The 144,179-nt window shown below is 44.8% G+C and overlaps 3 protein-coding genes across 6 annotated transcripts in view; 2 read left to right on the top strand and 1 right to left on the bottom strand.

The window, feature by feature from the left end:
- bean1 (brain expressed, associated with NEDD4, 1) overlaps positions 1 to 51,118 on the top strand; it is a 58,998-nt gene extending 7,880 nt beyond the window's left edge. For 2 of the 3 annotated variants that reach the window (XM_069902043.1, XM_069902042.1), the window contains 4 exons: positions 5,155 to 5,289; positions 27,420 to 27,629; positions 33,754 to 33,895; positions 50,030 to 51,118. In XM_069902043.1, the coding sequence (XP_069758144.1) occupies positions 5,155 to 5,289; positions 27,420 to 27,629; positions 33,754 to 33,895; positions 50,030 to 50,360 (818 nt within the window). In that variant the 3' untranslated portion in view covers positions 50,361 to 51,118. Of the gene's footprint in view, positions 1 to 5,154; positions 5,596 to 27,419; positions 27,630 to 33,753; positions 33,896 to 50,029 lie in introns of those variants that run through there. The other variant, XM_069902044.1, reaches the window with a different exon arrangement.
- Positions 51,119 to 61,015: 9,897 nt separating this feature from the next.
- On the top strand, positions 61,016 to 135,534 carry cmtm3 (CKLF-like MARVEL transmembrane domain containing 3). 2 transcript variants are annotated; one of them, XM_069902041.1, is made up of 8 exons: positions 61,016 to 61,463; positions 97,697 to 97,909; positions 101,003 to 101,161; positions 102,208 to 102,303; positions 127,959 to 128,114; positions 128,770 to 128,862; positions 129,576 to 129,699; positions 134,993 to 135,534. In XM_069902041.1, exons 1-8 carry the CDS (start codon positions 61,140 to 61,142, stop codon positions 135,028 to 135,030), a joined length of 1,203 nt encoding a protein of 400 aa, XP_069758142.1. In that variant the 5' UTR covers positions 61,016 to 61,139; the 3' UTR covers positions 135,031 to 135,534. The 2 variants fall into 2 exon arrangements, with proteins under 2 accessions (XP_069758142.1, XP_069758141.1); XM_069902040.1 differs by lacking the exon at positions 134,993 to 135,534 and adding an exon at positions 134,148 to 134,985.
- Positions 67,475 to 94,690, bottom strand: tk2 (thymidine kinase 2). The gene is made up of 10 exons (XM_069902045.1): positions 94,427 to 94,690; positions 88,258 to 88,301; positions 87,429 to 87,503; positions 85,330 to 85,383; positions 83,915 to 84,004; positions 82,082 to 82,155; positions 78,662 to 78,750; positions 73,371 to 73,450; positions 70,938 to 71,018; positions 67,475 to 70,065 (listed from the first exon to the last, which is right to left on the bottom strand). Exons 1-10 carry the CDS (start codon positions 94,509 to 94,511, stop codon positions 69,949 to 69,951), a joined length of 789 nt encoding a protein of 262 aa, XP_069758146.1. The 5' UTR covers positions 94,512 to 94,690; the 3' UTR covers positions 67,475 to 69,948.
- Positions 135,535 to 144,179: the final 8,645 nt, after the last annotated feature.

Raw genomic sequence — 144,179 nt, 5'->3', positions numbered from 1 at the left:
TTAAACTAAGATAAAATGGACATAATTACATCCATGAAGAGGAAAGAAGCTGGGGAGAGATGGCCTCATGTCAGGTCAATGCATCACCCTCAAAGAAGTTTCACTTCAGGGTGACGATGGGGCAGTCATTCTGTGCAGAGCAAGAGCCCATAAATATGTTTATTTTTAATTGTTTATATTGTAAGTTATCAGAAAGTAAGTATAGATTGGATCAGTAAAAACAAAATGCTGGAGAAACTCAGCAGGTCAAACAGTGTACACACAGCATGGCTAATGTTTCAGGCTTGAGCCCTTCATCGAGGTATGAAAAAATATTGACTGGTGCCTCAACAAAATGGTAGGGGGAGGAGCATGGTCCCAAAGGCAGGAGGTAATAGGTGGATGGGGGGGGGGCACACCAGCAAGTAGGGGAGGAGGGCTGGCTCTGTGAATGGAGAGGGAAGACGGTGGAGATCTGGAGAAAAGGGAAAGGGGAGAGAGGGAGAACAGAGAGCAGGCTAGCAGAAACCAAAGAAGTCCAATTGGAGAGTGCCCAGATGGAAAATCAAGTGTGGTTCTCTCCAACTTCTGGGTGGTCTAGGTGGGATAGTACATGAGGGCAAGGATAAACTTGTGAGCATGGGAGTGGGGCATGGAACTGAAATGGTTGGCCACTGGCAGATCCCTGTCACTAATACAGACAGAGTGAAGGTACTCAGCGAAATGATCTCCTAGTCTGCACCCTATCTCTCCAGTGAGGAGAAGGCCACAAGGGGAGCCTCAAATGCAGAAGGTAACTCAAAGTGTTGGTTCACTTTCAAGGATTGTTTGGGGCCTCAAATGGCGGTGAGGGAGGAGGTGTGGGAAGTGGTCTTCCCGTGACCATTTTTTTGTGCCAGGAGGGCGATTGGTGGGGAGAGATGAATGGATGAGGGAATCACGGAGGGAGCAGTTCCCTACTGAAGGTGGAAAGGGGAGGAGAGGGGAAGAGGTGTCTAATGGTGGGACCCTGTTGAAGGTGGTGGATATTATGGGGGATAATGTGTTGAATATGGAGGCTAGTGAGGTAGTAGGTAGGGACAAGGGGAATCCTGCATTTGATTATAACACACAAAATATTATTATTCTCGGCAGCTCATATATTTGATTCTATTTAATTCCATAAAAAGCAGCACTGGAGTTGTGCATCTGAAGGGCAAAGACTATTGATCAGGAGAATGCAATTATTGCTTATTGGAAATTTCTAATGGTGTTGGATTACTTGGCCACTCTTTAATTTCCTTTGCAGGGTAATGAAAGGAAAGCTTTCTGTGTACCTTGTAAACCCAACAACAAATCAAAATTTAAATTTAAATCCCACCACGGCATCTGAGGCACTTAAGTTCAATCAATGAAAAAGGTTCAAAACAAAAGCCCATCCCTGACCTTGACTCATACATTCAATGTGTCTGGTGTAGCCAAGCACAGATTGGGTAATCACTTTCCCAAGCGCCTATGCTCTGTGCATAAGTGCAAATAGAAACCCCGCAACCAATCATTTCAACTCCCCTCACTAGTCACACACAGACATGTCTGTAGTCGGCCTCGTCCATTGTCCAGATGAGGCCAGAAGTAAACTTGAACAACACACATTAAATTCCTTCTGGCCAGCCTTAACCCCAATGGCACAGACATTGAGTTTTCTGATTTTAGTTAACCCCTACCTCCATCTGTTTCCATCTCTTCTTTACCCTCACCCATTCTTACTTTACCCTCTATCCTTCCCTCCCCCCAACCCCCATCTACCTTCCTGTCTCTGCACCCATCCCAATGGTCTCTCCATCTCTCTGTCCATTACACTCTCACCTTGTAGCCCCTTCCCAGCTTCCCCAAAATGTGTTTTACTTTGCCCTATTGATAAATTTGATGTCACCCCTTCCTACTTTATTCTGGGACCCCTGTGCTTTGTGATTTTTAAAAATGACCTAGATGAGAAGGATGGGTCAGAAAGTTTGTACTTGATACCATGATTGGAGGAGTTGTGGATATTGTTGAAGGTTGTCATAGATTACAAAGGATATAGACAGGAAGAAGAGTTCGACAGAAAAGTGGGAGATGGAGTTTAATCCAGATCCAGCGGTGATGAATTTTGCGAGGTCAAACCTGAAGGCTGAATGCAGGGTTAATGGTTGGATTCTTAACAGTATGGAAGAACAGAGGGAGAGTCCAAATCCATACATGTCTCAAGGTTGCCGTGCAAGTTGATTGGATAGTTAAGTATGCTGGACTTTATTAGTTGGGGGATTGAGTTCAAGAATCGAGAGATCATGTTGCAACTCTACAAACCTCTGGTGAGACCACAATTACAATATTGTGTTCAATTCTGGTCACCTCATTATAGGATAGATGTGGAAGCTATGGAGAGGGTGCAGAGGAGATTTACCAGGATGTTGCCTGGATTGGAAATGAGTCTTGTGAGGCAAGGTTAGCAGAGCTAGGACTTTTCTCTTTGGGGCAAAGAAAGTCACTTAATAGAGGTCTACAAAACTCTGATAGGGTGGACAGCCAGCACTTTTTTCCCAGGGCCAGAATAGCAAACAGCAGATGACATCTGTACAAAGCAAAGGGAGGAAAGTTCAGGTGAGACACCAGGGGAAAGCTTTTTACACAAAGAGTTGTGGGTGCCTGGAATGCCTTGCCTGGGGTAGTGGTGGAAGCTGAAATATTAGGGACCTTTAAGAGTCTCTTAAACAGACACATTGATGAATGAAAAATAGAAGGTTATGAGGTAGAAAGGGCTTAGCTTTTTATTGGGGTGGGGTAAGAACATATAGGTCGGCACAACATATGGCCTGTAATGTGCTATAGTGTTTTATATTCTATACAGGAAGTCAACCCGAAGTATTGACTGACCATCTCTCTCCATGGATGCTGCCTGACGCACTGAGTCCCTCCTCTTTCTCATAGTTTGGAGCACTTGTATTTTTACAGTTTCTCTAAAAGGTCACTCTGTCTCCCTCCGACATCAATGCACGTTTTGAACCAGCCTCCTGTGCTGTTCTGCCGCCATGCATCGACATTAACCCGATTTTGTGGTGGGGGGGGGGGGGGTTTAAAAAAAAAACCTTCTGAATCAGCATTTTGGTTAAAGTTGGAATTAAAATTATGGAAAACTTCATAATGTAATCAAAAGCCTCACTTAGAAACAAGAGGAGACCATTTGATCCCTTGTGTGTATGACAATAAACTCTCCTACTTCTACCTTTTGGTTAATGGTAATATATAAACCTCACATTTAAAACAAAAACTAATATAACTGCTGGAGGAACTCCCCAAAATAAAATAACCATAATAATAAATACTAGTCCTGCCACCAATTTTATATACATCCTCCAGTTCAGAAACAAAAGCAGGAAATTGCAAAGTACATGAACAGCGTAAGCTAGGCCCTGCAGCCCATCCGACCCATTTTGGCATGTTTGCTCCATACAAGCCTTTAATTTTAATGATATTGCATGGTAGAAGGCTCTTCTGGCCCATGAAACCTGTGCCACCCAATTAACCTACCATCCCTGAGAGTTGTACTCACTTTGGACATGGCATCATTCAGAGACCAGAGTACAAACACCAAACACCAAAGCAGGTGATTTTCTCAGCAATCTTCTCATCTGATGTAGGTGCATTCTCATATGCTGGCTTCTGTGTTCATTTCTTGGTTCCAAATCTAGCGTTTGTCATTAGAGAGCACAAAGGGCACAACAGAACCAACAATTTATTTGCTCTCGTGCTCTTTTCGATATTCTCCTTGCTTCCTCATTTGCCTTGAGATGTGCCACTTCAATCCAAAGTAACTCAGACAAGATACACAATGGCTTAACAGGAGGTATGGAAACTTGATACACTCTCCAATAGCATTGTGTGTGGAGCATGTTTCATGTAAGATTGGACGGATCTATCAAGTGAAGTCATGCTTCACTTGATAGATTTTAGGTTAGTGTACATGCATGACATTGCATTTCACCCTGAGGTTCTTTTTTCCTGTGGGTGAGGCAGAATTACCACTTATTGATAGTGCAAAAATCTCATGTAAATAAATAAAGAATTGTAAACGTAAGGAATGTAAACTAACTGAGCGATACAGAGAAAATAAAAAAATCAATAAAGTATATAAATGAGTCCCTGAATGAGTTTGTCATTGAGGTGGAGGGGTAGCAGCTGTTCCTGAACCTGGTGGGGTGAGTCTTGTGGCACCTACACCTCTTTCCTGATGGCAGCAGCAAGAACAGAGCGTGTGCTGGGTGGTGTGGATCCTTGATGTTTGGTGCTGGTCTCTGACAGCAGCGTTCCCTGTAGATGTTCTCAATAGTGGGAGGGTTTTGCCTGTGATGCCTGGGTGTGTTCACTACCTTTTGGAGGGCTTTACACTCGGGGAATTTTGGAGTACCCGTACCAGACTATGATGCAGCCGGTCAGCACATGTATAGAAATTTGCCAAGGTCTCTGGTGTCATACTAAATCTCCACAAACTCCCGAGGGGGTAGGTGTGCTGACATGCTTTCTTCGTGATGCCATTATTATATTAGGTCCAGGAAAGATCCTTTGAGATACGACTCCCAAGAACTTATATTTGTTCATCCTCTCCACAGTTTAGTATCACTAACTGTAAACACATACAAAAGTCTTCTTATATAAAATATTTCGGTGGCCTATGACATTAAGTGTTGAAAAACATGAATGAATGATCTGTTTTTATTGCATCAATAATTCCATACAATTTTGTGCACTGGAAATGAATTGGAATGGATTTGATTCCATTGGGATTAGAAACAAAGAGAGGACCTGGGAAAGGAATTTAGTTCCATTGGGATTCTATACAAAGTGATACATGGGGGTGGGTTTGGTTCACTGGGATTCTGTGTAATAGGAATGAATGGGAAGGGATTTGGTTTCAATTGGAATTCTATACAAAGAGAGAACCTGGGGATGAGTTAGGTTCCATTAGGATTCTTTGTAATGGGAATGGGCATGCTTTTGATTTTGTTGGGATTCTGTACAAAGAGAGTACAGGGATTGCTTCATGTGGGATTCCATGCAATGGGAGTAGATGGAAGAGCATGTCCACATCTGTCATTCTATATTGATCAAGAATTCATGCCTTGCTCTGTAACCGATGTCTCCCTCCTCTAATTTCATCAGATGAACAAAACAAACTGCCCTGCAAGAAGGATGAGCTGCATTGTGGGAATGGTCTGTGTCTTCTCAACTGGCTGCGTTGTCACTACAGGAAGGACTGTGGACGAGAGTACACCTCTATCAAGTTAATCTGTTCAAGTAGGTTCTGCCTTGGAAACAACATCATACTGTGTGCACCGGTTTAAAAACACTGGGGCTGGACAATTGCATTGACCCCTCCCATCACCAGGGTTCTAGTAGATGCCCCAAGCAGCAGGCATCTCGGTGCATACACTCCTCTGTAGCCTGACACGTTGAAATCCTTGTCTGAGTCCTCTGCAGTGAGCTAGCACCAGTGCCGCCCTTGCTTCATGCCCAGTGTCTCGTCGTGTGCAGACCCCGCCTCAATGCTGTCTGCTAAATTCCACACAGAGTCAGTGTCTGATTTGGTGGTCGCAAGTGACGGTGAGTGACTCATCACTGTCTTCTTACTGTTCTGCCAGTGGTGGGCTCATGCTCTTGAATGGATTAGGGGGGAGGGTAAGTTGTGCTGAGGGAGTAGTGAGACAACACATTGGCAAATGTTACCTGTAACTTCCCCTTAAGGGGAATGGGTGTGAGGAAGATTAAGTGTGAGTGTGTTCTCATTTTTGCTTCCAATACATAAAAGCAGCTACCAACTATACTCACGCATTGAAGTTTATTGTCATATGTACCGAGGTATAGTGAAAAGGTTCATTTTGTGCGCTATCCAGCAAATCAATGCATTCATAATGCCACAAATAAAGCACAGAGCAGAGGTAAAACTACAACGAGAGATCAGTTAAAATAGAGCAAATGTAACATTATTTTACCAGTGTGAGGATCATTCAGGAGTCTGATAACAGCAGGAAAGAAACTCCTTGAATCTGCTGGTGAGAGATCTCACACTCGGGAATCTTCTTCCAAAATTGACCTACAGCCACCGTACGTTTTGAAAGGTTGGAGGAAACTGGAGCACCTGGAGGAAACCCAGGCAGACATGGAGAGAGCATACAAATTCCTTACAGACAGCGCTGGATTCAAACCCAGGTCACTATAACAGTGTTGCATGAACCACTACACTAACCACGCCGCCCATCCTTCGGTGCCTTTGGATTTTCTCAAATACTTTCCCTGCTATTGATTTAAGACTCACCACTCTGTGGTTAACTGGCTTATCCTTGCTGCCCATCTTCAATAAAAGGAACAACATTCACTCGCTCTCAGCCTTCAGGCACTTCACCTGTGGCTAATATAAATGCAAACATTTCTGTCCAGATCTCCTTCCTTGCTTCCCATTGCAACCGGTGGTAGATCTCATGCAGCCCTGAAGATAGATCAACCTCTGGGTGTTCCATCTAACACCTCCTCCTTCTCAATCCTCAGGTGCCCCAGATTATTCATGTTTACAGCCTAAACTCATTATCCTCATTGTCTTTTTCCTTGGTCAATACAATGATTTCATGATCGAACCTTCAATCTCCTTTGTCATTCAAGGTTATAGTCACAGATTGGTAAAAACCCACAGCATTGAAACCGACCCTTCAGCCCAACTTGCCCAAGCTGACCAAAATGTCTCACCCAAACTAGTCCCATCTATCTGTGTTTGGTCTGTATCCCTCTAAACCCTTTGTATCGGTCCAAATATCTTTTAAACATTGCAATAGAACCTGGCTCAACCACCTCCTCCAGTGACCCATTCCTTACACCCGTCGTCCTCTGTGTAAAGATGCTTTTCATCTTTACTGGAACACACTGTCCTGATTTCAGAAGGAACGCCATTTGGTCCTTCATCTGTGCCATCTCTCAGAGGTATCCCATCAGTTCTGTTATCCCACATTTTTCCCCGTACCCATTCCCTCTCATGTACCCAACCACCCACACACTCTGCCACCCATCTGTACTAGGGATGATTCAAGTGGCCATTTCAAGTTTATTATCATTGTTCATCTACAATTCAATCATGGTGCTCACACAGAAATACACAATATACACTACATAATGATCACATAAATAATCAAAATATATATGTATCAATACTTGGGAAGATTTACATGGGTATAGGATACTGTTCATCAATCTCACAGCTTGCAGGAAGAAGCTATTTCTCAGCCGGGCAGTCCTGATGTAGTGGGTTAAAGATACTGCGTGCTGGATGGAAAGGGTCTTCTATCTTTGAGCCATTTTCAGACAACACTCCTAGTAAATGTCATCTATATAGGAAAGGGAGACCCCAGTGATCCTCTCGGCAGTTTTAATGATCGTCTCTATAGACTTCCAGTCTGATGCTTTGCAGCTACCATCTCACACAATGATTCAGCCAGACAGGACACTCTCAACTTGCATTCCACTTACCGGCATGTCTCTGGGATGTGGAAGGAAACCGGAGCAAACACCCGCGGGGGAAACCCAGACAGTCACGGGGAGATCATGCAAACTCCACGCAGAGAGCGCCGGAAGGTGGGATTGAACATGGGTCTCTGGATGTGTGTGGTATTGGCACTACCCATTCTGCCACTTTTTGATCCTTTGCTTGTGGGCAGAATGTTCTGTTTTAAACCTTCCCATGTACTCAATATCCTTTCTGAAATATGGAATGCAAAACAATGTCCCTTGCACATGAGGAGTGAAACAAAGTTCAACACAAAGGGAGCTTCATGACTTTTCAATTCTGAGCCTTAGGAACAAGATCTTGATGCTTGCAAATTTTTTGGCTTATCTAAAGTTGTCGGTCTGTTCCCGTTAACAAATGAAACATTTGTGCCTTTTCAAGGGATGAATAGTGGTGTCAAGGTGGGATGAATTTCCAATTATCATCTGAACAATGTACTGTGTATAAGTCAATGCCCTCAGGCTCCAGGGAAATTGTCGGCAGATATAGAGAGAAATGAAAACTGAATGTCAAGATATTCAAAAGCACGTGGAGGGAGAAATGGAGTTATCACTTTAAATCAGTGACCCTGTGTCCTCCCAGAGAGCTCCCCATGAAACCAAATCTGTTCTGCATCTTGAGGAAGAAGAATCTGCTCAGCAGCATCTGTAGGGAATAGGAATTGTCAACCATTCAGGTCGCAATGTGACCAAGGGTTTCGAAATGCCTATTGTACCGCTTCTACCACTTCCTCTGGCAACTCGTTCCACAACCGCACCCAGGGCTGGCACTACCATTAGTCCAAATAGGCAGCTGCCTAGGCCGCAGACCTCAGAGGGGTACTGTTGAAGAGAGATTCCAACAGCTTCGGCACCTCTGCATCATGAATGACGTGGTTCTGACTAACCTTCTATAAGCGCGTGCATTAGTCTGGTGAGGCGGAGAGAGGAAGTGATGCGACGCATGTTGAACACCACATCAGGTATTGCAGCCATTATTCAGACCTACAGAAGGGCATCCCTCCCACCACCCCCCTCCCCTGCCCTGGTCAGCCTAATCAGCACCTCCTCCGCGCTAAGCTAGGACGCAAAATAGTCTGGCACCGGTTCTGGCCACACCACCCTCTGGTTGAAGAAAGTGCCCCTCAGATCCCCTTTAAATCTCTCCCCTCTCTCCTTAACTCAAAGGCCTTTAGTTTTTTATTTCCCCTACCTGGGTAAAAGACTGATTGTTTATCTTATCTCTGCCCTTGGCCTCCTACTCTCCAGGGAGAAAAGTACCAGCCTATTCAGCCTCTCCTTACAATTCACCCCCCACTCCCAGTTCAGTAACTCAGAGGGTGAAAAATGCTTGTGATCCTACAACTTCTGAAGCCCTCCGCCAAGTCTCTTAACCCCGACCATCATGCAATCCTCTGATCTTTGATGTTACCTCCCCACCCCCCACCATTCCCACCCCTGCCTGTGGGCTAACCATAGACTAGAGATTAAATTGGTTGACAAGAACTCACGTCACCCTAAAATGACTGATGCATGCGTCTTTAATCCTCCATCACTCTCATCCATCTACTCTTGGCCGCCTACATTGCTGTCACTGTTGCAGAGATCCAAGAGAAGCCTGAGGAACACTTGAACATCCACCTGGCCATGTTGCAGCCTTTCCACCTTCATATTGAACTCACTTCTTAATTTTTTTAAATTTAGGCATGCACCAGAGTAATGGGCTCTTCCTGCCCTATAGCCCAGGCCACCAAAATACCCCACTTAACCAACAAACCCCATAAGTTTTTAAGGGTGGGAGAAACCGCAGCACCCAGATGAAATACGGGGAGAATGTATAAATTCCTTACGAATGGTGCCGGATTTGAACCCGTGTCACTGGCATTGTAATCTTCTTTCTTCTCTTTGGCTTGGCTTCGCGGACGAAGATTTATGGAGGGGTAATGTCCACGTCAGCTGCAGGCTCGTTTGTGGCTGACAAGTCCGATGCGGGACAGGCGGACATGGTTGCAGCTGTTGCAGGGGAAAATTGGTGGGTTGGGGTTGGATGTTGGGTTTTTCCTCCTCTGCGACCTTCTTCAAAGTCTTCAAATTGTAATAGTGTTGCACTAACCGTTGTGTTAACCTTAACCTTGTCACCACTTGGGATGCATCAGAACCAACGCTGTCAGTGATCTGTGCATAATGTTAGAGGAAAATACAACAGAATTCAGTCTTTTATCTGCCCAACTCTACACTAACCATCAAGCACCCATTTCTCACACCGAACTGTGAGGCGCCAAGATGCACGGTTGGAGGCGAGATCAGCCCACTGGCGGTGGTCAATGGGGCAGGCACCAAGAGATTTCTTTAGGCAGTCCTTGTACCTCTTCTTTGGTGCACCTCTATCACGGTGGCCAGTGGAGAGCTCGCCATATAACACGATCTTGGGAAGGCGATGGTCCTCCATTCTGGAGACGTGACCTACCCAGCGCAGTTGGATCTTCAGCAGTTGGATTCAATGCTGTCGGCCTCTCCATCTCGAGTACTTCGATGTTAGGGATGAAGTCGCTCCAATGAATGTTGAGGATGGAGCGGAGACAACGCTGGTGGAAGCGTTCTAGGAGCCGTAGGTGATGTCGGTAGAGGACCCATGATTTGGAGCCGAACAGGAGTGTGGGTATGACAACGGCTCTGTATACGCTAATCTTTGTGAGGTTTTTCAGTTGGTTGTTTTTCCAGACTCTTTTGTGTAGTCTTCCAAAGGCGCTATTTGCCTTGGCGAGTCTGTTGTCTATCTCGTTGTCGATCCTTGCATCCGATGTTTGGCCTGGAAGTCAGCCTGAAGAAAACTGAGGTCCTCCATCAGCCAGCCCCCCACCATGACTACCAGCCCCCCCACATCTCCATTGGGCACACAAAACTCAAAACGGTCAACCAGTTTACCTATCTCGGTGGCATTGTAATAGTGTTGCACTAACCGTTGTGTTAACCTTAACCTTGTCACCACTTGGGATGCATCAGAACCAACGCTGTCAGTGATCTGTGCATAATGTTAGAGGAAAATACAACAGAATTCAGTCTTTTATCTGCCCAACTCTACACTAACCATCAAGCACCCATTTCTCACACTAATCCAGCCATATTCCATTTTATTCTTCCCCGTTCCCATCAGCTCCTCCTGATATTCTACTACTGACCTGCACACTATTGTTGATGTTCAATGGCCAATGGGCAGTGAATCTCCACAATGCTCTGCCCCCGAAGTTGGAGGAGCTCAGATCAATGGATGTATTGTAGGTGGAGATGGATGTGTTTGAAAGATTGAGGGATATGGCGAACTGGCCCAGATGAGGCCAGCATTGGTCAGCCATGAGGGCTATGGGGAACTGGCCTAGATGAGGCCAGCGTTGGTCAGCCATGAGGGATATGGTGAACCGGCCCAGACGAGGCCAGTGTTGGTCAGCCGTGAGGGATATGGGGAACTGGCCTAGATGAGGTCAGCATTGGTCAGCCATGAGGGATATGGGGAACTGGCCCAGACAAGGCCAGCATTGGTCAGCTGTGAGGGATATGGGGAACCGGCCCAGACGAGGCCAGCGTTGGTCAGCCATGATCAGGTTGAATGGTGGGGCAGGCTCAAGGGCTGAGAGACCTTCTCCTGGTACCAAGTTGCATGTGGGAAGCGATCATGGGTAGAATGTGCAACCAGGTCGTTGCAGTTGAGAGGCCGCAGACCCAGCAGTTGTGCCAGCCCTATTGGCTCAGCTTTTTATTTCTTCTCTATTAAGAGCCCTCCCCCACGAAACTCTGGCCCCACCCTATCACAGATATTCTCTTTTTCCTATCCATCCCCTCTCTACAACTTTATTTTCCTTTCTCTCTCTCTCTAACGTCCAATGATGAGGACTTCAGCTTGAATCATTAACTCTCCATGGAAACTGTCCGATCTTTTGAGCGTTTCTGACTTTGTTTCAGATTCTTGGCCTCTGCATTTTTTAATTTCCATTGTTTTAGTTGAGATATGATAACAGAAGAGGAAAGAGAAACTTCCCTAAAAACATTCCATGGTTTTGTGGATGGATTCAGTCACATTGTGGGACAGAGTTAGACATGCCGACCAAGGTACTCCCTGAGTGAGTCCCATTTGCCTGTGTTTGGCCTGTATCCCTCTAACCCTTTCCTATCCATTTACCTGTCCAAATCTCATATAACAGTCTGGCTGTACCACTTCCTCTGACAGCTCGTTCCATGTACTTACCACCCTCTGTGTCCATTTAAAATCTTTTCCCTCTCTTAAACCTCTGCCTGCTAGTTTTAAGCTCTTCTATCCTGCGAGAGAGACTGTAACCATTCACTTTTTCTTTGGCCCTCATGATTTAATAAAACTCTATTAGGTTCCCCCTAAGCTCCAGGAGGAAAATCCCCAGCCAATCGAGCCTCGCCTATCAGTCCCGACAACAGTTTTATGAATCTTCTCTGCATCCTTTTCATCTTTTTACTGCTGGGTGACTAAAACTGCACACAACACTCAAGTGTCCTGTGCAATCTTAACCATGTGCTGTACAGTTATAATGTGACATTCCTACTGCTATACTCAGTGCCCTGACTGAATAAGTGTGCCAGATGCCGCCTTCATCACCCTGTCAACCTGCGTTGGTGTTTTCATGGGATGATGTCCCTCTATCCCTAAGTTTACAGAGAGAGCTTTTGCTCCCTCCAAGCCAGGGGCAGATTAACCATTAGGCTGAGAAGACTGAAACCTAGGAGTCCGGAAGGTAAGGGGGCCCATCACAACCACTGGTACACCAATATAAGTATTTGTCAACATGGGCTCACGTTAGTCCTGGGTCCACCCGTCAATCAAAGTTCCAAAATGCCAAACCAGATTCAGGAAACCTGGGGCTCTTGGTCTGTTAAAAGTGACTGAGGTAAACATCACAGACCATTAAACAGCATAGCGGCCAGTTTTATGGCCATCAGAAATACCCAGAAACCCCATGGCGAGAATGCACCTCATCTCCACTGAAGAAGCCAAGGGCTCAGTTGCGACTCAGAAGTGATTTAAGGTGTTCTCCAACACCCCGACTGGCAGCAGTGGGAGCGGAGCTGCATGGTAGGAGGGTAGTGCTGGTCTCATCAGTGCAGGGGTGGGGATCCGCATCCTGAAGAGCAGCCGCCAGCTTGGGGAGGGGGGTGTAGTGGGTCGAGGAACCGGGGTACGCTCCGGGGAATTCCATGGGCGGCTGCATGGGGCTATGCCCTGCCCTTCGCCCGTGCAAATCTTTGTGCCAAAGGCTTAGTGGGCGGGTGCATGGGGGGGGGCACAATAACCCATTTTGGGAGGGGCCTGCAAATCCTCCCCCTCCACCATTACATCAGCCATGAACTGGTGTATTCCCAGCACATACCCGCCAGATAAATTTAGTATATACGATGGCATCATGGCGAAAGGTGAATAAATGGAACAATTTCACTTTATTCTATTCAATGAAGGATGGGAGCCATGGGGCAGGGGGGCAAGGTCAGGGGGGCCTTACTAAAGCTCAGCCTAGGGCCCAGATGGTAGTTAATCTGCCACTGCTCCCAGCTGATCTCTTTCTGAAACACAGAGCTACTGTACTATGTTCTTATTTGCTAAACGGTGTATGAGATGCTTATTGGTCTGATCGCAAAACAACCCCTACCACTGCATCTTGATGCGTGTCATAATAAATTTGAAATTGCACTGTTGCTTTGAAGTTGAGAAATAACACCAGTGTCGTGTATCAGGTTATCTATCTCATTGTTCCTTAAACGCTCCAGTACATTAGTGTACGGATATTAAGCAAATTAATTTTAGATTCTTTAATCCTCCTTTGTGCAATAGGTGAGGCCCTGCACATTTCATTAGCTCACTCCCGTGGGTAGTTCATCCAACAAGACAATAAATCTCTTGGATGATTTTTCTTAAAAAAAACAGCTCAGCCAATATGCAGCTGGAATTAAGCTGTCCATTTTGTGTTACATTTATTGACAGGTAACGTGAAATCCGCTCTCTCACCAAGCAGCTTGTATGTCATTCAAATAAATTTCAGTCCATTTATTCCTTTCCTTCTCAGAAATAACCTGCTTCTTCCTCTGGTTTCCTGCTTCCCGGATCTTTGAGGTTTAGACCAGAAAGAGTCCTGCTTCATATCCAGGACTAATAATCAGTGAATTTGGACCTTTGTGCTGGAGCTTTGCTTTCAGGAACAGCTGCGTAGTTTAAATTGAAGTACCTCTCTGGAATTAGAAGGCTCTGTGAATAATAATGTCTGTGAAACCTGCTTCAGGGAAGGGAGCCCATTGCTTTTACTCAGTGCCTGTCTGTCTGTGGCTCCTTCGGGGGTTTTTTGTATGCTGCTTCTTTTCTGGGTGGAAGTGTGCATTTCTGGTTGAGCTAGCACCGATTGTGCATCCCTTACTGCCCTGACCTTCCTCAGGACACTTCAAAATTGACCTCTTTGTTCATGGAAAGCAGAAGGAAAATCTGCAATAGCTGGAAATCTTGAAATTAAAGCAGAAAATTCTGGAGACACAAAACCGCTGGGGTGGCGGTGGGGGGGGGGGGGGTTGTGGTGTGGTGGGCATAGAGTTAACATTTCAGACCCGTGATCTTCTGGGGCCCATTGAGATTTTGGCACCCTGTGAATGAGTCAGTTCACTGTTCTCCCTAATCTCCTGTCCAACATCATCTCAGCATTAACGTGACTGTTGTCATTGATGGAATGGCAGGGCAGACTCAATGTGCTGAATGGCCTCACTCCTATCCTACATGGTGGGTGATTGGGTAACACAACCAAACATTCCCCAGCAGAATCTTTACAATGAAGTCATTAGATTAAAGGCAGAAAGTGAGACAGTGCGTGCTAACATGCAGAAGATGTCAGATGCAGGAACGGATACTACTCTTGCTTCTGGTCCAGTGCTGCAATGGATCCCAGAGATATAAGGTGCAATTCTCAGGGAGTTAAGCTCATTTATGGTCACACTGATACAGTTAGAAGGATTCTTCCGTGAGCAGCCAAGCAGGTCATTTCTTACATTCATACAGCTGTATAAAGCAGGACAAGAGCATGGTTACAGAGTATAGGATTACAATGACAAAAGGTAAATTAGCACCAAGCAAAGGCAATATGAGAGCACTGTTGTGGGGTTCATTCAGGAGTCTGATGCCTGCAGTTGTTAAGCCTGTGGGTATGCATTTTCACACTCTTGAGCCTTCTCCCTGATGGGAGGAGGGAGAAGAGAGTGTGTCCGGGGTGTACTTCAGTACATTGGCTGCCTTTCCTAGACAGTGAGAGGGGAGGGAAGTTGGTGTGGAGTTCTGAGCTGCATTCGCCACTTTCTGTAGCTTGCTCCGATCTTGAGCAGAGCAGCTCTTGTCCCACACAGTGATACATCTAGTAAGTCTGCTTTCAATGGTGCTCCTGTGGTAGGTGTTGAGGAACATGAAGGGCATTTCCATAGTCTTTAAAGAAAGTAGAAGTGTTGTCGTGCTTTCTTGATCTAGGCCAGGTTATGGGAAGCATTTACTCAACAGGAATTTGCAGGTGCCTACAGTGTTGCAGTGTGAAGGATATCACTGTTCTGCTAAGTCACAGTACCACCTGCCATCTCAAGTGGACTTAACAAGTCCATGGCGTAAGAACCAAGAAACCAGTCCTTGTATCCTGGCCAAACTAGGACCGCTGTTGCATCATTGCTCTTTGTGGCATTGAACTCTGTTTGCATTAGTGACTGGGTTACACAGCAAGCACTCTTCAGAAGCCTTTAATTGGCTGTAACCCAGAATTGGCCAGTTCCTTTTATCTGTTTTACCAGTTTGGCTTTGTTACACTGAGTTTGAAGCAAGAGTCTTATCTGAAATATGGAGCCGCCTGCTTGGAAAATAGCCTGGCAAAGGTTCTATGGTGTTAAGATGTTGTTGACTTTCAGAATTTTAATTGAGCCTCTTCAAGTAACCAATAGCCCTGGCCTATAGCAACACACCAGCAGGAGGGAAAAGATTGCAACAATGCTCAAAGTCTCTTGAAAGACAAGGCCTTGGCACTTCTGAACAATTAGAAGTGTCGCAGGTGGCCGGTGCAGACGCCAGATGTCACTTACATTCTCCCCACACTCTTCAACTCTCTTTCCAATTAGCAGGCCTCTCTGTTAACGATGCTTTTAATAATCCTCCGTGTGTGGATGTTGATCCTCTGTGTGGGACCGCTGAGCCCTTCATTAGCATAGGGTGAAATACTTTTGCTGGCATTAATCCCACCATTTCCATTTCCCCTCGTTTGATTTCTCACTGTTTTAGTTTCATCTTCGCCCACTTCTGTCCTTATCAGAAAGCCGTCACCATCTCTAACCCCTCCTGGTGCTGTGTTTAATTAAGCAGGATGGGCAGTGGGGAAAAGAAAGATGCATCCATCTTCCTCAGAGGAAGTAAATTAAATAAGTTACTTGTTTGATCTTAAACTATGATCCCCTACGCAGGAGAAGACATTAAATATTTATTCTCAATGTGTTGCTTCTGTTTTAAGTGAGGATTTAGTAAATTTAAAATCAGGGCAAATGGCACTTATTCAATGATCTTTGCAGAATGTTACTAAAAGCATAGTTGCATGGAAGTTCCTTAGGAATTGTGGGTGAAAGGTACAGCAGTAAAAGGAGATTGATAATGGTACTGATAACGAGTTGATTGTCTGATACATTGTACAATGTGCCTCTGCACCAAAATTCTAACTTGCTGCAGCTGAATAGGTACTTTGGAAAAAAAAACCAATAGGATATATAAAGAGACATAAATCCCCATTCTGTCACACTTCACAATCAAGGGTAGGCATATTTAGCATAGCAGTTGGTTTAATGCTGTTACCGTGCCAGCGAGCTGGGATCAAATCCAGCACTGCCATTAAGGACTTTCTCCCCATTGCCGCTTGGTTTACTCCTCCCACATTCCAAAAATGTATGGGGTTCATTGGTTAATTGGTCACACGAGTGCATTTGAGCAGCTTGGGTTCGTGGACCGGAAGGGCCCTGTTACTGTGCCTTACCTCTAAAATTAAGAAAACAAATGGGAAGTATTTCCGGTAAAATAGTATAGGATTTGTGGGACTGATCTGTACTCAGCAAGATCCCACATACCACGATCTGGTAGTAAGCCGCTGACCTGTTTTATTTTTGGTGATGCTTAGTTCAAGGATAGATGTTAACACAGAAACCTGCCCTGCTCTTCAGAAAGGTGCATCAGGATCAGTACATCTGGCTGAGAGGGCAGCAAGCAAGCAATTCAATGTTACACCAGAACGGAAGCGCGTATGACAGGGTGGCACTCCCTCAGCACTGCCCTTAGTAAAGTTGGATGTCAGCCCCTCCAGTAGAACTTGAATGCACCATCCTTTGGAGTGTGTCATTCTGCCGTTTGGGTGCCATTCTGTTTGAGGTGTTTGTTTTTGTTTTGATTGAATTAAACTTAATTGAATGACTTCTTGTCACATGAACTGAGAGGTCCAGTGGAGAAACTTTGGTTTACATGCTATACATGCAAGTCAATCTCTATGGAGCACAACAGGCGATTCAACAATAATAACGTGGTGTCACAATGAGACAAGGGTACAGGGAGTAGTGATCCTGACATGGATGTATGAATGTACTGCCAAGTAATACAGCAGGTAGTGCAAGAATAAAGTATACGAGATAGTATTAAAGAGAAAGAAAAAGTTAAATAGTGTGAGGCTCAACTTTATCAATGTGAGGTTCACCTTTATCAATGTGAGATCCATACAAGAGTCTGATAACAGCAGGACAAAGGTCAGATGATTCACCATGTATTAAGAGTGGTCACTCCAAAGTTCTGTGCTTTCAAATTTTCTGCTGATTTCTGCCACAGATACAAGATGCTTCTCATTAAGTGTCAGAGGTGAACAAGTAGTCCTTCCATTCCTGCCTTTACTGTGAGTCATTTTTTAGGTATTAATGTGGTTTGAAGGAGCATAACCTCCCAACAGCAAGCTCTCAGCTACAGGCAAGAGGATAGTGAGAGGACTGAGAGGTCCTTGACATCTTCATGGAGCTTCAAAATGAGAAAGAGAAGCAAAAAGGAGCAACCTCTGAGACACCTAGGTCTGTGGATTCTGCCATCTCTCCCTCAGATGCGGCCAACCTCCTGTGCCTCTAGACTCCCTGTAGCTGCATGGCCTCCTGTCCGATCCAGCGGTGACCCCGAACTCCAGGCGTCTGGGCCTCCTTCCTTGGCCGCTGGTTCCCAGCCCCCGACATGATCAGGAAGCTGTCAGCGCCTAAGGCTCTTCGGGAGCCCTGCTCACCAGCAGAACCCTCACAAATCCCGGTCTCAATGCCTCGAAACCATGATGCTGGTCTCCAGCAGCCCACAGCCTGGTGTGAGATCTGCAGTCTCCGAGCCCCTTGCTGGTCCGCTGCCGTGATCTCCCGCACTGTAGGATCCGAAGACCTCGAACACTGATTTCAGAGGCTTGAGTTTGATCACCCACGCCGTAGTTGGGGAATTCAAATTCAAGATATTTAAGGAATTTTGGAATTTAAAATTCTATTTGATGGTGAGAATGGTATGTGTATATAAAAAAAACAGCTGGTTTCGGGAAGAAATCTGCCATCCCTTTCCTTGCATGAATGAGATGGACTATAGATCCAGCAATGTGGTTGTCCCTTAACCACCTCAGTTCATCAGTGAATATAGATCTACAACAAATGTTGGCAACGTATGTGTCTTGTGAAGAAATTACTGGTTTTATTTAAAGCATTAGTTGTTTTGGAATGTACCTTTGGTGTGCTTGACTGGGTCTAGTTATTGCTTGGGCTGGCTGTGCTTTACATCCTTTATTACTCTCCTGCAGTAGTTCAGGCCTGTCAGTTTTAGTGCTGTGTATGAAGGTCATGTTGATTTAATGGGAGTGATGTCACATTGGTAAGAGGTCCAGGATCTGTCCAGTGTTTGAGACTTTCACGTCTACTGCCAGATGGGCATTTCCTGCATTCTCTCCATAACTCAGCTGTGAGTCCCTGCTCTTTCTCCAATTCAGTCATTTGAAGGGCATCGTATTAATGAAATCAATCTCTGGCAGTTTGCTGTAATATTTCCTCTCCTCATCATCCCCCCCCCCTCTCTCTCTCTCCACTCTCCTTCCTCTCCATCTTCCCTCTCTCTTTTCCTGTACTCTCTCCCTGTCCAACTCTTCCCTCTCTCCCTCTCTCTCCCCATCCTCATACACACTCTCTCTCTCTCTTCTCTCTCTCTCTTCTCTTCTCTCTCTCTCTCTCTCTCTCTCTCTCTCTCTCTCTCTCTCTCTCTCTCTCTCTCTCACTCTCACTCTCATGGTTTCAGTTGTAGAAGATTGTTGGTTCAATTCCCACCAAAGACCATAAGAACATAAAAGCTGAGTTTTTGGAAGCCATCACTCACCTAGACATAAATCTCCTAGTATTCTTTCTGACAACCTGTATTTATTTCATCAAGGAGATATTTTTTAAGTCTTCAATATTCGGGACTGGCCTGAAGTGGAATGACACCAGCACCGCAGGATCAGGTCCTATTCTACCCACCTTCAATACTTTTGGACACAAATTATTCTTTACCTGTGTCACTTGTGACTTTGCCAGTAATACTGTCACATCTGGGTCAGGAGGTTGTGAGTTCAGGTCCCACTCCAGAAGACTGGATGCAGATGTCTCCATTGATCCAGTTGTGATATGGTGACCAGGCGACAAAGTAGAATCTTGCTACAGCAGTGACAGTGAGTTCATTATCCAGGCAGTCAGTAATAAGTCCAAACAATATGGGAGCAGATTTAGGCCATTCAGCCCATCAAGTCTGCTCCAGTTGAATCGTGGCTGATGTATTTTTCTTTTCAACCCCATTCTCCTGCCTTCTCCCCATAACCCTTGACACTCCCACCCAGCAAAAACCTATGATGTGCACAGCTGAAGGTTTATGGAATGGACAGGATGGTGCTCCTCAGCGCTGCTCTTCACAGCTTCAGTGACCCAGGTACCATCCTGAACTCAGGCACTCTCTGTGTGGGGTTTGAAAATATCCCAGGTTACTTCCCCATAGTGTTCTGGATTCCTCCCACAAGGTTTGATAGACAAATCAAAATGGGAGAGGAAAATTGGGGGGGGGGGGGGGGAACAGATAGATGAGGGAGAAGAGAAATAAGGCAATGGAGATTGGGACTGATGGGTTGTTTGCTAGAACCTTAAGTAGACAATGACCAGCTGGAGGGACTCAGTGAGTCAGGGTGGTATGCCTGGGCCAGGACCTTTTATACTGACTGTCCTCCAGCAGCTCATTGATTGCTGGTGGGATTGCTTTGTAAGGAAACAGCATGGATCTAGATGGGCTGAATGGACCAATGTAATGGTAAATAAGGAAGACTTGTACATTTTTTGCCTGCTCGGCTCTAATATTAGTTGAGCAGAAGCACGGGCATCCAGAAAGAGCAGGATTGATATCAAAATTGGTGCCTCTGGCAATACCACACTCCATCGATGTTGTACATCATTGGATCTGATGCAGAGGTTAACGGGATGAAGCATGAATAAAATAAACTTGCTGTCCTCTCACAGGATGCAAATAAATTATTGATTGTGCAGGGAAACAGACAAGCAGTCCATCAAACAGGAGATTGGCTGGAGTAAGTCTGTATTCATTGGCTGCCACCGTCTGTAACTGAACAGCAAAGACAAATTACAGGCTTGGATTGATTAAATTAGAAAAAATAGACTTTATCTGAGAAAAGCTCTTTGCACTGTAGTTTGTGAATTCTACAGGCTTGGGAATGATTCCTGCGGATTGAGTGGTGCAAATGTGTGACCCACAGTTTGACAGAAAAAAGTTAAAGGGAGAATGGAAGCACTGAACAACCATCGAACAACACAGAAAGTGCAAAACTTGTCCCTACATCTCCTCCCTCACCTCCATCCGAGGCCAGAATGGACCTTCCAGGTGAGGCAGAGCTTTACAAGGACAATGTCCCACCTGATCTCCTGCGTTCGGGGTGACCTCCTCTACATCGGTGAGACCAAATGCGGATCGGGATCTGCTTCTCCGAGCACCTATGTTCAGGGCAGAGAGGAAGTCGGTAGGAAAGTTGACAAGATTTGATGAATTTGAGTAGATTTGTTTCACCCTGTGGGTGCTTGAGGCTTTTATGCAGGATTAGCCCCTCAATGTCATGGACGGAAGGTCCTTAGCCAGCAGTTCTTCCTCACAAAGCCTTTGCACCTTGGCTGCACCAAGATTCAGGTGAGTCCCTCTGCATCCTAAAGGTAGCATTCCCCTAAGGACATCTCATTGTACTGGAAGACCAACAGGTTTTGGGCAGGCCAGAATGGGTCTTTCAACAAGCTAAAGTCTTCCAGCAGTAATTGGTGTTTGTCTCGGTATGAGCCACAGTTTGCCATCTTCATGCTGGTTAGTGGTGCTAGCTCGTGCTATGCCAGATGCACACAGTTCCCCTTTAAGTTTCTGACTGTTTCTCTGTTGACCACAGCAGCCAATTTACCGGTGCCAGATAACAGGGCTTGGTACTAATGGATCTGTAATAGCTTCTGGTAGAAATCAGTGTTTCTAAAAGGTCTCTGCATCATGCTAATAGCTCATTAGAGTACGCTGATTTGCCTAAAGAAACTCTGTTATTCTTTTCTCGATTATGATGTCATTTTTATCAGGTTTTAATAGGTTTTTCGTTGGTACTGCTTTAACTCTTGGTTTGCCAGACCTCAGTTGTAAACCATAGAAGGCTACAACACAGAAAATAGGCTATTCAGTCCCTCTAGTCTGTGCGACCATCATCTCGCTAGTCCCACTGACCTTCTCCCATTCCACAACCCTTCAGGCCTCTCCTATCCATGCTCCTATCCATGCACCTATCCAATGTATTCTTAAAACACACAATCGAGCCTGCATTCACCACATCAGATGGCAGCTCATTCCACACTCCCACCACTCTCTGATTGAAGATGTTCCCCCAAACCTTTCCCCTTTCAGCTTAAAACTATGACCTCTCGTATTTATCTCCCCCAGTCAAAGTGGGAAAAGCGTACTCACATCCGCTCTGTCTATACCTCTCATAATCCTGTAAACCTCTGTCAAATCTCCCCTCATTCTTCTTCGGTCCAGGGAATAAAGTCCTAACCTGTTTAATCTTTCCCTGTATCTCAACTCCTGAAGAACTGGCAACATCCTAGTAAATCGTCTCTGTACTCTTTCAATGTTATTGATATCCTTCCTGTAATTAGGTGCCCAGAACTGTACACAATACTCCAAATATGGCCTCACCAATGTCTTAAACAACTTCAACATAACATTCCAACTCCTTTCTCAATACTTCGATTTATAAAGGTTAAGATGCCAAAAACATTCTTTACATCCCTTTCCACATACGACACCACCTTCAGGGAACAATGTATCTGTATTTCCAGATCTCTCTGCTCCTCCGCACTCCTCAGTACCCTATCATTTACTGTCCTACTTTTTTTACCCTTCCAAAATGCATCACCTCAGACTTGTCTGCATTAAACTCCATTCTCCCAATTGGTCCAGATCCCTCTGCAAGCTTTGAAAATCTTCCTTGCTATCCACAACGCCTCCTATCTTTGAGCAGCAAACTTGTACTGTTGAGATCCTCGGCATTGGACAATGGAGTGGTTGAGGTCACTTCCTCTGTGCCATTTTTCATTGTCTGGCTTCTGAATGAATCGGAACGAGTGAAGGGATGTGCCTCTTGGAGATTTAACAGGAAGTGCCCTGGACACCGAATCTGTTTCAGATGTTTAGATTCCTTCACCACGTGGAGGAGACGGCATCGCAGACTTGGCGAAGTGAGGTCTTGGTGCCTTGCCAAGGAAACCAGGCCAAATGGAGACCAGAGGTGAAAAAACAATCTGGAGGATCTCAGCAGGTCAGGCAGCATCTATGGAAGGAACAGGACAGCAGATGTTTCAGGTCAAAACTCTGGCTTAGGACTGAGAGAGAAGAGAGAAGACAGAATAAACAGGAAACAAACAACCGCCAAGACCTTAAGCTCTGGAATTTTGCCCATGACCTGCTGAATTTCTCCAATACATTTGTGTTCTGCACTCAACCCTAGAATCTGAAAATTTTCTTATCGAACTCCATTTGGCCACTCCAGTGCATGGTCTCTTTGAAGGATGCCCACCCTGAAGAAGTTCCACCCTCTTCAATGGGAGTTCTGTGAGAGTCTCTGCTCTCCTCTGTTCTTCCCACTGCTCTCGTGCTTACCTCTTACCTATCAACCTGTGCTCCTCCCCGTTCTGATCCCCCTTTCCTCCTCCCCCCACCCTTTTTTATGTAGGTGTCTGCCTGATTTTCGGTACTCCTGATTAAGGGCTCAGGCCCGAAACATCGACTGCCTTTTGCTTCCTGCTGAGTGGTTCTCCAGCATGTTGGTGCACTACACTCGACCCAAGCATCCTCTGATATTTTTCCAGCTTTTTAGATCAGAGAGTGAGAAACAAAAGAAGGAGGAGTCTATTCAGCTCATTGTACCTGTTCCACCATTCAGAGTGATCAGAGCAGATCTTTTATCTCAACACCACTTCCCTGCACTCTCCCTGTGAGCCCTGACTACTCAACAATCTTTGGATCGTAATTCACCCAGCAAGTGCCTTCCAACATCAACATCTCTGAGGATCCATGTTGTTACAATCACCAGCCGCTTGAGGAAGTTTGGTGTGACACTGAAGACTCTCGGAAACTTCTACAGGTGGACTGTGGAGAGCATTTTGGCTGGTAGCATCACTGCCTGGTATGGAGTCATCATCTCTCAGGATAAGAATAAACTCCAGAGGGTTGTTAAGTCGGCCTGCGACATTACAGGCACCAGACTTTCACTCCATCGAGGACATCTACATGTGGCGGTGTCTTAAAAAAGCAGCCTCTATCCTCAAAGACCCCCACCACCCAGGTCATGTCCTCTTCACTCTGCAACCATCGGGGAAAGGTACAGGAGTCTAAAGACGAGCACTCAGCGGCACAAGGTCAGCTTCTTCCCCGCTGCCATCAGATTCCTGAATGATCAATGAACCACAGACACTACCTTATTTTTTTTGTGCACGATTTTATTTTTTAGTTATTGTTGTAAAAGTGGTTTTATACAAATGTTTTCCCTAATGACGCTGCCACAAAACACTGAATTTCATGACTTGTACATGACAAAATTCTGATTCTGATTCAGAAATGCTGGAGGAACTCAGCCAGTCTCACAGTGTTCTATAAGAGGTAAAGATATATCACCAACGTTTCGGGCATGAGCCCTTCTTCAAGGGACTAGCAAAGAACAGGAAGGTGTCAGAATATAGACTGAAGAATGGCAGGGGGTGGAGTCCAGACCAATGGACAAAAGGTGTTAATTGGATATGATAAGAGGAGAGGTGAGAATCAATTCTGTGAAAGGAGACAGGGAAAAAGGGAGAGAGGGGGAGAGAGCTAGGGGAAGGCAACGGAGGAAAGAAGAATGGGGGAATAGGGGTGAGGAGGGGGGAGGGTTTAACAGAAACTGTTCCTCCAATTTGTGGGTGGTCTCAGTTTGGCAGTGCATGAGACCATGGGCAGACACGTCAGCAAGGGATTGGGACGGGGAATTGAAATGGGTGGCCTCCAGCAGATTGTTTGCTGATTAAGTATACTGGGACTTGATGGGTTTTTTGTTTTGCTTTTGGTGGGAATGTTTATTTCATCTCGTCAAACTTGCAACCTTATTTTGCTTGTTCATCAACCAGTAACATTTACCAACTCCGCAATTACCACAGTGCAGAGAGCACAGGCTGAGAAACACTATTCAAGTGTCTAAAACCTTACTGGTCTTTGACTTGAATATATCAGTCAGTGACAAAGTCTCCACAGCCTCCTTTATCTGAGAATACCCAAGAGTCACTGGTCTTTAGTGAAGAAATGCCCCTTATCTCTTTCCTGAATGACCAACCACTTATTTTGAGAGCCTGACTCCAGATACCACGTCTTCCCTGCATTTCCCCTTCAAACCCCATGGAGAATTCGGTACATTTAAATGAGACCATCTCTCATCCTTCTCAGCTCTAGTAAGGATAACCCCAGTATGACTCATTTCTTATCAAGGCCCACAACATTGGTCATTCCTCAAGAAAAATGCGCCCTTCTCTGTGCAGTTTATTGGAAGAGGATGTGATGTCATTGAATGGCGTGACATTCCGAGAGGTTTAGACAGCAGTTGATGTTGAATGAATGTTTCTTATCATGGGTCAATTTACAGCAGGATAAAGGTTCACCCAATCTCAAACTGAATCATTTAAACCACAATACAATCAGGTGTCCTCAGCCCCCTATTCCTGCATTTTCTCCATAACCCTTAATCCCTTTAGCCACAAGGGTTTCATCCTACTCCCATTTGAATGTATCTAATGAACTGACCTCAGCATCATTCTGTGACAGGGAGTTTCACGAGTTCACAACTCCCTGAGTGAAGAGGTTTCTCTTCATCTCAATCCTAAATTACTTCCCTGTTAACTTGAGATGGTGCACCCTCGTTCTGGACTTCCTCAACATCAGTAATGTTCTTTCTGCATCTAACCTGCCTTAAGATGATGACACAGGGAGAGCTTCAAGAGATTATCAGAAGGCACAGGGGAGGAGAAGGAGTGGGGGAAAGGGCAAAAGAGAAATGGGGTGAGGGAGAGGGAGGCAGAAGGGAGAGAAAAGGGGTAATTGGAAGAAGGGGAGGAGAGAAAAAGAAAGGGAGGGAAAAGTGTGGAAAGGACAGAAAGATGGAAGGTAAGAAGGAGACAGAAAGCGTAAAAAGTAAGGAGAAGGAAAAATGATTCCCACAGTCTGAAAATGTATCTGTATAAAATTCCTATTTTAACTCCCATGCCCTCCAATGCCTGAATGAAGGATGGTTGGGCACATTAAGTTACAGCGGTTCCACTATTCCAATCCTCTGTGGTGTGCTGGTAATGAGACAGCTCTCACAATGTAGTTGGCAGTGATCCTGAACACAACACCACCCTCATGCTCCCACCAGCAGGTATGATTGTCACAGCTCCGAGTATTGCCAAGAGGTTCCTCTTGTGCATCCTGTGATGTGGCAGTTGCAGTCGAGAAGAAAAATCCAAGGAGTATCTTCTGTGTTCTGCTGATGTAACTTGTGAATGTTAACATTGAAAAACAAACATTTGAACTACTTGGCACCCATCCACCCAGACCAGGGCAGCAGCAACCAGGTGTGGAATACTGTCTCCTCCATACCCTGGGGCATTTTCTTTGTCTCAAGGTGACCCAGCCACAACGGCTCACAATCGTGTTGAGAACCAACAAACATCTGCCGATGGTAGACGTCTCTAGACCCACTGCCTCCTCCAGCCATTTCTTCAAGTCTCAATTAGGTTATTATTATTAATTGTGCTTAATAATGATCAATTATTGAGCATGTTAGTTTCTTCCAGCAAGAAATGTTGATGCATTGATGTGCAGAAGGATCTGGCTATCCTTATGCCCAGTCACAGATAGCCACCTGCAAATGCACAAAGCATTTCAATGGGATGCTGACCTCTCTAACATGGAGAGAAGGAAGTTCACCTACAGTTATCATTCAATTATTGTCACATGTAACAAGATGCAGTGATAAATGTTGTTTAACAAGCAGATCAGCCAGACATCTCATACATAGTACAAGAATAAGGCACAATATGGATGTCCAGAGAGAGATTACTTGGTAAGAAATACACATATGTGCTGAATATCCACACATTACTTCTTACCTGTTAACCTCTCCCTGCCCCTTCCTCCCTCCTCGCCCTTCCACTCAGCCTTTTTTCATTCAGGCGCCTGCCTGCTTTTGTTTTTTTATTCCTGAGATGTTTCTCCAGCATGTTATTGTACTCAAGCCTAACATCTACAGATACAGCAAAGTGTTTAGACGGACACAAGACCATGCAGGAAATGGAGGGGTAAGGACCACCTGTGAGCAGAGGGGGTTAGTTAGATCAGCATAGACATGATGGGCTGAAAGGTCTATTCCTGTGCTGCACTGTTCTGTGTTTAACCAGGTGGTGCATTTGTACATGACAAAAATAGACATGCTCCAAAGAAGAGGGTGCAAACATTACATGGAAGATTGAACAGTACGGCATAGGAACAGGCCATTTGGCCCACATCTCTGTGCTGAATATGATGTCTAAATCAAACTTGATCAATATCCCTCCATTCCCTCCATATTCATGTGTCTATCTAATAGCCTCGTAAACACAATTATTTTATGTTCCTACCACTACCCCCAGCAGCCCTTTCCAGACACCCACCCACTCTCCGTAAAATACTCCCCCCGTGCATCTCCCTTAAACTTCTTCCCCCACATGTCCTCTAGCATGGCAACGCTTTTACCCTGAGGAAAGATTCTGACTGCCTCTCATGATTGTATAAACTTGTATCAGGTCTTCCCTCTGCCCCCGGTTCTCCAGTGAAAACAGCCCAAGTTTGTGCAGTCTCTCCCCTTAACTCATAACCTCTAAACCAGGCAACGCCCTGGTAAACCTGCTGGAGAAACTCATCAGGACTTGCAGCATCCACAGAAGTGAAGGGTGACAGACATTTTGTGCCTGGGCCCTTTGTCAAGGTAAACTTCTTCTGAACCCTTCAAGACAGAATTAGGTTGTGAAGGATCTGCCCATCAATATTACCCAAATCCATCAGTGTTGCTGCTGGGAATTTCAACTGATTTTGCTGTGTTTTTATTTGTTTCCCCTTAGACAGAATTCCAAGGTAAATCAAAGCATAGAGAGGCAGCGGGAGCCTCATTGGGAGTGCTCTTCACCGGCTGTGAAATCTCTCTCACTGACAAAAGCTCATGGCCAACCTTCTGTCCTGTCCTGTTCAGAGCTGCTGTCGAACCAGAGTGGAGGGAGCCATGGGTACCCGCACTACAACCAGAACATCAGTGACACCAACCTGCTGGTGTCACCTTTGGTGGTGGCTGGAATCGTGATTGGACTGGTCCTCTTGCTCTCCTGTATGACCATCATCGTCGGCAGCTTCCGGAAGGACAGCCGGCTGAGGGATTCCAACGTCAGGGCGGAAGCCAGTTACGGTGAGCCCCTTGAACACTTGGCACGGCGCAGCAAAGGGGGCATCTCCACTGTCTTCCTGGTCTCGGCATGTCACCGGGAACAGTGCTGGCTCGAGCACCAGCCACAGATCGGAGCGACCTGGGTCCTACTGATGGGCGGGTGTTTCATCAGCTCAGCAGGTGCACGGGATGGCGGTCACTACCTCAAGAAGGCAGCAAGGCTGGACATGCAGCTAAGGGCAGGGAAGCTGAGGTCTGGTCAGTCCTCAAGCATGGGGAAGAAGTAAGTTGGCTATTTGGCTCTGATCCTGCTGCACCATTCAGAGAACTCCTGGCTGCTCTTGGTCTTGGCTCCTCTCCTACCGCTTCATCGATCCTTGTAGGCCAGAGACCTCACACACACACCACACATACACACACGCATTCTCACTCACATACACACACTTACATTTACAAACAGTAACACACAGGACACAAAATATTTTTCTAAATGATTTTAAATGAGGCATCAGATGTCAGTAACATCAAGACTGATATTTTATATCATTGCCAATTTCTAATTTATATTTGGACTAATGGTTATGATTTCAAATAGAAGCAGAACTAATCCCTCCTTTCTGTCCTGGGATCTGATATCTTTCATCTATTTGAAGTAGCTCAATGGTGTTGGGGCTGGATTTAATGCAGCACAGGTGGGGAGCAGATTCACCAGTCCAACTGCAGGGAGAGAGAAAGATTCCACCACTCAGTAGGGGTAGCACTAATGACGATAGATTCCATTTCTGACACTGGTCAGCACCAGTCCTGTAAATGGAGACTTTGGTGAGGATTCAGAATAGAGACCCACCCAATATGTAATGGAAAGATGTTGATTGAGGGGTTAGAAGTTGCTCAGAGCAGTGGGGAGAACCCTGTTCCTTTTATAAATAGAGCCCTGGAATCCTGTGTGCCTCCATCCAAACTCTTCTCACTGCACTCCCATAGGGTTAGGCCAAGCAGACAGCGATGCATGGTTCTCGATACCCCAGCCAGCGGAACCATTCCTTCATTTATCCTTGATGAAAGGCTCCGTCCCAAAATGTCGCCCATTCTGTTTCTCTCACTGATGTTGCGCAACCTGCTGATGGTGTTTTGCTCCATATTCCTGCACCACCTGGCAGTCTCTTGTGGGTCCTACATTTATCTTGTCCTTTCAAGATTTTGTATGTTTCAATGAGATTACCTCTCATTCTTCAGCTTAATTTCTCCCAGTACCACAAACCTACCTTGTCAGTAATCCTCCATCACATGGAACATAGAACATTACAGCACAGTACAGGCCCTTCAGCCTACGAGGTTGTGTTGACCAATATATACCTACCCCAAAAAAACTAAACCCTCCCTATCTCATTACCTTCTAATTTTCTTTAATCCACATGCCTGTCTAAGAATATCTAAAATACCTCTAATTTCAACCTCCACCACCACCCCTGGCAAGGTATTCAAGGCACCCATAACTCTCTGAGGGCAAAAAATATGTCTCTCCTAAACTTTCCCCCCTTCACTTTTTACAGGTTTCCTCTGGTGTTTGCTACTCCCACCCTGGTCAAAAGGTGCTGATTGTCCATCTTATCTACACCTCTCATAATCTTGTAGACCTCTATTAAGTCAACTCTCATCCTTCTTCGCTCCAAGTTCTACTAACCTTGCCACATAAGACATATTTTCCAATCCAGGCAACATCCTGGTAAACCTCCCCATCCTTCCTGTAATTAGGTGACCAGAACTGAACAAAATATTCAAAGTGTAGTCTCACCAGAGATTTATAGAGCAGCAACATTACCTCACAACTCCTGAACTCAATCCCCTGACTCATGAAGCCCAGCATACCAGAGGCCTTCTTAATTATGCTATCAACCTGTGTGGTGACCTTAAAAGATCAATGGATTTAGACACCAAGGTCCCTCTATTCTTCCACAATGTTAAGTATTCTACCATGTACTTTACCTTCAAGTTCAACCTTCCAAAATGCAACACCTCACACTTATTCAGATTGAACTTCATCTGCCACTTTTGCATCCGACTCTGCATCCGATATATATTGTGTTGTAACTTACAACAACCTTCACCGCTATCCACAACACTTCTAACCTTCGTATGATCCACAAACTTCCTGACTTATCCCTCTACTTCTTCGTCCAGGTCATTTATAAAAAATCACCAAGTGCAGGGGTTCCAGAACAGATCCCCGCGGAACTCTACTAGTCACTGACCTTCAGGCAGAATACATCCCAGCAACTACTCCCCTCTGCTTTCTACAGGCAAGCCAATTCTGAATCCACACAGCCAAGGTTCCATGAATCCCCTGCCTCATGACTTTCTGAACGAGTCTCCCATGGGGGACCTTGTCAAATGCCTTACATCACATCTACTTCATCAATGACTTCCTCAATTAGACTTGTGAGGGACAATCTTCCCTTCACAGAGCCATGCTTACTGTCCCTTCATCTCTAAATGTTCATAAATCCTAACCTCTCCATTAGTTTGCCTACCCCTGATGTAGGACTCCCTAGCCTATAATTCCCAAGATTCTCCCTGTTGCCATTTTTGTATCCCTTTGCATATCTTTTGATTGAGAGACCTGACCAGTGAAATATCACAGGAGCCCTGAGTAAGGCGTGAGAGGTGTGCAATGTGCAGATACAACACTCCGGGCAGGAAGGTTGAAGACTGGTGATCAACGTCATGTCACAGGAACAATGATAATGAGAGTTAAAAGGTAAAAACACAAAGCTGGAGAAACTCATCCGGATAAACAGTGTATTTTATACAGCAAAGATAACGATACAGGCTTGAGCCTGTATCAAGGTATGAGCAAAATGTAGGCAGGCGCCCAAACAAAATGGTGGGGGGGGGGGAGCACCATTTATTGTCATACACATAAGTACACTGTACAGATCCATCAAAATTTTTTACTTGCTGCAGCCACGCAGGTATATTAGATGAACTAACTCTACCACAATATGCCATGGCACAAAAGGAGATAATAAATATAAAACTGGACCTGTGCTCCTCACCCACCCCCCCTCCTTCCCCATCCTCCCACCTTCTAGTTTGGGCACCTTCCTGATTTTCGGCACACCTGAAGAAGGGCTCAGACTTGAATCGTCGACTGCCTATTGCTTTCCATTGATCTGCTGAGGCCCTCCAGCACTTTTGTGTATTGGAATAGATATAAAAGGATAGATAAATAAATATTCACAGTTGCAGTTAGTGCAAGAAAAAAAGTGACTATACAGTCTTGCATACAGATCTTCTGGTGTCATGGAGTAATTTACAGTTATGGTTAAGATAGAACAGGGAGGTTCAAGAGCTTGATGATCACTGTTGGATAGAAACTGTTCTTGAACCTAGAGGGGCTGGTCTTCAGGCCTGAAGGTAGCAGTGAGAAGAGGTTGTGACCAGGGTGATGGGGAGGAAGGGGTCCTTTATGATGTTGGCTGCCTTCTTGAAGCAGCACCACATGTAGATGTCTGCAATGGGTCGGTGCCCATGATCAACTTGGCTTGATGGGTGTGGGGAGCAATGAGGCAAGTTTAGCACAGTGTTACACTAGCAAATCCGCTGCCTTATAGCATCAGGGACCCGGGTGCGATCCCAACCTCCCGGGCTGTCGGAGTGGAGTTTGCACATTCTCCCTGCACCTGCCTGGGTTTCTCCTGGGTGCTCCAGTTTCCTTCCACACCCCAAAGACATGCAAATTGGAAGGTAGTACCCCTTGTGGGTAAATGAGGGGTAGAATCTGGGGAATGCAGAGAGAATAGTAAAAATGTGATTACATTTCTTTTAATTAGGTGAGTGCAGACTCACAGGGTCAGCACCGGTGGGGGGGGGGGGCATCCGCGGGCAGTGCTCCCCCATACGGCCATCACTCTCCGTCAGACCCATCCCCATCCCCTCCCACGTTACTAGCATCTAGCTTGACAGATGCTATTGACTCTCCACCCATCCCTGGCCCTGTCACTAGCGTGCATCAAGCATCGGTAGCATCTAGCGATGCCTGATGCAATAAAGGCAGCACCCCCGTCTCCTACAACAGATGGGGCGGATGGTGTTAACATTCGTTGACAGGTAGGTCCTTTCATCCAATAGCACCCTGCTGAGCGAGTTCATGAGCATCCAACTGCGTCCCCTTCCAACACACTAATGCTCCCCTAGCACCGACCCTGCAGACTCAGTGGGATGAAGGACTTATTTCCATGCTGTATGACTCTATCTTCCATCTTTCCATAAACAAGAACCAAAAAAAGAATGAAGAATCTGGAAATCTGAAACCCAAATAATCCGGGAAATACTCAGCCGATCAGGCAGAATCTGCAGGGAGAAAAATGGAATCATCCCATCAGAACTGGGGGCAAGGGAAGTTAGCATGGGGAGTGAGGGGAGGGGTGGAACAGAGGGCTCTCTCTGATATGGGGAGACCAGCTGGCCATTGAAGGACTGTCGAGATCAGTCAATTTCCTTCTCACAAGCAATGAAATGCAAAAAGCGAGTCTGAAACATGAGAGTGCAAAGCATGAGATAGACCATTAGGAACTGTCAGCCCATGTAATATATCCAGCCTTGACCCTGAAAGAGGTTAACACTGGATTAGGTAGCAACACCTGGGCTACTGGTTTGCACATCACATTCACGGCCCTTGGTTCAAGGTCAAAATCAAAGCACCAAAGTCTGCTGAACATCTGCCTTTTGTAAAGCAATGTGAATGACATGGCAAGTCGCTGATCCGTGGAGCAATCTTTGATTTATCTCAGTTGGAGTTCATTCCATCAATAAGTTCCAGCTTATTATCAAATATATTGTACAAATACAACCAGACAAAATGGTGTCTCCCTGCACCACAGTACACACACATATGCACATAATACATTTTTCAGCCAGCACATAATATCCACATGCACGCGTAAAATATATTATTAAACAAATACGTATAAACTTCTTGAAAGTGTGTAGAGCAACAAGAAAACAATCTTTACCCTCAAATCAAGGTTAATGCATTCAAAGACTCTCTCTCCTCTTTGCTTTATCAGCTAGATTAATCCACTTCTCTGCAAACGTGTACGTGCCGACAGAAACTCAGTGTTGATGGAGAAGGGCTTTCCTTTTCACCTTGGAACTGAGCCATGTTGCCAGTGCATTACTTTGTATAGAACATGGAACAGTCCAGGAGAAGCACTGGAGGCTGCAGACACTGGCATCTGAGCCAAACACAACCTGCCAGAGGAACTCAACAGATCGAGCAGTATTCGGCTTGAAACGTTGATCATTCTTTTTCACCCATAAGAAGCTTGACCCATTGAGTTATTCCAGCAGATTGTGTTTATTACAGGAACCGTTCCTTCATCCCATGATGTTGTGCCGAACGTGATGCCAAAATTAAACAAATTCTTTTCCGCCTGCACATGATATACATCCCTGGATGTGTCTATCTAAAGCCTCTTCAACCTTATTATTGTATCTACTTCCACCATTACCCCTGGCAGCCCGTTCCAGGCACCGACCACTCCCTGTGTAAAATAAATGCCATCTTTGCATATCTCCTTTAAACTTTAACCCCTCCCTATCTTAAATGAATGACCTCGACCATTTAACCCATGCTGCCCCGTCCAGAGGATGGTGGGTATATGGAACGGGCTACCAGAGTAAACTACAGAGCTGAGGACATTTTAAAGATATTTAGACAAGGACATGGTTTGGAGGGATAAGTATGTCCTGGTCAGCCTGAACAAGTTGGGCTGAAGGGCCTGTTTCCACGCTGTGTCACTTCCTGCATGAATTGCTATGAAGAGAGGAGTTTGGGAAAAATTTTGCCAGTCTTTGGGAAAAGAGAATTCCAATAACTGGGGAGTTTTCTCAAAATGTTGTGCAAACACACGGGGCAGACAATGAGATACAAGAGATTGCAGGAGCTGGAATCTGGAGCAAAGGTCTGGAGGAGCTCAGCAGGTCATCCACTTTTCTCCTTGGATGTTGCTTGATCTGCTGAGTTTCCCCAGCAGTTGATTTTTGTTTGTTGCAGTTGACAGTTTCCCCAGCATTGTGAGTGAATCTGTGTCACGTGTAAAGTAACAGAATGAAACATTTTCTCCGTGTTTCTGTCCCACAGCCCCAGATGCCTTCTCGTTTGGTGGGTCCATTGGAGAGCTGAGGTCAACTTGTATCGAGGAATATCCACCCAGTTTTGACTTTGATTCCTACACTGAGACGCTCTCACAGGTCAATGTGACATATCAAGATTCCCCGCCACAGTAAGTAACTTTGAAGTCAGCTGCCCTCCTGCACAGCCAGTGACAAGTCGGACAAGGGTCTCCTTCTTCCCAAATAGTCTATACTCCAGTTGTGGCTCCAACTTTATGTACCTGCACTTCCTTGAAATCATTGGGGAGGAACTCAAGCCTCGACATGGTCTGAGGGTTGAACTGCAAGGTGTTGCAATTGGGGAGCTTAAACCATAGTAGGATATGTTCAGTGATCAGTAGGGCCCTGGAGGGTTTGTAGAACAGATAGACTGAGGAATACAGGTTCACAGATTTCTGAGAGTGACAATGCAGGTAGACAGGGTGGTGGTGGACATTTGATGCCCTTATTTCATTGCTTAGGGCATGGAGTGCAGAGTCATTTAAATTTTTATATATAAATATAGATATACGGTTCAATAACAGTTCTTTCCGGCCCATCAGCCTGTGCCACCTAATTACACTCAATTGACCTTCAATCCCATACTCTTTGACGGGTGGAAGGAAACCAGACCACTTAGAGGAAATCCATGCAGACGCGTGGAGAATGTACAAACTCCTTACAGACAATGCAGGATTTGAACCCGGAACGCTGGCGCTGTGACGGTGTTGCACTAACTGCTGCACTAACCATGTCACCGTGTTTCAACTGTACAAGTTGTTAGTGAGACTGCACCGTGTGCAGTTCTAGTCATCCACCTGTAGTATGTTATGAAAGCTGAAGAGTGTAGCAAAGATTCACTCACAGGCTTGAGTTGGTACTTTTCTCTCTGGAACGTTGGAGGCTGAGGGGGTGTAGTCCACTATCAGTTACCACCAAGACAAAGCTGAGGGAACGATAGGCTTTAATATACAGAAGAACCTTGCTGATCCGGATCCAGATATAGAAATGGCGGGAAGGGAGAGGTGGCTCGACCTTTATGGCCCAGGACCACAGGGGAGGAGTCATAGGGTGTGAGTCACCAGTGGGTGGGCCAGCTCCTTATATACAGTAGCCAACAGTAACTATATACAATGGAGGAAACATATCACCACAGAGGGGAAGTCATGAAGGGCATAGTTAAGGTAAATAGTCATAGTATTTTTCCCAGGGTGACAAGGGGTGATCTAAAACTAGGGGCACAGGATTAAGGCATGGGGAAATATTTAAAGAGGTTCTGAGTGGCATATTTTCAAAATATGCCACAATGGTGGCTAAAGCTAAATATAAAACAGCAATTAAAGGACAATAAAGAATGGAGAGTTACAGAGAGAGGTCAGTTGGGACTGATCCAAAAAAATCATTTTACTTATGTGAGCTTCACTCAGGAGTCTGTTAACAGCGGGAAGGAATATCCTTGAATCTGGTGGAGCGTGATCTCTGATGGGAGGGGGTGAAGAGAGTATGGCCAGGTGGGATACGACCTTTAATATGTTGGCTGATTTTCCAAGGCAACAGATGGAGTTGATTGAGGTGGGGAAAGGGATACAAGAGCCACGTTCACAACCCTCTGCAGTTTCATGCACCTTGGATGGAGCAGTTCCCATCCTTTCAGTGATGCACCCTGACAAGATATTTTCATTGTGCACCTGTACAAGTTGTTAAGGACCTCAGGTGACATGCCAAATTTCTGAGGTAGTGCAGATGCCTTCTTGATCCAAACAGATCTCCAGAGATGTTTACCTCTACAAACTTCAAGCCGCCTACTCTCTCCATCTCCACCATGTCTCTGACCGGTTCCTTGGTCTTGCTGACATGGAGGAAGAGGTCATTGTCCTGGCTCCACTGACAGCAATAGTTTCCCTTCTCTCTCTAATTTTCCAACATCAAAAGCAACCTTTGTCTCCATCCTGTCATAGACATTTCTTCTCCACCTCTCCCCCCTCTCAAGGTTCGCATCAACGAGAAGCTGTAGGGAGTCAGCGGGTCAGGCAACATCCACAGAGAGGAATGATCAGTTAACGTTTCAGGTTGAGTTCCTGTATCAAGACCTGTATGAGGGGGTGATATCAAGTATATCAAGGGGGAAAGGAAAAGTGTGAGAAACTGGGAGAGGGGCTGTGGTGAAAAGGTATTGTACAGAGGTGGGAGAGGTGGAGAGATAGGAAGAGGGCAAAACCACTGAGATTGGATAGAGTAAGTAGGTAAAGAACAGATAGAAGTAGTGGAACCAGATAGAGGTGGGGTTACCTAAAATTGGAAAATTTGAAGTTCATGCCATTGGGTTTAAGGCTGTCCAAGAGGAATATGCTTGTCTTGGGCCGAAATGTGGACTGCCTATCATTTTTCATGGACCCAGTGTGACCTGCTGAGTTCCCCCAGCGCTTTTCTGTAGTGCTCCAGTTCTCCAGTACCTGCAGACTCCTTGTTTACCTAGCATGGAAAAGCACCCCTCCGCACTGCATTTAATTGTCCTAAACTGCCGAAGTGAGTGTGGAAACCTCCAACTCCGAGCACAGAGCACTGCTCACTGGGCCAACGTTGAAACATTGAGTTTGTCTCCCCTGTAAGTCATTGTTCTACTTTAGTTTGGGCATTTCTTTTCAATTTACTATCATTGAAAAATGCCTGATTTTGCCTAACAATCAAAACAAACAAGCAAAAACATTAATTCTCAGGAGTATGAGAGTATATACTCTTGTTCTTGTCACATGTATCGAAATGCAAGTGATTGAGAATGCTTTCCGGGGCAGACCAGAGTACAAATAAGACACAGTATAAAAGTGCAGAGTTACTGAGACAGACCAGTTGCTACGCAGTAATGGCCACATCATTTTGCTATTTTGTGGTCGTATAAATAAATAAGTACAATTTGCTTCCATCGCACAGATACACAAGATGCATCAAAGGTTCCAGTATTGTCATGTAATTCTACATTTAGAATGTAACATAGATAAAATTCTTTAACTTTGTCTGCTGTAAGGAAGTCAGTCACCACTTTGTCCAGGGCCCCTGTCTTGGGTAAACTTATACCTCTCATTTTGTTCATTTTAGATTGGTCACAGTGTTTTAGCTACCGAAAGAAAATAGACACACACACCGAGAGCAGTTCAGTTTATACAAATGTTTATTACTAATTCAAAAGCTGATTTCACACTACAATATGCAAGCCCTTCCCAACTATACTTATCAACGCTTGGACTGGTCCCAACTGCCGAAGCGAGGCAACAACTGCACACTTGTAGTAGGTTGTCAGGGCGCTGGTAGCAGCTTCTCCACCTCCCCCGACCGGGACGTTGCTCGGACTCTGGCTGTTCTTCCTTCTTGACAAGGGGTGTTCCCACCCCTCGGAGAGTCTAAACTTCAGCAGCAGGACCACAGACTTTTATACCCCAAAAACAATTAATCATGCACCCACTCCCTCTAACATTTGTCAGTCAAAATCAAAGCTGAGCATACTATTCTACAATTTAGAAGATTAATTATTATGGAGCAGGATGCTATGATATCCTGGTTTATCTCGTAGATACAAGGACTCATTAAAACTTCTTGAGCAAGACAGGTTGTGACCAATACGTCAATTTCAGAGTGTCGTATTTGACAACTGCTTTCCCTGGGCCTCACGGTGGAATTCCATTTCAAAGTGTATCTTCAGATAAGTCCCCATGGCTGAGTTTAATTACATCTGCTAGTTCTGAAAGTAAGGTGACCTGCATGTGGACCCAGTGTCGTCAGTTCCACATAAGCAAAAAGCATCTGAGTACATGGTTTTAATCCTCCATTACATTCCACCCCTTGGTCACAATCTGTCATTTGCGAGGCCTAACCAGTATTTGAGTACAGAGGGAGCGAAAAAAGAGAAATCAAAACAATTACAAAGATAAGCAATGACGCGAGCAACCAACGGAGGATATTGTGGCCCACTCCCCCAAATGTAGCAGTTAGCCATGAGAAAGGATTCCAACCAAGGCTCAAATTATCCTTGTTGGCCACAATACCCAGATACTGGAGCTCACGAACAGATTTTGAAACATGCTGAACAATAACATATTTATATAAGCTGCACTTGAGGCTGGTGACCGAGGACTTCCTTGGTGTAATGCATCGGACCGTGTTTCCCACTGGGAACTCCCTTGGAACGTCCTCGACATTACAAATCCAATTGCTGGCATCAAAGCAGCTGTTAAGCCAGATCACCAGGAGTGTAAAATGGAGAACCTGGAACAAAGAAGCCTGACACATGTCACTCACGATACCATAAGCGTTCAGTGTTTAAACAGACTAAATCATCCTGTCCCTCAATAGCTACCCACCGAGTGTTACCCTGGGCAGGTGTCACTATTTCCCCTTTTACAGGAGGGCCACTACCTGGTGGTGCCACCCATACTTTTTGTCCAACATTCTCTAGTTCGGGGATGGGGGGCAATGACTGTTATTCCTCTGGAATAGGCTGTAATTCAGGAGCGTGAAGAAGTCGGTGGAAAGGTGTACCTCCTTTTAAAGGGCGATGATTCAAATTGTCGACTGCCTGCTGCAGCACATGGCACCATCCCTTCTGGGTCCCCAGTGATGTTAACAAATGAATTTGTTCCTTCAGTAAGCCGTTCATTTGTTCAACTAACCCGGCAGCCTGCGGGTAATAAGGAATGTGGTGGACCCATAAAATACCGTTGTCATTTGCCCAATCACAGATTGCTTTCCCGGAGAAGTGCGAGCCATTATCAGAGTGAATCTCCTCTGGAACATCATAACGATAAATCAAATGGTTTTGTCCTTGGATAGTGCTAGCTTGGTCAGCCGTCTTGGTGGGAAAAGTAAAAACCAGGCCCGAAAAGGTGTCAACCATTACTAGGACGTAATATTTACCCATGCAGTCTAGCATGGGGCCTATGTAATCAATTTGCCAGACCGCAGCTGAGTGAGCACCCCGTTTTATTCGGCCATGCGGACCAGGTGGAACGGTATGGAACTTCACAAGCTGACATTCTGGGCATGTACATATGACCATGCGGACATCATCCTTATGGATGGATAAAGCATGTGTACGGGACCACATAGCTGATCCCTTCTCCCCCAAATGACCACTCTGTTCATGTGCCCATCGAGCCAGGGGGACGGTATCAGCACAGCTGATAGTGGCAAGCTGATCTGCTACTGCATTATGTTGAGCCATGTTAGTCGCCATATTGGTATGGGCATCAACGTGATAAACGGTTATCTCACGATGGTGGGAAGCATCCCACAACAGCTGCCACAACTCTTTGCCCCATACTGGGCGGTCATGTATCATCCAGTTGTTCTTTTGCAAATCAGGCATCCATACCACAAGTCCATTAGCCAAAGCCCAGGAATCAGTAAACAGGCGAAGAGGGTGATCATGGGGATCTAGTGGTAAAGTGACTGCCTTCAACTCAGCATACTGACTGGAGCCACCATCCCCCTCCTCCGATAACTGAGTTCCTGACCTAGGATGGTAAGCCACCTGTTCGTGTATGCGGCCCACCCCTTCAGGCCCTCTGGTCGCACGACTCTGAATATACCACTTCCATTTAACAATAGAAGACTGCTGAGCCCGCCGGATCTTTAGATTAGCATCATTAGCCAGGACCCAATTCATTATAGGAAGTGCAGGTCGCAATTGAACATCTGCATCACCTGTCATTCTTTCAGTCTCTAGCAGGGCCCAGTAACAGGCTAGTAACTGTTGTTCAAAAACAGAATAACGAGTGGCAGCCTCAGGCATGGTACGTGACCAGAATCCTAGTGGGACTCGGCGACCCTCTTGTTTCTGCCAGAGGCTCCAGGAGGCCACATCATCAATATAATGGTGAATTGAGAGGGAAGGCGATACTGGAAGGTGGGTGAAGGTATACTGGCGCCCCTTCCAGGTAAAGGCGAACTGATCCTGTGAGTCCTCAGCTATAAGAATACTGAAGAAGGCCTTAGCGAGATCAATGACAGCATACCATGTTCCTGAGTTCCCAGTAGCAATGTTTTCAATAAGAGTGACAATGTCCGGAACTGCTGAAGCAAGTGGTGGGGCATGTTTGTTCAAAAAACGATAATCAACTGTCATTCTCCAGGAGCCATCCAGCTTCTGGACCGGCCAAACAGGGCTATTGAAGGGCGACGTTGCAGGCCTCACTACCCCTTCTTCTTTCAAAGCATCAATGGTGGCGGTAATCTCCTCCTGCCCTCCAGGGAGGCGATATTGCGGAATGCATACAGGTTTTGAGGGGGGTGGCACCACCACGGGATCCCACTTGGCCTGACCCACCACTAATCTTTTTGTAATAGTCCGAATTCCGAATGCAAACCCCCCTTGGCTAGTATTAAGGGCTGTACCGGCCAACATATTAATACCCAGAATACACTCGTCAGTGGCAGCTACCAACGCATGTAACCATATGGGGGAAGGGCCATCACCCACCGTGGCACGGACTTTTATTTCCTTTGCCAGGGTGATTGCCCCTCCCATTCCTTCTATTCGAAATGTGGGTCCGTTCCAGAGGTCGGGGTTACCAGGAATCACCGAGTGCTCTGCACCGGTGTCAACCAAAGCCAAGTATTGGCGATCATTACCCCCACCCCAGTGAATTGTTAATGGTATGTAGGGCCGCGGATCCCCGTGTGTGCGCCGTGTCTCGATGGAATAGACACGGGAATCCTGCCCACACCTTCAGGCTTCAGAAGGGTTCGGGGGTTTCCAGGACCACATGCTATTGTTATCCTTAAGAGCCTGTTTAACCCATTGTTGTACCTCATCACGGGTAACTGGGGCAGGAGAAGCTGACTCGATAGAAGCAGCAGTGGGAGCAGAAGGCACAGCTGGGCCGGGAGGACCCAGCATCTGGGGATGATGTTCCCCTGCCTTCCTCTTATAAAGGGCATACAAGACTGCAGTAGGTTTCCCATCAATATCACTTTTAGGTACACCTAACTTTAACAAAGTTAGAAAAAGCTCTTTTCTGGTCAGTCCATTATTAACAGCAGCCCCTCTCCTTTCATCCTGTCTGTCTGCTTTAACCTGGGTTGTACGTGAGTGGATTTTACCTCCCAACTCCAGTTCTTGGAGTCCAGATAGGGCGTGCACCGCCTCAGATACGAGGTGCCAAATTAGCGGACTAGTTACAGACAGGACCAGTCCCCGTATAGTAGGTTGGGCTGAACGAACCAATCGGGTATGCATTCCAGCTGTGAATAATTCTTCATCAGGGCTCCCCCCATGCATCCACAGCCTCAGGCGCCCCGCATACAAAGCAGAGGCCACGGCCTGTTGGCGAATCACTGCTATACCCTCCTCTGGTGTGCCCCAATGGTTCTGCAAATGCAGATCCCAATCTACTGGTGACGGATACACCCGTAACAGGGCTTCTCCTAGAGTAGCAAGTAAATAGTCTACATCTCTCCTTCTGCCACGTAATTCAGCAGTGACTTGAATATCAGTAGTTAATGATCCTAACCCCAACAATTCCTCAGGGGTCAGATATATGCTACCTCCCCCTTGCTCCCAAACCCGCAGAAGCCAGGCCGCCAAAGTTTCTCCTGTCTTTTGCCTAAAACGATCTCCAATGGCGGCCAGCTCTTTTATAGTAAAGTCACGTATTGTTGTTGACTGCTCCCGACCCCTGTTACCACTCTGGCACATGGGAGGCTGCTGAGACCATCCCGTTGAGGGGGGAGCCCACCTAGCATAAGCAGGGGTTTGGGAGCCTTCCCCTGGGTCCGCTTGGGAGATCGGAGCACCGGTCCCTTCAGTTTCTACACTTACATCATCCCCCCTCTCGCCTTCATCTGCTTGGACAGTCCGCTGCCTTACGGGGCGGGCTTGAACAGCGGAGGGAGAGGGGAGTATGCCAGGCACATGCCGGGGGGTATCTGCATTATTACCATTATCATCATACCAGATATTCCCGTCCCAATCATCAATTACATCAGGATCATTGCCATTCCTTATCATGGCACGAATACGGTGTGGATCAGGTTCTACCCCTTGCTTTTTCTTATTCGCACAGAGCTGTTGCCGGAGTTTAATATTACGGCAAATTGTTTGAACATGCTTATCCTCCCATTCTTTGGCTCGATCCTGACTGGTGCTAACAATTTCGCTCATCATCGAGCAGCGCTGTCGCAGAGTCTCTACTTCCTCCTCTAGTTGTTTTCTCTTATGTTCAGACTTTACCTGCTGCTGAACTAATTCAACTTCACGCTGAACGGAGTGGCGTAAGGCTGTGGCCAGCAGCCAAAAACTGTCTGTCAGCGTCCCCCGTTTTTTTGGAAATTTACTTTCTCGGAGGAGAGTGGCAACCCGCTCTCCCAGAGGCACACTTAAGGGTTCTAACCTTTCATCCCAACTGATGGGTGGTCCCAACAAAGACAGGGTATTAGCCAGCATGCCAAACCCATCATCTTTGGAAGTCCATCCCGGAATCAAAAACTGCTCAGGGCTCACCTCTTTCTTTCGGCGAAACATCTTGAGACCAATCCTGCTCGCAGCGCCAATTGTCTTGGGTAAACTTATACCTCTCATTTTGTTCATTTTAGATTGGTCACAGTGTTTTAGCTACCGAAAGAAAATAGACACACACACCGAGAGCAGTTCAGTTTATACAAATGTTTATTACTAATTCAAAAGCTGATTTCACACTACAATATGCAAGCCCTTCCCAACTATACTTATCAACGCTTGGACTGGTCCCAACTGCCGAAGCGAGGCAACAACTGCACACTTGTAGTAGGTTGTCAGGGCGCTGGTAGCAGCTTCTCCACCTCCCCCGACCGGGACGTTGCTCGGACTCTGGCTGTTCTTCCTTCTTGACAAGGGGTGTTCCCACCCCTCGGAGAGTCTAAACTTCAGCAGCAGGACCACAGACTTTTATACCCCAAAAACAATTAATCATGCACCCACTCCCTCTAACATTTGTCAGTCAAAATCAAAGCTGAGCATACTATTCTACAATTTAGAAGATTAATTATTATGGAGCAGGATGCTATGATATCCTGGTTTATCTCGTAGATACAAGGACTCATTAAAACTTCTTGAGCAAGACAGGTTGTGACCAATACGTCAATTTCAGAGTGTCGTATTTGACAACTGCTTTCCCTGGGCCTCACGGTGGAATTCCATTTCAAAGTGTATCTTCAGATAAGTCCCCATGGCTGAGTTTAATTACATCTGCTAGTTCTGAAAGTAAGGTGACCTGCATGTGGACCCAGTGTCGTCAGTTCCACATAAGCAAAAAGCATCTGAGTACATGGTTTTAATCCTCCATTACAGCCCCTCACAGAAATGAGGCCCCAGTGAGGAATGAACTCGGAACTTCTGATTTACAAGACCCAGTGCTCGAACCATCCAACTATAACAGTGTAATATTAAATTATCACAAGATGCTGTGAGACAGATAAGGAAATAATGGATATAATAGGATAGATGACTAAGTAATCACAGTTGATAATAAGTTGATAAGAATGAAAAATTATATTCTCACATTCATTTGTCAATAATTTACTCTTTTAGATGATCCCCTGGAGTTATTTATTCAGTGACATCTCCGGCCCATGTATTCCACAAACACACATACAAATGAACCCAATATTTATATTTAAAAAGGTGTATCCTAAATTGAAAGGCTTGGTTAGTGTTATAAAACATATTGCCAATTCAAGAGGTGCAAAAAATTGAATTTGCTTCTCTTGTGAAAGAAGATATTGGGTGCATTTAAGGCAGAGATTGATCGGTTCTTGATGAGCCAGGGCATCAAAGGTTAAGGGCGAAGGCCGGGTTGAGTGGGAAAATAGATCAGCTCATGATTAAATGGGGGGGGGGGGGGGGCAGACTCGATGGACGGAATAGCCTATTTCTGCTCCTATGTCTGATGGTAAAGGATTTTTAAAAATTCAAATCAAAGTAAATTTCCCTGCTTCAAGTATCTTCTAGGAGGTCCTTGGTCTTGTAGAAATCATCTCCCCCTTCCCCCACCCTCTGTCTGTGCTTGCTGATGACCAGTGGTTGAATAAGCCTTTTTTTTTGGATGAGGTCGCCATGGAAATCCAGCTGTCTCATTATTCATTGCAATATGATGTGACAAGGTGGATGTATTCCACTGCCTCCGACGTTTTAACTGTGAGATCTAATAATATAGTAGTCCGTGTTTCCTCTGCTATTCTGGAATTCTGCATGCTGATCAGTCCCTTGTTACTCCTTGGCAACCCCACTACCCTCAATCTCCACCCTCCCACCCACCCTCACACTGCAATGGCAAGGCGATGCTTCCCAGGATGAACCCCAATGCCACTGGTATCGGATCAAGAACAACCTCATTGCTGTAAGTTCCTCACTCCAGTGCTATGAAATACAATGTAATGTCCAAACAGTGCAAATAATCTCTTAAATGATTAATTATCTTAAAGGCCGCCATAACGCATCCCCAACGACACTGATCTGAATGTACGCAATACCCCACTGATTGAAATAAATATTATTGTAACATCGAAGTATTAATCAAAGTAAACCAGGGTTACACTAAGTCACGGAATCATATAGCATGGAACAGAACCTCACTCATACTGTCCAAATTAACATTCTAGGATAGCTCCACCTGCTTGCATTTTTAAGCCCTTCCTATCCATAGATCTATCCAGATATCTTTTGAATTGTACCCTTTTCTACAGTTTCCTTTGGCAACTCATTCAAATTCAAGTTTATTAACATCTGACTGTATGTATACAACTAGACAAAACAGCGTTTCCCCACATAGACACGCAATACACAGTACTTAATAATCACATACCTCCATAAACATATATAAAATAAATATTTTAAAATATTTTATGAGAAGCAAGGTTACAGGATACCATTCATCCATCTCACAGCTTGCAGGAAGCCTGGCAGTCCTGATTTTGATGCTCCTGTACCTCCTTTTTGATGGTAGTCAGATGTGGACCACCCTGTAAGTGAAAAAGTTGCCCCTCAGGCCCCTCAAATCTCTCCCCTTTCCATTTAAATATGTCCCCTCTAGTTCTGCATTCATCTCCCCGAGGGAATAGATTGTGTCTATTCACTTTATCCACATCTTGCTACACCAGGTTAGCCCTCACCTGGAGTTCAGTGTGTAGTTACAGTCACCATGCTATAGGATAGAAGTGGGAGCTCAGGAAAGAGTGCAGAGGAGGTTCACTGGGATACTGCCGGGAGGGAGTACTTTGATTATAAGTAGAGATAGGGTAGACTGGGTTTGTTAATCCTGCAGTCAAAGAGGCTGAGGTGTGACTGATGGAGGGGAATAGATAAGGCAGATAGTAAGAATGTTTTTCCTATTGTGGGATGTCTAAGGCAAGAGGGCTTAGGTTTAAGGTGAGAGGTGAAGGAGTTTAGAGGGCATCTGTGGGGGAACTTTTTCATGCAATGAACTGTAGTGCGTCAAATGACTCAAAGACTTGTTGACTCAAACCAAGGCTTTTATTACCAAAAGACTGGAGCGTAGTACATCAAGGTCGACCAGTCCAGACTGACCTGGATCTGGTTAGGTGCAGCCCTTTATGACCTGGCCAGTAGGTGTGGCTATGGCTCTCAGCCAATCACTATCACTATATGCAAATATATACAAATATATACAGTGGTGATAGGATTCCATACTATCACATGGATGTAGGAGGCGAGGATGCAATAGCGAAGACCAGCGGAGACAAAACAAACTGCAGATGTTAGCATCTGGAACAAAGAAAACACTGCAATAACTCAGCAGTATTTGTGGACGTAATTGGTGTGGGCCAATGTCTTGGGTCCAACCCCTGCGTCAGACTGAGAGGGAAGTGGAAAGGCTGCCAGTGTTTAAGCCGTACGAGGAAGGTGTGCAACGGGGGCTGGTAGGTGTCAGGTGGAACCAGACACAGAGGGCATGATGGAATCAGGTGGAGGAGGGGTAGGAGGTGGGACAGGAAGCTGGTAAGAGATTGGTAAAACTGGATAGGGAAGGATTGATGGGTGGAGGAAGGGTGAGGGGGTGGGACGGGGAGCTGGAAAGTGATTGATGGAACCAGATAGGAAAGCTTGATGGGCAGATAGAAGCTGAGGGAGAGAAGGGGAGAGATTGGAGAGACGAACAAAAGCAAAACAAGTGCAAGGAGAAGGAGGCAGGTGTGGTTACCTGAAATTGGGAAGTTCCGTTCACACCATTGGGTTGTAAGTTACCCAACCAGAAAGTGAGGTGTTGTTCTTCCAACTCCCTGCTCCGGAAGCACAGTTCCTCCCCTTCCAGTCTCATTGGTGGCAGCAGTGATGGAAACAGATACAATAATAGCACTTCAGAAACTTCCAGATGAAGGGGATGGAGGAATATCCATCAGGTGCAAGCAGAAGAGTTTTAGTTTGATTAGGACATTATGTTCAGCACAGACACAAGGGGCTGAAGGGCCTGTAACAGTGCTGTACCGTGCTACCTTTGAAATAGTCTGTTGTAGAAACAGACAAAACTCCAGTGGGGGATGTGTTCTCTGTGCAAAATGGCAGCCCTTCAGTGCTCTAGTAATCGCACCCCGAAAATCCTCTGCGATGATCTGAAGTGGTTATGAAGGAAGTGTAAATTCTTCCTTTCCTTTCATACCTCTTCAGTGCTGTCAGCCCATCTGAACAAACAGGATAGGAACCCACCACCTCCGACTCTATAATTTCCTTTGCCACGTTATTTGCGATAGTTTCGAGGCAGTGGGGTTGGAGTCCACGGGAGTGAGAGTTTGTTGTCATTTACAGTCCCTAATTACAATGCTCAGATCCACCAAACTTCTTACTCTTGTTTTTTCTAATTTCAAGTTTAATCTCCTTAAACTCTCCTCCTATAACAAATTCTCCAATTAGATGACTGGATTGACAAAAAAAATGCTGCTTTTTGGATGAGATAGCAACCTTGACAGTGTTTGTAAAAGATCCCATTTCATTATTTTAATGATTGAAGTTCATTCCTGAATTCCTGACCACCATTTATCCCTCAAATAGCTTGCGTGAAAATAAAACCTATAATCTGGACCGTTACTTTTAGTTCATGGAAGCTGTCTGTGTCCAGTCGGCTGCCACATGTTCTGCGTCGTGACTCTATTTGGGCTGCAATATTAACATCAATCTGCTGAAAAATGCCCCTAGCCTAAAAGCTGTAACTTCCCAAAACAAACACTGAACTGAAAATATATGAAAACACAGAGCGGTTACTTCCACTTGGAACAAAGGCAATAAACAGTGAATGGCAAAAGATTCAAAAGCAAAAAAGAGAATCTATTTTTAAACATTGGGACATTACTGTGATCCAGAACATGAGCTTATTGTCACATACACAATTACAAAGTACAGATGCATCAAAACTTTTACTTTATAAGACCACAACAGTACATAAGATGCATCAACTGCAATAGTATAAACTAAATTACCATATCGTGCCATGAGATTAAAAAGAAGCAATGGATACAAGGGGATAGATAAATAGATGCAGTATTGCAAGAAAATGTGATGTTATGGTGGACCTGGATCATGGTTAGGGTTGTTCGGCAAAGTTCCAGATTCTGGTAGCTGCTGGAAAACATCTGACCTTCAGCAGAGAAGGGCTGGTCTTCAGGCTCCTGTACCTTCTGCCGGAAGGTAGCAGTGAGAAGAGGTTGTGACCATGCTGATGAGGGTCCTTGATGTTGTTGACTACCTTCTTGAAGTAGTGTCTCTCATAGACATAGCTTGAGGGAGTGGTGGAAGGAGATGCAAGGGTTATTGGGATAGAGCATTGGGACTGGTCAGTATTTATTCAGTGAGCAAACACCATCATAAGGCCAAATGGTGATCACAGGGCTCACCATGCTCACACCAATCATGGTCGCACATCATGGAAACGTGGAACTGGGCCCATCGTGTCCAAAACATGGTCACACCATAAAAACAGGGCGAGGCCCACCACGTCCACACCAACCATGGTCACACATCATGGAAATGGGACTGGCCCCACCACATCCACACCAACCATGGTGTCTGCCTTACAGTAGACACAAGATAAAGAATTTCATGTATGTTACATTCTAAATGTAGAATTACATGACAATAATGGAACCTTTACCTTTACCCTTCCTGTGGATGCTGTGTGACCTGCTAAGTTTCTCCTGCACTTGACCACACCATCTACAGACTTGCTGTTTCCTGTTGAAAGTCAAAGCCAGACAGAGGTAATGAACAGAAAGCAGCATACTGCCGCTGAGCATTGTTTAAAACCATCCCTCTTAGTCTGACAACCTTTTAGAAATCCAGGTTAATCACCAGTGGAAATGAATGTTCATCTTAACTGCACACTCCTCTCATAAAAAAGACCCTCCGCTGGAGAAAATGAGAAATAGCAGATTTCAAGATTGAGAATAAATTTAAGTGAGAAGACAGCAAAATTTTGCTTGAATTCTAATTGGATCAGTTTCAGTCAAAGGTTGCAAAGAACAATTAATTCTCACATCAATTTGGTATCTCTAATGAGCAGTTATAAAACAAATGTTAATTATTCTTCATCAAAACTCAATGAAGGGTTGGCCTAAAACATCAGCCGTTCTTTATCTGCCACTGATGTCACTTGACCCACTGAGTTCTTCAAGCAGAATGTTTATTGCTCTAGATTCCAGCATCTGCAGTCTCCCCTGGTCTTCGTCTTCTCTGTGCTCGTGTCCCATGGTCCTCAATCTCCCAGACTTTCAAAAATGTATCCATCTCTGCTTTAAATATTTCCTGTTTTTTTTCATTCGAACAAGGGATGTGGGCTTCGCAGGCTGAGCCAACGTCTAATTGGGGAACAGTCTTCCTGAACTGCTGCAGTCCTTGAGGTGTGTGCATTTTGGGAGGGAATTCCAGAATGGTGGCCCATCGGTGAAGGAACAACTCTCAAGCAGAGATTGCAGACGTTCACACCCTAAATTCCTTTGAACGGACATGTCTTTCCATCAAGTTGGGCCAAGGTTTGTCAGTGGTCAGTGGATGGATTGAACAGACCAGATCAATGGGTGTTTTGTTATTTTGTCAGAAAACACCCAGTAGAATGCAAAGGGTAACCTCTAAAATTCATACAGCTGTATAAAGAGCACAATTTACAAGGTGTGGGATAACAATGGAAGGAAGAATTCATTAGCACCAAGCCAGGGCAGCTTGGGGTTTATTCAGGAGCCTGCAGGGAAAAAACTGTCTTTAAACCTGTTGGTGCATGTTTTCACAATCTTTTTCAATCTTTTTATTAAACATATTATAGTAAACAATACATGAGGAGAATAGACTGCACAATCTTATAGTAGAAACAGACGCATCAATATACTGTAATACTTAATACAACGTATAACATTATAACATATTGAACAATATTATCCCTTTCTCCTCAATTTGGAATATTCAAAAAAGAGAAAAAAAATTGTTGTTAAAACCACATCTAACCCACCAAATTGAGCAACAACAAAAGAAACAGCAAAAAAAATTTTAAAAGGCCGGGCAGCCAAAACTGAGAGTTCACTACAACAGATCAGTACAAACTATTTATCTGGTCTTTGTCAATAAAAAAAATAGAAATCCAGAACCATCTGGAGGATGAAGTCAAATACAGATGAACTCGTACAAAAATACTTTAAAAAAGGACACCAAGTCTCTTCAAACTTAGCAGAGGTATCAAAAGGGCAGCTTCTACTTTTTTTCTAAACTTAAACATGACATAATTTGAGAGAGCCATTGCATCAAAGAAGGTGAATTAGGATCTTTCCATTTAAATCGAATGGCTCTTCTGGCCAACAGTGTAGTAAAGGCTACAACCCGTTGTGCAGAGGTGGGAACGTGACTGTTTTCACAATCTTCAGCCTTCTCCCGAATGGGTGGAGGGAGAAGAGAGTGTGCCCGGGGTGTGATGAGTCCTTCAGTATGTAGAATGCCTTTCCTAGGCAGTGGGAGATGCAGATGGAGTTCATGGAAGGGAAGGAAATTTGCATGATGTTTTGAGCTTCTTCTGGTCTTCGAAAGATAGTGAATGTGGTTCAGGACATCACCCAAACGTCCCTTCCCTGGACTTTCTGGGAGCTTTTTTGTGTCCATTGTATTTTGTGAACTTCTCTCTCTCTCTCTCTCTCTCTCTCTCTCTCTCTCTCTCTCTCTCTCTCTCTCTCTCTCTCTCTCTCCTTCTCTCTCTCTCTCTCTCTCTCTCTCTCTCTCTCTCTCTCTCTCTCTCTCTCTCTCTCTGTGACAGCTATGAAGACTGTGTGCTTGACAGAGTGCTGGCCGTCTACCTTCACGAGGATGACCCTCCACCGTACTCCTTGACCGACCCATGGCAAAGGCATGACCCCAGCCCTCGGATCACCCGCCTTCAGGGAGCAACCCCTCAAGGGACAGGGGGTAGCACAGATGTTTTGGCAGCAGAAAGCTGGCAGGTGGTCTCATCCATCTCCTCCAGCTTGTCTGGACAGGACCAAGCCCCTCCTTATGATCATGTGGTTCAAAACAGGAGGGACCTGGCTCTCCCGCTTGTCCCACAGACCGAGCAGAAGGACGGATCTTTGTCCAGCCCCATTGTTTGAGGGGCGCACATTGGGGGCCGCAGCAGCATGAAGTGCAGAGTTGCTGCTCACACTGAGCGGCACCCCTCACCCTCTTCCCCCTTGTCCTCAGCCAACCCTTGACCCTCCCTCGACCCTGAGAGCACTGATGACGCTGGAGGATCAGGGAACTGGGAGCATCCAGTAAGATAAAGACAAGGGAGAGACCCACTGTGTTGGGTGAGAGCTGCATCCCATTCCTGGAGGTCACTGGAAGGTGGTGGGTTCAAATCCCACCCCAGGCACAAACACTAAAACTTCAACAGGCACTCCCTGTGCAGCACTGAGGGAATGAAGCACTGAGGGATTGTGGAAGACCAAATTAAGCTCCTGCCTTCTCTCTCAGATCCCACAGTTCTGCTTAAAGAAGAGCAAGGAAGCTACTCTGCTCTTTCTAATATTTCTCATTAAAACAAATAATCCGGTCATTAGATCACTGCTATTTGTGGAACTTGCTGTACACAGATTAGCTGCCACATTTCCCACAACAATGACCAAATATATTGGCTGTATTCAGTCTTGACGGATGATGAAGTCAGTGAGATGCTGTGGAGACAGGCCTTTCCATTACACGACCTATTCGATATATTCTCTCCCATTGATGTTTTGTGACAGCTCCTTCTCTCTTCTCCTCATGACACCCCTAGAATCACAGAAGAGTGGATTTATAAATGGACTTGCACTTTGCATTGTAATATGCTCTGTATATAGGACAAAATAAAATACAATTTGTGCAAACACTTGTGTGTGTCTTTGAGGGAAATGTTTTACCATGGATTGAAGATTCGCTATCACAGAGAAGATAAGAGTTGGAACATTGGTCTTCCTCATACTGAATGTAACTAGTGGAGTATTCCAAAGGATTGGTCCCTGACCTTTCATTGTTTCTCTATACAGTAAAAGCCCTGATATTGGTAGATTCCAGATAAATGAATTTTCTGGTCGCTTGAGGTTACGTGTTGCGTGATTGGCGAACTATCAACGAGACTCACCACTATTAAAGTACCATATTTTTTACCTTTTTATTTTCCACAATCTTTTTGCTGGTAGCTTGAGGCTGCCGGTTTATTGAATTCTAGATAGCAGGTCAAAGTGTAAGATTTAAATCTGCCAAGGACACAAAAATGTTGTGGGAGGGCAGTTCATGGTGGGGGTATTTGGACTCTTCAACAGGAGAGGAAGTGGGTAAAAACTTGCCAAAAGGAATTTAATGTGGAAATGTGTGAGTTCATGTGTTGGCAAAAGGAATCTAAAGGTAGAGTGTCATCTGCAGAACAATGGCAGATGGGCAGTGCAGAGGGAACTAGTTCTTCTACTCAAGTAGCAAGAGTCGGCAGACGTTACTGCAAGATGACTGGTAGATAGGAAAGTGTCATTACAATTGTACAGGATGCTGATAAGACCACACCTGGAGCCCCGCGTCGAGTTTGGTGCCCTTATTTGAGGAAGGATATCCTGTCATTGAAGTCAATGCAACGGAGACTCGCCAGGCTAATTCCAGAGTTGAGAGGGTTGACCCCTCACCAGCAGAAAAGAAATTACATCTGTGTTCTTTGTTCAGAAGAATGGGGGTGATCTTCATTAGTACTGGTTAGCCTGTTGGCCAAGGGAGCAGCACACCTGAGTTCTAAGTCCCTTTATCCATTGTCCAAATGCCTCTGGGAGTCTCACATAGACGTCCGTAATGGATGGGTGGTTGGTGCCCGTGATGGACTTGGCTGGGTTGCCACACTCTGCAGCCTCCTGTATTCTGGCTATGATTACAACACTCTTGGGCTCTGTCAATGGGCTGTTACGATCATCAATTTCAGCCAACACATTGAGGGGTCAGTGACCAGAGGGTGTCACTACCAGGACTTAGACCAACCCCCACTCCCTGCCAACAGTGCCCCTACAACCCTGATTTAGCAAGCAGCAGGACATCAGCAGAGAAACTTCCTCATAGATACATAGAGTTGGCTGTGTCATTTCAGACTCTGATTTCAGATTTATTGTAGAATACATACACGGCCTCACAGACAACCCCGAGATTCTTTTTCTGTGGGCCAAGCAGAATTACCACTTATTGGTAGTGCAAATAAAACTGTACACAATGTGCACATGTAAACAAATAAGTAAATGTAAACAAACTGACCAGGCAATATAGAGAGGAAAAAAAACAATAAAATGCAAAAGTAAGAATCCTTAAACAAGTCCCTCATTGAGTTTATTGTTGAGGAGTCTGATGGTGGAGGGGGAGCAGCTGTTCCTGAACCTGATGGTGTCAGTCATGTGGCACTTACACCTCTTTCCTAATGGTAGCACCAAGGATAGAGTGTCTGCTAGGTGGTGTGGATCCTTGATGATTGCTACTGCTCTCTGACGGCAGCGTTCCCTGTAGGTGTTCCTGATGGTGGAGAGGGTTTTGCCTGTGATGTCCTTTTACAGGGTTTTATGCTCCTCACTCAAGAGTCAAGAACCAGTTAAGAGTCGCATTCGGTTGTTATGTTGATGACCTGGCATCTCATTCCTGAAAATGGTTTCTGAGTAAACACCTGTTTGGATGGAGTAATGGGGGAGATGGAACTGTGCCAGTGGGAGCTCCATAAAGGAGAGAAGGAACTCAAAGACCAATGGTAAGGGTCTCCAGAGCTCTGAATCTCCAAGATCTGTGGAAAACATTTTTCACCCAGAAGGTGTTTGGGATCTAGAACAACCAACATGTGGGGTGCTGGAGCCAGAGAATCTGGCAACAGTCAAAAAATATTTGGACAACCACTGCAATCACTAATTCTCGGGGAGCAATGGAACTAAATCAGATTGGCATAGATAAGTATGTGTACAATTCTGGTCACCCCATTACCGGAAGGATGTGGGGGCTTTGGAAAGGGTGAAGGAGAGGTTGCCTGAATTAGACGACATGAGTTAGGGCAGAGGTTGTACAAAGTTGAGTTGTTTTCTCTGGAGCATCAGAGGCTGAGGAGAGACCTGAAAGAAGTTTATACAATTATGAGAGTCAAATTCTTTATCCAATGGTAAACCTGCCAAATACTAGAGGATGTGTGTTTAAGGTGTGAGGAGAAATTTTAAAGGAGATGTGCAAGTAAAAAAATGTTGCACCCTGAATGGTGGGTGCTTGGAATGGGCTGCCGGGGGTAGTAGTCGGAGCAGATACAATAGCAGATCTTGAGGCTTCTAGATAGACACAAGAATATGCAGGGGATGGAGGGGGATGGCCACAGAAAATTTGCTTAATTTGGCATCATGTTGGGCATTGGGCTAAGGGGCCTGTTCCTGTGCTGCATCTGTGCCTCATTCAGGGAGAGGAATGTGCATTAATAACCATGAGGGACTGCTGCAATTAGTTGGAGTTGGTGTTTTAATATTATTTGATTTGATGTGAGAAAATGAAATTAATTGGAGCCATTTCTGCATAATTATTATCAAACACTTCTGATATATAAATTGACTCAAAGAGTCTTCACAGGACACAGAAATACATTGTAAAAATGGTAGGGAATGGGGGGAGGGGGTAAAAAGGGATTTACTTCGAGAAAATGTTTGAGGACAAGTAATAGAAATAAAGGAGGTTAACTCCCCTGAGCCTGTTGGCCTACATCCAGAAGAGCTTGCAGATACAGTGGCTGCCTGTTCTGCTCTCGCTGCTACTCACTAACTGCCTGTCACATGAGAGAAAATGAATGGACTGTCATATTCCTGACTCACCAAACCAGCTCAAGATAACCTAAGATCATCCATTTGTAGCTCCACTACCCTTGGACGGAATGCCAGATATCGTTCCATTTATTTTAATTTAAAGATACAGCACATTATTAGGCCCTTCAAGCCCATGAAAGCCATGCCACCCAATTAACATAACCAAATGCCATACGTTTTGGAATGTGGAAGGAAACGAGAGCACCCGGAGAAAACACAGGGAGAATGAACAAACTCCTTACAGATAGCAACAGATTCAAACCTGGGTCACTGGTGTTGTAATAGTAGTGTTGTGGTAACCTCCATGCTAACTGTGCCACTTTGGTAGCATTATGGCTCCAAACATATTTCAAGTTCAAGTCTATGTCACGTACATTGATATACAGTGCCCTCCATAATGCTTTGGATGAAGACGGTTTTTCCCTTTATTTGCCCCTGTGCTCCACAGTATTAAATTTGTAATCAAGCAATTCTCATAATTAAATTGCACATTGCAGATTTTATTCAAGGATATTTGGATATATTTTGGTTTGACCATGTGGAAATTACAGCACTTTTTATACAGGGCATCACAGGGGTTGGTGAGTACTCAAGTATATTTATTTGCATCATAGGTGCAGGTATAAGAGAACTAGGGTTGTTTCCAAGCTTTGATCGCTTTTGGAGTTGGCAGTTGTCATTTTTACACGAGGACCAGAATTGAGCAAATGAAAGTCAAAGAACCCATTATGAGGCTGAAAAACAAGAATAAAGCAGTAAGAGACATCGCCCGAACCTTAGGACGACCAAAATCAACTGTTTAGAACATCATTAAGAAGAAAAAGCGTACTGGTGAGCTCAAGGGGACAGCCTACGTGTAGTGACATGGAGATTCTAATTCAAAAGGGGAATATACAAAGTGAGGGCCCAAAGCCAGGCTTACACAAGTCAATGGAAAGGTGGGAGTCAGACTTGGGCATAACAATCCATGAGCAGTGCTGGTCAGACCTGTGTCAGGACAGCATGACAGCAGTCATTAATTTCTTGCATCAACTGTATCTCACACCACAAAACTTACGTAAATCCAAACCAGAAATTTTGGAAATGTGCTTTAGGTGTGGTGTGGAGATTTTATCCATTCAATCTGGCTGCGTAAAAAGGTGAGATCCTTCTGGGAGGACCTGGGGGACATTCTGAAAAAAAATTACAAAGGAGGATTTTCCACAGGATCTGGAATTGTACCTTCTGGGAAACATTACGGATGTGAGTTTAAACTGTCTATAAGTACCAAATTCAGTTTGTGAAGGTCGACTTGGCAGTAGCCAGGAAGTGTATAGTAGTCACATAGAAGTCCGACTCCCAACTAAATGTTACATGAAGGAATACAGAAATGTTGTATTCCCTTGGAGAAAATCACGTATAATTTCAGGAGGGAATATGAGACATTTGTTAGGGTGTGGCAACCCTATGTGCAACAAATCAGTGCCCAGATAGAATTATGCCTGTTCTGAATGAAGGAAAGGCAACAATTCGTGCCAGTAGTGAAACAATTGGGATCAGTGAAGTGGGTCGTGGCACAAATGACATGTTCTTGTATTTTGTTCCTTATCTTTTTTTAATTTCAGGTTTCGTTGGGTTTTTCTTAAGTTCCTTTAAGGATTTGTGATTTTACTGATAATTGGTTTTTTGTATTTGTTTAATTTGTATGAACTTTTGGGTATTGGGGTATGGGAGGGGGGGAAGAGGGGTAGGGGAAAATGGACTCTTTTATATACTATTGTTGAGAGAGATTGTGTTGTTTAAGTGAGTCTTTGAAAATCAAAAATAAAATATTCAGAAAAGGATCCGTACCACCCAGCACACGCTCTGTTCTCGCTGCTGCCAACAGGGAAGAGGTAGAGCTGCCACCAGATCTGTACCACCAAGTTCAGGAACAGCTGCTCCTCCTCCACCATCAGACTCCTCAACAACAAACTCAATCAGGAATATCACTGAATATTCTGTATGTCCACAGTCCGTTTGTTTACATTTCTTTCTTTCTTAACAATTCTCTCTTTTGTATACATATCTTTTTTTTTAGGTAATTTACAGTTACCAATAGGTAGAAATTCTTCCTGGCCCACTGGAAAAAGAATCTCAGGGTTGTATGTGATGTCATGTATGTGACAATAATTTGAACTGAAGATGAAGATACTGGAATCTGGACAAAAAATACAAACTCTCAAGGTGGAGACAAGTGGGGGAGGGGAGGGTGAAGCTGGAGGCAGGTGGGGAAGGAGAAGGGTGAAGGTGAAGACAAGGGGGAGAATGAAGGTGGGGACAGGTGTGGGGAGTGAAGGTGGAGACATGTGGAGAGGGTGAAGGTGGGGAGAGGGGAGAGAAGGTGAGGAGAGGGTGAAGGTGGAGACACATGCGGAGAGATGAGGGTGGTGTGGACAGGTTTGGGGAGGTGAAGGGAGGGTAAAGGTGGGGACAGGTGAGAAGGTATACTGGTTTAGCCAAGAGGCCATTATCTTTGAAGCCAAACTGTCTGTGAGCAAAGTAAATAATTATCTGAAGAGTCGTAAAACATTTTCATATTTTATCAAATTACTTATTTTAATGTGTTTTACGGTGCTGCAGATCAGCTCCTTTCCTGGTGGTGGAGTTAAAGTGTTAAGTGGTGATGGCCAGCTCACCAGCTCCCCCATCAGTCAGGTGGTGGCATTGTAATCTCAGTCTTCCATGATTCAGGGAAATGGGTGATTTCCCAGAGGCAAGTTGGGAACCAGGGGCTTGGAGGTGTTCCTTGGATTCCTCGAGTTCGAGTTCACAGCTGGACAAGGACGGGAGACCGGCCAGCTATGGGAGTAACAGGGGCTCAGGAGGCAGCAGCATCAGAAGAGTTAGTGAGATCCAAGGACACTTGATGTCTCTGATGGGACCCACTTTTGCTTCTCTTTCTGGTCTTGATAGTGGAGCTGTATTAAATAGCACCTCATTGTCCACAAACAAAAGACAGTTTGAAATGTGGAAAACACAAATACTGCAGGTGTTGGAACACCTGAACAGCCTTAAACCCAACAGTGTGAAAATTGAGATTCTAATTTTAGGTAACCCTTGCTTGCATCTCATCTAACTTCACCCAGCTTTCTCCCAGTATCTCCCTCTGCCTCTCCCACCATTTATAAATTTGCAGACAATACCACGGTTTGGTTGTATAAGAAAGGATCAATGAGTCAGCATACAGGTGGGAGATTGAAAACTTGGCTGAATGGTACAACAACCTTGCACTCAATTTCACCAAACCCAAGGAGCTGATTGTTAGCTTCAGGAAAGTAAAGTCAGAGGTGTACAATCTAGTGATCATTGGCCGGGGGTGGGGGGGGGGGGGGGGGAATCAGAGGTGGAGAGCGTGAGCAAATCTTAAGTTCTGGAGAGTCACTACCTCGGAGGATCTTTCTGGACCCAACACACTAATGGCATCTTGAGGAGAACACATCAGCATCTCTACTTCCTCAGGAGGTTTGATATGACACCGGAAACCCTGGCGAATTTCGACATATATGTGGTGGAAAGAGTAGTGACCGGCTGCATCACAGTTTGGGTTGGGGACACCAATACCCCTGAGTGTAAAGCCCTGCAAAAGGTTGTGGACACAGCCCAGGACATCACAGGCAAAACCCTCCCCACCATCAAGAAAATCTACATCAATGCTGCTGTTGGAGAGCACCAGTGATCATCAAGGGTCCGCACCACCCAGCACACGCTCTGTTCTCACTGCTGCCATCAGGAAAGAGGTGTAGGTAGGTGGAAAGGTAAATTGTCAAAGAGTCTCTATGCAAAAATTAACATGGCAGTATGAATTGGGTGGACTTCAACTACCACATTTTCAAAATGATTATGAAGCAGTGCAATTAAAATTTATTAACAGGTTATTTGATATTGACCAACCACCTATGTGGGGCAAAGGTTGAATTGGATCAGATTTTTGAAAATAAAATAAACCATTTTATTTATAATGGAATCCTTTATTGTTACAAAAATACAATTTGCCTGTATTGAGACATTTAATAGATATTTGATACAAGTGAGATCAACTTATATGATCTAAAGGAAAAATTTCAGTAAAATCACCATTATATCAGAATAGATTAATACCTTTTTCTTTAAATAATCCTTATTTGAAAGATTGGGAAATGAAAGGAGTAAGTTCGGTACAGGATTGTTTTGAGGCAGGTAAATGTCTTACATTTAATAGATTACGAGAGAAGTTTGGTATTTTATCAAATTCTTTCCTTGCTTATTCTCAAGTTCAAGATTTTTTATGAATAAATTTTAGACGGGAATTGATATTACCAGGTCAAACAAAATTTTAAATGTTTATTATAAATAAAGGAAATAAGGGGTTTATTTTGGAGATGTACAGGTTGTTGCAAGAAAAGATGGATAAAATTGATATATATAAAACAAAGGAGAAGTGGAGAAGGATTTGGATATTATATTGTCTTGGGAAGTGTTACAAAATTATTAAATGTAAGATAGAGTATGGTTAATTATAATTTTATACATCAACAGTAACACCTGAAAAGTTGAATAAATAGGGTTTTATTTCATCAGATTTGTGCTTTAGATGTGGGGAACCAACAAGTACTTTTATGCATTCTGTCTGGGCATGTGAAAAAGTTAAACCTTTTTGGGAAAAAGTTATAAAATTTTTGAGAGGTTTATTTAAGGTGGATTTACAAGTGGATCCAACGATGTGTTTATATAATGTATTAATGACAAGATTGCAGATGGATAAACCACAATTAGCTTTTATACGGTTAGGGCTATATCAATGTATTAATGACAAGATTGCAGATGGATAAACCACAATTAGCTTTTATACGGTTAGGGCTAGCTGTAGCAAGAAAATGTACAGCTATTACATTACAAAATGATATAGAGTTGAATATACAAAGATGACATAGTGAATCACAATCGTGTTTATATCTGGAAAAAATCATTTATAATTTGCAAAATAATTATTCATTTTTTGTTAGGATGTGAAATTTATATTTAGAACATATGGCTATAGATCTTAAGTAAATGTTATGTACAGAGTTGGCACACCAAACAGTTAATATTGAATACACGGTAAAAAGAAATTAAGGCTCCGAGGGGACATGGGTAGGAATGGATAGTTTAGATGGGAATTGGGAGGGGGGGATAAAGGGGAGTTTTATTATTTTTTGGATTGTTATATTTTTATGTTATGTTTATCGTTTTATAAAATCTTTAAATCAAATTTTCAAAAAGAGGAAAGAGGTATAGGTGCCACCAGGTTCAGGAAGAGCTGCTACCCTCCACCATCAGACTCCTAAACTCATATAAGGACTCTTAATGTTGCACTTCATTTCTGAATTGCAGAGTCAGGGTGCTTCTATTCCTTTATTTGTTTTTTGCATTACCAATAAGTGGTCATTCTGCCTCACCTGCAGGAAGAATGCCAGCGTTGAATGTGATATCATGTATATACTCTGACAATAAATCTGACCTTTCACTCCAACACCCTATCAGCCCCTCCCAAATTGACTCCACTGACCACAGGTCAAGGCCAACAAGATGCCACACAAATTCAAGCACTTTCTCCTGCACTGATTTTCTTTCCTTGGGCTTCATCTTATCCTTCCTTCTCTGTGAGTGAAATCAGATGGGAGTGGGGATTACCTAAAATTAGAAACCTCAGTGTTGATATCTTTGGGTTTAAGGCTGCCCAGGAGGAATTCGATGTGTTGTTCCTCAAGTTTACATTTCACCTCTCCCTGATAATGGATGAGGCCAAGGCCAAACATATCACTTTGTAAGGAGTTTGAGGAGATTTGGTATATCACCAAAGACTTGCAAATTTCTACGGGTGGAGAGCATTCTGACTGATTGGATCACTGGATCACTGTCTGGTATGGAAATGCCAATGCACAGGACAAGAAGAGGTTACAGAGAGTTAGTTGTGAACTCAGTGAGCACCATCATGGGTATCAGTCTTCACTCCATTAATGACATCTTCAAGAGGTGGTATCTCAAGAAAGCAGCCTCTATGCTCAAGGACCCTCACCACTCAAGCCATGCCCTCTTCACACCGCTACTATCAGGAAGGGGGCACAGGAGCCTGAAGACACACAGTACAACAGCAGCTTCTTCCCCTCTACCATCAGAGTGAGACATACATACAGCCCAGGAACGGGCCCTTTCGGGCCACGAGCCCGTGACACCCAATTAACCTTCAGCCCCCATACATTTTGAAGGGTGGGAGGAAACCAGAGGACTGGGGAGAACCAGCGCCGGATTCGAACCCTGCTCCCGATTGCTGGTACTGTAACAGCGTTAGTGGTTCTCAACCTTTTTCTTTGCGCTCACTTGCCACTTTAAGTATTCCCTGTGCCACGGGTGCTTTGTGATTAGTAAGGTGGGATGTGGGTGGAAAGAAAAAGATTGAAAACCACCGTTTTCATCGTCCCTCACTGACTCGTTATGTGCTCGGTTTCATAACTGCAAAGGAAGTGGGCCAATGACAATCTTTCTCAAACAAAATATTTCAGTAACAATTGGGTCTCAAGCAGAGATTCTCCACCTTCCCTCCCCACTCACATCCCACTCTCAAGCAACCCCTTCCTAACCACAGAGGTATAGGTGCCACCAGGTTCAGGAAGAGCTGCTCCCCTCCACCATCACACTCCTAAACTCATAAGGACTCTTACTTTTGCAGCTGGCGTAGGGATTACTTAAAGTGGGATGTGAGTGGAAAGAAAAAGGCCATGCTACCCTGTTGGGCACAGACCCCTGGGCCGAAAGGCCTGTTCCTGTGCTGTACTGCTGCAGATGAAATGAGAAGTTTTAATCTCTGCCCTCCCGCACGCTTTTCCCCGGCTATCTCCTCCGTGAACCAAACCATCCACGGAAGGCGAACTGCGCATGTGCCCTTTCACTTTCCCTCACCTGCCTCCGCGGGGAAGCAGTGGGATACATTGTCGCCGAGACGGATACATTTGCCAGAGTGGAGAATTGACACGTGAAGCTGATACATTGTATCCAGCAGGCAGGCGTCAGGGTTCCGCCCGCAGCGACATGGGCAGTCGCAGTAAGCAAGAAGTTTACCAAAACTTCATGGACTTTTACCAACAAGCTGTCGCCTCGGGCAACCTGTCGCCCTGCACCGGGGAGGAGCAGATGCGCCAGGGCAGGCTCTTCCTCAATTCGGTGCCCAACTCCGGCCAGCGGTTCCAGTTCCTCGATTTCTACCGCCTCGCCCTGCACTTTATTGAATCCAAGGGCGGGCCGGATCACGGGGAGGACGGTTTTCGGGGCCTGAGTAAAGGCTTCGAGCTGCTGGAGATGCTTGCAGTCAACTTGTACCTGTGGCCCTGGCGGAAGGAGATTAAGTCGATCAAGGTCGGTGTGTTCAGAGCTTGGGGTGGTGCGCTCGCGTGGTTCCGCATGGCTGACGGTTCCTAATTGCGGGGCAAGGGGGAGGTGCGGCTTGCGAGCGAGGCTATTTCCTGGGTTTGCAATTCGGAGGAACTGAGAGAGAAAAAAGCCTCCAGGGTTAGGGTTGGGGTTGGAGTTGGGGTTGGGGTTGGGGTTGGAGTTGGGGTTGGAGTTGGGGTTGGGGTTGGGGTTGGGGTTGGAGTTGGGGTTGGAGTTGGGGTTGGGGTTGGGGTTGGAGTTGGGGTTGGGGTTGGGGGTTGGGGTTGGGGGGGGGGGAATCACAGCCGATGTCACCAAAACTTGGAGGGAATAACCATAAAGTTAAATGGGACGTTGGCCTTCATTGCTGGAGGGGATTGATTTGGTTCTGCTGCAATTGCATTGAGGAGTGTGTGCAGTTCTGGTCGCCTTGCTGGAGGAAAGCTCTGGGGTCACACAGGAGACTGCAGCAGCTGAAATGGGCTGCGAGACCCAATCTTCTGGAAGAACTCAAGCAATCGAGGAGCATCAAAAGAATGATCAACATTGCAGGCTGGAGCTCTTTGCTGAGATTCGAGCACAAAGCATCAACCTTTCACACTCGCCAGTCATCCCAGGAATCGAACGCCTTAAAGTGCTCAACGCCGACGTCGGGGGACATCCACTCACGCCGAGGATTGCTGGCCTCACCCCTAGGACCATCCCCGGCGTCTCCTGTGTAAAACGGGCCATGGCATTGCAGGCACTTCCTATGAAAGGTCGAACAGAGCCGGGGATGAACCCTTGCAAGTGTGAAAGTGTCCTGGTTAGGAGTGCAAAAGGCCAACCCCCCCCCCCCCCCCCATTCCTATCTCAGGCCACTGAACGGCCGATTTACTGGGATGCAAGTGTGAAAGAGGCTTAAATCTCCCACTGATGCTGCTCAACCTGCTAAGCTCCGACGGCAGGTGTGGGCTGATCGGGAGGAAGAAGATCAGCAACATGATTCCAGAAATGAGGGGTTTCATTGTGAAAAGAGATCAAGTGGCCTGGGTGTGTACTCGTTGGGTGGATAAAGAGCATGTTCTAGCGATTTATAAAATTAGATAAAACCAGGGAGATTGTTACCACTGGCATTGAGACCAAAATCAAGGAACACTTTCTCAAAGTTCAGTGGAATAGTTTGGGGAGGGGAAAAAAGCTACTAAATTCTCCTTTATTCCAGACATTCACTGGAGCTTTCGTTTACTTCATCCAACCTGCATTCCCCCCTGACATCCTTCAAGAGATCTTGGAAAAGTTGGGATACGTTCGGAGAGGAAGCAGTGAATATGCGATGGCAAGGCAGGTCAACGAGGAGGAAATCGGTCACCTTGGGTTTGAATTCTTCCTAGCCAGGGTGGAGTGTGAGCTGATGCAGGAGATGCTGGGCCAGGCAGCCCACAGCAGGCGCGAGGATGTGGTCCAGCTACGTTCTAGGTCACCTCAGAAGCAGTCAGACTGTGTGAAACACTCTAGCGCTGGCGTGGCCTGGTCTGCAAGGTTGGGCGAAAGGGCTGGTTTGGGAAATGAGGGGGCCACAAAGCCAGATATGTTTTCTGATGAAGCCCTTGGCAAGCTCCAGTTCCCTGATGCCCCCTTGCCCCTCACAGAGACTAATGCTGACGGGACCTTTAGGCTACAGGCAGCATCAGGTGATGATGCCAGGGATGATACACTGTCATTGTCCAGGAGATTCCCACCAGACAGCATTGACCTCTACAGGGACTACGGTACTGCAGCCATTGAGAATAATGGGAGATACCCACAAGACCTAGCTCCTAGAGAGACGGAGCAATGTAATTCATTTCTGCTTTTGGATCAGTCGCTGATGGAAATTGGCCATGCGGAATACCCGGGAAAACTATCCCCCGGACAAACTGGACCCTTGTCTCTCAGCCTGTACTCCAGTCCAATTCTTGTTGGTAACTGTCTGGATGGTAAGCATCCCAAATCAATTCCAATCAGCAATTCTCTGGAGGAAAAGCACCCAAGGAACAAGGACAGCAACACCTTGGACCAGAAAGGCCCATTGAAAGCAGAAGCAGACAAACAGGAATATCTTGAGGACAAGAAATCTGTGAAAAGCTCTCAGAGCATATCCTCATTGAAGTGTGGTGGGTTCATGAATACCAGCAGTCAGAAAAAGGATAACATCTCAATTGTAGAATCTAAGCTAAAGAACATGGAATTGGAGAAACTGCCTTATCCCACAGCAGAGACCAGTGCATCAGCTCTGTTCCATCAGGTGGACCATTTTGGTGCCTCTGAGGTTCAGGGCCCACAACTGAGCCCCCCTGAACCGCTCCGAGACAGAGGGCAATGGCCGAGAAAGCAGACCCAGCCATTAGCAGCATGTCTAGGCCCTGGTGTATCCACTTGTTGCTTCTGCTCACCGGTGAGGCTCCTCGGGCACCCAGCGCTGGATGCGGCCGCATTCAGGGGCAGCCCAGCTCAGAAGAGCGGGGGCAACGTTATCCGTAGGCCACCTCAGTCGTTCTACATCCCCCCCAGCATCCTGGACACCCGGCCTCCCTCTGCCCTGCCCTGTGAGGTTTGCCAGTTTTCCATCTGCCCTGACTGCAGCTCCACCCTCACTGCGAGCCACTGCCAGAGGACAAGCAGGGACTGCCTTCAGATCCAGGAGCAGATGACTGGAAGCGGCTCCGACGCATACATCTACATAACCAAGCTGCCGGACAGTGAGATGGGCAACGAGGAGAGATCAACCAGGTGCAACAGATGCAAGAAAGACGGGGGCCTTTAGCGCCTGGCCTTCCATTGGGAGTTTGCTTCATAATTCAGCCAATCAGACTAGGAGCGTCAGGGCCTGTCAGGTCAGCTTGTTTGCAGAGTTGCTACAATTGCCCCTCCTAGATCTGGCTACAATCACCTACGTCTTGGATTCCTGCTCCCTAGCAGAGTGAGCACTCTGACTGAAATGCTTGCATGCGAAAATTAGTCATATGCAGCCTGGTCCCAGCCAGGAGAAGGAATGGCCAACTTAGTCAGGTAAAGGACGCCGAGAAGTAGCACCAAGAGTTCAGGAAGGAAGGCAGAACATCAGTAGCAACTCCAGTGGCAGATATGAAGCCAGTTACTACCACATAGTGAATGCAGTCTCTCCTGTACCCCTATTCCTGAGTTCCTTTGGACTGCTGCATCACCCCTTGCAATTTCTCGGAGGAAAAGCAGGGCTAGGCCAGGATGGATGAGTTGAGCAAAGTGGTTCCATGCAGAAGGTCCACTCTGCGCAGGATCTAGGTGTAACAGGCCCATCCCTAAAACCCATCAGGTGATGTGGTGAGTTCCCTTCTCTCCTTGGAGCTGTTTGGTTCAGTTTCTTGTATTTAGGGGTCAGCTGAACGTTGACCATGGTGCATTGGAAGGGAGTTGCACATTGACAAGTCAATGAGAATGGCTTTCCTTTGGCATTCTGGAACCGATGATGGGTTTTTAATGATTCTCAGACATCTTTGTGCTGATAATACTGGTGCTTTACGATTTCTCAATTTTATTTCCAATCCAAAGAAACATTCTGAAACTGCCTGGGATTAAAGTGCACTGTAATGGAACTAGCAGAAGTGGAAAATTGCCTGCCAATCTCTTCCTGAACAAACTGAGATGTCAGAAATTGTATCAGGGTGAGGCACAGTGATTACATCACACATGAAGTCATGCCTGCTCTCCTTTTCTGGATCCCCTGGGTGTGTCAATGTATAGTCACTCACTGGGTACCCACTCTTCTGAATTCCAGGGATTCACAAACTTGAGGGAATAGAACCACTTCAACTCTGTCCCAAATGGTTGCCCATCCCAGCTCTAGACAGATAGCCACTCAGCGTCCACTCTTGTCTCTTCCTCTCAGACCCTGTGTCTCAGTGTGCCACCTTGTGAACTTCGATCTCCTGGGAGGACAGGATTGCTTGACTGAGACATTTTAGGAAATCTCCTGCTTCCCAGGAGAGACACAGACACTGGAGTCTGGCTCAAGACCCAGTCTGTTGGAGGAACTCTGCGGGTGAGGCAGCATCTGTGGAGAGAAAGAATGGTCGAGGTTTTGTACTGGAACCCTCATCGAGACCATCCTGAGTTCCTCCGACAGGTTGTTGTCCATTTCCCAGGAATCTTCCACCACCCTGACCCCATCACAGGTGGGCATTTAAGTACCGTATTTTGTCATTGATCTGAAGAAGTAATTTTGTAGCTTGCTTCCTCACTGGAAATGTTGGTGGGATTGCTCCCTATTTTTCCTTAAAGGGACATTTTTCTTGCAATGGTTTGAATAAGGTCCACAATAATTTATTGGCCAAAATAAATATTCAGTGCAGACAGTCCTTTTGTGGTGTCAGAGCATTCCATGATTAGTGTAACAAGGTGAGATTCAAGAGGTGATAGCTGTTGGAAAGAAACTGTTCTTGAACCTAGAGGAGCTGGTCTTCAGGCTTCTGCCTGATGGTAACAGTGAGAAGTTGTGACCAGGGTGATGGGGGTCCTTTATGTTGGCGCAGCACCTCGCATAGATGTCTGCAATGGATGTGATGGACCTGGCTTCATTTGCTCCCTTCTGTATTCCTGGGCACTTTCATTTCCAAACCAAGCTATGATGTAATCAAAGAGATGGCTGAGAAGCTTGTTAACATAGTTTATCCTGAGGCCAGACCTCTGGTTATGTGGGCTGCCTGCTGTGCAGGGGTCTACACAGGCATGGGTCTGGTTTCTCAAAGTACGCATGCCAGTCTCCTGCTCCATCCACTCATGTACAGATACCTGTGCAGATCACCTGACATCCCACCTCCAGCCATTTATGGTCAGTGCTTACCTTTCACCATTGAGGGAACTTAGTGCACAGTTCAATAGAAGCTTGTCTCAGTACGTGGTGGATGGAGTATGCGTGCGATGGGCCACATGTGTAAACCAACATGTGAGGGATTAAACTCTTACAATTCTCTGTACGTTTTTAATGTTATTTTGTTCAAATAATAAAGTATTAGAAAATGAACCCCACTTTTATTGGGAGTGTTCCTGAACCTCAAAGGGCTGTTGTGGAATCAGGTGGGGGTCACGAGAGAGATGGATTATAATGGTGTGAGTGGGCAACACCACCAACCCTCCAAAAGGTGAGTAAATGAGGCAGGTTGCAATACCCAGTAAGCCTTTCACACTGGAGTACAATTACCTGGTAAATGTGTAAGCTAAGGGGAGGCCCCAACCTTCAGTGACATCATGAGTGATGCGTTACGTATTCCCAGGCAGTGAAATTTTAGCGCAAATAAAGCATATTCGCGCACAATGTATAAAAGACCATGGGAAAATCCACCACAGTGAACTTCAGACCAATTTGTCCTTTTTCCCTAAACAATAGAGTATAATAACTATTTACATAGAATTGCATTGTATTGGGTATTATAAGTAATTGAGATGGTTTAAAGCACAGGTACGCGCTGACACTCCAGCCGGCGAGGCTGTCAGTACATACCCGTGCTTTAAATCATCTCAAGATTACTTTTAATACTACCAGAATGACACACGCACGATACCCGGTTGAGCATTCACACTACCAGAGTCAACGCCGAGTTAATACAACCCCCTACCGAGAGTCAGAGCCCAGTTGGGACCTTTCACGCCACCAGTGCCCAGTTCAACCCACTTTATTTGGCGGTGTGAAAGGGGCTAAATTGGGGTGGGGGGTAATGATTAATATGCATTTAGGCAGTACATGAATAAAAAGGTTACAGGGATTTGGTCAGCATATATATTATATATATATAAGTAGGGCTAAAGCAATTGTTTCCATGCTGTAAAACTCTTGACTTTTCTCTCCCAAGTCAGGAACACTGATGCAAATTGTATAATTGCTATGTCCCTCTCCGCTACCACTTGTAAACTGAATCTACATTGTCCCCTCCTCAATGGAATAATGCCCTGACACAGTGAGATGGGATGTGGGAAAACATGAGTTCACACAACTATTACAGTAGATTTTTTCCTCTTAATTTAATAAAGCATTCACCAACATGTAAATTGCAGAAGTAAGCTTCCTTAATTAAAAAAATGTTTCACATAAATTATGCTCAGGTCTACTGTCAGAAAATAACAGGAATGACTGAAGAATTAATAAATGATCACATACAGTTCTCCCCTCCTGTTGACAGTCCTTCACTGGCTGGGGTATGGTCCGATGAGAGCCTGCCATCAGATCATCATCTCAGAGTGTGGTGATAGGGCACATTCAGTCAGCCACAGGGCAAGAGGTAACATTCAAACCTGCAGGCAGATGGTCACAGATTCCTGTCTCTAGAGACTCCTCATTATCCAGGAGGAGACCTCTGCAGCACCTGCCAGAATCAGCATCTTCAACTGTGACATTAGATCTAGACCCCCATCTGGACAGTACCAATGGATTCACTCGGGCATGTGAGAGAACCGAGGGTTCTATAAAAAGATAGAGCCAATCTCCTTCGCTGAGTTATTAGACCATCCATCAATACTATGAAGTACACAGAGAGCTGGAAATAGTTTGAATTCATCCCCAGAATGCTCAGTGGTGGAGTTAAGAACCATTGAGTCAATTAATTTTACATGCAGGAACAGATTCAAACTCCTGGTGCCTGAAACACTTTTTTTAAACAGGAAGGCCTTTCATCAGCGACAACCGTCTAGGTAAGTCAGCCCATTTCAAAAAATAAGGACAGAGCAGTCATAAGGGTGAGGGGAGAAATCTTGGAATCTGTATCTTTCCACTCTTAAGTATCACTCCATTGTAAACATTTTCCCACTTGAAGGGCAACCCCACTCTTGTACCCATTCATTCTCTGCCTGGAATGTCATTCAAATTATGACGATGTAACAAGGGCAGTTCTGGATAAATTCCAGTTTGCTCAGGTCAAAGGAGTGGAAAATATGAAACTTAAACTGTAATCAGACGATAGAGATTTACATCCAAACTAATACCTCTGAGTCACAAGGGTTTTGCAACAGTGATAGGTCAGTTCCTATTAATCAATGCATCTTTGTGGAATCAAAGGGGAGCGTAGCATCAACTAGGTATCCATGGAGATGTTGTTAACTGGATTTGAAATTGGGTGAATGGGAGAAGACAGACTGGAGGCCTGTCATTGGTGGTGTGCCTCAGGGATTGGTGCTCGGACCATTGTTGTTTGTTGTCTATAATCAATGATCTGGACGATAATGTGGTAAATTGGATCAGCAAGTTTGCTGATGGCACTAAGATTGGAGGAGTTGTTAAGGCTTTCAAAGGGATCTGGACCAACTAGAAAAATGGGCCAGAAAATGGCAGATGGAATTTAATGCAGACAAGTGTGAGATGTTGCATTTTGGAAGGACATACACAATAAATGGTAGGGCACTGAGGAGTACGGAGAAACAAAGGGATCTGGGAATACATACAATTCCCTGAAGGTGGCATCAGAGGTAGACAAGGTTGTAAAGCTTTTGGCATCTTGGCCTTCATAAATCATTTTGTATAGGAGTTGGGATGCTAGGGTGAGGTTGTACAAGACATTGGTGAGGCCAAATTTGGAGTATTGTGTGCAGTTCTGGTCACCTAATTAGAAGAAGGATATCAGTAGGATTGAAAGAGCACAGAGAAGATTTACTAGGATGTTGCTGGGTCCTCAGGAGTTGGGTTACAGGGAAAGATTAAACAGGTTAGGACTTTATTCCTTGGAATGTAGAAGAATGAGGGGAGATTTAATAGAGGTTTACAAAATTATGAGAGGTATAGACAGAGTGAATGCGAGAAGGCTCTTTCCCCTGAGATTAGGAGAGATAAATATGAGAGGACATGGCTTTAGGATGAAAAGGAAAAGGTTTGGGGGTAACTTCTCTCAGAGAGTGGTGAGAGTGTGGAACAAGTTGCCATCTGACAGTAAATAACAAGGTAAGTTTTAAGAATAAATTGGATGCATGGATGGGAGGAGACTGGAAGGTTATAGGACAGACTGAAAGGGCCGAATAGCCTGTTATCTGTGCTGTCAGGTTCTATGGTTCTAACTCTTACACCAAGGTCAAAAAGTCAGTCAACTTAAACAAGCACTCCACCCTGGAAAAAAATGTGGTCTCTTATTTATCCTTAGTCAAATTCTTACCCAATCACCTCCCTCTATCATGTAAGAAGAATCAGTCACGACCTTGAACACACCATTATTTTCTAAAAGTTTAGCACAACTTACTTGCACCTTATTTTGGCCTGTTACAATTCCAAGCTCCAACATGGATTTCTGTGTTAATTTGTAAGTTGTAACTGGAGAGGAATAGAAAAATTTACCGACGGAGAGAGGTTCACACACAGTGCAAACCAAAGGTTAACCCATCAGACCAAGTGACCTGCTCCTGGGTCACGAGGTTGACGCAGCACCTCCAAAGCTGCCATTGATTCTGGCAACCAAGTGTTGATTCTTTAACCAAGCTGTCCGTAGAACGCAGACTATTATGTGGGCTTCGGCCCACTTGCTATGTCCACTTTCTGGTTCCAATAGAGAATCTTCTCCCTGTGTGCTTCATATTGTTCCAGCATCTCCTCAAGATCCAGGTCTGCAGGGATCACCTAGAACAGAGTATTAAAGGTGAGAGGGCACATTGCATCCCTGGAAGGATTATACAACATTACAGAAGAGACCCTTCAGCCCACAATGTTGTGCTGACCTTTGTAAACCTACTCCACTACAATCTAATTTTTGCCTATAGCACACCCATAACTTTTTTTCCTTGCATCCATGTGCCTAAGTCTTGAATGTCCCTAATATACCAGTCTCCACCACCATCCCCAGCAATGCATTCCAAGTACCCGCCACTCTGAGTAAAACGTTTGCCTCTGAACTCTCCCCTAAACTTTCCTCCATTCACCTTAAATAGACGTCTTCAGGTGTTTGCCATTGTTGCCCCAGAAAACAAAAATGTCTGTCCACCCTATCTAAGCCCTTCATAATCTTATACACTTCTATTAAGTCAGCTCCAATCCTGGTAAGTCTCTGCAACATCTCCAAAGCATCTGCCCCTTTCTTGTAATGAGGCAACTAGAACTGAACACAATACTCCCCCGAGTGTATAAGCAGATATTTATAGAGCTGTAACATTACCGTACAACTCAAACTCAATGGCCTGACTAAGAAGGCCAACACGCTACACATTTTCTTAACCACCTTATCAACCTGCACGACAACCTTGAGGAATCTATGGACCAGGACCCCAAGAACTCTCTGTTCCTTCACTTGTTTAAAATTCATTAACCTGTTTCTCTGCCTTCAAGTTCGACCTTTCGAAGTGCACACAAATATTAAACAATCTCAGATCCTCCCAATGGCCCCGTCAGCAAATCCCCCTCCATTCTCCAGCACCTCCCCCCTTCCCACCAAGTACTGTGGCTTCACTTCACAGTCATTACACAGTACCCACAGGCATTGCTGATGTGTCACTCACCACCACAGGTGCAGGGACTCTGAAGGAAGTCTGTTTGACAAGCCAGTCTTCATAAAGCTGATGAAGACTTCTCAAATATTCCTGAGACAAATGGAACACAGGCAGCTGTGAGTGCAATGCATGGTGAAAGAAAATTTCCTGCCCTTTTATAATTGCACACCCTTGACCCTGGAGGACTGGTGGTCATGCTATGCAACAGTCCTAGTATCAAGGGCTTCCTAATTGGGTCAGAGGTGTGTATCTGGAGGTCAAGTTGCTGATGGTTTGGACAGAAGACTGTGGGGCTGTGGAGGTTGTAGGAGCACTGGAGCCAAATCCATGGACACTCAGTGACTCGGGGGGGGGGGGGGCTTTCCTTCTCTTTCTCTGACTGTGGGGCGCTGGGGTATTTCTCTGATATCAAAGCTGTCTGCCTTACGGTAAACTAAAGGAAATTTTGTGTAGCATCACATTTTAATACACAACAATAAAATCATGTTAAATCTGCATAATCCCAATGCAACATTTTCAGAACCACTTGGAGAACATTGGAATCTCAAAAGGGAGGTGGTAGGAACTCGAGCACCCCAAATCTTTCAGCTCAAACTGTGACATGATTGGATTCGGATAAAATTCCCCAACTCCTCTCATTTCCTCTCCTCCCCAAGTTGAGGTAACTGACGACGAACTACTGGAGGAACTCAGCAAGTCAGGCAGCCTCGGAGGAGGCAGAAGGATGGTCAACATTTCAGATCGAGACCCTGCATCAGGACTGTGTAGTTCTCCAGTCATGGAACAGAAAACACAGATGGTATAGCACAGGGATGGGCCCTTCAGCCCACGATGTCTGTGCTGACCATGACACCAAATTAAACTACATCTCTGCTGCCTGCATATGATCCATATCCCTCTGTTCTCTCCCTGATTCATCTGCCTACATAAATGCCTCTTAATTGTTACAATTATGTCTGCTTCAACAAGGAGCTGGGCACTCTTGCTGGGTCTGGCAACTGAGTTAGCATTTAGTTGGATTTTAAACAGGTGGGGGAGAGAGGTGGACAGGGAGAAGGGTTTGATGGCCCCTGCTGAATGTGCCCCTCCCCCACGGTAGAACAGCGATGAATTTTTTGTGCTGGAGGGTTTAGTGATTTTAAGGGGCTTGGTGGTGGCAACCCTTTCCAAGCACCCACCACTGTAAAATACTTCACTCCATCGCATGTCTGCTGGTATTTGACATTTTTACCCCAGGGAAAAGATTATGATCCCATAAGCGCCTTTAGCTGATTTACCAGTTAACATGCCAGTGTCAATGCTCGCCATGGGGATGAAGTGCCAAGAGAGGTTGTATCAGCACTGATTTGTTTTGAATCAGTGTACCGGTTAGCCCAGTGTGAACAGGTCGGGGGTATGCCGGGTAACAAGTGAGTAAGGGTGCAGAGAACTGGTTAACATCAGTCCAGTGTGAACGGCTATTCGGGAATTTTAAAACAGATCGTTGAACTGCCAATTTAGCGGTTCACCAATGTGAAAGGGGCTTCTGCCTCTCTTTTTTCTAAACTCTCAGGTCTCCCCTCTGATGCTCCAGGTGGTTCATCCCCGGGATGATTTGACACCTGCGTGCCGACTCGCAAGCGTTCACACTGGCATATTAACCGGTAAATTGGCAGTTAATTACTGGGTTAAAGTGCCAGTGTGAAAGGGTCCTCTAGAGAAAACAACTTGCATTGGTCCAACCTCAACTCTCTTATCCTGGCAGCTCCCTGGTAAATCTCATCAGCACCCTTTACAAAGTCGGCAGTCACCACATTGGGAGACACTGATGTTTGGAAGATTGTGCCCAGTATTTCAGCAATTCAAAAGTGCCATGGCTGAAATCTTGGGTCCTTCAAAATGTTGCCCCCTCTTGGACCTTTGACTCTCAACCAATTGATTAAATCCAATAGCCTGCCATTTCCTATGAAGCACACAATGTGCTGGTCATATTTCCTTTGCTCCAGTCAGAAGTGATGCAAGATACTTTGGAACATCCCCAAGGTCAGAAAAAGTCCTGCTTTACCCACTCCACCACCCCTTCCCAAGCCCCTTCAAATCACTAAACCCTCCAGCACAAAAATTTCATCGCTGTTCTACTGTGGGGGAGGGGCACATTCAGCAGGGACCATCAAACCCTTCTCCCTGTCCACCTCTCTCCCCCACCTGCTTAAAATCCAACTACCACCCAAAATGCTAACTCAGTTGCCAGACCCAGCAAGAGTGCTCACCTCTCTCGTTTTCTTTAACAAGGTTTGGTCTATCTCCTTCAAGTGTTTCCCCTTACAACTGAATATCAGTGATTCTAGTCATCAGTGAAGATAAATTGCTGCTGTTCCTTTATCATGAGCCCTCCACACAGTGCCCACCACCCCCCCCCCCCCACCCCTCTCAGCCATCAATCCCCTGAGAAGTGCTTCTCACCAATGGAATGACCTTCTCCTCACTCCGACACCTGGCTTTCAATCTCCGGTAGCACGTCTCTGGAGTGGTCTGCAGATACACTGTGGAAAGACGTTTATCATTTGTTAGGATCTCTGCCAAATGCAACGGCCACATCTTTCCGTCTTTGTGTGAATTGTGACGCCGCAGGCTCTGCTGCGCCGAGTTTAGGTGTGCACCTCCCACTGCTCTTGTGGCTACTCCTTGCCTGCTGAATCCGCACAGCCAATCACCTTCCACCATGGTTACAATAATGTGGGGTCAGAGGATGGAACTGCTGTAGAAAGTGGCCCAAGGCCCTCCAACCAACTGCAAGGCATGGGTTCGGGACATGACACAGTACTCTCTCCTTGTCCAGGAGCTCCAACAGCCACCACAAAACTCACCCCTGTCCAGGACAAGTTAGCCTATAGATTGAAGTCCCACACATTTCCTCTACCACTAGCATTTTCAAAATACACCACAGTTACTCACCCACAGCATCTCCCCAACCCATGATCTCCATCGACAGGAAGTGCATCGCTTGGGTTAGCTCAGACCCCGTCCTAACTTTAATTTCAGAGCCCCTCAAATCCATAAATTTTGGAAGGTGGGAAAAGCTCCAAAGATTTAAGATTTAGGGAATTAGATTTAGAATGGAGAGGAGGAGAAACTGCTTCTTCCAGAGTATTTTCCACCCAGGGAAGTAATGGAGGCTCCTTTGTTAAAACACAGATGGATAGACTTTTTGCACAGAAGGGTTGTTGGGAGTAAGGCAAGTAGGTGGAGCAGAGTCCAGGGCCATTCATCTTATTGAATGGGGAGCAGGTTTGATGGGCTGAGTGGTCTCCTCCAGCTCTAGTTTCTTATGATCTTCTGCAATATTGAATTATAAGTATATGGTGACAAGCTCTCAATATCTGTATATCAGCCCAAGCATGGAAATCTGCTGTGGTTATCTGAGGCCAACAATCTCTGCCTAGGAGTTCTTCCAAGTAATCCCCAAGGTTCCACACCTCCAGTTATTTCATCGACCTTCAGTTCAATATAAAATCAAGAGCAGGCCACTTCTACGGCCCCACTCCAATCAAAATTCCACAGATAATGAAGCAGGCAGCACAGTGGTGAGTTATAGCCATGTGGGTTCATTCCTGACCTCATGATCACGTGGGTCTCCTCCAGGTGCTCTGGATTCCTCCTGCATCCTACAGAAGTGGAAGAATAATTGGTTGCTGTAAATTGCCCTCTGTGGTTGAATCTGGGGAAGTTGACAGGAATGTAGGCTGGTCTCCATGGAATCCTCTCTGTACAAGGTGGGGCTCTGTAGGTGGTCTCAGGGGAATACAGACTGAATAGCTCTTTGCTGCTCGTATCCCTCTACTACAAACACTGGCATGCCTCGTACTTTATCATTATCTGAAGCAGATTGTTTTTACTTGTGGAACCAAATGATAAAATTCATGCAGCCTTTTGTGTACAACATAAAAGATGAACTAAAGATGATGGAAACATAAAAACATAACAGAAAATATTGGGAAATACACAAATTATCACATAGTAAATGTGGAAGGGGACACAGAGTTTACCTTGGTCAACCCTTGGAAAGCGTAGAAAAAATAAAGAGCAGGTCAGGCAATATCCATCAATATTTCAGGTCGCGACCCTTGATCGAGACTTAATAATTATTTTCAAAAAAAATTATTTGTTCATTAATTTATCTGAGTAACAAAGGTTCCCGACCGGAAACAATGACTGACCATCTCTCTCCACGGATGCTTCCTGACCTGTGGAGTCTCTCCAACTTCTCTTTGTTTGCTCAAGATTCAAGTATTCAAGTAGCTACAGTTATTTCTCAAGGGGTGGGGGGGGAAACATTGGTTTTAAGCTACAGAAACCATGGACAGGACAAAGGAATGTCTCTGGAATGGTGACATTAGGGTTGCCTCGGGGATAAACACTCCACAAGGTCATTTGGCTGATGTGTTCATGCAGAAGGAAAGAGAGGGAAAGAATAAAAGCTAATGGATAGGGCCATATAGAGTGGACGAGGAGATGTTTCCACTAGTGGGGATGTCTAGAACCAGAGGGCACAGCCTCAGAATAAAAGCATGCTGAGAAATTTCTACAGCCAGGCAGTGGTGAACCTGCGGAATCTGCTGTCTCAGACCCGTAGAAGCCAAGGCACTGGGTAGATTTAAAATGGAGGTTGACAGGTTCTTGATTAGTATGGATGTCAAGGTTATGGGGAGAAGGCAGGTGAATGGGGCTGAGAGGAAAAATGTATCAGCCATGATTCAAATGGCAGGGAAGACTTGATGGGCTGAATGGCCTAATTCTGCTCGCAAGTCCAATGGAATTAAGGAAATTAAGTAATTAGAAACTGGGAACAACACGCGTGAGTGCTGGAAGAATTCTGCAGATTGCGCAGTATCCATAGAATGCAATAGGCAGTCGATGTCTCCTTCAGTGATGCCAAGATCGGAAGACAAAGAGCACACGAAATCTCAGAGATATATAGGCCCTTCAACCTATTGAGTATGTGCTGACCATCAAGGACCCATGTTACCCGAATCATACCCTAACTTATTCTATTCTAATCAAAAAGATTCCCACACCTTGTGGCCAATTACAGCACCCAATTAACCTGGCTATTCAATTTTGGGGGGATGTGGGTCAAAACCAGAGCACCCTGGGGAGAAGGTGCAAACACCCACAGACAGCACCAAGGGTCAGGATGGAACCTTGGTCGCCAAAGCTGTGAGGATCCCCTGAATCACCCTGACACTCTAACGTTGCACGGGCCGTGAAAAGCAGGACACACCCAACAGTTCAGGTACTGCTCACATACAATATTGCAGCACAGTACAGGCCCTTCGGTCCACGATGTTGTGCCGACCTATATCAACCTACTCTACTACAATCTAATCCTTCCCAACCTCACAACCCATTACCCTCTACATCCACGTGCCTATCTAATTGTCCTTACTGTACTAGCCTCCATCACTGGCAATACATTTCACTGAGTAAAGAAACTGACATCTCCATGTCACAATTACAGGACAGAAACAGGCCATCACGGCCCCTCTAATCCGTACCAATCGAAGTGATCTCCTCTAGTCCCACCTACCTGCATTTTGCCCATAGCCCAACAATCCCCTCTCATCCATATATCTATCCAACTTTTCCTTAAATCACAAAATTGACTTTGCTGCGACCACCTCTTCTGGAAGGTCATTCCGCTCAGCCACCACTCTCTGATTGAAGAAGTTCCCTCTCATGTTACTTCTATACTTTTGCTCCTTGACTCTTAACCTCTTGTTTGAATCTCACCTACCCTCAAGGGAAAGAGCCTATTCACATCTACTCTACATATCCCTCTCATAATTTTAAATACCTCCATCAAATCCCCCCTCAGTCTTCTACACTCCAAAGAATAAAGACCTAATCTATTCAATCTTTCTTTGTATTCTAGATTCTGAAATCCAGGCAACATTTTAGTAAATTTCTGTACCCTCTCTACCTTATTGATATCTTTCCTATAATTTGGTGATCAAAACTGCACACAGTATTCTAATGTTGGCCTCACCACTGCCTTAAATAGTCTCAACATCATTTCCAAACTTCTATATTCCATGCTTTGATTCATGAAGGCCAGCACACCAAAAGCCTTCTTCACCACTCTGTCCATGAGATTCCGTCTTCAAAGACGATGAACCGCTATTCCAAGATCTTTCTGTTCTTCTGCATTTTTCAATGCCCTCCCGTTTACTGCATACGTCCTGTTTTGATTATTTTTTCCCCCAAAATGAAGCACCTCACACTTTTCAGTATTAAACTCCATCTGCCATCTTTCAGCCCACTCTTCTAAGCAAGTCCAAATCCTCCTGCAATCTCCAAAAACTATCTTCACTATCCACAACTCCACCTATCTTTGTATCGTCCTCATATTTGCTAACCCAATTTACCGCTCCATCAATCAAATCATTAATGTAAATAACAACAAAGGGACCCAACACCAATCCCTGAGGCGCACTGCTTGTTACCAGCCTCAATCCTGACAGACAGTTATCCACCTTGACTCTCTGGCATCTACCTTCTAGCCACTATTGAACCCATCTGACCATCTCAACATTAATACCTAGCGCCTGAACCTACTTTAAACTTCCTAAACTTTCCTTCTCTCACCTTAAACAGATATCCTCTGGTTTAAGCCATTGCATCCCTGGAAAAAGGTCCTGGCTGCTCACCTTTTCTAAGCCTTTTATAATCTTATACACCCCTATTAAGTCATCTGACATCCTCCGTCACTCTAGAGAGAAAAATCCTAGTTCAATCAACCTTTCGTCATAAGACACATTCTCCAATCCAGGCGTGGGTGCATCTCTCTGAGCCATCATTAAGTTGAGATGGCTTGTTCTACTACATGCAGGGAAAACAAATTCCCTGGAGGTAATGGTTCCTCAAGCTTATGTTGGACCTCATGATAACAGGTGGTTAGAGATAAAGTGCCAGGCAGCAGGGAGCTCAGGGTGACCTCTGCAAAAGAGGCATCCAATCTGGGTTTGGATTCTCTAGAGGAGCCCACTTGCCATGGAGCACAACAGATTGGAAGCTATTTAAGTGAACTTCTGCTTCACTTGGCTGCCTGGATAATGGGAAGAGATGAAAGGACATAGAACATTACACCTCTTTTACCCAATCTCAATGACCCTCCTTTCACCAGTTTCTCCTGAAGAACATAGAACAATATAGCACAGGAACAGGCCCTTCAGCCCTCATGTCTGCACCAAACATGATGCCTCAGAATATGCTAAAACTCTGCTACTTCCACATGCTCCTTATCTCTCCATATTCATGTGTCTACCAAGAAGCCTCTTAAATGCCCCTATTGTATCTGCTCCCACCACTGCTTGTGGCACCCTATTCTGTACACCCACTACTCGGTGTGTAAAATTCTTACCCCTTTCACCTTAAATCCTTGTCTTCTGGTATTTGATGTTTTTTACCCTGAGAAAAGGATTCTGTCTACCCTATCTGCACCTCTCATAGTTTTATAAAAATTTCTATCAAGTCACCCCTCCACCTCCGATGCTCAGAACATTGGCATTCCCTGCAGTCGAATGTGAAAATGCTGCAAGGGAAGTATTTGGTGAAGATCATTAACCGTTTCTCTCAGATGCTGCCTGACCTACGGAGCATTTCGGCTATTTTCTGATTTTACACAAATACTAAACCACATACCCATTAGTAAAGGGTGCAAAGCTCTGTCTCCAGCCCCATTCAGTCACTCTTACCAATCAAGTCAACTTGAATGTCGGTGTTTGCCACGATCCAATCAAACCACTCAGTCAGTACAGCATAATCCACAGGAGGCATTATGGAGCTGTGAAGAGACAATGGTCATTCCTCTTGCATTGTAGAGAGTTGTCCCAGTCTCAAAACAGGATCTACATGACATCAGGCCATCCCATGAAAAATTGGGGGTCTAAGGATCCTTCTAGATATTACAACCAGGATAGACCATGCAGGAGAAAACTACCATCCCCTAGCAGTGTAAAAGTGCTTGGAAATTATCCCTCACCATTGGACAGTTCTGGAAACCCATTAAACCTTGCCGCTGTGCAAGGGGGATCTCACCCCATAATCAATTGGGAGTCTTATTATGTCAAGCTGTTTCATCAGCCTCCCAGAACCTCACAATTTTCTCTGTGAGATGAGTGGAAAGGTACCAAAGCAATAATAATTTCACCCTGTTACAGCAAAAATTAGCACAGGAGCCATTCCACTGATGATCCTCCTAGCCATCATTCAAAGAGATTTGAATAAAGGACATCCTGCTGCAATTGCACAGGGCCTCGTTGAAATATTGTGTGCAATTTCAGATTTGCAGAAAAGGCCATTCATCCCTTCAAGCCTGCTCCATCAATGAACACGATCGTGGCTGAACATTCTGACCTCTATCCCTGCTTTTTTCTCCATATCCCTTGATCCCTTTAGTCATAAGGGATATGGAGAATATATCAGAGGAGATGGCTCCAAGGATGGTGACTGTAGTGATGGACCAGCAGGGGGCTCTGTGGGTGAAGGATATGCTCAGGAGGCAAGCGATTGGTAACTTTACGTCAAAGAATTTACACCAGGCTGTGGGCTGCTGAAGACTGGCTCATGGGAACCAGGTATTGGAACTGGGATTCGAGAGGATCCTGAGGGCAAGGAGGGCTCCCGAGGCCCTTGGGTATTGAAGCCTTCCTTATCGTGTCAGAGGTTTGGATCTGAACTCAGGTTGCCAATGGTTTAAACTGAACTAAAGTCTTGAGGCTGCAGAGGCTACAGGAGCACTGGAGGTGAATCCACTGACACTCAGCGACTCTGGGAGGGACTATCTTTTGCTTCTCTTTCTCTGACGACAAGGTGATAGGCAATTCTAATGGTGAACCTTTGTCTTATGACAGAATTAAGACAATTCATGTAATAAAACAGAAGTGTAATATTACAAAGGAGGAAAAACCCAACACCCAACCCCAACCAACCAATTTGTCAGCCACAAACGAGCCTGCAGCTGACGTGGACATTACCCCTCCATAAATCTTTGTCCACGAAGCCAAGCCAAAGAGAATATTACATGACAAATGTATCTAATATCTAAACTGGCCTCAACAACTTTCAATAGGAAGAGATTCCACAAGTTCACAACTCTGAGCAAAGTTTTTCCTCATCTCAATCCTAAATTGCTTCCCTTCTCCTTGGACTGCGACCCCTGGCTCTGAACTTTCCCATCGTCAGGAATATTCTTCCAACATTTAATCTGTCTAGTCCTGTCAGAGTTTATGTCTCAATGAGGTCCCCTCTCAATCTTCTAAACTCCAATGAGCATAATCCTGGTCTATTGAGTCTTCATCTATCAGTCCTGCCATCCCAGGGATCAGTCTAGGAAACCTTCATTCAGAGAAGTCCTTCCTCAGATAAGGAGACCGAATCTATACCAGAAACTTCAGACAGTGGTAAACACAGCTCATCACACAAACCATCCTCCCCTCCATCAACTCTGTCTATTGTTCCTGTACTCTTGGGAGAGCTGCTAAAATATTAAAGGAACCATCCAGTCTTGTCACACTCTCTTCTGCCCCACTCCTCCAGGCAAAGGGTACACGAACTGCAAAGCAAGAACCTGCAGATTCAAGGACAGTTTCTTTCCTGCTGTTACCAGACTTAATTGGATATCACACTGGCAAAAGATGATGCCCTTGTAATTTATTTTATAAATTGCACTTTTCTCTGTTCTCTGCGCTATGTTTTGTACTTTTCTCCATATCCTACACTATTTGAAAACTCCTACACCACTGTCTTATTATTATTGCAGCACCTGCTGTATGAGTTTACTTGCCTGGATAGCTCACAAAACAAAGCTTCTTTCTGTATTTCGGTACATGTGACTATAAAATGATTCATTCATTCAATCAGAAAGGATATAATTGCTACAGAGGATTCCTGGGATAATATGAGGCAATCAAGTTTATATTTAATTCTATAACCTCTGGCAAACAATCCTCCTTGAAACAGAAACACAATTCTTTATTAAAGCCCTCTTTTAAACTTCCCCTTAATCTTTTCTACTGGAGAAAACAGCTTCCTCATTCTCTTCCATGAACGGACATCCTTTGTAGAGCTTGGAGGAATAAGAGGCTTGGTGTGAAACCTTCAAAATTCTGACAGATCTGGACAGGCGATTGTGGCCGTGTGTTTCCCAGCTCTCAACACAGACAGTCTCAGGTTACAGGCTAAGATATTTAAGACTGAGAAGTAGCAGCCATCTGACCTGTCGAGCCTGCTCTACCATTCAATAAGGTCATGGCTGATCTGGCTGTGGACTCAGCTCCAGTTTACTTGCCCGTTCCCCATAAACCCACAATCACCTGACTATTCAAAAATATTTACACAATGAGGAAGCCCTCTACTACTTTCTTGGGTAGAGAATTCCACAGATTCACCACTCCCTGAGAGAAGTAAAAATCTCTGAATTTTTTTTTAAGATTGATAAATTTGAGGACTAAAAGGCATTGCAGCGGATGGGGAGAGAGTGGGAATATGTCATTGAGAGAGGGATCAGGTGCGAATGTAATGAATGGAAAACTATGCTTGAAGGACTGAAACGTCTACTCTGCTCCATTTCTGATGCTTTATTTTCCTAAACCTGCAACAGGATAAACTAGAGCAATCTGCAATCCCTTCATTTTGATAAGCAATTGTTATTGGTTTATTTGTTCAGAATATGTGGACATCTCTGCAAATGCCAGAATTTACTGTCCATCCCCAGTTACCCATGAAATGAGGTGACAGCCACATTGGTGATTCTTGAGCTACATGGACTGATAAGTTAAGGATGGCAAAATTACTGAAGGGAATGGGTTTTTTTTCCCCCAACAATTCAGTCATTTCAGAGTTCCACTTAGCAGCTACTTCACAATTTTTTGGTTTACTTAACAAGTTAAACTCCAGGGCACCCATGGCAGGATTCGAACTCATGTCCATCAATCACTGGTCTAGAGCCGGGACTGCAAGTCCAGTAATGCAGCGGCAAGGCCACTGTCAAAGGAAGGGAGGGGTCTCGAACGCCTTTCACCTTCTCAGACTGTGAGTGACAGTGCCCACCTGAGTAATGAGAGAGGGATTGGAGGGGATCTGTTGACCACATCAGCTCAACTAGCACTGTTTACCTCTGGTAGTGGTTCTCTACAAAGACATACTTGGCGCTGTGAATGGATCTCTCCATCATTCGGACTGGCAACGTCTAAAGATAAACATTACAAAAAATTACTTGGAAATAGCACAGGAACAGGCCCTTCCACCCAACAAGACTCTTCACTGCTGGAACCTCCTCAACCATATCCCTCTCTCAAGGGGTTTTTATGCACAAAAGCCGCATTATCGCCTGCTTACGATAAAAAGGCAACTTTACCTTTTATACAGAGGATGGAAAAGGCAGATTGCACAGTCCGTTTACACAGAGGAGATTCCCAAGCCAGCTTCCGAAGGTGGAGGCGAGGCTTGTACTGCAGTAGCGCTAACCACCACTGTGATGTGTCAGGGAGTGAAAGTGTCCTATACACAACAATGGTGACTGAGGATCAAGTACAAGCGCTAGTAAAGATCTGTTCGAGTAATCTTAGAACTTGGGCAGATCTTCTGCACATCATAATCTCCTTTTTCGCAGATGGGTACTTTCACGCCCTTGGGTCATGGGCTGATGATGTCATTGTGACATCAGGCCCCCCCCCCCCACTTTGGGGCCACTCTCAGCAGTAATCCTTTTTATGCAGGAGGTGGAACGACTTCGCTCTACCGCTGACACTACCACCCTTGGCGGAAGGAACCCAGATCACACTGGACCTGCCAATCCACCTTTGGACCTTTTATGCAGGTAAGTGGAGTATTTTAAAGGCAGATGAAACCTGTCTTTACCATTCGCTAAATTGCACTATAAAAGAGCCTTCAGGTAATCCTTGATATCCTACTGTTTTTTGACTCAAGACTGCCTTATGGTGGAGGCTCTCTCCCTCTGTGTAATGAAGCTGGTTCGGAATTCTTCAATGGTTTAATTTTGAAATCGAGGACCCCTTCCACCCTGCACACACCATCTTTAAGCTGCTCCTGTCAGGGAAGAGATACAGGAGGATCAAAGGTAGCACCTCCAGGCTGAGGAACAGCTTCTTACCAGGGGCAGTGAGACTGCTGAACGAACAAAGGAACCGTTCACACTGACCCTCCGAGACTCATATTGTACAAAACAATACTTATTTATTTATTTATTTGTAGAGATTAAATATTGGTTCCACGAATGTATTGTTTGTCTGTGAGAGTTAAGTCTGGTTGTACGTCTGCATGTTTTGCACCGAGGACCGGAGAACACTGTTTCGTTGGGTTGTACTTGTAGAATCAGATGACAATAAACTTGACTTGACACTGGATCTTATATTTGCAGCCCCAAGTCTGGAATCTCACACCAGTGGAAAATCTTTTTTCTCAGTACTGAGCAGGGAAGGCCCTTCAGCCCACCACAACTGATCATTCCAGCACTGATCCTAGTTTATACTTCCCACATTCCCATCAACTGCCACCACCGCACACCCCCCCCCCCCCCCCAGATTCCACCTCACACAGGGGCAATTTATGCCTTTGCGATATGGGAGGAAACCAGAGCGCCCAGGTAAAACCCACGCAGTCGCATGCAAAGTCCACACAGACACCAGCCAAGGACACAATGGAGTGCAGGTCACTAGAGCAGTGAAGCGGCAACTCTACTTGCTGTGCCATTCTGCTGCTCAGCTAGAAGACCTCAATCAAGTAACTCATCAATCAGGAAAAGCCTTGGTCTCATTAAACCTCCCTCCCAGCCAAACCGCTCAGCTCTGTGACTGCACTTGGCAATTATAATTTTTTGAATGTCCCCAGCCTTTCACAGTCGAACTGAGTACAGCTTCAAACATGGTCCAACCAAACTTAACCCCAAGGTTAGTCAAGCAAATGTTAAATTTGAGTCACAAACATACCCATGGTCGAGTGTGTTGCTGTAACATAGTGAGTTGTACGTAGGTCTGTAATGTAATTGCCCAGCGTGAAGGATCTTCATACATTAGTCCCTGCCAAGAAAGGATTCAGGTGTGAACAGACTGAAAGTTAGATCCCCAGTACCTCACCAGTAGTGAATGTACCCCCCTCACAGATCTCTTCAGGTTGAATGTTCACTTCAAGGGAAGAATGCTGAACCAGAGAAACTCATTGGAACAGAGGATCAGAGGAAGAAGTCAGTCAATCTCATCTAGACCAAGAACCAGAGAGTCAATCACCACTCAGTGACCCAGCTGCTGCCTGTGTATTGTCTTGTGCCAAACTTTGAGATATTGGTCTTCTCCAATGTTATAACAGGATAAGACAGACAAGACTCAGGGTAGCAATGGCTGGAGAGAAAGATTTGAATGGGTAATAAGACAGACAAGACTCAGGGTAGCAATGGCTGGAGAGAAAGATTTGGATGGGTACATGAATGGGAGAGGTATGGAGGGCTACAAACCAGGTGCAGGTCAATGGAACTAGGCAGAATAGTATTTTAGCACAGACTAAATGAGCCCAAAGGGACCGTTTCTGTGCTGTAGGGTTCTATAATTGTATGGCGAGTACAACCAGGGTCACAGTATCAGGAAGCTGGGAACACTATTTACAACAGAGATCAAGAGTAATTAAGAGTAATGAATCTGTGATGGTCTCCACCAGAGGCAATCAAGGCCAAACCATTAAATATCCTTTACATTTTTTTTTAAACCACACAAGAAGGCAATTTGGCCATTAAAACCCTTGGAACCCAATTACACCCAATTAACCCTTTTGGAGGATGAGATTAAACTGGAGAATCCGGGGGAAACTCACGCAAGTCAAAGGGAGAACGTACAAATTCCTTACAGATAACAGTGTATTGGAGCCCGAGCCACCGCCGCATTAATAGTGTTCCTCGAGAAGGAGGAGGTCAGGGTAAAATGATAAAGGCATGCGGAAAGAGTGTGGCCAGCTATGATCAGGTTCAAAGTGCAGCTGGCTCGAAGGCTGCTGCTCCCCTTTCCTGCTTCGGTCACCTTCTCATAGACAAAGACCAGTTTTCATCCTTCTCACAATATGGCCATCCCCTGGTTGCCCTGGGGGTGTGACACTCCGCAACTCAAGGGGGGAGTTCCACAAATCTGAGCTAGCCAAGGGCTGCCCTGCTAGGGAAGTTCAGTGCTTCCGATCTGCTCCCTTCCTCCTCCTCATTGGAGGAGCATTGATTAGGAAGAGGCACAGTCATTGCGAAGCATCAAAGCTTCACCTCTCATCCCCATCCCGTGGACCCAGCCTCCCCCCTTCTTCATGGTGGATTCAGCAGCTCTTCCCACAAGCTTATGGGCCCATCCCCCTCAAACACCAAAGCTCTTACCAGCAGGTTATGGTTCCAGAGATTCCTCCACTTTGAGACCGGTTCCAATAGAACCTGAGGAAATACAAGAGAAATAAGGTATCATGGGACTAATAGAGGGAGGACCAGGAGTGAGCATCCAACTTTCAAATTCAGGCCATAGAGGCTGTTGAATTAAACTCAAAGCTTAAGCCTAACTGCAATCAAATGTAACAATGAATTGTTTGTTGTCACATGTATCGAGAGGCAGTGAAAAATGCTGTAGGATGGATGTGGCCGCATTGGAGAGGGTGCAGAGGATTTCAGTTATCTGGTAAGGCTGGGTTTGTGTTCCCTGGAGCCACAAAGCTGATGTGTGGGGGGAACCTGGAAAAGGTACACAAAATTGTGAAGGGCATAGATAAGGTACATAGCAATGCACCTTCTTCCATGGCAGAAGGCGAAGGTTTAAGTGGTGAGGAGTAAGAGGGTTGGAGGGGATTGGAGGAGGGATTATTTTCACCCAGAGGCTGGCAAGAATCTGGAACACACTGCTTGATATAGTAGTGGAGACCAAGGTTCTCAGAACATTCAACCAGTGCCTGTATGAGCAATGGACCTGGTGCTGGGTAAATGCCATTTGGTTGTTGGCACAGGCATGACAGGGCAAAAGAACTGTTTCGGTAACCATGGCTCTGTGAGGGAGCCAAGACCTGGTGGGAATCTCAAACCTTCCCAGAACAATCAAGAGACAACCTAAACCCCACACAGGTGAGCTCAGTGAGAAGCTGAGGATTCTACAATAATGGAGTTGGGATTTTGTCTATTTACAGCATGTATACAATAAGTTGCCCAACAGGAATAGAACTGGTGCCAAAAGAGCACAGAAATCACAAATAGCAAAATATCCCAACCCAGACATTAATGCTATGGTCTTACAATGTACAAGTTATGGGGAGAGCATAGACAAACTTGGGATGTTTTCTCTGGAGTATCAGAGGCTGAGGGCAGACCTGATAGTTTTAAAAATTATGAGAGGCATTGATAGGGTGAACTGTCAGAATCATTATTCCTTCCCCCCCCCCAGTAAAAATGTCATATGTATTTAAGGTGAAGATGGGGGGGGGGGGGGGGGGGGGAGGGGGCAGAGAGAGATTTTAAAGGTCTGCGGGATGTTATATCTGGAGGATTATCCAACGGGAAACTACTCCAAAGGAATTTCCATGTGCTTGTTCCTGGAAGGTCAAGTGACCAGGCAGGTTGAAAGTCATTTCCCCATGTCAATCAAGGATAGACCACCTACCCCTTACAATTATTTGGTCATACATGAGCCAGCCATGTCCAATTATAGACAGTATAGAGGCCACCATATTTTTCCCTGGGAACAAACCCTAGCTCCACTCCAGGTTGCAAGTCCTAAGTAACAGTGAAGAGATAATTGTAAGGTGTGTGCAGGTACAGGGTGGGTGGAGGGAGGGGGGGGGGCCTATTGTGATACATACCTAGAAAGGACTGTTGTGCCCTACTCATTGTTATCAGTGTAATTACATTCTGTAGCTAATCAGGATACCTTGTCTGCAAGTTAGCGAGGGGTGGCGGCTACTGTTTGTTTCGCTATCATGTTTAGCCATGGGAACCACAAGCCGCAACAATCTGTCTGCTTAGCTGTAGGAAACCACAATTAGCAGCGATCTGTCAGGGGTAGCAGGTATCAATTATTCAACTGTGTCTGATGGGCATCAAGTGTATGTCGTTTCTCTGTCTCCATGCGAGTGTAATCGCACCTCTCCTCCATGTGTAAATAAAGATCCTGGTTTGTGTTCAATTGTATTCAGAAACTTGACTTCTTGGACCCTCTGAACTTGTTCTCCATATCACATGGGGCAAGATTTTTTTTTTAACTTACACAGGTGCCTGTAATGGGCTGTCGGGGGAAACGGATACAATGGTGGTGTTTAAGAGGCTTATCAATGGACACATGAAAATGCAGGGAATAAAGGGATATGGGTCACGTGCTGCAGTAAACCTTGAGTTGAATTTGGACATCATGTCCAACACAGACATCATGAATGGAAGGTCCTGTTACTGTGATCTATTGTTCTTTCTAGGAATTAAAAAGCTCTACATAAGTTGTTATTTACCTCAATGTTATTATATTTTGCAAAGTATTCCAGACAAGTTGTCTTTCCACTGGCAATATTCCCTTCAACGCAGATCTGAAATGAAGCACAGGTCAGATCAGTTTGGTTTCTAGCCCCAAAACTCCCCATTCCTCAGTTTACCAGAGTTGAAACCGATAAGAGTTTGGGAATCACGATCCTCATCAAAGTTCATCGTCAGAGTTCACATGAACATCAATGCCTCCCCGAGAACAGTCACAGCGAATGGAAAGAGGAAGAATATCACACTAAGTGCTTTGAAATTTGGGAGGGACAGTGCCACCTTGAGGTTATCCTGTCCATGTTACTGCAACATTTAAGAAACATTTGGACAGATACATAGATTGGATGGGTAGGGAGGGATATGGGCCAAATACTGGCAGCTGGGAACTAGTGTGGGAGAGACATTTTAGTCAGCATGGGCAAGTTGAGCCCTGAAGAGTCACACAGCATGGAAACAGGCTCTATCAGGACAAGCCTTAACATTAGATCGAATCCAGAGTAAACTCTTTTACATTGCACATTCTCAGTTCATTCCACTCAACAGCAAAACATGAACAACATTGGACATGAAATGTCAACCATTCTTTTCCTCCCATGGATGCTGCTTGACCTGCTGAGTTCTTGCATCTGGAGCATTGTTTGTTGCTCCAGATTCCAGTCTCTGCAATCTCTCAAGAGTCTCCAGGTTGCTAGGACAATCTCACCGGATTAACTTAATCCATTTGTGCAAATAGCATAGAAATCAGTTGAGCATCTGGATGTACAATTTCCCACCGAACTGTACTACAGTAAGTGCCAAGATACATACCACCATTTTCTTCTCCCGCGCAGGTCCACTGCTGCAAAGTCGAACTGGAAAATAGAGAACCCCATTTTAGACAAACAGTGGAAAAACACATACAGACAGGGCATGGGGCCACACAGGAACACAATGAGAAACAGGGAGACAAACTAGTCCACCCAAGACCTCAAGTTTAATTTTAGGGTCATCTGATTGTACATATACAACCAGAAAAAGCACCATTTCTTCAGATCGTGATGCACACGCAAATGCAAAAAATCACAGCACATAATTATATATATATATATATATATATATATATAAAATGTCCTTGTTACACTTGTAAGAGACCAAGGTTACAGGATACCATTCATTAATCTCACAACCTGTGGGATGAAGCTATTTTCAATCCTCGCTGACCTGGAGCAGAGAGTTGTGAACATGGCTCAAGCCATCTCACACACACCTCTCCCCTCTATCAACTCCATCTATACCTCCTGCTACCTTGAAAAACATTAAAAAACTCATTCCACCCCAGCCACACACTATCTTCACAACCCTCTCCCATCAGGAAAATGATTCACGAATGTAAGATCACATACCACTAGATGCAAAGATGGTTTCTTTCCCTCTGGTATCAGGCTCCTGAATGAACCCAAAGATAGTACAACTTTGTTGCCTTTGTTCTGTCCCAACTGATCTCTGTGTAACTTGCTTTGGAATTTGGGAGGGAAAGCACCACCTTGAGGTTATCCTGTCTGTGACCATACCTCAGGTGCAGGTACTATGTATGAGACATCCACTGGCCTGCTCATAAAATCACCTCTATAACTGCATCTCAGAACATGTGACAGTAAACTTGAACCTGAACAACAAGAGAGAATGATACACAGTAATCATTTAAGAGATAAGGATCCTCTGACAGACACGGCCATCATGTTTCAAGTTACTCCCAGTGACTAGATGATGACAGCATGAGAAATTAAAATGGCTTGACATGGAGAGGACTGGCAGATTGCTGGTCTTTATCCATTCTTTTTATCCAATGTAGACAATAACAGAACTCATCATTTGGTCAATTGGCGACAAAATGAAAGATTACTCAGGATGGTTTCAGTCCTGCTTGCCTTTTGAGAGATTTGGGAGTATTTCTATCCTCAAGCTGTGGAACAGAAGGGGTTAAGGACAGCAAATTGGGATTACAGTGAGTCACAGCTGTGTGATGCCTCAATGGACCATGTACAGGGACTGAATTGAACACACTTTTAGCTGCAAGCTATATTTCAGGAGGAAGCTCCTGTCCAAAGGTACCAAGGCAAACATTGAAACATTGATGCATCATTCTCTCTCCACAGGTGCTGACTGATAAGCTGAGCCCCTACCTCCAGATTCCAGCATCAGCTGTTCGCCTGTGTTTCTCTGAGAAGAATTTCCACTAGCTTTAGCCAAACCAAGAAGACTTGCTATTGAGGGGGTGCGGCATAGGTTCACTAGACTGACGCCTGGGATGTCAGGACTGATGATCAAAAAAAGAGTGGATAGACTAGGGTTATGCATACCTGACAAAGTGCTCAGACCCAGAATGTTGGTTACCTTTTATTTCCTTTGGACGCTGTGTGACCTGCTGAGTTTCTCCAACACGTTTATGTATTGCACTCAACCCCAGCATCTGCAGACCTTCTTGTTTAACTACTGCAACTTGGGTTATACCAATTTGGATTTAGAAGAATGAGAGGGGATCTCACTGAGACAAAAAAATAATTCTGACTGGATAAGACAGGGTAGATGCAGAAAGAACTTTCCAGAGGTTGGCAAAGTCCAGAACAAGCAATCACAGTCCAAGGAGAAGGGGGAAGCCATTTGGGACTGAGACAAGGAGAAACCTCTTCACTAAGAGGGTGGTGAACTTATCACAGAGTGTTGTTGAGGCTGGTTCATTAGATAGATTCAAAAGGAAGTTAAATGTGGTCCTTATGACAAAAAGGATCAAGGGGTAGGGAGAGCATTCAGAAATAGGAGACTGAGGTCATGTGATCATCCACGATCATGTTTTTAAATTTTTTTACACTATGAACCGTATCAACCAAAATATGTACAAATGTTTCTCATTAAATTTACAGTGGTCTTTCCTCCCATTTTTTCCCCTCTACCCACCCCCCTCCAAAACCCATAAATATTCAACATATACAATACAATAAAACCATAAAACAATATCTTCACACAAAGGAAAATAAAACAAGAAAAATGCGACATCTATTTATTACACACTGAATCTAATCGTTGTCTTTTTATCAGTTTCATTCTCATTTTAGGGGATGGAGGTCATAGGCAAGCTCTCTCTGATATGTTCCACGTATGTTTCCCAAATTTGTTCAAACATTATGACTTTATTTTTTAAATTAAATGTTATTTTTTCCAATGGAATACATTTATTCATTTCCATGTACCATTGCTGTATTCTCAGGCTCTCCTCCATTTTCCAAGTTGACATTATACATTCTTTTGATATCGCAAAGGGTATCAAAATGAATCTTTTTTTTGCACTTTATCCAATTTGAGGTCTAATTCTCTACTTATATTACTTAAGAGAAATCTCTGTTTTTTTGGGTATGTTATTTTTTGTAATTTTATTTAGTATCTGATTTAATTCTTCCCAAAAACATATTTACTTTCGTACATGCCCAAGTTGCATGTAATGTTGTTCCCATTTCCTTCTTACAGTGAAAACATCTATCTGATAATGTTGAGTCCCATTCTTTTAATTTTTGAGGAGTGATATATACCCTGTGTAACCAATTCTACTGTATCATGCGTAACCTTGTGTTTATTGTATTCTTCATAGTTCCAGAACATAACTTTTCCCATACTTCATTTTTTATCTTTATGTTTAGATCCTTTTCCCTCTTCTGCTTAGGTTTAAAGTTTATTCCATTTTCCTTATCTTGCAGCTTAATGTACATGTTGGTTATAAATCTTTTGATTATCATTGTGTCTGTAATCACGTATTCAAAGCTGCTTCCTTCAGGTAATCTCAAGCTGTTTCTCAATTTATCCTTTAAAAAAGCTTTCAATTGATGACATGCAAACATTGTACCATGAGTTATTCCATATTTGTACTTCATTTGTTCAAATGTTAATAAATTATTTCCCAAAAAACAATTTTCTATTCTTTTGATTCCTTTTCTCTCCCATTCTCTAAAGGAAAGGTTGTCTATTGTAAAAGGGATTAGCGGATTTTGCGTCAATAATAATTTTGGCATTTGATCATTCATTTTTTTCCTTTCTAAGTGGATCTCCTTCCATGTATTAAGTAAATTATGTAGTACTGGTGAGTTTTTATATTGCACCAGCTTTTCATCCCACTTATAAAGTATATGTTCCGGTACCTTCTCCCCTATTTTATCTAGTTCTATCTTAGTCCAGTCTGGTTTTTCCCTTGCCTGGTAAAAATTTGATAAATACTTTAATTGTGCGGCTCTATAATAATTTCTAACATTTGGTAACTGCAAACCACCTTGATTATATCTCTCTGCTAACTTATCTAACGCTACCCTTGGATTCCTTATTATTCTCTTTAGTTCCTTAAAGAATTTTTCTGTTAAAGGAATTGGTAATGTTTGAAATAAGTATTGTATCCTTGGGAACACATTCATTTTAATGCAGTTTACCCTCCCTATCAACGTTAGTGGTAATTCATTCCAATGTTCTAAGTCTTCCTGCAATTTCTTTATTAGTGGCTGATATTTAGTTTGTACAAGTGGCTTAAGTTATTATCTAACCTGATCCCTAGGTATCTGATTGCTTGTGTTTGCCATTTAAAGGGTGATTCATTTTTTTAATTCTGTATAATCTGCGTTACTCATTGCCATCATTTCACTTTTATTTGCATTGATCTTGTACCCCGATATTTCTCCATATTCCTCCAATTTCTTATATAATTCTTTTACTGATACCTCTGGTTCTGTTAGGTATACTATGATGTCATCTGCAAATAAGCTGATTTTATACTCCTTCTCCTTTATTTTTATCCCTTTTATTTTATTTTATATTCTTATCAGTTCTGCCAAAGGTTCTATTGCTAAGGTGAACAATGAGGGGGATAGTGGACATCCCTGTCTAATTGACCTACTTAATTTAAAGTGACTCGATACATATCCATTTACTGCTACTTTCGCCAATGGTCCATTATACAATGCTTTCATGCAATTTATATATTTTTTCTGGTAGACTGAACTTCTGTAATACTTTAAATAAGTAATTCCACTCTACTCTGTCAAAGGCTTTTTCTGTGTCTAAAGCAACAGCCACTGTTGGCTTCTTATTTCCTTGAACTGCGTGGATTAGATTAATAAGTTTTCAGATATTATCCACTGTTCGTCTTTTATTAATAAATCCAGTTTGATCTTGTTTTACTCTTTTAGGTACACAATCGGCCAATCTGTTTGATAATAATTTTGCTATTATCTTGTAGTCTGAGTTAAGCAGATATATTGGTTTATATGATGCTGGTGTTAATGGATCCTTCCCCATCTTTGGTATTACTATAATTATTGCTGTCTTACATGAATCTGGCAAGTTTTGTGTTTCTTCTACCTGGTTCATTACTTCCAGGAGAGGAGGAATGAATAACTCTTTAAATGTTTTATAAAATTCTATTGGAAATCCATCCTCTTCTGGTGTTTTATTGTTCGGCAGCTTTTTTTAATATATCCTGTACTTCCTCTATTTCAAATGGTTTTATTAGTTTGTTTTGTTCCTCTTCTTGCAATTTCAACAGCTCAATTTTAGCTAAAAACTCCTCTATTTTATCATCTTTCCCCTCGTTCTCAGTTTGATACAATTGTTCATAAAATTCCTTACAATTTTCATTAATCTCTGTTGGATTATATGTAATTTGTTTATCCTTTTTCCTTGATGCTAGTATCGTTCTTTTAGCTTATTCTGTTTCAAAAGGAATAAGGGAGATGGGTACAGGATTGATGGAAGCTGGCAGAGATGTAATTGGTCTCCTATGTGGCAACAAGGGTGATTAAGCACACAGACATTAAATTAGCATTTTGTGAAAAAACTACATATACTGGCAAAAGAAAATGCTGGAAACACTCATCAGGATATTAAAAGATAAAGCAACATTTCAGTTCAAAGTATTTTCAACCTAGCCTGGAGGACTTGAGTTACAAGGAGAGGCTGGGACAGTTCCCCTGGACAGTAAGGGCATAGAGGGTTGTAAAATCACAATGGCAGAGAGACTGCCAATGGCAGATCACTGTCTTTTCCCCCAACACAAGTCTACAACTAGGTAAGAAGGAAAGATTAAAAAAGAGGGAGGGCAGTTGCCAAAAATGGCAGAGACAGGGACAATTGGGGGGTGGGGAATCTGGGGACAAAAATGGATACAAGCCAAATGGGGCATGATCAGAACACAAACTTGGGCATCACCTCTCTTGGGTGTCTCTGGGAAATGTAGTTTAATGCTGGGCAACACCTTAAATAAAAAAAGTGTAAAGAAAGGTTTGAAGTTTAACAGAAAGTCTTCAGACACCATGATTGTGGTGCAATACACAAAACCCCGCTGTGTCCACAGGAAGCAAAGGGACATGACCAACCTTTCAGGGCTAAGCCCTTCACCAAGGTATGAGCAGAAAGCTGGCACCTGAATGAAAAGGTAGAAGGAAAGGATAGAGGGGAAGGGGCGGAGGGGGAAGTGCACAGATCATAGGTGGGAGGGAAAGAGGGGGAAAAAAGCAGAGGTGCTGGGGTAGGGACAGCTCTCTGAATGGAGAGAGGGGTGGAGAGATGGAGGAAACAGGCCGATAGGGAAAGAGAAAGACGGGGTGGGGGGGGCTCTTAGAGAAACTGCAGGTCCACGTTAATGGCTTCTGGTTGGAGGAGGAGGCCAAGCGGAATATTCGGCGTGGTTCCTTCCTCCACGTTGCGGTGGCCTCAGTTTGTCAGTGCATGAGAGGCCTTGGACAGTCATGTCAGTGGGGGCCTTGCTGCTCCACAGCGAATGTGCTCAATGAAACGATCCCCCAGTCTAATCTGCTCACACGTCGTGGGAGTTTTACTGGACAATGGCTTCTCAATCAGTGGCTGGTTGGTTCGAGGTTCAGGGAGTGCAGGGGTGGGCGACTGAAGCCCCTCCGTATTACATGGCGACCTGCCCCACGCTCCCGTGTCCCGCCACACGCGTTACCTGCGGAGCCACCGGCCAGTCTCAGCAGCCGGTGAAACGGATTCCAGCGCAACCCCGGCATCCTCAGCCATTCCCAGATACGCATCGGCAAGGCGACCCCCCTCTCTGAGAAAGGAAACGGGGGAGGGGGGGGGAAATAAAATGTTCTTAAGCCAAAAAGCTTGCGGACGCTGTCATTGCAAAATGCCCCATTTAGCGCTCCCCGGCACGGAAGGATTAAAGGCTCGTGAACCGCGGTGACAATGTAACATCCTCATTTGTATCACTTCCTCCGGCTCGCTTTAAAGGGGCGGTGCTGTCGCGCGAACTCCGGCTCATTTTAAAGGGGCGGTCAACTCCGGCTCGCTTTAAAGGGGCGGTCAACTCCGGCTCGCTTTAAAGGGGCGGTGCCAGTAATTGACATGCTGCCTGGCAACATGCAAAGTCGAGGAACTGCAGATGTTGGAAATCTGGCCTTGAAACTATTGGAAGGCTTCAGGACTGGTTGTATCAGTAAGACACGAAAGCCTTCAGTGCTGGAGAAACTCAGCGGGTCAGACGGTGTCCTTTATATAGCAAAGGTAAAGAGACATCACCAATGTTTGGATATGAAATATACAGAGTGTGGGATTACAATAAAGATCAATTAGGGCAGCCTGGGGTTCATTTAGGAGCCTACAGGGAAGAAACTGTCTTTAAGCCTCTCTGAGCTAATTTTCACACTCTTCAGCATCATTTTCCTCACGATGAAGGCCCAAAACATTGGTTATCCTCAAGACGAGCTCTCAGCGGCACAAGGACAGCTTCTTCCCCGCTGCCATCAGATTCCTGAATAATCAATGAACCCAAGACCCTGCCTTACTTTTCGTGCACTATTTTTTCATGGTGGTCGAATGACGAGCCGCCCTGATTTTTTTTAGCAGTGTCGGACCGGGAGGGGTGGGCGGAATCAGACTGGGATGGGGGTGGAGGTGCAACTTTTCACTCCCTTGGCACCCCTCCAGCTCCACTATTGGATGGACAAGGGAGGGTGGTTAACTGAGCAGACCATCCAGGTGTGAGAGGAGCCCTCTTAGTCCGGTCCTTTTGGGACTTCACCCACAAATGCGTTGTCTCCAAGATGACTGCGCTGAAGTAGAGGCTGTTGCCCACCTCTGCAGAATGTAAGGGTGTGTGGAGAAGACTGCGAGGGTCCTTGTCATGGTTCATTCCCCAGCAGCAGCGTGACTGAGGACCCTCTGATTTACGGGATGCACACAGAGACAGACATCCAGATCTGCTGGAAGACCATTAACTTGGTGAAAGAGCACTTTGGTCTGCCTGAAATTTTTTTTTTGTAAACTTTATTTAAAGATTTTATTACATGAATAAAACAAAGAAATTACATTTAAAGAAAAAATAAAAATGAAGTAATTATTGCAACACAACATTAATAACCTAAATTAAATCAATCTAACCCCCCCCCCCATTTATACGACCACTAAAAAAAACTATATATAAAAAACCCCACCCTTCCCCAAAATAAAGAGTGAAGAATTAATAAAGTTAGTAATATATATAAAAGAACACTCACAAACAAAAGAAAATAACAAGTAAAAATATTAATTAAAAAAAAGTTATCAAATCTAAAATATCACACATAAAACTTATTTAAATCAGACTTAATTGCAAGTATTTAACAAATGGAGTCCACTTCAACTTAGAAAAAGACATCTTATCTTGAATTGAAAAAGATATCTTTTCCATAATTAAACAAGACTTCATCTCCAAATACCACCTATCTAAGGTTAGTATATTTCTATCTTTCCAAGTAAGCGCTATACATTTCTTAGCCACTGCTAAGGCTAAATAGATAAAAGAAATCTGATAATCATTTCAGCCTAAATCGATTAATGATTGCATATTCCCTAATAAAAATATATCAGGATCTAATACAATATAGATATTATATAAACTATTAAATATAGATTGAATACCTTTCCAAAACTGTTGCAATCGATCACAAAACCAAACTGTATGTAAAAAAAGTATTAGCTGTCTGATCACAACGAAAACAACAATCTACCTTGCTAAGACAAAACTTTTTTAATTTCTCTGGTCTGCCTGAAATCTGTTGGACTTTCAGCGCATGGGGACATGCTGCTGACCAGCTCATTCCGCCAAGTAGGTGCTGCCTGACTTCTCATGGACTATATTATTATTTTATTTCTTGTAGTAAGGTCGTAAGATGGTAATAATATGTATGTTTGGACTATGATGCGCTGCAAAACATTGGATTTCATGACTTGTTCATAACAATAAATCTTGATTCTGAGGAATGCAAGGGCCCTGTGGGAGGGTATCCAGTCTAGAGTCCTTCCATTGAGGGGCTGAGATCTAGAGGAAGCCTCCCAAACAAGAGAGGAGCAAAGCGAGTGGTGAGAAAGAGGGCAGAGAGGAGTTTGGAATCGGGGTGGATTGAGTTGAGGGTGGTAAGGTGAGAGGGGTGTGAGAGAGTGCGGAGTGGAGAGAGAGGGGGATGGAGAGGGGGGTGTGGAGAGAGTGGGGTTTGGAGAGGGTGTGGAGAGAGAGGGGTTTGGAGAGGGTGTGGAGAGGGAGGGGGGATGGAGAGGGGAGTTTGGAGAGAGAGGGGTGTGGAGATGATATGGAGAGAGAGGGGGGTTTGGTGAGGGTGTAGAGAGAGGGGGAATGGAGAGAGTGTAGAGATTGGGGTGTGGAGATGATATGGAGAGAGAGGGGGGTTTGGTGAGGGTGTAGAGAGAGGGGGAATGGAGAGAGTGTAGAGATTGGGGTGTGGAGATGATATGGAGAGAGAGGGGGATTTGGAGAGGGTGTAGAGAGAGGGGGAATGGAGAGAGTGTAGAGATTGGGGTGTGGAGATGATATGGAGAGAGAGGGGGGTTTGGAGAGGGTGTGTGGAGAGAGAGAGGTCTGGAGGTGAGGTGGAGAGAGAGGGGTACAGAGAGAGGGGGGTCTGGAGGTGGTGGTGGGGCGGAGAGCAAGGGTATGGAGACAGGGGGAGTGAGAAGCAAGGAAGAAAGGATTGCGGGGAGGAGAGAAATAAAAATGAATGTAACAGTAGGAGAGAGAGGGGGTAGAAATGTAAGGATATTAAACTAAGGGTGCAAAAAGAGTTTGAACGATTTTTTGTGAATAAAGTCTATTTTGGGTTTTAAAAATTGCTCATTCTTCAGTATTTTAGTAGCACTGACCGTGGGAATTGGACGGGAGTTCAGTTGACAGAAGAGAGAAATGAACGCATTTCCTTGTGAATTTGCCCCCTCACCCAAGGCTCCGTCACTCGGCCCGTCAATCGGACGCAGACACGGCAGGGGCTTGGCTGCTCAAGCAGGAGCTGGTCACAACGGGCAGCAAAGCGTTGAGAAAGGGTCCAAACCCACCCAGGCAGCAGCAGAACCACCCGGTCGGCAAAACAACAGCCGAATGGAGGTCAACTTCCTGTTTGTAAAATCCAGACGGAGTGTGCTGAAGATTCTCGAGATGGTAAGTAAGGAAAGCTGGGAGAGAGGTGGTGAAAAGAGAGGGGGGGGGGGTAGGAGAGAGAGGGGGGGTAGGAGAGGGGGGGTTGGAGAGAGAGAGGGGGGTTGGAGAGAGAGAGGGGGGTTGGAGAGAGAGAGGGGGGTTGGAGAGTGAGAGGGGGGTTGGAGAGAGAGAGGGGGGTTGGAGAGAGAGAGGGGGGTTGGAGAGAGAGAGGGGGGTTGGAGAGAGAGAGGGGGGTTGGAGAGAGAGAGGGGGGTTGGAGAGAGAGAGGGGGGTTGGAGAGAGAGAGGGGGGTTGGAGAGAGAGAGGGGGGTTGGAGAGAGAGAGGGGGGTTGGAGAGAGAGAGGGGGGTTGGAGAGAGAGAGGGGGGTTGGAGAGAGAGAGGGGGGTTGGAGAGAGAGAGGGGGGTTGGAGAGAGAGAGGGGGGTTGGAGAGAGAGAGAGGGGTTGGAGAGAGAGAGGGGTTGGAGAGAGAGAGGGGTTGGAGAGAGAGAGGGGTTGGAGAGAGGGGGGTAGGAGAGAGGGGGGTAGGAGAGAGAGGGGTTGGAGAGAGAGAGGGGTTGGAGAGAGAGAGGGGTTGGAGAGAGAGAGGGGTTGGAGAGAGAGAGGGGTTGGAGAGAGAGAGGGGTTGGAGAGAGAGAGGGGTTGGAGAGAGAGAGGGGTTGGAGAGAGAGAGGGGTTGGAGAGAGAGAGGGGTTGGAGAGAGAGAGGGGTTGGAGAGAGAGGGGTTGGAGAGAGAGAGGGGTTGGAGAGAGAGAGGGGTTGGAGAGAGAGAGAGGGGTTGGAGAGAGAGAGAGGGGTTGGAGAGAGAGAGGGGGGTTGGAGAGAGAGAGGGGGTTGGAGAGAGAAGGGGGGTAGGAGAGAGGCATTGGAGAGAGAGAGTGGGGGGTTGGAGAGAGGAGAGAGTGGAGAAAATGGGGGTGGAGAGGGAGGAGGGGTGAAGAGAGCATGCTGGGGGCATTTTGTGGGGAGAGAGAGCAGAGGGGAGCATTTTGTGGGGCAAGAGTGAAGGGGAGGTGATGATGTTGGAGAGGATTTTGGGAGAAGGGGAGGGGTATTGGGATGAGAGAGTGGCTTTGGTTGTGATGGAAGGGGCCTGGAGAGGGAGGGTGGCTCGAGGGAGAGTGAGGGAACTTGGGGGAGGAGAGGGATGATTGTGGAGAGAGAAGGAAAGAGGTGGAGAGAATATGGAAGAGAGAAGGAGAGATAGAAGGCAATGAAAGAGGGTGATGGAGGGTTGAGAGTGGGAGAAGAGAAAGGATGTAGAGAGTGGAGAGAGGGATGGTTGAATAGGAATGAGGGAGAGGGTGGAGCAAGAAAAGATGGAAAAGGAGGAGAGAGGAAAAGAAATGGGAAGAAAGCAGGGTGGAGGGATGGAGTTAGAGGAAATAGTGGGTGGGGAGAGCGAAAGAAAGCAGGTGGGGTCTGAAGAGAGGGTGGCTGGTGAGAGGAAGAGTGGAGAAAAGGGTGGGTTTGGAGGGAATGGAGAGAAAGGGGGTAAAGAGCAAGAGAGAGGAAATTGGAAAGAGGAGTGCTAGGTGTGGAGAGAGAAAGACGGGGAAGTGAGAGTGATGGAGAGAGAGTAAGGTGCAGGAGTAGAGAAGAGAATGAGGGGAGTTGAGAAGAAGGGAGGCGTGGGAAGGAGAGATGACCTCTCCCTATAGCTCAGATCTCCAAGTCCTGGCAACATCCTCGTGAGTCTTCTCTGAGCCCTTTCCAGCTCGACAACATCTTTCCTGCACCACAGTGACCAAAACTGAATATAATACTCTAAATGGGGTTCCCCGAAGCTCTTGTATAACTGGCAATGTGACCTTCCAACTCTCTACTCAATATTCTGACTGATGAAAGCCAATATGCCAAAGCCATTTGGCCACATGATCTAACTGTCATACCATTCTCAAGGTCCTAGATCGCTCTGCTCCACCACACTTCCCAGATCCCTATCATTCACTGTGTAGATCATACCCACAATAGTCCTCCCAAAGTGCAAAACCTCCCATTTCTCTGTATTGAATTCCATCAAAAATCCTGCTGAACTGTCTTCACTGTCTACAATATCAGACCCTTTAGTGTCATCCACAAACTTGCTAATCAGGCCACATGTGTTTTTTTTTAAATTATCTATCTTCTTTGCATCTATTGTCTCTTTTTAATTCAATTAAGTACACCATTGTAGTTTTTCTTAGCTGTTCTTGCAGTTTTTTAGAAGTATTTTTTAGGTTGGAGCAAGTAGGAGTTTTGGTGTATCTATACATTGCATGGTGTACTTGACAATAAACATCTGCACTGAAATTCCTACTTCCCCCAGCCAAACAGGTACAAGAATAGTAAAAGGTAAAGGTTCCATCATTGACACGTAAGACTACATTTAGAATGTAGCATATATGAAATTCTTTGACTTTTGTCTACCCTAAGGCAGACAGAGATTCACCATTTTATCCAGCGCCCTTCACAGAAACCTGCAGAACCTGGTGTTCCCAGGCAGTCTCCCCTCCAAGTACTGATCAGGCCTGACCCTGCTTAGTTTCTGAGATCAGGTGTATTCTATCCTCATGCAAAAAAAAAGATAAAAAATATAAAAGATGGATAAATAACCACAGTTGAAGATGGTTAAGAGGAAAAATGATGTATCAATAGTGCATACAGATGTTGGGTGGTCCAGGAGTAGTTTATGGTCAGGGTTAGGGTAGTACAGGAAGGTTCAAGAGCCTGTTAGCTGTTGGGAGAAAAAAAACTGTTCTTGAACCCAGTGATGCTGGATCTCAGACCTCTGTACCTTCTGTCCGAAGGTGGCAGCCAGAAGAGGTTGTGACCAGGGTGATTGGGATGCTTTATGATGCTGGCTGCCTTCTTGAGGCAGCGTCTCACAATGAAAGGGAGGTTGAACTTGGTAATCCAATGTTTCAAGACCATCTCTTGTGGAAGGTGGTTGATACCAGGCACGTACTGACTGGTGGTGATTGCCCAGGTGATGCTATGTGGGTAAGGGCTATCCTCAGAATGACCTGTTGGCCTGTTCCAGAGTACAGGGAATGCTGAGAGGCTGGTATGCCCACAGAGAGGCGAGTGACGTGTCCCTTTTCCCTGCCTGCAGGTCCTTGCCTTCGTGGCTTTCATCTGTTTTGCTGCTTCATTCAACACCGGAGCTTTCCTGGCTGTCCCGCTGATGGAAACTTTCATCACACTGGCCTTCTATCTTTTGTATCTACTCAAGTTTGACTCCAAAATAACCCAGCTCTTCTGGCCACTGATGGTAAGCTAATGATACAAACTAGTTTAAACACCATCAAAGGTTGGTGTGGTCCTTAGGATAGGCCTGTGGGCAGTGATGAGAGGGAAACAATGGGAAGTATGAGATGGGTAAAGATAATTGTGGTTTATCCATCCTATACCGGTCCTGGGAGTGTGTGATGGGACAGGGCAAAGAAAGCCTTATTCTGTGCCCAGACCATGCTGTCCTAAGAGTCTCTGAAATGTTTGCTGACTGTCTTCACTATCTACAATATCAGACCCTGATATTGTGCTGACCTGATGGAACAGGTCAGCACACAAAATGATGAGGGTTAGAGATGGAGAAAATGCAAGCAGGCATTTCCACTGAGAGTTGGTGATTCAGGAACAAGAGGTTAAATATTTAAGGGGAACATTAGGAGAAACTTCTTCACTCAAAGGATGTTGAGAGTGCCAGTAGAGATGGTCGATGCAGGCTCAATTTTGACATTTAAGATAAATTTGGATAGGTAAGTCAATGGAGGGCTATGGTCTGGGTACAGGTCAATGGGACTAGTCAAGAAAATAGTTCAGCATGGACTAGATGGGCTGAAGGACCTGTTTCTGTGCTGGAGTGTTCTATGGTTCTAAAGAGAGCTTCGCTCTGTGACGGAGTGTGTGAGGGACAATGTGGAGCAAACGTCATTCTATATTTGACCTGGGGAGTGTGTGATGGGCAATGAGGAAGGCGCTTCACCCTCTGTCTGTTTGACTCCAGAAGTATGTGATAGGATAGTGTGAAAGGAACTTCACTCCATGAAAGCTTCATTCTGTGTCTGAACCCAAGAGTGTGTGGCACAACAGTGCAGAAGAAGCCTCATTCTGCATCTGACCCCAGGGAATGTGTGATGGGACATTGTGGAAGGTTTGTCCCATGCTGTAGCTGTCTGGGAACGAGTGATGTAGAAAGCCACTGATTCTTTCTGGAAGGGCTTGATTTTCCCTGGTGACAACAGCCATCAACTTGAAAGGAAAAAAGGAATGACTTTTAGTTAATAACAAAAATGCTCAATTTTTTTTCCTTTTCAGGATTCTCTAAACTCTGCATTCGCTGCCTTGTTATTGCTGATTATCTGCATTACGGCTCTGGTTGTCAGCTGTACAGTGGGGGTCATCACAGGCGCGGTGAGTGACTATCAGGTGACCGCGGGGTGACAGTGCGCAGCTTGTGTCTGGGCCGCTGGGCCAGGAGCATGGTAGACCACCACTGGTGGAATTAACATCCAGGGTCATGACAGGACATCTTCTGATTTAAATGGTGCAGTTGCCTTGTGTGATGTAAAGAAAGACGTCACACAGGAGTGACGCTAACCGACAGAATTGAATTGTTTGTTGTCACATATGCCGAGATAAAGTGAAAAGCATTGCTTTGCATGCTACCCAGGCAAGTCAACCTCTCCATAGTACAGCAAGTAGTGCAGGAATAAAAACATGTTACAGTAAAACCCCCTGGAATCGGACACCTATGGGGATTGGTAGATGCCAGATGCTTGAGATTGTGTGTTGCGTGATTGGCAAACTGACCACTAGGGGCACCAATTTAAATTGAGCGGAAAGTTTGGCCTAGCGTTTAGCGCAACACCTTTACAGTGCCGCCAATCAATCCGGGGTTTGAATCCTGCGTTGTCTGTAAGAAGTTTGTTCTCTCTGTGTCTATATGGGTTTTCCCTGGGGGCTCCTGTTTCCTCCCACCATTCAAAATGTACCGGGAGTGTAGGTTAATAGGATGTAAATTGGCCGGCACAAACTTGTGAGCCGAAATGACCTGTTACTGTGCTGTATGTAAATTTTTTAAAATAAAAAAATAAATAAGAAAATTAAACTACTTTTTACCTATTTATTTTCTGCAATTTTTCTTTTGCTGGTTGGTTGAAGCTGCCAGTTGCTTGAATTCTGGGTAACGGGGATTTTACTGTATTGCAATAAGATAAAAGCTCAGGGATTTCATGTTAAAGAAGGAAGTACAATTCAAAGAGTGCAAGGGGTATCATCTTTTACTAATGGGAGGTCGATTTAAGAGTCTGATAACAACAGGAAAGAACTGCCTTTGAATCTGGAGGTTTGTGTTTTTAAACACATGCATCTTCTGGCTGAAGGTGGGGCCGGGGGAAGCGAGTGTGATTGGGGCAGTATGGGATATTAATTTTGGCTCCTCTCCGGAGGTGGGAGGTGTAGACTGAGTGAATGGAGGAAAGGGGTTGTGCGATAACAACTCCCAGAGCAGTTCCTGTCCCAAGCTGTGGTATATTCAGACAGGATACTTTCTAATGTACATCAAGAAGAATTGGTAAGGGGCACTGTTAATTTTAAGATTTGTTTTTAGAGTAAATATCTGACCTTGCTCTTCCCCAGAGGAACTCGTCAAAGCAGGGGCAATTGTAACATTCAAAAGACATTTGGGCAGGTACGTGGGTAGGCAAAGTATAGAGGGATAGGGGCTGAATACAGGCAAATAGTATGAGCCTGATCGGCATGGACTCATTGGGCCAAAGGCCTGTTTCTACTGTATAGAACTTTGGCTAATGAACTTTGAAAAGACCTGAGGGTTGAGAATAATCAAGGGTGATTCTTTCTGGACGTTAAACATCTTCTGCCTGATCTCCAGGTCTTTGGGTTTCTTGGAGTTATCGTTTACGCTGTGGACACTTACCTCATATACAGCTGCATAACATTGAACAGGAACAAGACTACCAGCAAATAATCCTGATGGCCACTCTGGCCCAACTCCTGAGGGAGCTCCAGCTTGCACACTCAGCACATTATTATGCATTTCTAGAACATTCCGTGCTCTTCGTCTGGACCCCCTGTGAGGGAATTCAAGATAAGTGGCCGATTTTGACTTTCTCCCTTAATCCAGGGGTGAATATCTCCGTAGACACCTTCCATCAGAGTAGTATTCTTGGTCAGTTAGAATTGCACGATGACTGTTTATCAGATTATGGAGCATTTGCAGTGTTGAAACGAGCCACTCAGTTTGTCAGATGCACGCTGCCATTGAGGCTCCTTGCTTCCATCTTTCCTCCATCCACCGCCATCACCTTCTTCCTTCTCCAGCTTCCCATTAAATGCCTCAGCTGTCGATCAACCCTATGGGAATTGGTTCCACATTCTCAGTAGATAGTGAATTTCAACCAGATCTCGCCATTGGCTTTAATTTAGTATGTTTAATAGTGTTGGGCTCTAGATTTGCATCATTCCCCCTCCAGTGGAAACCTTTTCCTCTCCATTCAGTTTTCAAAGACTCCACACCTTGCAGTTCTGCCAAGGCAAGACAGAAAAGACTTTGGAATGCATTTACAGTGTGGCTGCCTGCAGCGTGTGAAAGGAAGGAGCAAATGAGCAATGCAGCTAATTGGATAACTGGGTAAATAAAGTGTCCTGTACGTGAGCTTCCAGGCAGAGCCCCATTCTGAGTCCCCGACAGAACTATTTAGATTTTACATATTCTTCACTCAATATCTCCTCTATTTTAAAAAAAACACAACCAGCACCCAGCTTTTCTTGTGTGCTTCAGAAGGATTTCAAAGTACAGTCCACCCCTCTCAGATCACAGAGGAGTTTGTAGTGCAAGAAAACTGGCCATATTGTAATCTTTCTGCAGCACAAACTCCTTGCCATAAATCAACAAAATGTGTTTCCTTTGAATTTTGGTTTACTTAATTATTATTTTTACGCATAAATTTGGTATAAGAACGAATTTTTATTCCGCATTGTGAAATCTATATGGTGAATTTCTTTGACTCGATCTGCCATTGCTTGAGGGTACACTGTAATCATATTGCGGCTTTAATAAAACATTTTCTATGTATTTATTTTGTTCATTATTGATGCAAAGAGTGACGAGGACTCTGGGTGTCTCAAAACCTGGGAGCGACTTCTGAGGTGTAGTCATGACTGAGGGAGGACATGAGGGTTGGCTTCGTGCCTTGTGTGAGAGCAGTAGATCATATCTCTCCATCGCTTTGGGGGATCTCTCCGTTGGTTGGCTCCTGGGCATGGCAAGCTGGCCATTCATGGGTCTAGGCAGTGGGCAATTGCGGATTTGTCCTGAGCTGATTTTCTTCCCCTTTTCCAGGGTAGCGTCTGTGTCCGTGTGTCCCCAGAGGGGCATGCAGTGTCCACAGGTGACAGGGGAGTGACAGCACCAGTGGGCACTACAGAGGCTCAAATGTATTCTGGATGGCGATAATTTGAATATGTAAATGGTGTGTAACTGAAGTACTGTAATATTGTATTCATGTGATTTCTTATAATCACTGAATAGACCACCTCTGTTAAAAAAAATAAAACTTGCTCCCTATCCCGCATGAGGGGAATCAGCCTGGTTCTGTGCTCGTGGTTCTGGAGAGGAAGTTGAATGCCCAGAATCCTGACTTTGATGCAATCTACATGGAAGATAGTTTCCTCTATTCCCCAGCGCTGAGCACAGGAAAACACTGCCCTCTGTTGAAGAGAGAAATCTGCGTCTCAACAGTGACTGCCCCCGATGCAAGAAGTGACTGTTCATGGGGAGTTAAGGAGAGGTGTGATGGGGCTTTTTTTTTTTTTTATTTTTTTTTTTTCACACCATAAATCACATTAGCCATGATATACACTATTTCTTTTTCACACATATACAGTGACTTTTTCTCCCCCCCCCTTTCCTCCCAAACCACCCCCCCACCCCCCCCTCTCATCCATTTTAGGTATACAATCTAGGTTGCATTAAGCCAGTCAGACAATGTTGTCATTCAACAAAATTACACCAGAAATTCTACTGAGTCCATTCTTTTCTTTCCTTCTCCTTCCATCAACTTAGGTAATGTTTGTCCCCGGTAGGTTTTCGCTATTGTATTTAATGTAAGGCTCCTATACTTGTTCGAATATTTCAATATTATTTCTTAACCAATATGTTATTTTTTCTAATGGAATACATTTATTCATTTAAATTTGGTAGTTTCTTCCTTTTAATTTGGTTATGTATTCCATTAATATTTAAAGACATATAGTTCAGCGTAGCCCTTTTATATTTTGTTTATCTTCTCTTTCCGTTTTTCCATCATTACCTTTCCTCCTTTTCCATTTCTGTTTTCTTATTTTCAACTCTTTATAAGACAACATTCCTACAACATCCAACATTTTCCTTATTCTCCTATTTCTATCTTATTTATCCCCAATCTCCCCTTCACCTCCTGAGTTGTCCTTTATCCCTTGTCGGACAACCACATCTCCCCTCTCCATTTGGATTTGCGAATCCACTCGCAAGCGTCAACTGATTTTGCAGTGACCGCTATTTCCCCCCATCCCGCCTCCCCCAGAAAAGATTTCACTTTTCATATGTCACAAAGGTCACTCTTTTAATTCCCTCCTTATTCTCTCTATTCCATTACCTTCCCTTATTAATTCTTGTCTATACTATCTATATTTTCCTCTAAGTACAGATACATTCATGTATGCTCATTGTCTCTATTCCCTCTTATACCTCTTTACCCGCATACATATCAATCGTGATCATTTTTACTCTCATTACCCGTCTTCATCCCTCAGTCTATTTTTGTCTTTACCCACATACATATCAATCGTGATCATTTTAACTCTCATTACCCCTCTTCCTCCCTCAGTCTATTTTTGTAATTGTTCTGCAAATTTTCGTGCTTCTTCTGGATCCGAGAATAGTCTGTTTTGTTGTCCTGGAATAAATATTTTCAATACCGCTGGATGCTTTAGTATAAATTTATACCCTTTCTTCCATAAAATCGCCTTTGCTGTATTGAACTCTTTTCTTTAGGAGTTCAAAACTTATATCTGGATAAATGAAGATTTTTTGCCCTTTATACTCCAGTGGTTTGTTGCCCTCTCTTACTTTTTCCATTGTCTTCTCCAGTACCTTTTCTCTTGTAGTATATCTTAGGAATTTTACTACAATAGATCTTGGTTTTTGTTGTGGTTGTGGTTTAGAGGCCAATACTCTATGTGCCCTTTCTATTTCCAATTCTTGCTGTAGTTCTGGACATCCTAGGGTCTTAGGGATCCACTCTTTTATAAACTCCCTCATATTCTTGCCTTCTTCATCTTCCTTAAGGCCCACTATCTTTATGTTATTTCTTCTGTTATGGTTTTCCATTGTATCTATTTTTTGAGCTAGTAGTTCTTGTGTCTCTTTAGTTTTTTTATTAGATTTCTCCAATTTCTTTTTTAAGTCTTCTACCTCCATTTCTGCTGCTACTGCCCGCTCTTCCATCTTGTCCATTTTTTTCCCCATTTCTGTTAAGGTCATCTCCATTTTATTTATTTTCTCTTCTGTGTTGTTTATTCTTTTTCTTAAATCCTTAAATTCCTGTGTTTGCCATTCTTTAAATGACTCCATGTATCCTTTAATAAGAGCAAGTATATCCTTTACCTTGCCTTTCTTTTCTTCTTCTATTTCGCCATACTCTTCCTCTTCTTCTTCCTCTGGGTTGACCATCTGTTGTTTCTTTGTTGCCCTTTCCTCCTCTTCTTTCTTGTTTCTATTGTCTTCTGTGGTCTCTTCTTGCTGCAGGTGTTCTGCAGCTGTCGTTGCCGGCTGTTGAGGTCGACTCCCCAGCTGGTCCCCCCTCCCGTCGGTGTGTTTTTTTTCATTCGCATCGCGCATGCGCGGTTGCGCACTTTTACTCGGCTCAGCGAGCCATTTTTGTAGTCCATTATTTACCGACCTGAGGGAGCGGGTTTCTCTCTCCGCAGCGGGCCTCTTCGGACAGGTAAGGCCTTCACCTTTTTCCTCCTTTGTCTTCTCTTCCTCTCTTCTTACCGTTGCTTTCGATTTTTCTTTTTTTGTCGCCATCTTCTTTCCACCTTTATACTCACTTTTCTGTAACTTTTATTTCTGTGCCTTTGTGTTTTCTCTTGTTTTTCCCGACTTTTCTGGAGAGGGCTGGAGTTCACCGTCCGGCCACTACTCCATCACGTGACTCCTCCAGGTGTGATGGGGCTTGATGAGGAATTTGTCAGCATGTTGCTCAGTATAGATGGTGCATGAAGAGCTGGTGTTTCTGCATGTGCACGGCTTGCTTTCTCCACATGTAATATTGACAAAAAGACTTCGTATGCTAAAATCTGAACCAAAATCAATCTGCTGGAGGAACACAGTGGGTCAAGCAGCATCGGTGGGAGAAAAAGAATGGTCGACATTTCGGGTTGGAACGAGACTGAGAGCACAGGGGAGAGAAAGCCTGCATAATGAGGACAGGGTGGGATAGTGGCCAGTAGGGGGACTGGTGAGTCAGGGAGGGATGTTGGATGATGGATGAGGGTGAAGGGTGGAGTTGCGGGGACAGGAAGTTGATTGGCAGGTACCAGACAAAGGTCGATAGGGTGGTCAAAAAGGCTTCTGGCACACTGGTCTTGTTGACCACCTTTTCTACCTGTGACACCACTTTCAAGGTACTAAGTACCTTGTAGTCCTGGATCCCTCTGCTCTAGGCACACCACACACCCTGGATGGGTTTTAGCTTCATCCTGTATGACTTGTTTTCCTCCACCTGACCTCTTTTTTTTAATGTTTTACCTCTACCTCCATTGGTCTGGCACATGACATGGGTGGTGGTGAAGGCTGCCACAATAGGGGCATTCAAACATCTAGCCACATGGATGTAAGAGTTACAGGTATGAGGGTGAGAAAAATTAGATTAATGTGAAGTAGGTTTACATAGGTCAGCACTACATCATGGGACTTTGCTGTAATGTTCTAAAAGACTCTCAAGCATCACAGGTAGATCTTCCTGTAAGCAGCTATTCCCCGTTTACTTTTGCCAGATCCTGTCTTGTGATAGTGAAATCAGCCTGACCTCAAAATAGGGCCTCGATTTCCAGAAGTCTTTTTTCCCTTTCAATTACTAGAGATCCGTGACTGTGTGTCCAAGTTTGATTCCAACTCAAACTACAAATTCGCTGATGACACCTCTCTAAGGCTCACATTTAACTAACCTATCCACCCACTCCTCCACTCGTTGGGGGTAGGACTGCAAGTCATCCAGAGACCATAGCCTCTTTCATGACCTTCAACTAACTCACTCAACTCATGTTGCTCGACCTCCTCCTCATTGTTTATTTTTAAATTTGTTATTTTTCACACTATAAACCGCATTGATCAAGATACATACATTTTCCTTTTCAAATATATAGTGTCGTTTTCTCCCCCCCCTCCCTCTTCCCATCCCGCCCTCCCTACCTCCCCTCCCATTCATTTAAAGTTCAGAATCTAAGATACATTAAACCCGTCAAACAATGTTGTCACTCAGTAAAAATAAACAAGAAATTCCACTGAGTCAATTCTTTTCATTCCCTTCTCCTTCTGTCATTTTAGACGGTAGATGTCCCCGGTAGGTTTTCTCTATTGTGTTTCATGTATGGCTCCCATATTTGTTCAAATATTGTAATATTATTTCTTAAATTATATGTTATTTTTTCTAATGGAATACATTTATTCATTTCTATATACCATTGTTGTATTCTCAAGTTATCTTCTAATTTCCAGGCTGACATAATACAGTTTTTTACTACAGCTAGGGCTATCCTAACAAATCTTTTTTGTGCACCATCCAATTTAAGTCCAAATTCTTTGTTTTTTATGTTACTTAGGAGGAAGATCTCTGGGTTTTTTGGTATATTGCTTTTTGTGATTTTATTTAATATCTGGTTTAGATCTTCCCAAAATGTTTTCACTTTCTCACATGTCCAGATTGCATGAATTGTTGTTCCCATTTCCTTTTTACAGCGAAAACATCTGTCAGATACTGTTGGGTCCCATTTATTTAACTTTTGAGGTGTAATGTATAGCCTGTGTATCCAGTTATATTGTATCATACGTAACCTCGTGTTTATTGTATTTCTCATAGTTCCTGAGCATAACTTCTCCCATGTTTCCTTCTTTATCTTTATGTTTAGATCTTGTTCCCATTTTTGTTTAGTTTTACCATTTGTTTCCTCATTCTCCTTTTCTTGCAGTTTAATATACATGTTTGTTATAAATTTTTTGATTATCATTGTGTCTGTAATCACATATTCAAAATTACTTCCCTCTGGTAACCTCAGACTGCTTCCCAATTTGTCCTTCAAGTAGGATTTCAGTTGGTAATATGCCAACACTGTATCGTGAGTTATATTATATTTATCCTTCATTTGTTCAAAGGATAATAATTTATTTCCTGAAAAGCAATTTTCTATTCTTTTGATCCCTTTTTTCTCCCATTCTCTAAAGGAAAGGTTATCTATTGTAAAAGGAATTAGCTGATTTTGCATCAGTATTAGTTTTGGTAGTTGGTAATTTGTTTTATTCCTTTCTACATGAATCTTCTTCCAAATATTGAGCAGATGATGTAATACTGGAGAATTCCTATGTTGTACCAATTTTTCATCCCATTTATATAATATATGGAGGGGGTACCCCTCCATAAATCTTCGTCCGCGAAGCCAAGCCAAAGAAAGATATATAATATATGTTCGGGTATCTTCTCCCATATTTTATCTAGTTCTAATCTAGTCCAATCTGGCTTTTCCCTTGTTTGATAAAAATCTGATAGGTATCTTAATTGTGCGGCTCTATCATAATTTTTAAAGTTTGGCAGTTGTAAGCCTCCTTGATTATACCATTCTGTTAATTTATCTAGTGCTATCCTCGGTTTCCCCCCTTTCCATAAAAATTTCCTTATTATTTTCTTTAACTCTTTGAAGAATTTCTCCGTCAAGTGTATTGGCAATGCCTGAAATAGGTATTGTATCCTTGGGAAAATGTTCATTTTAATACAGTTTATCCTTCCTATTAGTGTTGGTGGTAAGTCTTTCCAGTGCTCTAAATCGTACTGTAATTTTTTCATTAGTGGATAATAATTGAGTTTATATAGATGGCCGAGATTTTTATTTATTTGTATACCTAGGTAACGTATTGCTTGCATTTGCCATCTGAATGGTGATTCTTTCTTAAATTTTGAGAAATCCGCATTATTCGTTGGCATTGCTTCACTTTTATTTGCGTTAATCTTGTATCCCGACACTTCTCCATATTCCTTCAATTTCTTATGTAATTCTTTTATTGATATTTCTGGTTCTGTTAAATATACACCTCCTCCTCATTGTTGAAACAGAGACACTACCCTCTTGCCATTTGCACTTCCTTTTGAAAGTCCTGCAACTGTTTTCTGATGCCTTTAACCAGGCACCATCTGGAACCACATCTATGACAACAGAAGTCTCCGACCATTCCCCTCACTACCGAGTCTTCTGTCACTCTTATTCCTCTGCCTTTCAGCCCACCACAGTGCCACGATCACCGGACTTGTTAGCTGCATTCACCCCACCGTTGTAATGAGCTGCACCCATGGTTTTCTTCACTACCTGTCTGCCTCTCTCCCCTTCCTCTGCCTGGTGGTCTGACTCTTTCCTTCACTTGCGGGGTGACCACCTCTGGAGAGTAGCTATATACACAAGTTCCAGCCCCATGGTTCCACCACCATGCATCTAGGTGGTACTCAACTTGACCAAACCTGAGGAACTTCCTGCAGGTCCAGTCATCAAGAATAAGCACAGTGTTTCAAAATTCCCACAGGCTGCACCATCCAATGTATGGAGCTGAGCCCAGCATGGCACTTTTAAACTATTGAATGCACTGTAAATGTAACCTGATCTCCGTTCCCATTCTTTATCTAGATTTTTTAAATGGAAAAACTACCCCAATCATCTCCTGACAAATGCCAGTATCACACTGTGAAACCAAAGGCCAGCATTAAAACATCCTACAGACCCTCCTGTCTGAATCCCCCTCCTCACCAAAGTCTGCAGTCTGACATCACCATGTTCCAAGTTCAAGGTTCTTTTTATTGTCAAGTAATAATACATTAAAAATGTAATATACACTATATATGTCAACTTTTGTCTGCCTTAAGACAGAGTCACCATGAGAGTCCATGGATTCGTCTTCATCACTCCCACATCTGCACATACTCCTGTTTGATTCATCGGCAACCCAAGCTCCAGATCCAAACCTCCAAAAAGATCAGGAAGCCTTCAGCACTCAAAGCCCTTCAAATCCCAGCTCCGATACTCTCAATCACAGTAGAATATGTAGATGCTTTGGAGAGGGTACAGTGGAGATGTGCTAGGATGTTGCCTGGATTGGAGAACATGTCATTTGAATCAAGGTTAACAGAGCTAGGGCTTTTCTCTTTGAAACGTTGAAAGATGAGAGGTGACTTAATCGAGGTGTATAAGATTATGAAAGGTTTGGGTAGGATAGACAGCTAGCACCATTTTCCTGCAAGGACAATAGCAAGTACCAGAGGACATCTGTTGAAGGAAAGTTTAAGGGAGACATCAGAGGATCAGAAAGTTTGCAGATGACAAAAAGTTTGTAGGTGTAGAGGACACTAAGGAAGGGTTTCAAAGCTTGCAGAAGGAACTGGACCAGCTAGAAAAGTGGGCTGCGAAATGACAGATGGAACTTAATGCGGACAAGTGTACGGTGTTGCACTTTGGAAGGACAAATCAAGGTAGAACATACACTGCAAATGGTAGAGCACTGAGGAGTACGGTAGAATGGAGGGATCTGACAATACAGATAATTCCCTTCAAAGATGTCACAGGTAGATAGGGTCATAAAGAGAGCTTTTGGTCTTCATAAACTAATGAGTATAGGGCTTGGAGTGTTATGGTATAGGTGTATAAGACATTGGTGAGGACAAATTTGGAGTTTTTGGTCAACTAACTACAGGAAGGATATCAATAAGATTGAAAGAGTGCAGAGGAGATTTATAAGGATGTTGCCAGGACTTGAAGAACAGGTTAAACAGATAAGGACTTTATTCCCTGAAGAGTTGAAGAATGAGGGGAGATTTGATGGGTATGGATAGAGTAAATGCAAGCAGGCTTTTTCCACTGAGGTTATGTGAGATAAAATCTTGAGGACATGGGTTAAGTGAGAAAGGGGAAAAGTTTAATGGAAACATTCTTCATGCAGAGAATTGTGGGAGTGTGGAACAAACTGCCAGCTGAATTGGTAAATAACATTTAAGAACAATCGACAAATATATGGACGGAAGGTGACGGAGTGATATGGTCCGGGTGCAGATCAGTGGAATTAAGCAGAAAAATATTGGCACAGTCTAGAAGGGCTGAAGGGCCTGTTTCTGTGCTGCAATGTTCTATGGTTCTAGGTAAGTTTTTACACAGAGTGGTAGGTGCCAGCAATGTATTGCCAGGCATAGTCATAGAGGCTAGTGCAATAGGGACATTCAAAAGACTTTTTAAAAGGCACATGAATATAAGAAAAATTGGGGGTTCTGGATATGACGTAGTGAAGGGTTAGATTGTTGTGGAGTAGGTTCACACAGGTCGGTGCAACATTGTGGGCTATGGAGCCTGTACTGCGCTGTTCTATGAAAAAAAACCGCAGTGCCTTCTATACTTAATACACTCAATCAGCCATACGCTGAAATCCACTGTGAAAAGCCAGGAAAGGGTTACACTGAAGAGTTCAATCTGTCCAAAGTACACAATACGTAGGTCCTTTGGTGGGAAGTAGTTGGAAGTATTTGATGCCTAGTTTCTATATAGCTTCCTGTGGAGGTTATTTTGTCGCGTTTGCACTTGTGAGAGTTGATCCAAATTGAATCAACTTTTCAGAAGGTGATCGGGTTTATGCTGATCTGTTACCATTAATTGGTTTTCAAATGAAAACCATTCGAATGGGACTCAGAGTAGAGAGAAACTAACTTAGCCCTGTTTCGGTTTATTTTCACTGGTACAATGAGAAGGGTTCTTCCATGAGTTTTCATGAGGGATGTTTAATGACTGAGACTATATTCACTGGAGTTTGAAAGGATGAGGGGTATCTCACTGAAACCTATTGAATACTGTAATAGCTGGATATGAGGTTGTTTTGGCAGACAATGCAAAGGAAAATCCTAAGGATTTCTACAGGTATATTAAGAGCAAAAGGATCGTAATGGACAAAATTGGTCCCCTTGAAGATCAAAGTGATCGGCTTTAATTGGAGCCAAAAGAGATGGGGGAGATCTTAACTGTTTTTTCTTCATCAATATTCACCCAGGAAATGGGAAAAGAGTTATGGGAAATAAGGAACAATAGCAGTGAGGTGATGGAACATATACAGATTAAAGAGGAAGAAGTGCTTGCTGCCTTAAAGCAAATAAGGGTGGATATAAATCCCCAGGGCTGAGCAAGATTTTCTCTTGGACATTGAGGGAGGCTAGTGTAGAAATCACAGGGGCTCTGGCAGAAATATTTAAAATGTCCTTAGCCATGATGGTGCCGGAGGATTGGAGGGTATCTCACATTGTTTTAAAAAGACTCCAAAAGTAGCCCTGGAAATTACAGGTTAGTGACCCTGATGTCAGTAGTAAGTAAATTATTGGAAGGAGTTCTAAGAGATCGGATATACAATTATTTGGATAGCCAGAAACTGATTGGGGATAGTCAATATGGCTTTGTGTGTGGTAGGTCGTGTTTAACTCTTGTAGAGTTTTTAGAGGTGGTTACCAGGATAGTTGTTGAAGGAGAGGCTGCAGATGTTGTTTTCATGGACTTTATCAAGGACTTTGACAAGGTCCCACATGGGAGGTTAGTCAGGAAGGTGCAGATACTAGGTATTCGTGGTGAACTCGGTTCAACAATGGCTGGATGTGAGAAGCCAGAGAGTAGTGGTGGATGATTGCTTCTCAGACTGGAAACCTGTGATTAGTGATGTGTGTCAGGGACTGGTGTTTGGACCATTGTTGTTTGTCATCTAGATCAATGATCTGGATGATAATGTGGTAATTGGATCAGCAAGTTTGCAAGATTGAAGGCATTGTGGACAGTGAAGAAGATTTTCAAAGCTTGCAGAGGGATCTGGACCAGCTGGAAAAGTGACAGATAGAATTGAATGCAGACAAATGTGAGGCGTTGCATTGTGGAAGGAAAGACCAAGAAAGGACATGTACGGTGAATGGTAGTGCACTGAGGAGTGCAGTAGGACAGACGGATCTGGGAATACAGGTACATAATTCCTTGAAAGTGGTGTCGCAGGTGGATAGGGTTGTAAAGAGAGCTTTTGGCTTATTGGCCTTCATTAATCAAAGTATTCAGTACAGGAATTGGGATGTTATGGTATAGTTGTATAAGACATTGGTGAGGCCAAATTTGGAGTGTTGCATACAGTTTTGGTCACCTAACTACAGGAAAGATATCAATAAGATAGAAAGAGTGCAGAGAAGACTTACTAGGATATTGCCTGGACTTGAGGAACTGAATTATGGGGAAAGGTTAAACAGGTTAGGACTTTATTCCCTGGAGCGTAGAAGAATAAGGGGAGATTTGATAGAGGTATTTAAAATTATGTGGGGGACAGACAGAGCAAATGTAGATAGGCTTTTTCCACTTAGGGTAGGTTAGATACAAGCCAGCGGACATGGCTTAAGAGTGAAAGAGGAAAAAATTTAGGGGGAACACGAGGGGGAACTTCTTCATACAGAGTGGTGGGAGTGTGGACGAGTTCCCAGTTGAGGTGGTGAATGCGAGCTCAATTTTAATATTTAAGCAGAATTTGGATGGGTACATGGATAGGAAAGGTATGGAGAGCTATGGACTGGGTGCAGGTCAGTGAAAATAGGCAAGAAAAATGGTTCAGCACAGACTAGAAGGGCCGAAGGGGCCTGTTTCTGTGCCATAATAGACAGAGAGAGGATGTTTCCTCTGGTGGGGGAACCTGGGACAAGAGTGCACAGCCTCAGAATACAAATATGTCCTTTTAGAACAGAGATGAGGAAGAATTTCTTTACCCAGAGAGCAATGAATCTATGGAATTGGTTGCTGCGGACGGCAGTGATTGGGTATGTTTAAGATTGAGGTGGATATCTTCTTGATTAAGAAGGAAATCAAGGATTACAGGGAGAAGGCAGGAGTATAGGGTTGAAAAAGATAGTGAATCAGCCATGATAGAATGGTGGGCCAGATTTGATGGCCCAATTTTTCTCCTTTGTCTTATGATCAGAGTAGAGAACTACAACAAAAAGAAAGGTCATTTAGTACAAAGGAAGAACAGCATGAGAGCATTGTTGTGGGGTTTAGTCAAGAGCCTGATGGCTGTGGGGAAATAACTGCTTTAAGCCTCTTGGTGTGCGCTTTCACACTCTTGAACCTTCTTCCTGATGGGAGGAAAGAGAGTGTGTCCAGGGTGTGATGGGTCCTTCAGTCACAGAGTCATTTAGCACAACATCTTGTCCATGTCGACCAACGTGCCGTCCTGCTTTAGTCCCACTTGCCTGCATCCAATCCCCTCTTAAAGGAAGCTAACAAACCTGCATCCAGTCAAAAGTTCAAAGTTCAGATTTGTTGTCAGAGTACATAGAAGACATCAAATACAACCCTGAGATTCTATTTTTTCTGCAGGACAGGCAGAATTTTTATTTATCAGTAGTGCGAAAAACTGTACTCAAAGTAAGATAAGCATACAAAAGAGAGAAATGTAAACATAGAAGGAAATACAAACAAACTGATTGTGCAAATACAGCAAATAAATGTTAAATAATAAATAATGAGCAAAGTAAGAGTCCTTAAATGAGACTCTGAGTTTGTGTTGAAGAGTCTGATGGTGGAGGGGTAGCAACTGTACCTGAACCTGTGGTTCAAGTTTTGTGGCACCTACACCTCTTTATCGATGCCTGCAGTGAGAACAGAGAATGACCTGGGTGGTGTGGATCCTTGCTGATTGCGGCTGCAGCAATCTATAGACTTCCTTGATGGTGGGGAGAGTTTTGCCTGTGATGAACTGATTTGTGTCCTTTGCAGGGCTTTCCACTCAGAAATATTGGTGCCCCCATATCAGACAGTAATGCAGATGGCCAGCACACTTTCCACTACACATTTGTTGAAGTTTGCCGAACCTCCACAAACCCCTGAGAAAGTAGAGGTGCTGATTTGCTTTCTTCACAATGAAATTTGTGCATTGGGTTCAGGAAAGATCCTCCAAAATAGTGACTCCCAGGAAATTTGCTCACCCACTCCACCTCTGATCACTGAATTGTACATCTCTGGCTTTACTTTACCAAATCCACCATTTTGTTCAACAGATCGTTCTACAATGGCCTGCCAACAGTATGTTGGTTACCTCTCCTTAGCAGTGGAAGATGTAGATGGAGTCCATGGAAGGGAGGGAAGCTTGTGTGATGCTCTGAGCGGCATTCACCACCTTCTGTAACTTCTTCCGATTCTGAACAGAGCAGTTCCTGTGGCACACTGTGATGCATCCAGTGCATCTGCTTTCAGTGGTGCTCCTGTAGAGGTTGTTGAAGGAAAAGGGGACATGGTGAACTTCCTTAGTCTATGAGAAAGTAGAAATTACAATATTTGGAGAATCTCTATGTACAATGAGAGATACCAGGAGGATGTTACCGGCTGAAATCTGATGAAGGGGTTCAAACACAGGGTTCAGATACAGGCTGGAATCTGATAGAGGGGTTTGGAGATTTATACACAGAATAACAGTTATTTCGAAGTGAGTTATAGGTTGGAATTATTCAAGAGATTTATCATGTTTTAAAATATAGTATAAAAGATAATAAAGGACAAAGTTAGAGTCAAGAATCTAATCTTAGAGATTAGAGTTAGAAACTAATTCTTTTTATATTTACAAGTTAGATATTTTGTTCAGTCTCAGATCCCTGACTTTCCACAAATTCCTGAGGCAAACATTCTTAATACACTTTTTGATTTACAACTTTCTCATAAGGGTTTAAGATCCCTTATATCCCTTATTTATAATAATTTGCTTGATTTAAGGAGAGCCTTATTAGTTAAAATTAAGAACGATTTCAGATGGGTCTGGGACTCTATTTGTAATCTGATTCATATGACCTCCTTTTGTGCACGACGCTGTTTGTTGCAATTTAAAGTGGTCCAGAGAGTACACTTCTAAAGTTAAATTGTCTCATTTTTATTCAGATATAAATCCTCTATGTGACAAATGTAAAATTGGTGAAGCTTGTTTGGTTCACATGTTCTGGGCTTGCCCTAGTTTAGAAAAAATTTGGAAAGATCTTTTCAAACATCCTCAGTGATTCTCAGGTTTAAATTAGAAACTTGCCCTTTAATTGCTCAATTTTTGGTTCATTTCAAGATGATGATGTTTTACTGACTCAGAACAGAATTTGATCATTTACTTCATTGATGAATTGTGGGTAGAATCGAACATGTTTAGCTGTAGACAGGGCATTTCCCCAAGTCTAGTGTTATCAGAGACAGCAGGATGTGAAAGGCAAGTTGTTTCTTCCTGCTGAAGCTTGCTGTGCTTGATGGGTGGGGTGGGAAGGGTTGAGAATTCTGGTGAGTTGCCATGGACCTCTGACATCTCAGCACTTGCAGTATTTTGATGTATGGAAAGAAATTTGGTTTCTTGGTTGCCTCAATAGACTAGAAGAAAACAATTGGGACAGCACAGAGGCCATTCAGTCCCTCCCTTGTCTCTTTTCCAAACACTCTGCATTTCTTTTATCTATCAAGTATTTAGCCATATCCTTTCTAAACACCAATGAGCATATCTGCTTCTACCACTCTCTGAGTAGCTGGTTCCATGACTCCTGGGGCATTGGTTGGCCATGAGTACTTCAGGCAGTTGTCTGGAATCTATGGTTTTTGACAAATCCACCTTGACTGATATAGTTTTAGGTTTCACGATTCTCAACCCTTTGAATGATACAGAGGTACATCTCAGAGAACCACCGCTTCACATCGGCAGAGACCCGGATTCAATCCAGATTACTACTGCTGACAGTGAGGAGTTTGCATGGTCCACCTGTGACCACGTGAGTTTCCTCTACACCCTCTGGTTTTCCTCTCGCCTGCGAAAGATGTCCAGGCTGCTATGTTAATTGGCCACTGCAAGTTCTTCTAATGTGTAGGCGAGGAGAAAACTCTGGGAGGATGATAGTGTGGGTATAAATGCACAGTGTACAGATGCACTGAAATTCTCATTTGCCGCAGCCAAACAGGTATGTCAGATACATCAAATAAAATAGGTATAAATTAAATTACCACAATATGCCCGAGTAGAAAAAGAGATAATAAATATAAAAGAATAGAGAGATAAATATTTACAATAGCAGTAAGTGCAAGAAAAAAAGGTGATGTTTTAATAGTTCAAACAGATCTTTGGTCCCTGAGTACCGTATATTTCGGCATACAAGTTGACCCCCCTTTTTCAGCCTCATTTTAAGGGTTTTATGGTATATCTGGCATACAAGTCGACCCCCATTTTCTGGCTGCCTGAGGTGCCCCTTTGACCGCCGTAAAAATCGACCCCCAAAGCTCGCGATGCTTAAGATGGGCCATCGACGCAACGCACCACATGATGAAAATATGAAGCGAGCTTTAAGTTGAAAGTGATAGAAATGGCCAAGAAAACCAACAACTGTGTTGCTTCAAGAAAATTTGATGTGTACAAGAAGTTGGTGAGAGACTGGAGAAAGAAAGAGAAGACTTTTAAGAAAAATACCAATAAGGAAAAGTTCTTTGAGAAAAGGAATCACTCATTGGCCAGAGTTGGAATTTCACGTTGCAGAATGGGTACGTGAACAGAAGCGAGATTGCTATATAGTCACCCAAAATAAAATAAGAACATTTGCACTGCAGTGGGCCAAGTCGCACCCAGACCTCAGTGATGATTTTGAGGCTACAGTCGGCTGATGCAATCATTTCATGAACAGGAAAGATCAGGTATTATGCCAAAAAACAAAAATTGCACAGAAACTACTAAAAGATGTTGATCATAAAGTTATACGTTTTCCCCAATTTATTATATGGAACCAGCAGAAACACCAGTTTGAATTGGCAAATATTGGAAACGTGGATGCAACCCCCATGAATTTCAACATGACAGTCAATAGAACAGGGGAATAGAAAGATGTTAAAACTGTGCAAACCAGAAGTACAGGCCACGAAAGTCCATGTTTACCGTGGTGTTATCGTGCATGGCCGATGGGACGAAGTTAAGACCCATGGTAATCTTCAAACACAAAATTAAACAGAAAATGAAATTCCCTGCAGATATTTTTGTACATTTTCATGAAAAGCGTGGATGGATGAAAATGGTGTAGAGCTATGGATAGACAATGTGTGGAACAGGCGGTCGGGGGTTTACACAAAGAATGGAGTTTGCTGGTCTGGTTTTGTAGCCACTTAACTGAGAAACACTAAAGTAGCACTGTGCTGATATGTAATTACACCACTAGGTCACCAGGGGTCATCTCGGTGACTTTGTCTATAAAGTAGTCCAGAGCTACAGTCTAACCTTCCAGATTCGTCTTGCAGAGAGACAAGACCTCTTAGTGTACATATTAGTTTATTAAAGTTGTCTTATACTCGCACTCCTGGTGTGGTTATTGTCAGTACAGGCACTACATAATACTTACATGGCGGTTATCCCAGGAGGTTTGACGTCTATATTCCATCCTCTCAATTTCTGCTTGAACAAGCCATTCAAAGACCATGTGCACGAGGAATGGAATACATGGATATTGAGTGCAGAAAGGTCCTTTACAAAAAGCGGGGCAATGCATCCTGCATCACTTGATGTGATGTGTGACTTTGTGCTCAAGGCATGGGGCAAAGTTAAAGTAGAGACTGTGATAAAATCATTTAACAAGTGCGGTATCTCTCATGCAATTGATGGCACGGAAGATGATTTATTGTGGGACACTGACAATGAAGTTGAACCCCCCATATCAGATATGGACGGGGACCCTCTATGATGACTGTTTAAACAGTGAGAGTCTGGATGTTCTCGCTGCCATCTTTGCTTCAGACGACGATAGGGAGAGTGATTTTGAAGGGTTTAAAATGTGTTGATGTTTTCAGACAATGATGGCAATTTTGAAAGGTGCTTATTGTGTTATTTTCAATAAAAATCTCAATGAAAATCTGTCACAGTCGGGTTTGTTTTGGTTTTTCAAGGATCGAAGTATGCTTAATTTAAGGTCTCAAAATTAGATTCTGAATTTTAAATGAATGGGAGGGGAGGTAGGGAGGGTGGGAGGGGAAGGGGGGGGAGAAAACAACACTGTATATATTTGAAAAGGAAAATGTATGTATCTTGATCAATGTGGTTTATAGTGTGAAAAATAAAAAATTTTAAAAATTTTTAAAAATTATATCTCGACTCCCATTGTTTCCAATTTGTACTGACTGTGGTTTTCCGATGAGGACGTCAAGGATCCAGTGGCAGAGGGGGATGCTGAGGCCCAGGGTATGGAGCTTGTTGACCAGCACTGAGGGAATAATGGTGCTGAAGGTTGAGCTGCAGTTGATGAAGACCAGCTGTATGTACGAGTGGCTGTTTTCGAGGTGATCTGGAGCTGAATGGAGAGCCAGTGATACTGCATCTGCGATAGGTGAATTGCAGTAGGTCCAGTCCTTTGCTTAAGTACGTGTTAATTCTGGCCATGATCAACCTCAAAGCATTTCATCACAGGAGATGTTAGTGCTACTGGTTGATAGTCATTGAGGCAGCTCTCACTACTCTCCTTGCAGGGGTTCACCCTCTTGATGACAGCCTTGGAGATAGATATCTCAGGGTCCTCAGCCTTTGCTGGGATTCTCATAGACACTGTTGGGTTCTCCTTCCCAAAGCAGGCCTAGGAGGTGTTCAGCTCATCGTAGCCATCTATCGTATTCACCCTCACTTTGTAAGCTGTAACGTGACAAAATTTGGATGTAAAAACTGTTCTTGAACCTGAAAGTAGTGATCTTCAGGCTTCTGTACCCTCTGCCTGAAGGTAGCAGTGAGAAGGGGTGGTGACCAGGGTGCAGGAGAAGGCCCTTCTTAATGTTGCCTGCCTTCTTGAGGTGCCTGGTGGTCAGTGGGAGCTGGTGGGGACGTGGGCCTGTTTCCTGTGATACAGCTTATTAACCTAGCAGCTGATCTCGCTAATGCTTCAATTAAACAGAATATGACAGGAAGTGGAACTCTCAGGAAGTTTGGTGTGCACTTCAATTTCACAGCTGATGCTTGGCAAACACCCGCCAAAGCTGTTTGAGAGCTGAGACCCAAATTGGAAGTCCTCCCCAAGAGTTAGACCCGGAATATTTAAATTCTTAATCTCTTTTAAGTATCAGTTTGCAGAAAACAAACTATTAACGCATTTGGCCTCAAAGATAACATTTTGCACGAGTTTCTCCGACGTTTGTTTTTGGAAGTGAACTTTCCGAAGATATTAATCGCGTGTGTCAAGCCTCTTGAATGATTGGGAAGTGAACATTTAAATGTTTTAAAGATTTATAACGTTACTTTTGAAATTGAGGACTAAAGTTGTTAGAGTTTCACGATTGTTTGCAGAGTCTTGTGCAGATAAATAGAGTTAGCAAAGTTGTTCATAACTTTTTGCAGTGGCAAATTAAATGTGCTCTCCGGGGCTTCTGCAAAGTTCTCGTGCAGTGGAAGGCTGCTTGAAATTTGACAGTGGGGTTGCGAACAGCACCCAGTCCGCTTGCTTTTTTTTTAAATTTCCTGTTGGCTGATTTTATTCTCGCTCCAATCGTCCCATTGTCTGGGTTCCTGAGATCGGACCCTCCCGAGTCTCTCAACACTGTTTCCGTTTTCCGCTGAAGACCCCCTGTATTTCTTGGTTCAAACGGGGCTTTGGTTTCCCCCCGTTTCCTGCACTGAAGTTTCCCCTTCTCCCTTTCACTGCCCCCCCCCCCCCCTTTTCCCGTCCCCTCCCCGATCCAGCCGCCGCGATGGGTGACCGCGAATCTCCGGAGCCCGCTTCCGCGTCCCAGCCGGGACTTCGCGCGTTGATCGCGGACAGAAGTTTCCTGACCTCTCGCAAGGGACTGCTGGTGGCTGGCGAGGTGGTGAGTGTGCCATCGCGAACCTTTCGCCGCGGCCCGTGCAATTCGCATTGTGGTGACTGCCAAGTAGACCTTCACTCATTAGATGGGAAGAAGTTGAACGCGGGGTTCCTGCTTATGTTGGCGAGCTGTGAGCTGATGGCGCTTGGGGAATTTCCCATGAAACGTGCTGGATTTTGTCCATTTAGTGTCATGTAAGATTGAGACGCAGAGATTGCAGATGTTGGAGTCTGGAGAAAAAAGATGGGAGGAACTTAGTGGGTGGAATAGCATCAGTGGGCCGAATGGAAGGACCCTTCTCATTACTTCACATGAAGATTCTTTTTCCTGCAGGAGAGGCAAAATGACCCCTTATTGGTAGTGCAATACCTCGGAGATGAAATGAGTTTGTTGTTGAGGGGTCTGATGGTGGAGGGGTTGCAGCTCTTCCTGAACCTGGCGGTGCGAGTCTCGTGGCACCTACACCTCTTTCCTGATGGCAGCAGCGAGAACACAGCGTGTGCAGGGTGGTGTGGATCCTTGATGATTGCGGCAGTATGCCCTGCAGATGTTCTGGATGGTGGGAAGGGTTTTGCCTGTGATGTCTTGGGCTGTGTCCACTACCTTTTGCAGGGCTTTATGCTCAGGGGTATTGGTGTCCCCATACCAGACCGTGATGCAGCCGGTCAGCACACTTTCCACCACGCCTTTGTAGAAATTTGCCAGGGTTCCCAATGGCGCACCAAATCTCCGCAAACCAGTGGGAATTCTGTGACAAATCAGCTTTTCTCTTAAAAAGAGGGGCCAACTTTTGTCAGAATCTTTCATTAAGACAGGTAAATTTGAGGTACATTCCAGGACCCTAACCCCCATTGAGTTCACTCACCTTCCACTGCGCAACACCTTGCTCTGAAAACTCTCGCCTTGCTTTGTTAAATGCCCTCAGCACAACTTTCAGGATCTCTCTGGTTCAGGCACCTTTTGACCTCTCCCCAGATCTAATCAAATTATGAGCTGCTGGGACTTAGCAGGTCAGGCAGGATCATGGTGGTCAGTCAGTGTTTCAGGCCCAGACCCATTACTTGGTTCTGAGGCTAATTCTTCTGAAATCCTCACCAAATGTGGTCAAACACAATTGTAATGTGACTTTCCTGCTTTTACACTGGAACCAATGAAGCTAAGCTGGCCTCTTTATCCACTAGTGTTGCTACTTTCAAGGAGCTATGGACCTGCACCCCAAACTTCCCCTGTGTGTAAATGCTCTGAAGGGTCCTGTTTAAAAGCATTTGAGATTCTTGACTTTATAAATCTCTGTCCATATACAACATAGATATTCATAAACATGCAGGACTAGTTGGTCTGTTGTTAAAGAAAACAAGCGGGATTGTATGTTTTATCCAAACATTTGCCTCTCCTCCAAAATCAGGGCATAGTGTGTACCATATACTCTGATATTTACTGTGACATCACCTCCCAAACCAATTACCTCTACCAGGCAAGGTCAGCAGGTGTAAGGGAGCAACCCCCTGCAGATTTCCCTCTGGGTTAAGCACAGTCCTGACTTGGAAATGTATCTGTCACTGGGTCTAAACCCTGGAGCTCCCTCTCCAACAGCACCTTCGCCAGGTGAACTGCTTGAGCTACCACGGAGGAAGAAATAGCGAGACTTCTGGTTAGAAATTGTTCCACCGGGCAGACACAGCATGGATTCACAAAGGGCAGGTCATGTTTGACAAGTTTGCTCGAGTTTGAGATATAACAAGTGCAGTGGATAGAGGGGAACAGGTGGATGTTGTGTACTTGAATTTCCAGAAGGTGCCACTTATCCATATGATAAGGATGCATGGTGTTGGGGGTGATGTATTAACATGAGAAAATAATTGTTTAACCAATAGAAGGCAGAAAGTTGGGATAAATGAGTTATTGCTGGGCACGCATCTGTTCACGATATATATTAATGATTTGGAAGAGGGTACCCACTGTAGTGTATTCAAGTTTGCTGATACAGTAAAACCTCGTTAGAACGTGGTAGTTGGGGTCCAAGACTTCATACTGCGTTACAGCTGAGTCGCAGAACAGATGCATATAGGTCATGATTTAGGAAGCAGGAAAACAGAATACTGTGACTCAAACCCTATAATAAGACCTTTAAACTCCACATATTAACAAACAAATCTTCTAACTGAGTCATAAGTGTCCATTTTTGAGTTTGTGGCTGTTAACCACTGTTAACCTGGCATCCTAAAATCAATATTTGGGGTCCACAGACACCCGCGCTTTAAGCACTTCCGCAGATTAACAAATCGCGTTCTAACCAGGTTTCGATGTAACACTAAATTCAGTTGAAAAGAAAATTGCGCCAAGGATGCAGAGAGTCTGCTGAGAGATATAGATAGGTTAAGTGAATGGGAGAGGGTCTGGCAGATGTACAATGTTGGTAAATGTGAGGTTATCCACTTTGGAAGGAAAAATAGAAAATGAGATTATTATTTCAATTGTGAAAGATTGCAGCATGCTGTTGTGTAGATGGTCTTGGAGTTCTTGTTAATGAAATGCAAAAAGTTGGGTTGCAGGTACAACAAGTAATCAAATTTAATTTTTTGAAAGTTAAATTTAGACATAGAGTACAGTAACAGACCCTTGCAGCCCACAAGCCCATGCTACCTAATTACACATAATTGACCTACCACCCAGGTACGTTTTGAATGGTGGGAGGAAACTGGAGCCCCCAGGAAAAGACCACATAGACACGGAGAGAATGTACAAACACCTTACAGACAGTACTGGATTCGAACCCTGTTCCCGATCAATGGCGCTGTAACAGCGTTGCGTGCCATCCAATCAAGAAGGAAAATGGAATGGTAGCTGTAATGTTTTATGTTCATTGCCGGAGAGATTGCATTTAAGAGCAGGGAGGTTCTGCTGCTACTCTACAGAGTACTGGTGAGGCCTCACCTGGAGTACTGTGTGCAGTTTTGAGAAAGAATATTCTTGCTTTGGAGCGACGCAGAGGAGGTTCACAGAGTTGATTCCGTGAGGATAGCCCATGAGGAGAGATTGAGTCACCTGGGAATATACTTGCTGGAGTTCAGAAGAATGAGAGGATATCTTACAGAAACATTATGGCGGCACGGTTAGTGTAGTGGTTAGCAATGCTGTTACAGCGCCAGCGACCCAGGTTCAAATCCACTGCTGTCTCTTAGAAGTTTGTATGTTCTCCCCTTGTCTGCGTGGATTTCCTCACCTCCAGACCCCAATCAGTGAGGATTGGTAAGAACATCTCCTCCACAATCTCCATCAGCACCGGTGCACCACAGGGCTGCTCTCTTCGTCCCCCTGCTCTACTCACTTTACACCAATGACTGTGTGCCTCAGTACGACAACAGCACATCTACAAATTTGCTGAAGATACCACGATAGTGGGTCTGTTTTTTTTAAAAAAAAGCAATAAGTCAGCACAAAGGAGGGAGATTGAAAACTTGGCTGAATGGTGCACTAACAATAACCTCACACTCATTGTCGCCAAAACCAAGGAGCTGATTGTGGACTTCAGGAGAAGAAATCCAGAGATATACGATCCAATGATCATTTGGGGGATCAGAGGTGGAGAGGGTAAGGGGACACAGCCCAGTACAACACGAGCAAAACTCTCCCTGCCATTGAGAACATCTACATGATACACTGCCATAGGAGAGCAGCAGCAATCAAGGACCCAACCACCCAGCACACGCTCTGTCCTCAGGAAAGAGGTCTAGGTGCCACAAGACACGGACCACCAGGTTGGGGAACAGTTACTGCCCCTCCACCATCAGACTCCTCAATGACAAACTTGATCAGAGACTCACTTCTTTGAGGACGCTTACTTTGCAGATACATTTCAACATTCAGGATGGTAACAGGCCATTTTGGCCGACATGACCATGCTGCCAAATTTACACCCAATTAACCTATACCCCTGGTACTTTTTGAATGGTGGGAGGAAACCAGAGCCCCTGGAGAGAACCCACACAGACATGGGGAGAATATACAAACTCCTTGCAGACAGCACGGGATTCAAACACCCGTCCCATTTGCTGTCTCTGTAAAGGCTTTGTGCTATAACCGCTACACCAACTGTTCCACCCCTGTATTTTCTGTAGCGCACTATCAATTTGTTTACATTTGTATGCGTTTCTTTTCTTAAGTACAGTTTACAGTTACCAGTAAGTAAAAATTCTGTCTGGTCTGCAGGAAAAAGAATCTCAGGGCTGTATGTGATGTCATGTGTGTACTCTTAACAATAGATCTAAAATCTGAACTTTGATGGGTGAGAATATTCAAGACTCATCCAAAAACATGGCATGGACATTGTGAGGTGAATGGCATCTTGTAACCAGTTGAGTTTCATTATCGGGGTTGTAAGGGGGGTGGGGAATAGACAGTCCAAGGCAGGTGTCATTGGCCAGTCCTAACATCCAACCCCCTGCTTAACCCCATACCCCCACCGTGACCTCCCACCTCCACCGTGTCCTTCCACCTTTACCGTGACTTCCTACGTCTACCATGACTGGCCACAACCCTGCCGTAACTTTCCACATCTCCACCATATCCTCCCACACCTCCACCATATCCTCCCACACCTCCACCATATCCTCCCACACCTCCAGCATGACCTCCCACAATGTGGCCTCCCACCTCCACCATGATTGGCCACACCCCTGCCGTAACTTTCCACACCTCCACCATGATCTCCAACAATGTGACCTCCCACCTCCACCGTGTCCTTCCACCTCCACCGTGACTGGCCACACCCCTGCCGTAACTTTCCACACCTCCACCATGACTTTCGACCCCTACCATGACCTCTCACCTCCACCGTGACTTCCCACACCATGTCCTCCCACCTCCACTGTGACCTCCCACACCTCCACACTGACCCCATGTTGTTGCCACTGATCTTCTTGCTACAGGTGCTCACCTTCATAATTTTGATTTGCTACCTGGCATCATCCATGGTCTACTTCATCACTGCACCCCTGATTGAATTCCTGCTGGCCGTTTCTGTCTACTATGTGTACGTGACCAAGGTTGTCGAGCGGTTCAGGAGCTTTCATTTCCCGCTGATCGTAAGTACATCTCTCTCTCTCTCTCTCTCTCTCTCTCTCAACATTGGGCATTTCACTGTTGGCTGGGCCAAGTGGTTTAATGTTCACCTCAGAGTTTTATCAGCCCACCCTAGGACAGCAGGAGACCACCAGTTCACTGATACTTGCTGTGGAGGCCTCATCATTGGGTAGATTTAAAGTGAAGGTTGATAGGTTGTTGACTGATGAGGGGATTAAAGGTTTTGTGGAGAAAGCAGAAGAATGGGGTTGAGATTAAAAATACAAAAAAAAACAATTTGAATGGTGGGCCGAATGGCCTATTTCTGCCCCTTCATCTTATGACACCTTGGCATGTGTCTCCCTCCAGCGTAACCCAGATCACATGCAGCCATGAGCTGGGAAGCGGCAAGTAATATTCCACTTTGCTGATGTTAAGACCTGCCTTACCCAATGCGGCCGTAATTACACTTTCAGCAGATTAACTCTCTCAGCCTGATAGAAATGCATGTTGGACCAGTTATTGAAATGGCCTGGTCTGCCTGAATCTTTCTATCCTTCCTGCCATTAATGGACTGTCCAGTCTTCACATAAGCAGACACTGCACATGAATGGTTTAGCGCATTGTGTTTTAGATCCACAATTAATACAATTTGTTTTCATCCAACAATCCCCACAGGACTTTCTCCGATGTATCACCGCTGCCATCATTTTCTTTGCAATCTCAATTTATGCTGTTACAAAGAGCAATGCAGCATCAAAAGCAGCGGGGGTGAGTGAGATTTCTCAGAGGTTAAACCCAGCCTGTCTATTCATCGACTGTCAGCTGTCGGTAACTCTGGTGTCTATCTTACCCTCCTCTCCTTCCCCACCCTGCCCCATCTTCCCCTCATCTCCCCTGTCCTCTCCTTCACCCATTTCCTGACCCACCTACCTCTCCCTCCTTGCATCCTCCCTTTACCCTCCCCTCTTCCCCGCCTCCCTCCTTTGTCTTCCTCTTCACACCCTCCCCACCCCTCCTCCCCTATCTTCCCTCGTACCTCCTCCCCACCTCCTTCCTCCCTCCTCACCTTCCTTCCCCACCACTTCCCCACCTCCTGACTTGTCCCTCTATCCTCCTCTACCCATCTTCTTCTCTCCCCCAACATCCATCTTGCCCCTCAATATCCCACCTTGCATCCCCCTGCCCTCCCACTTTCCCTTTCTTCCAGCTCTTCTCCTCCTCCTCCTCACTTCCTACCCTCCCCACCCTCCTCCTTTCTCCCTCCTACCTCCTCCCCCTCCACCTTCTCTCCTTCCCACCTTCTCCTCCACCATCCCCACTTTTCCTCCACATCTGCCCTCCTCTGTCTCCCCCAACCCCCATCTTTCTCCTCCATCTCCCATCTTCCCACATCTCACTGCTCCTACTCCAACTTCATCTTCCATCCTCTTCATTCTTCCCTCCTTCCTCAACCCCCACACATCTTCCTCTCTCATTCACAGATCTTCGGTTTCATTGCAACAGTAGTCTTCGCCTTTGATTTTTACGGCATCTTCAATCAACTCATCGTATTCATCAACCCCCAGGATCTCCCCACTCACACAGCTACCATCAAAAAGTCCACAGGTAAGTAGGGAAACTCCTAAACTCTGGTCCCACATAGGCTCAATTCTGTAACAGCCTACATTTATATATAGCCTGTAATGCTGCAAAGGTTTCCTAGATGTTTCACAGGAGTGCAATACCTCCCAGTTAACCATTGTAGCCAAGAGACAGAAATCAAGCTCTTCACAAGTGGATGTGTGTAAATGCAGAGAGATTAACTCAAGGGAGGACAGGTGCCCACTGCTGGTCCCTCCCAGCTCCAGAGATCACAGTTCGATCCCAACATCAGGCGCTATGTGTGGGTGGAGTTTGCACCCTCTTCCTATGGCCATGTGGGTTCTCCCGGGGGCTCCAGTATCCTCCCACATCCCGAGGACTGGAGCTGGGAGGTTCATTGGCTGCTGTCAGTGGGTGAGTGGTGGTATCTTGTGGCGGGGGTGCGGGGGGGTGGAGGGCTAATGAGAAAGAAAGGGTCACAGGGCAATAAGTTGGGGAGTGTGAATCCTCTGAGAGATGGCATACATTTGATGGGTCAAATGGCTTTAACCTCTGTTGCAAGGAAAGGCGAGTGAAGATTTGACTGGCTCCACAGAAACTGCTGCTGTGTGAATAAGGCTGTGCTCTTGCATCCACCTCAGTAAGCAGATGAATTCTTCTTTACAAAACTGCAGCACTCCCTCAGTTGCCTTTTTTGTTGTCTTTTTGATGATAAATTAATACCACCCTTTTATTTTTCATTATCTAAAAGTTACAAGTACTACATTAGTCTACAGTTCAAGCTATTCACAGGAAACATAAGTTACAAATGAAATTTAATTAATACAGTCAAATATTAATTCCTGGGACAAGGTGACACTGTCGATGTAAGCGAAGACCAATTCGGTGGGGCAGGCACACACAGACGCAATGAGTCTGTAGGGACAATTGGCTTTGTCAATTTTGGATAGGAGATGGAAACAGGAAGTACGGGGTTGGGAAACTAATTGTTGTAGGCCGTGCCAGGGAGGTGACCAGAAGTGATGAGTTCAGAGATTGTGTGTGATATTTGGGGGGGGGGGGGGTGGGGGTAAGTAGGAGGAGGTGTCTGAGAGCTGTCGTCTGGCTTCAGCCTGATAGAGGTCAACGCGCCAGACCACAACAGTGCCACCCTTGTCTGCAGGTTTGATGGTGAGGTTTGGTTTGGTGTAGAGAGTAGAGGGCCGGGCATTCTGAGGGGGTGAACTGGGGAGGGTCCAATATCCTGGCAGGCAGGTTTGCTAGAGCTGTTGAGGAGAGTTTAAATTAGATTGGCGGGGGGGGGGGTGGGGGGGGGTGGGGAGTTGGGAATGTGAGTGCAGGGAATGTGGCAGGAGGTGGAAAGGATAATGTAATGTGTTGTGGGTTTGTGAAGGATAGACAGGGGAGAAACCTAAATGTCATCACATGGAAGGTTTGAAATGTGTCAATTTCACTACAAGGAGTATTAGGAGATGAACTTGGAGCATTGATCAGGATGCGGAATTGAGATGTGTGGTTGTTACCCAGACTTTGCTGATGGAAGGACAGGATTGCCCAATGCGGGTAACTTTTTTAAAAAAGTGATACGATGGAAGGCAAAAGGAGGTTGGAGTACTATTACTGGTCAGGGATCATAAACACCTGTAGAAAAGGAAGACTCTGCAAAGGGAGTGTGGGTGGAAGTCAGAAATAGGAAGGAGTAATCACTGTACTGGGAGTGGTCTATAGGGCCTCAAATAGCCCTCAGGATACCGAGGAGCAGAGAAGTAGGCAGATTTTGGAAAGGTGCAGAAATTACAGGGAGACTACAACTTCCCTAATATTGATGGGTACCTCCTGACTGCGAGAGAGAGTTAGGTGGGACAGAATTTGTCAGGTATGTCCGTAAAAGATTCCTGACACATTATACAGACCAATCAACAAGGGGAGAGGCCATATTGGATCTAGTACTGGGCAATGAACCTGGTCAGGGGGAGCATTTTGGTGACCACAACTCCCTGAGCTTCACTATAGCTAAGAACAAGTAGAAAAAGATAAAATGGGGAAGTGTTTAATTGGGGAAGAGCTAATTACAATGGGATGAGGCAAAAACTAGGGAGAGTAAATTGGGAACAAATGTTCTTGGGAGAAGGCACAGAAGTAATGTGGAGAATGTTTAGGGACCACTTGCGCAGGGTTTTGGATAGCTTTGTCCCAGTGAGACAGGGAAAAGGGAACTGTAGTTGACCAAACAGGTGAGGCAGCCAGTCAAGAAGCAAAAGGAAACATACATTAGATTTTGGAAGCAAAAAATAGGAAGGACTCATGAGAATTGTAGCCAGGAAGGAACTTATGAAAGGACAGGAGAGTTGAAAGGGTTTACGGGAAGGCCTTTTGCAAGTAGCATTAAGGTGAACCCCAAGCCATTCTATGTGTACACAAAGAGCAGAAGGATCACGAAAGTGGAGGTAGGGCCACTAAAAGGAGGCAACATGTGCCTCAAGGCAGAGGAGGTTGGGATGCCCTAAATGAATACTTTGCTTCAGTATTCACCAGCAAAAAGGACTTTGATCGAAGTGAGGTCAGAATAGAACAAGCTTGTGTGCTGGACCTTGTTGAGATTAGGAAAGTAGAAGTGCTGGATCTTCCTAAAAACATTAAGATTGCTAAGTGTCTGGGCTGGATGAAATATATCTCAGGTCACTGGGGTGATGGCGATGTCCTTTGCATCCACCTTGGCCACAGGGGAAGGGCCGGAGAATGGCAAATGTAGTTCCCTTGTTTTAAAAAAAAGTCAATAGGGAGAATCCTGGGAATTATAGGCCAGTGAGTCATACGTCAGTAATATGCAAACAATTGGAAAGGATTCCTAGGGACAGGATTTTTGAGCATTTGGAGAAGTACAGTCTTCTCAGGGATAGACAGCATTGCTCTGTAAGGGAAAGGTCATGCCTCACAAGCTTATTTGAGTTTTTTGAGGAGAATACAAAAGAAATTGATGGAAATACCGTGGCACATGTTGTATACATGCATTTTAGTAGGGCATTTGACAAGGTCCCTGTAGCGCTATCAATTAGCTACATTAGACTGAGAGCTGTGATTAATAGGCTTTAACCACTATAAGACATCAGCACGACTCACATGTTGCTGGCCCGGTTCCAAGGCAGATACTGAGGGAGGAGTTTGGGCATAACAGCCTTTATGGGGATTCTGAGGGGAGGAATCACAAGTGTACGGTACAGGCCACCCCATACGATACATTCATACAGACAGTGCTAATAGCTATACAGTGGTTCCACCACAGTCCTCGTGAAAGATTCATTCAGAAAATCATGATCCATGAAACCTTGGCTGTGTGGATTCAGAATTGATTTGCCTGGAGAAAGCAGAGAGAAGTATGGATGGAAAGTATTCTGCCTGGAGATCTGCAGGGATCTGTTCTGGGACCCCTGCTCTTTGTGATTTTTATAAATGTCCTCGATGAAGAAGCAGAAGAATGGGTCAATAAGTTTGCAAATGATACGAAGATTGGAGAAATTGTACAAAGTGTTGAAGGTTGTCATAGGTTATAAAAGGATATGGACAGGTTGCTGAGTTGGGCGGAAAAGTGGCAAATTGGGTTCAATCTGGGTAAGCGTGAGGTGATGTAATTTGGAAAGTCAAACCTGAAGGCTGAGTACAGGGTTAATAATCAGATACATAATATTGTGTTAGAACTTTAGGGACCAAATTCATACATCTGTCCAGGTTCCCGTACAGGTTCATAGGATAGTGGAGAAGGCCTATGGGATGCTGGGTTTCATTAGTCAGGGGATTGAGTTCAAGAGTCGTGAGGTCATGTTGCAACTCTACAAATCTCTGGTGAGGCCACAGTTGGAATATTATGTTCAGTTCTGGTCACCTCATTATAGGACAGGTTTGGAAGCTATGGAGAGGGTGCAGAGATTTACCAGGATGTTGTCTGGTTTGGAAAAAGTTAGCAGTTTTTCTCCTTGGATCGAAGAAGGATGAGAGGTGATTTAATAGGGCCCTACAAGATTCTGAGAGACATAGATAAGGTAGGCAGCCAGCACCTTTTTCCCAGAGCAAGAGAGGCAAACAGCAGAGGGCATCTGTGCAAAGTGAAGGGAGGAACATTTAGGGGAGACATCAGGGGTGTTTTTTTTTAAACACAGAGTTGTGGGTGCCTGGAATGTCTTGCCAGGGATTATGGTGGAGGCTAGAACATTAGGGCCATTTAAGAGGCACATGGATGAAAGAAATAGAGGATTTTGAGGTCAGAAGGGCATAGCTTTTTTTTGGTAGGACTATACATATTGGTCAGCCCAACATCGAAGCCAAGGGGCCTGAACTGTGATGTATTGTACTATTTTCTAGGTCCACCACCTTTGCGTTTTGTAGGCAAATCATGGATTCCCCCTCCATTTCCACACTTACTGTAATGGCTGAGGTGCTATTGCTCCCTGCCATCAACCTTTTGCATTTTTCAACAGTGGTGGATGGGGGCAAGCGTCGTGATTGTATTCTCATCTTCCAGTGATGTGAAAGGATTCCTGGCCACAATGGTTGGTGAAGTCACTGGCCCAGCGCAGCTCCTACATGGCCCAAGACTTTCAGAAGACCTGTCTGACATATGTGCTAAAAACAATCAAATTACACCACTATATAAAGCAATAGTCCAAAACAGGAGGCAAGTCTCATGATGACTGAAGTCATGCTATCTCAGTCCTCAGAGTACACACTCCCGCAATCCTCACGTCGAAAAGAGAGTCCAAGATGTGAGTCCTTTTACTGGACAATGAGATAGCAGAGTGATGAACTGAAATTCCTGGCTGCTTTGTAAACTGGCTCACTAGCAAATGCCAAAGTCTCCTGAACTCCTTGAAGGTGAGGCCAAGACTTCCAGGTCTTTGAAATTCAGTCAAAAAATCAACCACTGACAGCCGAGCTAATCAGTGATGAACCGGTGGTGGAGTCACAGATGTTAAACGAGAAAATTAGGCGAAAGATGGCAGTTTTGCGATGGAGTGAATCCACCCTGGCCAGCTCATTGCCTGAACTGGAGTTAGAGACAGAGCTTTACTCACAAGCAGCAGATTTCTTCTGAACAAGGTTTGTCCGAGTACTCCCACATCTCGTGCACAAAACCTCCTTTTGATTTAAATCCCATTTTAGCTGTTTAAATTATTTATCTTTCTCCATCTTCCAAGCAGCGCAGACCATGACTTTTACACTGCCACTCTCACCGAGTGACCCTCCCATGGTGAGGTGGATTTCTCTGGAATCACATTCAATAATTTTGTGGCACCTGGTGTAATTTCTTCTCCTCTTTCTCTAGGTGAAGAAGTCATCCCATCTGAATCTGAGAGTGAGTGATCTGCAAGGGGATAGTGAGTCTCTTACCCTCTCATCTCCTGGCTCACCCCTTTGATCAGTGTAATGTTTACCACACACAGCGTTGGTGTACCAATCCCCGCTGCCCAATCTGTGTGTGCCAATGGAAGACTGAAGGTGGGGGAATGGGAGAGAATCCCCCTGATGACGAGTCAGAGAGTGTGATCCACAGGTACCGACTGCTGCTGTGGGTCTTTCCCACTGGATCTTCCCACTTCACTCCTTGCGTTTATTATTCGAACCTCCCCAACTTGTTCCAACTCTCCCTGCTTTAAGTTGGTCTTGTTTTTGCAAATCTTCCCACAGACAGGACACAGATCATCTGTGGAAACTTTTGGAAGAAGCACTCAATGTCAAACAAGGAGCTGCATGTCAAACCTATTGGGTCGGGCATGGGGGGGGTCCTGCGCCACTCAACTGACCTGATGTTCCAACAGCAAAAATGCCACAGACAAACAGCAGAATAAAACACAATTTTGTGCCGCAGGGTTTGTGCTGGTACCAGTTTTTGTGTCTGTATATTAACGATTTGGACAGCATAGTAGCCACATGACTTTCAAATTTGCAGGTGACACCTAAATTACTACAAAAGTGAGGGACTGGGTAGCAGAGGGGTCATCGTCAGAATGGAGTACATCAGAGTGGAAAGGCTTTGGCTCAAGGGCCTTTGGCAAGAAGAGGCTGAGGTGATGTTACAGGAGTTGAAGTAAGAAAGGGACAAAAAGGATTCAGCAGGTAGACACAGGAAATGGCAGGTTTTAGATTAGTGGTTCTCAACCTTTCGCTTTCCACTCACGTCCCATTCCCCATTCGGTGGAGCCACATTTCCTGCACCCCCACCGCTCTAGCTGCTGGTTAGACCTGGTTTGTTGCTGAGCTGTGCGGATTCTGTGATTCAAGCAGCTCAGAAAGTGGAAGCAGTGAGCCCCAGCGGATGGTCCTGCTTGCCACACCTCCCTGGTCTGCACCATCGGATTGGGCACCGAGGATTCAGTGAGGAAGTGGTTGGAAATGTAGTCAGGAGTTGTGAACACTGAATGCTTTAGTATTCTGCCTCAGTATTAACCCATTAGAGCAGGGGTGTCAAACTCAAATTCACGGAGGGCCAAAATTAAAAACTTAAACTAAGTCGAGGGCCAAACTAAATATTTATTGAAAATTTTCAACAACATCTGTATGTTTTCTCTTCTTTCAACATATGTAATGTTAAACTTTAGGATATAACTTTAGGAGGATAATGTTACAGGTCAGGAGTAGGTAGCTCAAGTTCACCCTTTGCTTGACCTGAGGGAAACATATTTGGTCCCTGTGGAGATGTAGTCAGCATTCACAGGCTGTGTCCATTTTGGCCTGCATCAGGACTCAGCATTTCCTGCTCACTCCTCAGGCTCTAGGCCTCGACCCACCATCCCTCTACCTGACCAGTCCTTTACCCAACCTCTACTCACCCCTCACTCCACTCGCTCTGCCTCTACCCACCCTATCCTATACACGCCCCTCTACTGCCTCTCCCCTCAACCTGTTCCTCCCTCTACCCGTCTCTCACCCTCTAATCACCCCTCCCCTACTCGCCCTGCCCCTCCCCTTTTACCTCTTCCCTATCCACCACTCCTTCTACTCATCCCTCCCTCTAACTGCCCCTCGCACCACCATAACTTCCCCTGCCCAATACTCCTCACCTACACCCTCTGCCCACCCCTGCTTACCCACCCACTCAGGCCCAGCGCGCTTCCGATCAGCCTTTGCGGACAGCCACCATCTCTCCCTTCACGTGCAGGGCCGAACCAGCCGTCCCTGGGGTCCGCGCGGGTGCAAGCGCTGAAGGCCGTGGCGACCGGGAGAAGTGCGCTCGCGCTGTGGAAGGGCCGTCCGGTGCCAGTCACACGGGGCTCGCGCTGCCCGGGGGCCGTGCGCAGCCTGCCATGTCCGTCGCGCCGACAGGAAATCACAGGCACTCGCCCATCCGCCGCACCGCTCGACAGGTGGGAGAAGTGACTGGTTGTGCGGGGAGCCTTCCAACCGGCTTGCCGGCTGATGGCATCGACAGACTTCTCGTGTTACAATTTCTCATGTTACAATGGGGAAGGATGTGCAATGAAGGGGGAGGATGGTGGGGGTGACATTACCAAAAAACAGCATCAGCTCTCGCTGCAGGGCGGGCCACCTCTAATACATTTTTGAAATGATCTTGCGGGCCAAATATAATTATATTTGGCCCGCGGGCCAGAGTTTGACATGTGTGCATTAGAGGGACACAGGGAACAAAACCATCTTCAAATTTAGAACAAATGCTGCAGAAGTTATGCAGAACTGACCCACATATAATATAACCATTTACAGCACAGAAACAAGCTAGTTCGGCCCTACTAGTCCGTACCGAACCTCGTCCCACTGACCCACATTTGGCCCATAACCATCCACACCTCTCCTGATCATATATCTATCCAACCTATCCTATCTTTCCCGGTTTTCACAGCAGTACAGACCGTGACTTCTGCACCGCTGCGCCTACAGTGTGGCACTCCCTCAGTACTGCCCTTCCACAGGTTCACACTGTCCAAGGAGCTCTGAGGGTAGTGGGACATGCTCAATAGGAAACATGGTGGGGTAATGAAATGGTAGCAGAGGAATCGTTGGGTGCTCCCATTGTGGTCCCCTCTACATTAGACAATGGGAGATCGCTTTGTTGAGCACCTCGGCTCTGTCCACCATAATAGTGTGGATCTCCCAGTGGCCACCCATTTCAATTCCCATTCCCTTGCTGACATGTCTATTTATTATCTCATGCACTGCCAGAATGAGACCACCCACAGAATGGAAAACTAACACCTCACCTTCCATCTGGGCACCCTCCAACCAGATGGCATTAACATCAACTTCTCTGGCTTCCAATAAGACCCCCTTCTTCCACATCTCCTTCCCTCTAGTTCTCCCCCCCACCCCCTTTTCTTTTATGATATCCAATTAACTTTTTGGCTGTTGGCCTGGATTCCTCCCGCTCCCATTCTTCCCCTTAATCTCTTATTATTAATTCAGATGCCTGCCTGCTTTTTGCTTATACCTTGAAGAAGGGCTCAAGCCTGAAACATCTGTTTTATATCTTTACCTCCTATGGAAGTAGTTCCTCCTGCATTTGTGTTTTTTACTACAATCTCAGCGTCTGCCAGCTTTCGTGTTTCACTCCAAACAAGAACATCTGCAGATGCTAGGGTCTTGGGCAGGGCACAAGACTCAGGAGGTCACGCAGCATCCACAGGGAGGAACGTTCAGTGTCCACAGTGACTCCTTGAACCTGCAGGCGAGCCCGCCACTGCCATCTGGAGGCAGATAGAGTTCCGGCATGAAACCTTTCGTAAACCGAAATGGTGAAAAGTGAAGAAACAATTACCATTAATTTATATGGGAACATTTTTTGAGCATTCCCAGACCCAAAATATAACCATTACTGGATGGCATCTAAAAGAGATCACTTTGCTACTGGCAGTACCAATATCAACTTCGACAGCTTTTAAGATTCTTTCTCTCTGGGTGTAAATAGTGCAATGGTGGACATAGTCAAGTTCAACACATGCACAATATATTTCATTCACCACGATCAAAATGTTTAATTACGTCCAGTTATATGCCAAGCGTAACACCCTTATGCGAGCTTTTTTAGGCTTTTCTGATACCTTAGGACACATCTTGCTAACAGATGCACAAAATAAATCGCGATAAAGCAAAGATGCTCCGACACAGTTCAAACCTATGGAGTGTAGTTCCTGGGGAAGGAGCTTGGCAGCGCCACTCTTATGGCGCACTCTCTCTGTAACGGCTCGCTGCAAAACAAACACTGAATACTTTTCTCATCTTAGAGTAAAAGCAAAAATCCTCTTCACATTTCTTTTGGTTAGCAAAAATAGGTGCTCTTTTGTAAAAGCGAAGTGGCCGAAAGCAAACTTTCGAAAAGGAGGGGATACCTGTAGTTGAAGTCAAGGGAGTAATGAAACTTTGAGGGAATGTCTGAATGTGTTAGAGGTCTCCAACATGGAAACAAACCCTTGTCCATCTCATTTTAAGCCAGACCCATTTTTGCCTGTGTTTGTCCCATTTCCTATCCATTTATCTGACTGCATATTTTGCAAATGTTCCAATTTTTTCCCCCTTCTACCACTTCCTCTGCCACCACATTCCATTCATCTACTGCTGTCTATGTGAATAAGTTGCCCCTCAGGCACCTTTTAAATCCTTCCCCTTTCACCTTAAGCCTATGTCCCCTAGTTTTAGACTCCCTGACCCTGGGAGAAAGACTGTGACCATTTACATTATGTAAATATCATCAGGTGGTTCATTCTGGGTGCAGGAACCAGATTCCCTTCAATGAAGGACATCAGTGAACCGGCTGGATGTTTGAGGCGTAATCCCAGTGTCAGTTACCAGTCTGCTCAATTTATTTAATTACTTCTGAAGTTACTGAATTTAAAGTGAGAGGGAGAACTTACTGGCTTCATGGTAGTGGATATTTGCTACAACTGTATTAGGTACTGGTGAGGCCACTCCTGGAGTACTGCGGGCAGTTCTGGTCTTTGGAAGCAGAGTGGTTCACCAGGTTGATTACAGAGGTGAGGGGGCTAGTTTATAAGGAGAGATTGGAACTAGAATTCAGAAGAATGAGAAGGAACTCGTCTCAACACTTTTCAATTATCATGACTGTTTATTTGGTAATAGCACCACACAGAGAATCTGTTCAAGTGACTCCACAAATCTTGGTGAAATCTAAACACTGACACAAATACAGCTCTGAAGGTGGAGCCTGAACATCCAAAAGGAGACAATAATTTACAAATAAAACCACAACACAGAACAAAGATAAACTCACCTCCGATTAAATCCGAGGTTTCAGGCCTAACATTGTCATTGAGTGTTAATGTTCAGACTCCTGTGGAATGGGCCATATCCTGCCTTGTATCGACTCCATTAAAACACCGCCCCACTTGCCAGAGGTTGGAGAACACACTCTTGTTCTCGGATTACCGCAGCATGGGCTGGGAGTCGTGAAAATGTACTTCCAGAGAAAATTTATTCTTTGTTGGTTTTCCAATTAAACAAGAATCAAGAGTCAAAAGGAAGTGACAACAGCCCAGGTACCTTCAGAAGGCATCTGAACCCTTGACACATTGACAATCAGAGGAACCAGGCAGTCCTGCTGTGGGGGGGCAGTGCATTAGATTAAAACATTGTCCTTATGATGGGGGCGTGAACAGGGCCGGATTAAGGCCAAATGATGCCCTAAGCACAGCCTAATGATGGTTCCCCTCAACCCTTCCATTGTCTAACTGACATTAAGTGCTGAATGTTAAATAATAGATTAAAAATTCAGTTTCTTCCAAGCCAGACCCCACCTATATCAAATTTAACCTGTACATATAGGGTTTTTTTTTCAATTATTGTTGGGGGGGGGGCCTAGTTCAGCTGCACCATGGTAAATCCAGCACTGGGGTAAAAAAAAACTGTGGTATCCCCTTCCCTTGGTGCCTAAGCCCAGACGTATTGTGCTTAATGGGTAATCTAGGCCTGGGTAGGGGTGAGAAGGCGGCAGAATGGCCTGCTCCCGTCTCTTCAGAATTCTCTTGCCACCTGTCGCAGCGGGAGGGACTGCCTCTGACGCTGGGGCTCTGCTGGTTCCCCACCCTGTACCCTGCCCAGACACTCCAGAGGATTACCTCAATGAACAAACCAGAAAGAACATGGCAAAACAGAAGTAAATCACAAAAATTCTGTGGACACTGTGGTTGAAGTAAAAAACACAAAATGCTGGAGAAACTCAGCCGCTCAAACAGGGTCCTCTAGGTAGCAAAGGGAGAGATACAGAACCGACGTTTCAGGCTTCATCAAGGGATGAGAGAATGCCTGCACCTAATAGCCTGAATACACCTGGGATTGTCTGATCTCAGAAGCTAAACAGGCTCAGGACAAGTCAGTACTTGGAGGGGAGACCGCCTGGGAACACCAGGTGCTGTAAGTTTCTGTGAGGGGCGTTGGACAAAGTGGAGACTCTCTGTCTGCCTTACGGTGGACAAAAGTTAAAGGATTTCATGTATGTTACATTCTAAATGTAGTCCTACGTGACAATAATGGAGCCTTTACCTTTATGTATCTCTCTCTTTGCTTCATAAAGGACAGTTTGACCTGCTGATCTCCAGTATTTTGTATTTTTTTAGTGCAGAAGCTGGACCGTGATGTCCAAGGCTAACGTCTGGTTTTTTTTTTTGCAATAGGCACTTTAGGTGGCATTTCAAGCAGCTGTGCAGAGATAATGTACCGAATTAAAACAGCTCGGCCCTCCCTTCCACAGAGAACGATTTGGTTTGTGTGCAGACACGAAGGATTCCAGGGGTGATATTTGCCATGCAGCTTCCGGGGCCACTCCAGACAAGGATGACACCTGGTGGTGCGGAGCAAACACTGCTATGACATTGACCCAGCTCCCCCACCCTCCCAAGTTCCACTAACCAGGCGGGTTAGGAAGGAGAGGAGGATTTTCTAATCAGCATTTTTTTTTTAATTATAAAGCCATTGAATACATTTCCTACAGATTAAATGTGTGTTTCATTTTTACTGACCACTCACACACACACACACCAGTGTGGAAAAACACCAAGCCTGCAGGAATCTTGAGCAAAATTAGAAAACTAGAGGGTCATGGGTGTGAGGTCTGGAAAATAGATTGTTGTGGAGTAGGTTTACATGGACAGCACAACATTATGGGCTGACAGGGCTGTACTGAAAAAATTGCTGGATGAACTCAGCAGGTCATGGGTAGAATCAAGTCTACAGTCCCAAAATATTGACTGACCATTCCCCCCCCCCCCCCCCCCCCCCCCCCCCCCCCAGATGCTGTGTGACCTGCTGAGTTCCTCCATCCAAGCCGGTGCGTCTGTCTCGCTGCGACTCCCTCCCCACCTCTGGCCCCTTGCCTCCTCACTCTTCCTACCTGCTGGCTCTCACACGCTTGGAGGAGCCTGCTTGAGTGAACGCCAAACCAGCAAGGTTCAGCAACAATGTGCTCACGGAGCTGCATTTGCATAGCACTGCCTTCAGAGCAGACCACAGCTTATCCACCACCTGTGAAGCATAAAACATGAGAAGCAGCGAACGGTTTATCTGTGGCAGACTCTCGGAAACAATAAAATCACATTGGTTTGGCAAGATGGGTTAGAACAAATATTTTTTTTTAAAAACATAGGAACTGTGGATGCTGGAATTTTGAGGGAATAAAGAGAAGCTGGACGGACTCAGTGGGTCAGGAAGAACCTGTGGAGAGAAATAGTTTGGTAATGTCCAAAATCAACCCTTTGGTTGGCTGACTATTTCTAGCCATAAGTGCTGAATCACTCCAGGAATAAATACATATTGCCCGGTGTATCAGAAACCAAACTGCTGAAACACTCAGCATGTCAGGCAGAATCTGTAGACAAGGAACACAAGAAAATAGGAGCAGGAGTGGGCCATTTGGCCCCACTAACCAGTCCTGTCTGCCAACACAATCATGGCTGATCTAAACCGGGCTCAACTCCTCTTCTGTGCCAGTTCCCCGTAACCCTTAATTCCTGAAATCTTTCAAAATGTTTATGCTATTGCCTCCTTAGATATTTTGTAAAAAAAATTTTTTTTTTTTTAAATTTAAACACAGTAACAGGCCCTTCTAGCCCACAAGCTCATGCCGCCCAAATACCTCAATTAACCTACTACCCGGTACATTTTGAACAGTGTGAGGAAACCAGAGCAACTGGAGGAAACCCACACAGACATGGGGAGAACATGCCAACTCCTTAAAGACAGTAACAAATTTGAACCCGGGTTGTTGGTGCTGCAGTAGCCTTGCGCCAACTGCTACACTAACCGTGCCACCCTACATCCCCCTTTGGGTCAGAGAATTCCAAAGATTCATGACTCTTAACAGTTAATATTCTTGTCAATTACCTTTGATCAAACCCTCGTGATGAAATGTTTTCTCTCCACATATACTGCCTGACCTGCTGAGTTTAAGCACTCTCCCACTCCTTGATTATCCCTAGTAATTTTCCAGCTCCTGTTCAAAATGAAGCCATGAGATTTTTTTTTGCTCCAACCTGAACAAGGTATTGTTTTAATGTCTCATCTGAAAGGCAGCACGTCTGACAATGCAGCTCCCCCTCAGCTCTTCAAGGGAATCATGGCCTTGCTATGCAATCAAGCCTTTGAAATGGGGATCACACAGGACAACACAGGAACAGACCCTTCAGCTCACAATATCTCCATCGAACATTTACTGCCTGCACCTGAGCCATAACCCTTCATCTCCTGCTTATTCATGCATCTATACACATCAAAGCCTCTTAAAAAAAATAAAGAGGTGGTGATCCACTTGCTCTGAGACAAGATTAATCTATCAATACAGCTTATCTGGTGTTGTCATAATGTGGTCTATGGGAGTTTGCTGTGCATAAGTTGCATCTTCATTGCCCATGTTACAACATCTCACCCCACTCCGGTCACATTCTCATCACACCCACCACCCCGTCAGCAAGAAGATTCACGAGTGTGAGATCACCCACCATCAGATTCAAGGATAGTTTCTCTCCTGCCTTTATCATGGTCCTGAACAAGGCTCACACCTTTCTAAAGGATCTCTCCCTGTAACTCAGCACTCCGGTCTGTGATTAGACTGCTGTACTCTGTAGGGGAAGAACAAACTTTCTCACTGTCCCTCAATGCTACAATTCACCGGATGTACAGCAATTTGGGCCATGTCATCACTGAGATGGGTGCTATTAAAAATGCAAATCCCTCTCCTTGTAATGTTAAAAATTTGGTATGTTTTTCTGGCAATAAACAGCCAATCATTAACACCTAAAAGGGCATCATTCCAAAATGTTCAAACAACCAGAAGATATTGGTCAGTAAAATAGTAACTCAAGTTCAGCACCCTCAACATGTGCAAGCCCCCATCTCAAACCTTAAAGCATGGCCCATCTGCCAGCGGGGCAGGAGACTCTTATAGTTCGGGGTGGTCATCCAGGAACTCTGCTGGAGTGAGACTACTGAGGGGGCCAGGCAGTGTCACAGAGGGAAACTGAGGGATGAGATCAGGTTGACACCTCGGCTGTCCA

This window comes from Narcine bancroftii, chromosome 10, assembly GCF_036971445.1.
Source record: "Narcine bancroftii isolate sNarBan1 chromosome 10, sNarBan1.hap1, whole genome shotgun sequence".
NCBI classification, from domain to species: domain Eukaryota; kingdom Metazoa; phylum Chordata; class Chondrichthyes; order Torpediniformes; family Narcinidae; genus Narcine; species Narcine bancroftii.
The sequence above is the reverse complement of the archived record's forward strand: the minus strand, read 5'-3'. Positions and strand labels throughout refer to the sequence as shown.

Coding starts and splice junctions, on each gene's coding strand:
- cmtm3 (XM_069902040.1), top strand. CDS start 61,140: ATGGGCAGTCGCAGTAAGCAAGAAGTTTACCAAAACTTCATGGACTTT. Junction 128,863..129,575: donor CAGCATCAAAAGCAGCGGGG/GTGAGTGAGATT, acceptor TCTCATTCACAG/ATCTTCGGTTTCATTGCAAC. Junction 129,700..134,147: donor TACCATCAAAAAGTCCACAG/GTAAGTAGGGAA, acceptor ATTTTTCAACAG/TGGTGGATGGGGGCAAGCGT.
- tk2 (XM_069902045.1), bottom strand. CDS start 94,511: ATGCGTATCTGGGAATGGCTGAGGATGCCGGGGTTGCGCTGGAATCCG. Junction 78,751..82,081: donor GTAGAGAACCACTACCAGAG/GTAAACAGTGCT, acceptor GTCTCTTCACAG/CTCCATAATGCCTCCTGTGG. Junction 71,019..73,370: donor AGGAGAAGGTCATTCCATTG/GTGAGAAGCACT, acceptor CATTTGTCTCAG/GAATATTTGAGAAGTCTTCA.